This window comes from Aotus nancymaae, unplaced genomic scaffold (genome assembly GCF_030222135.1).
Source record: "Aotus nancymaae isolate 86718 unplaced genomic scaffold, 86718_ANA_hifiasm-v0.15.2.pri h1tg000036l, whole genome shotgun sequence".
NCBI classification, from domain to species: domain Eukaryota; kingdom Metazoa; phylum Chordata; class Mammalia; order Primates; family Aotidae; genus Aotus; species Aotus nancymaae.
The window spans coordinates 46563338-46707516 of NW_026988450.1; the positions used below are offsets into that span (position 1 = coordinate 46563338).

Below are 144179 nucleotides of genomic sequence, written 5' to 3' on the forward strand. Positions count from 1 at the left end.
CTGGGCCTGACTTTTCCTTTTCTTCATACTGATTTTATTAGTTCATCTATATTTTTCTATATGATATGAATTATGGTAAGCCACCACAAATTCAGCTTACAGAGAAACAAAGCATTCGTAAACTTTTTTTTTTTTGAGTCTTTCATTCTATGACACAGGATGGAGTGTAGTGGCGTGATCTCGGCTCACTGCAACCTCTGCCTCTCGGGTTCAAGTGATTCTCGTGCCTCAGCCTCCCAGCTACTTAGCTGAGATCACAGGCGCACTACACCATGCCTGGCTAATTTTTTATTTTATTTTATTTTTTTTAGTAGAGGCAGGGGTTTCACCATGTAGGACAGGCTAGTCTTGAACTCCTGACCTCAAGTGATCCACCTGCCTCAGCCTCCCAAATTGTTGGTATTGCAGGCGTTAGCCACTGCGACTGGCCCATAAATCATTTTTTAAAAATAGTTTTTTAATTTAAAACATAGTTTTGCACATTAAAAAAAAATGTTTTGCACAGGTTGAACACAAAGTGCCTGGAGGTGGTGGTGGGAAGATCAGGTCATAGGAGGGTGGCTCAGGAGCCCCAACCATTGGCCAGGGGTGATTGGATTGTGTCAGAAATATCAAGTGATAACGACAAAAAAGGGAAAAAGGATGGCAACTGGTTGCCATCCTAGAGGGAGGGGCTGAGGGTTCACCAAGCCACCCACAGTGGGATCCTTGCTACGTGCTTCTGGCTAGGGCTCCCCTAAGTCCCTCCCTCTCAGTCCCGCCCGTCACCCCGGGCTCCGCCCTCACCCCAGGCCCCGCCCTTCATACGTGCCGCGACGCACAGCCTGTCTCCCAGCCAGTCCGGCCTCCTCCGCGGTTGTGCGCTCAGCCCCTTCTCTCCTGCTGTGCGCGTATTCCCTGCTCTGCCAGCCTCATTTCGGGGCGGTTGGGCCGCGCGCCTGTGGGGACGGGGCGCAGAGCAAGCGACCGTGGCAATGGGGCGAGGCGGCTGGGTCGGGCCGAGGGCAGCGGCTGAGGTGGAGGCGGAAGGAGGCGGTGGCGTCGGAGGGGTAAGATGGCGGCGCCCGTCCTCCTGAGAGTGTCGGTGCTGCGGTGGGAGCGGGTGGCCGGGTATGCCATGTGTGATGGGGAAATCCTGCTCTCCATCTATGCCTACCAGGTGGAGAGGGAGCAGGAGCGGGACCCCGAGCACTGGGCCCTCTGCGACCTGGGGCCCTGGGTGAGGTGCTTCGCCACCTTTGCCTCCAAGTAGCCATAACGCGCGGGGCCCGGGTGCAGGCTGGGGGTGGGGAGCTCGCGGCAGAAGCTCGGGCCTGGGCTGGCTGGGACCTGGCCGCGTGGGAAAGGACGGGGTCCGTCCGGGGCTTGGGGGTGGGCGGCAGCTGGGCGCTCCTGTCCCAGGGGCGGCTGGAGCCCAGGCCGCGCAGCAAAGGTAGCGGGGCTGCGAGGCCGCCAGGGAGGGTTGAGGTGACAGAGTGCATCTGGGAGGCGGGGGCGGTAGGGATGCGGTCGGGCGGGCGGGGGCCGCGCTGGGCTGGAGCGCGAGGGTCTGAGGAGGGTGGGGCCCGGCCAGCCTGATGGGTTTCCTGGTTCTCAGGAGGTGGTCCTGGGTGTGGGACCCTGTCCGCCGCACCCGCGAGGCCAGCAGCCACCTCTTGTTCCCCGTCATCGCTGCAGCCGACGCTTTGGGGCCGGCTTGGACTCAGGGGGGTTGCGTTTCCCAGTGTCTTCCTGGGATTAGGACAGGTGTTTCCGTGGTCAGGCCTCTTTGTACTCCAGCGCTAGTGAGAATTTGCAGACTTACTGGGATGGTGACAGGGCAAACACCAGTTTGACCCCACTCTGGAAGAAGATACCGCCTCTTAACATATCTGATTTCTTGGATTTCCCCTTGTATATTTCAGTGTGGCAGGAGGGGGAAATGATCTGAGTTTGGGTCTGAGTTTAAGCTTCGTTGGAGTAAATGACAAGTATGTTATGTGTATGGTGATGTTTTAGGTATTGGGATGACTTTTAAACTTTGTTGCTTATTAGTATAATAGGATACCCACAACAGATTAAAAACACACGCTTTGCTAAACTTAAGCGATTGGTTTGTGTTACTGATCATTTTCGTGTTTTTTTTTTTTAATGTTGTAATTGGTTTGTCTGTTACGTTTTATTTTAACGCATTAAATTTTCCTAGGCAAGTTACTTTGAAAAAGGGAGGAATTTACATTTTAAAGGTGGCTGCTGTTTTTTTTTTTTTTGGTGGGGGGGTATTAAAAACATAAGTTGAAGAAACGATTTCAGAATTGATAGGTTACTATTTTAATAGAGACTATGTTTAATATTTAGATGTTTGTTAACAGTCACATTTGAGCCATTTCTTCCCCTCCTGTTGATTGGTAAATTGGTATGCAGACAGAAATGCATAGCTCACTAGTTTATTTCGACTCACATATTGTTGATTACATGAACAAGGTAGCATTGGAGTTTGTCTTGTTATTGGTTACAAACTTTAGGGTGCGGATCATTTCACTTAGCCTTCTTATGGACCAGATACTCTGTCTCATTTGCTCTTAAACCAAAATCCTGTAGCTTTTTACAGGGGAAATAATTCTCACATGGCCAAATGAAACATTCTGAAAATGCATTTAAAATGTAGGTATTAGTTTACAGGGGAAATACATAGATGTGACAAAAAGCTCACATTTGTTGGTGGTTATTCCAAACCGTAATAGGCTGATTAGACCCTCAGATACCCTTTGAGAAACATTGAGTGTCTTTTATGCAAAACGTTTATGTTATTTCCACTTTGGGAAAGGACTATTAAACTCGTAAGTACCTTCCACCTGAAGTTAGTTGATTGAATAAATATGTAAGGAAAACATGCAGCAGCACATTTCAAGTATTTAAGAAAAAAAAACTAAAAATAACTTTTGATCCTAGATTAATACGGAATTTAAGCAGAATTATTACCAATTTTAGATTTTTTTTTTAAAATAAGTCTAAAATAAATGGACCTTTTAACATGGGGCATGGAAGGAGTACTTTACTGTATACTTAAGTTCTTAAAATTTTTTTTTTTTTAATTTAGAAAGAAAGAAAAAAATGAAGAAGAGGAAGAAAAAGGAAGAGAAAGAGAGAGAGAGAATGGGAGTATTGCTTTCTTGCCCAGGCTAGAATGCAGTTTAGTAATGGGTATTGAAAACCTCTTTTATACCAATAATTATACTTGATGTAGACAGGAAGGAATAAGGGAAGAAAATAACAAACAAGCAGCCAACCAATATTTCATTTAAACCTATGAAATGCTATGCGATTACTGAGGAGTTACTTACTTCCAATTATGTAGTCGCTTTTGGAATAGGTGTGAGGTGGTAATGTTATGTTTTGTGTATTTGAAGTGGAGAGTTCTATAAATGTTTATTACGTTTACTTGTTCCAGGTCTGAGTTCAAGTCCTGGATGTCCTTGTTAATTTTCTGTCTCGTTAATCTATAAAATCGTTAGCTCTTCTTGTTGCATTGATCCTTTTGCCATTATGTAATGTCCTTCTTTGCCTCTTTTGCTCTTTGTTGCTTTAAAGTCTACTTTATGAGAGGCGAGAATTGCATCTCCTGCTTTTTGTTTATTTGTTTATTTTTACTCTCTGGTTGATAAATCTTCCTCCTTCTCTTTGTTTTGAGTCTTTGTGTATCTTTGCATGTGAGATGGGTCTGGATGGGTTTTGGCTTTTTATCCAATTAGAATATATATAAGTTTAATACTGGCATTTGATGCTAGCTGGCTGTTTTGCCCATTAGTTAGTGTAAAATTTTCATTGTGTTAATGCTCTTTGCTTTTTGATATATTTTTGGAAACGCTGCCTTTATATGTATAGTGCTTCTTTCAGAAGCTCTTGTAAAGCAGGCCTGGTGGTGGTGAAGCCTCTAAGTACTTGTTTGTTCGCAAAAGATTTAATTTTTCCTTCGATTATAAAGCTTAGTTTGGCTGGATAGGAAATTCTGGGTTGAATGTTCTTTTCTTTAAGGATGTTAAATATTGGTCCCCACTCTTTTCTGGCTTGTAGGGTTTCTGCTGAGAGATCTGCTGTAAGTCTGCTAGGTTTCCCTTTATGGGTAACCTGACCTTTCTCTCTGGCTGCCCTTAGTATTTTCTCCTTCATTTCAACCCTAATAAATCTGGCAATTATGTGCCTTGGGGTTGGTCTTCTTGAAGAATATCTTTGTGGTGTTCTCTGTATTGCCTGGAATTGAATATTACCCTGCCTTGCCAGGTTGGGAAAGTTTTCCTGAATGATATCCTCAAGAGTATTTTCCAACTTGGATTCATTCTCTTCGTCACATTCAGGTACACCTATCAAACGTAAATTAGGTCTTTTCACATAGTCCCATATTTCCTAGAGACTTTGCTCATTCCTTTTTATCCTTTTTTCTCCAATTTTCTCGTTTCATTTCACTGAGCTGGTCCTCGACTTCTGATATCCTTTCTTCTGCTTGATCAATTCGACTGTTTAAACTTGTGCATACTTCGCAAAGTTCTCGTGTTGTGTTTTTCAGCTCCGTCAATTCACTTATATTCCTCTCTAAATTGTCCATTCTCGTGAACATTTCATCAAACCTTTTTTCAAGGTTCTTAGTTTCTTTGCATTGGGTTAGAACAAGTTCTTTTAATTCACAGAAGTTTCTTATCACCCACCTTTTGAAACCTGCTTCTGTTATTGGAACACACTCATTCTCCATTAAGCCTTGTTCCGTTACTGATGAGGAATTGCGATCCCCTGTAGAGGGAGAGGCATTCTGATTTTGAGTATTCTCTGCCTTTTTAGGCTAGTTTCTTCCCTTCATTATATATTTATCCCTCTGTTGTCTTTGTAATTACCGACTTTCTAACTAGGTCTCTGAGCAGACGTCCAACTTGTTGATTCCCAGCGCCGAAATCTGAGCAATCCACTGAGCCGGCCAAAACAGCGGTGTTAAGATTGATGGTGCTTTTCTGCCCGGGACTCTCCGGACTCTGCACCAAGAACTGCCGCTTTAAGGCACCAGCAAAACCGCCGCGCAGGCCACAAGAGTCGCCCTGGCGACCCGTGGGGTTCCTCCGCTGGGAATCTCCTGGTCCGTGAGCAACAAATATTCGTCTGAAAGTGTGGCATCCTCTTGTTCTCTGCACTTTCAGTGGGTACTATGAGCCCGAGCTGCTAGTAATCAGCCATCTTGGATCTCTCTCCCAAGTTCTTAAAATTAACTTTTTTAAAAAAGAGTTTTCATTTAATAAACAGACACTCTAAATATTCTCATAGTTATATGTCCTGCAAGAGCTGTGTGTGCATCATAAAACATCAAGAAGTATCTTAAAAGTATATATAAGTACATGTAAGACTAAAGGTAACTGGATCTCTTTATAGTTTAAATTTGAATTTAATATGTTGTGACTGAAAGTGCTGTTTCAGTGTGTAGCTGTGGACATAAAACAATTTAACTCAGATGCTTGTTAAGGATAGGTAAAAAAAAGATATGCTAATAAGAAGAGTAAATAACTTACTTGCTATCTATACAGTGAAATTATTTTAAGAAATTTGTTCAGTTTTAACAGCCTGTTTATAAACTACTTGCAAAAATCAAGTAGTTTATAAACTACTCATTTAATAAATGAATTTACAGGTCAACTTATTTTGGGAATTGTTTATAAACAGGCTGATCAAAATCACATATGTATATATACATATATAGTCACATATGTATATATACATATATAGACTAATTTTCTTTTGGAAGTAGGTAGACAAAACTTTGAAAGTTTTTATTTTGTCAAGCTGAAAGAGACTTTAAATGAAAGCTGATTATTGGACACCTCAAGTTAGTTTCTTTTGAGTAGTGATTGCCATGTAGCAGTACTACTCAAAGATGTGACACTTAGGAAAACAAAGTTTGAGCCCAGGCTGGGTGTGGTGGCACACAACTGTAATACCAGCGCTTTGGGAGGCCGAGGCAAGCGGATCACCTGAGGTCGGGAGTTCGAGACGAGCTTGACCAACATGGAGAAACCCCGTCTCTACTAAAAATACAAAATTAGGTGGGTGGGCGTGGTGGTGCACACCTGTAATCCCAGCTGCTCGGGAGGCTGAGGCAGGAGAATTGCTTGACCCCAGGAGATGGAGGTACACCATTGTACTCTAGCCTGGACAACAAGAGCGAAATTCCGTCTCAAACAAATAAGAAAGTTTGAAGCCACCTGGCTCACGCCTGTAATCCCAGCACTTTGGGAGGCCGAGGTGAGTGGATCATCTGAGATCAGGAGTTCAAGACCAGCCTGACCAACATGGAGAAACCCTGTCTCTACTAAAAATACAAAATTAACTGGATGTGGTGGTACATACCTGTAATTTCAGCTACTCAGGAAGCTGAGGCAGGAGAATCACTTGAACCTGGCAGGCAGAGGTTGTGGTGAGCTGAGATCGCACCACTGCACCCAGCCTGGGCAACAAGAGTGAAACTCTGTCTCAAAAAAAAAAAAGAAAAAATGTCTGAGCCCAAGAAAGGTTAACAGATGAAAAAGATTCTGAAGAAAGTCCTCTTTCAGGATCCAGTGTCAGTACATGGTTTTGGATTGCTTATACTCAACTTTATTCCCATTTCACAATCCCCAAATGTGCTAATCCAAACAGAATAAGGTAGAGATTAAAGAGAGAATCTTGAGGGGCATGTGTTATCTGTGTGTAAAGTCCCATATTATTTTGGGGCCATAATGATGTAAAGGGTCAGACTTTTAGATTTCTACAGAAATATTTCCCCAAAATTAGGAGGCTACAATAGAAATGCTGATTTTTTTTTTTTTTTTTTTTTTTTTTTAAGACAGAGTCTCACTCAGTCACCAGGCTGGAGTGCAGTGGTGTGATCTCAGCTCACTGCAGGCTCTGCCTCCTGGGTTCAAGTGAGTTTCCTGCATCAGCTTCCTGAGTAGCTGGGATTACAGGTGCATGCCACCATGCCCAGCTAATTTATGTATTTTTAGTAGAGACGGGGTTTCACCATGTTGGCCAGGATGGTCTCGATCTCTTGACCTTGTGATCCACCATGCCTGGCCTGATTTTTTATTTCTACCAGGTACAGCCAGTAAAAGCAAATATCACACCACTATCTCTTGTCACCATCATTTCATTTAACAAAAGGATATTTTCACTCAAATAATTTGAAAGAACAATCTCTCACAATAAATTTTATTTTTTATGTTTTTGAGACAGAGTCTTGCTTTGTTGCCAGGCTGGAGTGTAGTATATTTTTTAAAAACCCAAACAGAACATCTAGAGTTGGAAATAAATTTTAAAGTACAATGATGGCATTAATAGTAGTTGAGGCACTGCACATCAGTGAACTTCAAGACAACAATAGAAACAGTCTAAAGTGAGAACAGAAAGAAAAATGGAAAAATTGATAGAGCATCAATGACTATAACAAGGACAATTGTTAGAGATACAAACAGTCTGACATATATGTAATTGGAGCCCCTGAAAAGAGGGAAAGGAGAGAACAGAAAAAAGATTGTAAAAAATAATGACCAGAAAATTTCCAAATTTGATGAAAACTATAAGCCCACACATATTTAAGAATCCCAAGGGAGAGAGATCCAAGATGGCTGATCACTAGCAGCTCGGGATTGTAGCTCTCAGTGAAAGTGCAGAGAACGAGAGGATGCCACACACAGACAAATTTTTGTTGCTCACAGACCAGGAGATTCCCAGCAGAGCAGCCCCCTGGGTTGCCAGCGTGACTCTTGTGGCTGGCACGGTGGTTTTGCCGGCGCCTCAGCATGGCAGTTCTTGGTGCAGAGTGAGTGGGAATGGGTCCCCCTTTGGCCGATGTTGTTTGGAGCTCTGGGAAGACAGAGTTGCCTATTCAGCTGATTGAAGGATGGACTCAAGAAGGGAGCTACACTGGAGATTCCTGGGCGGAAAAGCACTATCAATCTTAACACTGCTGTTTTGGCCGGCGCAGTGGATTGCTCAGATTTCGGCGCTGGGAATCAACAAGTTGGATGTCCACTCAGAGACCTAATTTGAAAGTCGATAATCACAAAGACGACAGGTGGATAAATTTATAATGATGGGAAGAAACTAGCGTGAAATGCTGATAATACCCAAAATCAGAATGCCTCTCCCTCTACAGGGGATCACAGTTCCTCATCAGCAACGGAACAAGGCCTGATGGAGAACGAGTGCATTCCATTAACAGAAGTAGGCTTCAGAAGGTGGATGATAAGAAACTTCTGTGAATTAAAAGAACTTGTTCTAACCCAATGCAAAGAAACTAAGAACTTTGAAAAAAGGTTTGACGAAATCCTAATGAGAATAGACAATTTAGAGAGGAATAGAAGTGAATTAATGGAGCTGAAGAACACAACACGAGAACTTTGTGAAGTATGCACAAGTTTTAACAGTCAAATTGATCAAGCAGAAGAAAGGATATCAGAGGTCGAAGAGCAACTTAATGAAATAAAACGAGATGTCAAGATTAGAGAAAAAAGGATAAAAAGGAATGAGCAAAGTCTCCAAGAAATATGGAACTATGTGAAAATACCTAATCTACGTTTGATAGGTGTACCTGAATGTGATGAAGAGAATGAATCCAAGTTGGAAAATACTCTTCAGGATATTATTCAGGAAAACTTTCCCAACCTAGTAAGGCAGGACAATATTCAACTCCAGGGAATACAGAGAACATCACAAAGATATTCTTCAAGAAGACCAACCCCAAGGCACATAATCGTCAGATTCATTAGGGTTGAAATGAAGGAGAAAATACTAAGGGCAGCCAGAGAGAAAGGTCAGGTTACGCACAAAGGGAAACCTGTCAGACTTACAGCAGATCTCTCAGCAGAAATCCTACAAGCCAGAAAAGAGTGGGGGCCAATATTCAACATCCTTAAAGAAAAGAACTTTCAACCCAGAATTTCATATCCAGCCAAATCAAGCGAAGGAAAAATTAAATCTTTTGCGAACAAGCAAGTACTTAGAGATTTCACCATCACCAGACCTGCTTTACAAGAGCTTCTGAAAGAAGCACTACACATATAAAGGGACAACCAGTATCAGCCTTTCCAAAAATATTCCAAAAATATATCAAAAAGTAAATAGCATTAACATAATGAAGAACTTACATCAACTAATGGGCAAAACAGCCAGCTAGCATCAAATGGCAGTATTAAACGCATATATATTACTAACTGGATAAAAAGCCAAAACCCAATGGTATGCTATATCCAGACCCATCTCACATGCAACGACACACAAAGACTCAAAACAGAGGGATGGAGGAAGATTTACCAACCAAACGGAGAGCAAAAATAAATAAATAAATAAAAAGCAGGAGTTGCAGTTCTCACCGCTGATAAAATAGACTTTAAAGCAGCAAAGATTAAAAGAGGCAAAGAGGCCGGACGCGGTGGCTCACGCCTATAATCCCAGCACTTTGGGAGGCCGAGGCGGGTGGATCACGAGGTCAAGAGATCGGGACCATCCTGGTCAACATGGTGAAACCCTGTCTCTACTAAAAAAATACAAAAATTAGCTGGGCATGGTGGCGCATGCCTGGAGTCCCAGCTACTCGGGAGGCTGAGGCAGGAGAAACGCTTGAACCCAGAAGACGGAGGTTGCGGTGAGCTGAGATCGCACCATTGCACTTCAGCCTGGGTAACAGGAGTGAAACTCCGTCTCAAAAAAAAAAAAAAAGAGGCAAAGAAGGACATTACATAATGGTAAAAGGATCAATGCAACAAGAAGAGCTAACGATCCTAAATATACACGCACCCCATACAGGAGCACCCAGATACATAAGACAAGTTTTTAATGACTTATAAAGAGACTTAGCGTCTCACACAATAATAGTGGGAGACCGTAACATCACATTGTCAATATTAGACTGATCAGTGAGATAGAAAATTAACAAGGACATCCAGGACTTAAACTCAGACCCAGAACAAGTAAACTTAATAAACAATTCTCTCCACTTCAAATACAGAAAACACACATTCGTATCAGTACCGTATCACACCTATTCCAAAAGTGACTACATAATTGGAAGTAAATCACTCCTCAGTAATTGTATAGCATTTCGTAGGTTTAAATGAAATATTGGTTGGCTGCTTGTTTGTTATTTTCTTCCCTTATTCCTTCCTGTCTCCATTGTTAAGCACAATTATTGACATAAAAGAGGTTTTCAATTCCCATTTTTAGACTGCATTCTAGCCTGGGCAATAAAGCAGTATTCCTGTTCTCTCTCCCTCTTTCTCTTCTTTTTCCTTCCTCTTCTTCTTTCTTTTTCTTTCTTTCTCTCTTCCTTTTTTTTCATCTTAAATAAAAAAAAAAAAGAAGCACAGACTCAGTTTATCCTATTACTCCTGATGACAACTTTGATCACTTAGTTATGGTGATGTCTGCAAGATCTTTCTATTGTAGGGAACAATTACTTTTTCCTTTTGTAATTAATATGTAATCTGTAGTTGATACTTAACCATGCGACCGTATATTTTTCCCCAACAATATTTTACCCAGAGGTTTCACCATCCATTGATGACCTGAATCAACCCTGCATGGGTGGTTGCAAATGGTGATTTTTTTCTAGTTCTATTATTCCTTCTACATTTATTTAAAAAAAAAAAAAAAAAAAGAATCCCGAGGAGAATAACTATAAAGGTAACCACACCAAGGCACATCATTGTCACATTGTTGTCGACCAATAATAAAGAGAAAATCTTGAAAGCAGGCAGAGAAAAAATACACATCATATACAGAGTAACAGAGATAAGAATGACAGCAGACTTCTCATCAGAAACTGAGCAAATCAAAATACAGTGGAGAGGCCTCTTTAATTTTTTTATTTTTTTTTGTTTGAGACAGAGTCATTCTTGCCCAGGCTGGAGTGCAGTGGTGTGATCTTGGCTTACGGCAACCTCTGCCTCCTAGGTTCAAGTGATTCTCCTGCTTCAGCCTCCTGAGTAGGTGAGATTACAGGTGCATGCCACCACACCTGGCTAATATTTTTGTATTTTTAGTAGAGATGGCGTTTCACTATATTGGCCAGTCTGGTCTCAAACTCCTGACTTTGTGATCTGCCTGCTTTGGGCTCCCAAAGTGCTGGGATTCCAGGTGTGGGCCATTGCGCCTGGCCTGGGGAGACATCTTTAAAGTACTCTTTTAAAAAAAGCCTACTGGGGCTGGGTGCAGTGGCCAACACCTTCAATCTCAGCAGTTTGGGAAGCTGAGGCAGGAGGATTGCTTGAGTCCAGGAGTTCGAGACCAGCCTGGGTGACGTGGCAAAACCCCATCTCTACAAATAATACAAAAATCAGCCAGGCATGGTGGTGCACCTGTGGTCCCAGCTCCTTGGGAGACTGAGGTGAGAGGATCACTTTAGCCCAGGAAGCAGAGGCTGCAGTGAGCTATAATTGAGCCACACTGCACTTTAGCCTGGGTGACAGAGCGAGATCCTGTCTAAAAGAAAAAAAAAAAAAAACAGAGGCCTACTGGAACTTGTTGCTGGCAGATCTCCACAAGAAATGTTGAAGTTGTTCAGACAGAAGGCAAATGACAAAGGATTGAGAAGTGCTAGAAATGGTAACTATGGGAGTAAAAATAAGACTTTTTTTTTCTTTTTTAATCTCTTTAAAAGATTGTTGTATTGAAGGTGATTGCTGACAGGTACAGGATTTCCCTTTTTGTGTGATGGAAATGTTCTGTAGTTAGTGGTGATGGTTGTGCAACACTGAATTAAAGAAATAGTAGCTTTAAAAAGATAGTTGTTTAAAGCAAAAATAACACATTGTAAGTTTTGTAACATGGGAGTAAAGGGTATGACAACAGCACAAAGAATGGAAGGGGATGGGAAGGGTATAAGAAACCTTACGAAGGCTTTATTTTATTTATTTATTTGACATAGTATCACTTTGTTGCCCAGGTTCTATTTATTTATTTATTTGACAGAGTATCGCTTTGTTGCCCAGGCTGGAGTGTGGTGGCACAATCCCTGCTCACTGCAACCTCTGCTTCCTGGTTTCAACAATTCTGTCTTAGCCTTCCAAGTAGTGAGGATTTCAGGTATGCGCCACCACACCCAGCCAATTTTTGTATTTTTAGTAGAGGTGAAGTTTCAGCATGTTAGCCAGGCTGTTTTTGAACTTGTGACCTCAGGTGATCCACCGACCTCAAGTGATCCACCTTCCTCAGCTTCCCAAAGTGCTGGGATTGCAGGTGTGAGCTACCATGCCTGGCAAAACCCCTAGTAAGGTTCTTAAGCTGTACATGAAGTGGAATTGTCAAATTTACATCTAGAAAATTAAAACAATTTATGTTTCCATTTCAAATGTATGGGAGTGCCAATTTAACCGTACCCTTGTCCATGTGTGGTATTCATTTAAAAACATTGCCACCCAGATGTTTTTAAAAACTTGATTACCCTAGACATCCAGTCCTCACAGTGCTTGAAGGATACTTTATTTCTGAAATCTTTGAAATTCTATCAGAATCTCTTTGCTTTAAATTTGGCTAAAACATAAAATGTATACATTTATTTTTTTCCTTTCCTTCTCTTCCTACCCCCTTTCTTCATAAGGATAGTTTACTTCAGTAATTTCATTGGTTACTGCTTCAGCTTTATTTGTTCTAGAAAGTGGACATTTTGAAGACACAGTCCATGTCTCTCTTATTCTGTATTGTATCATGGCTATAGTATACTAGATGCTCGATGCTCGATAAACTTGTCAAAAAAAAAAAATACTGTTTTCTTTCTATACACAGTATTGCTAAGATTGATCTGCATATTTCTAACATTTTTTTCTTTCATCTTGTTCATCTATTTTGTCTTTTTGATTTGAGTTGTAGGATAATTCATTTACTGATTTTTTTTTTGTTAGATTTCATCTGCTACTTATTGCTTCTATTGCTGTTTTAAATTTGGCAAATCATGCTTTTCATCTATGAAAATCTTTTCATCTCTGAAATCTTTCCTCAGATTATTCTGATTTCATTTTTACAGATACAAAATTCACTCAAATTCTTTTAAAATATTAAGTACTTTGCATTTTATTATTTTTATACCAGATACTTTGAGACTGTCAAGTTTTTAAATCTCTTTCAGCTCTAGGGCATTTAAACTTTAATATTATTGTGTTTAAAACTCCTTAAGACTGGGAAATAAAAGAAAATGGAGTACCCATTTCTTCCTTCAATCCAGCCACCTCAACACATAATTAAAATGTGGTATTGGTGCTGGACACAGTGGCTCATGCCTGTTATCCTAGCACTTTGGGAGGCTGAGACAGGCAGATCCTGTGAGCCCAGAAGTTTGAGACCAGCCTGGGTAACATGGTGAAACCCCATCTCTACAAAAAATTAGCCACACATGGTAGCCTGTGTCTGTGGCCCCGACACTTGGGAGGCTGAGGTGGGAGGATTGCTTGAGCTCAGTAGGATGAGGTTGCAGTGAGCTGTAATTGTACTCCAGCCTGGGTGACAGAGCGAGACCCTGCCCCGCCGCAAAAAAAAAGTATCATGAAATTTTTATTAGTATAAAGTTAGGTCTAAGAGTTTTATTTGCAAAGATTACCATGTGGGAGTAATCTCTGGGACAGTTTTGCCTTCCTGGCCTATTTTGTAAGACCTCTCGAAAGGTGGAGAACTGAATCAGGAAAATAAGCAGAGCTTGAATACACACTGCAATATTTGAGAGGACCATAAATTCAGAACTTGAAAGAATTGGAGTTCTTTCTTTCCTTAATTAGACTTTGGAGTTTTGCCCTCGGGACTGAGAACTGAATGTGAGTTCCTCTTCCCTAGGAGTCCAGTCTAATCCTAGATGTACATGGTAGTAAGCACAGTCAGTGTAACAGAAATTGGTGGTGTGAAGGTAAAGTGAAGAGACCCATAATTCATGGTTGATGTTTTCCACTTAGGGGCCAGCATGGGTTTTATGCAGAATGGAGGACATTTGAGATTTCCTTTTGGGGTAATAGGAGACTGTAACCTGGGATGGGTAAAAAAAATTACAAAGCAATGCTTACACTCAGGTTGGAAACCCTGAATTTGTACTGGTGCTAATTAAGGATTTTTTCCTAGTAGTATTTACCGCCCCTATACAGGGGTGGAAAATGAAACTAGTGTATTTACTCAAAATAGGTGATTTGAAGGAAAATAGGACTGAGCAAAGTAGTGCTTTATAATCAGCCCGAGTTTTTGGGATAAGACTGCTAGAGACTCATTACTTTTCACAATATAATGTGAAATTAATCATTAAAACTTTAAGTAAAAATAGAGGTTTTTGGCCAGGCGCGGTGGCTCATTTCTGTAATTCAAGCACTTTGGGAGGCAGAGGTGGGTGGATCACTTGAGGTCAGGAGTTTAAGACCAGCCTGTTTACCAACAGGGTGAAACCCCATCTCTACTAAAAATACAAAAATTAGCCCAGTGTCTTGGCTCATGCTTGTAATCCCAGCTACTTGGGAGGCCAAGGTGGGAGGATCACTTGAACCCAGGAGACAGAGGTTGCAGTAAGCCAAAATCGCACCACTGCGCTCCAGCCTGGGAGACAGAGCAAGACTTCGTCTCAAAAAAAGCAAGCAAGCAACCAACCAAACATACATGGTATGTTTCAGCCCATTGCACTTTCTCTCTTGGCCAAGCTCAAATTGTCCCTTTTATAGCCTGCAGTGCCACTTCTGCTTGACTTTTGGGCCTTTTGTAACAATCCCGTTTATGCTTAGTTTCCTTGTTGTCCAGTGTGACACAATGTTTTTGGCTTATCTTGCATATTTGCTGTCCAGCTACTTTTCCAAGAAGAATGTGAACATTTAAAACAAAAACAAAGTTTCAGGGCACCAGTCACACCCCAAACCAGCTTAATCAGAATCCCTGGTGAGGATAGGGCCCGGATACAAACAGGGTCCCCAGAGTGGAGTGCAGTGGTGGAATCTCAGCTCACTGCAACCTCTGCCTCCTGGGTTCAAGTGATTCTCCTGCCTCAGCCTCCTGAGTAGCTGGGACTACAGTTGTGAGCAACCACTCTCAGCTAATTTTTGTATTTTTAGTAGAAACAGGGTTTTGCCGTGTTGGCCAGGCTGGTCTCCAACTCCTGACCTCAAGTGATCCACCCACCTTGGCCTCCCGAAGTGCTGGAATTACAGGCATGAACCACCACACCCTGCCAGGATACAGTATTTTTTAAAAAGCACACCCAGCCTTGGATGGAAAGCCACTTGAGGAGAGCATGCTGCCTTATTGGGCTCTGTAAACACCTTATCTCTGCACAAGGCTGGGACTTTGAGTTGAATCCTTGGCTAAAGCTCTCATTGCTACATGGTGACCTTTCTTCCTTTCCTGCTTAAAGCTTGTGTTTCAGAATTTTGACCTGAATGCATCTGTGTTGAAAGCCAGGCTTGGGCTGTCATCTCAGGACTCTGTGTTGGTCCCTTTCCTTGCCTGTATGTTGAGTTGGGGCTAATGTTCGTGCCTCTGGGAAATAAATTATTTGATAGCTTGCTTAGTGTCTCTCAGTACTTTCCTTTGCTCTTAGAATGAATACCAAAATATGTGGCCTGCAGTGTAGACTGTGCACAGCCTTCAGTGTAGACTGCTCAAGCCCCCTCTTGGTTCCTGGAGTCTGCCATGCTTCCTTCTACCACCAGGCCTTTGCACACACTGCTGTCTGCTGGGAATGCCTTGCCTTTCCTCATTCCTTAGTTCTCCTCTACTGATCTTTCAGGCACCAGCTTGACTGTCTTCCTTGGGGGAGCATCTCTGAACTTGGTACACCAGATCAGCCCCCATGTGCTGACTTTGTCTCATTGGTAATATTTCTCTACCTTCAGGGCACATACCAAGGCCCAGAAGTTGCAGTTTTGCATTTGTTTGTGTTATCATTTGATGCATGTCTCTCTGGAGCCCGACTCTTTGGGGCTCAAGTCCTGTCTCCACCACTTTTACCTGTGGGACCTTGAACAAATCATTTCATCTCTGGTCCCCAGTTTCTTTTTTTTTTTGCAAAAATTCCACACCACTTTATTTCAACCTTTATCCAAAAATGTAAAAAGTGTTAAAAATGTGTGGTTCTGAGCTTCAGGCACCAACCTCCAATCCTCACAGGCAGGTGGGAAGAGAGGCCGCAGCCATGGTGCAAGACCAGAAAACCAAGGTCCTTTGGAGCACGGGCCCTCTCCTAGCAACAATGCCCAAGTCCCTCCCATCCAAACCCCACCCAAGCTCTCCTCTTCAAGAAAGAAGAAACATTTACAATTCTTGACATTTGTTGGGGAACAGAGTGCATGGTGGTGCATGGCGCATGAAACTGACCAAGGAGGGCTAGGGCCTGCCCCTCTGCTTTTTGGCAGGAAGGATGGGGCACAGCTCAGCTTCCCCTCCTCACTGTCCTCTTCCTCGATCTCCTCCTCAGAAACATCATTGCTCATTGTAACAATCTGGTGCCGCCCAGTGATCCGCACAGGGCCAGAGCCCGACTTCAGGTGGAAAGTTACGGGTGGTTGGAGCTGGAAATCATCCAGGCTGAGCATGGGTTGGCAGGACAGCTTGAGGTTGGCCACAGGGACTGCAGTCTCCTGATGATCATGGTTCTGGGCCACAACTTCTACCACATTACACTCGTCTTTGGCTCCCTCGGTGAGGCAGAGCATGGTCAGTGCCAGCACGTGCTCTGCATCATCCTCTTCCTCTACTTTAAAGGTGAAGGAGCGGGTGTGGCCGGAGAGCTCACAGCCGAAGAAAAAACTGTCCATAGTGACCAGTGCCGGGACTCGCGGGCCCCCAACACCCCCGGCCCGCGTTCGGCTCTCCTGACTCAAAAACGCTAAGGCAGCTGCAGTGCCGGCGGCCATGCTGCGAGGCCCCAGTTTCTTTTAACTGCAAAACAGGGATAATATAATATCACCTGCCTTGTGAGGTGGGGATGAAGATTAAATAGGGTAATTTGTGTAAAGCACTTAGAACAGAGCTAGCTATTAGTAGAGAATCGGCCGGGTTCGGTATGGTTGCTCACACCTGTAATCCAAGCACTTTGGAGGCCAAGGTGAGCGGATCACCTGAGATCGGAAGTTCAAGACCAGTCTGACCAACATGGTGAAACCCTGTCTAAAAAAAAAAAAAAAATAGTAGAGAATCTTGACAGGTATTACTGATGATTACTGCAGTGGACCACAAGCTCCATACAGGCAGGGGTCATTTCTGTTTGTTTAGATTTATATGCAGGGTTCTTGGCACATGGATGGTGCTCAGGAAATATTTGTTGGATGAATGAATGAAGTGGAGATAATAGTAATACCATGTTTATAGAATTCCATGAGGATATAAAATAATGCACGTATATAAGTTCTTGGTAGCATGTCTAACTCATAGTAAGTGGTCAATAAATATTCAATGCCTGAATGAGGAAAATTGGGACAATAGTAATACCAGCTTAGGAGGTTGTCGTGGGGATCTAAGGTAACCCTATAGTATCTTGTAGAGTGCCTAGGACATAGTAGGTGCTCAGAAAATATTTGTTGAATGAATGAGTGAAGTGGGGACGATGGTAACACCAGTTCCTAGGATTGCTGTGGGGATAGAGGATAAGGCAGGTCAATAGCTTGTATTGTGGTTGCACCTGGTAGACACTCTGTTGAGTGAAATGAGAGGAGCTGCTATGAGTTTCTTTCTCCTGGGGCTTAGGAGAGAATCCTTTTGGGGTGCAGAATGGTATGAAGCAGACATTGGTCCTCTTGAAGGAAGAATGGGCAGCTGACGACTACTTGCCAAGCTCTGACCTGGATGAAAAGTTGAATCGCTCCTTTCCCTCTTCCTCCCTAACCTGTTCTTTCTTTCCACTAGAATCCTTGCCCAGAGTCCAGCACCTCCTTCCTGTCCAGGATCACCTTCTGGTGGATCACAGGGTAAGGCTGGGCCCCTGAGACCTCAGGGAGGTGGTGGGGAATGAATGAATGAACGAACATGCTGAGCTCCCCACTTGACCTCTCTCTGCTTCGCTCTTCTGCAGAGTTGTCTTGAGTCTGCCTGTACTGGCCATGTCTCAGAGACACCAACTCTGTCCCCCAAGTCCATCACCTTGAATGTGATAAACACATGAGCCATGAGCAGCTTAAATATCTGCAGAAGGCTTGGCCTGCTACAGCCATACACTGGACTGCTTTTGCTTTAGCTTCAGATTTGGGTTTTTATTTATTTATTAATTAATTTCTTGCCTAGACATCATGTTCAACCTTCCAGATTTGGGTTTTTTAAATACTAAGTACGGTTACTATTGACATTGTTCCTCTCTCATCCCCCATTCCATAGAAAAATAATACTGTCTCACCATAGGAAATGTTGGTTAAAAAAACACATGTGCAGATCAGTAGTAAGGAAACACCCAGAGGCAACCACTGTCACCATTTTAGTATGCCTCCTTCTGGTCTTTTCTTTTTGAGATGGAGTCTCACTCTGTTTCCCAGGCTGGAGTGCAATGGTGCGATTTCAGCTCACTACAACCTCTGCCTCCTGGGTTCAAGTGATTCTCCTGCTTCAGTCTCCCAGGTAGCTAGGACTACAGGCGTGTGTCATCGTGTCTGGCTAATTTTTGTATTTTTAGTAGAGACAGAGTTTTGCCATGTTGGCCAGGTTGATTTGAACTGACCTCAGGTGATCGACCCACATCGGCCTCACAAAGTGCTGGGATTACAGGTGTGAGCCACCATGCCCAGCCACTTTGTGATTTTCTTTTTGTACATCTTTTTCTGCCCATTGTCAACATCTTATTGGGGATTATTTGAAGAATCTTTCTTCCACCCTAATATGCATCATCTTTTTGGTTTTTTTGGAGACAGGCTTTCACTCTGTCACTGAGGCTGGAGTGCAGTGGCACAATCATAACTCACTGCAGTCTTGATCTGCCGGGTTCAGGTGATGCTCCTACCTCAGCCTCCCGAGTAGCTGGGACTATAGGCACGCTCCACCATCCCCAACAGATTTTTGTATGTTTTGCAGAGACGGGGTTTCACTGTGTTGCCCAGGCTGGTCTCCAACTCCTGAGCTCAAGTGATTATTCCGCCTCGGCCTCCCAGAGTGCTGGTATTATAGGAATGAGCCACCATACCTGGTCTCATTCTTCTCTTTATGAACTTTCTACAAACATCTTTTTAAAAGATTAGCTGTTTTAAATAATTTCTTCAAATTACTATTAAAGAGCGTCACTGGAACAGTTGGTGTAATTTGTATATGACTGCAGGACACCAGATGCATACTAATAACATTCATTCTTGTTTTGGAAAATTGTGCTCCAGTTATATAAGAGCATGTCCTGGATTGTAAGGGGATACCCCCAGTTTTTTGGGCGTAAAGATATGTAGAGCCTACATCTTACCTTTTTTTTTTTTTGAGACAGAGTCTTGCTCTGTTGTCCAGGCTGGAGTACAGTGGCATGATCTGCAGATTCTGCCTCCTGGGTTTAAGTGATTCTCCTGTCTCAGTCTCCTGAGTAGCTGGGATTATAGGTATGCACCACCATGCCTGGCTAATTTTTGTATTTTTAGTAGAGATGGGTTTTCACCATGTTGACCAGGCTGGTCTCAAACTTCTGAACTCAGGTGATCCACCCACCTCAACCTCTCAAGGTGCTGAGATTACAGTTGTGAGCCACTGTGCTAGGCCTTTAACTGTCTGAATGGTTTAGAAAAAGATGATGTGTTTGTGTGCATGTGTTTGTGAATGGAGACAGAATGTTACTGTAAACTTGGCAACATGTTAATAATGGTGAGTTGAGTGAATTCTTAGTATGATTTGAGTAATTTTTCTATAAGTTTGAAATTATTTTAAAAAATAATTAAAGTGTTTAACTTTTTATTATAAAAGTGTTCAGTTGGCTTAGTAATGTTAGCACTTTGGGAGGCTGAGGTGGATGGATTACCTGAGGTCAGGAGTTTGAGACCAGCCTGGCCCATGTGGTGAAACCCTGTGTCCACGAAAAATACAAAAATTAGCCAGGCGTGGTGGTAGGTGCCTGTAATCCCAGCTACTTGAGAGGTTGAGGCGGGAGAATCACTTGAACCCAAGAGGCAGTGGATACAGTGAGCCGAGATTACACCACTGTACTCCAGCCTGGGTAGAGTCACATAGAAAGACTAATAGTAAAACTCGATAAGCTTATCACCCAGATTTCATGATTGCTAATGCTTTGTCATGTCAACCTTTATTCTCCCTCTCTCAACCTGTTTTTTTTGGGTCTGGCTCTGGTGCCCAGGCTGGAGTGCAATAACACGATCACAGCTCCCTGCAGCCTCCACCTCCTGGTCTCGAGCACTCCTCCCATCTCAGCCTCCTGAGCAGCTGGGACTACAGGTGTGAGCCATTATGACTGGGTAATAGTTTTTATTTTTACTTTTTGTAGAGATAGTTACCCAGTGTTGCCCAGGCTGGTCTTGAACTCCTGAGCTCACAGAGTCCTCCCACCTTGGCCTCCTGAAGTCCTAGGATTATAGGCATGAGCTACTGGTTCTGGCCCATATTAGCCTTTTTTAATGTAAAATTTTTTAAAGTTGGCGGGGCATGGTGGCTCATGCCTGTAACCCCAACACTTCATGAGGCCAAGGTGGGAGGATTGCTTGAGCCCGGGAGCTCAAGATCAGCTTGGGCAACATAGGTAGACTCTGTCTCTACAAAAATAAAAAATAATTAGCCAGTAATAATGGCTCACACCTGAAATCCCAGCTACTCGGGAGGCTGAGGTGGGGGGATCACTCTAGGCCAGGAGCTGGAGGCTACAGAGAGCCGTGATCAAGCCACTGTACTCCATCCTGGGTGACACAGCGAGACCCTGTCACCAAATAAATAATAAAGGAATCAGGCCTGAGCATGGTGGCTAATGCCTTTAATCCCAGTATTTTGGTAGGCCGACGGGGGCAGAGTGCCTGAACTCAGGAGTTTGAGACCAGCCTGGGCAACATGGTGAAACCCTGTCTCTACTAAAATACAAAAAATTAGTCAGGTGTGGTGGCATGTGCCTGAAGTCCCAGACTTGGGAGGCTGAGGCAGGAGAATTGCTCGAACCCAGGAGGCAGAGATTGCAGTGAACCAAGAACCGGCTACTGCACTCCAACCTGGGTAACATAGCGAGACTCTATCTCAAACAAACAAACAAACAAAAAATAAATGAATGAATGATAAAAAATAAAGAGTGAGTTAGAGCCATCTTGATATTTTCCTCCTAAATCATCTTTTTTTCCCCAAATCTTTTCTATGCACCCCCACAAAAGAAAGCTATTTTTCCTTTATGACCCAACAGAATGAGCTGTAATAACCTTGTAACATGTGCAAATGTCTATCCACATTCAGACATCCCCAGCTGTCTGGCTGCCTTCATTCACAATGGGCAGTTGTGCTGGGGAAGGGCGCAGCATCGGCATGCATATGGAGTGAGTGAGCCCCGTCCTCCTCCTCCTCTCATTGACTCTCATTGCCTAACTCCCTTGTGTCTCGGCCTCAGGTTGATCGTCCGGGGCTACCATCAACCCCTGGAGAGCAGTGGCTTCTGGTCCTTAAGCAAGGAGGACACATGAGAACAAGTCATGTCTGTTTTGGTAAAGAACTGGAAGAAGAAATGCACCAAGTCTAGGAAGTAAGTGTGTTTCCTTGTCCTCTGGAATGCCCCGGTTCCCTCATTCCTGCCCCTGTGGCCTGAATCCAGGCTGCAGCCCTGGCAATGCTGCTTGTTACTAGCGTTGTGATTCTTCTTTCTCCTCCGGGTCTCAGTTTGTTTTTCTGCCAAATGGGGTAAAATCTCACAAGTCATTAAGGCAACTGAGTAGAAAAGAAGACAGAAGCTGGGCATGGTGCCTCACGTTTGTTATCCCAGCACTTTGGGAGGCCAAGGCAGGTGGATCACGAGGTCAGGAGTTTGAGTCCAGCCTGGCCAACATGGTGAAACCCCATCTCTACTAAAAATACAAAAATTAGCTGGGTGTGGTGTTGAGGGCCTGTAATCCCAGCTACTTAGGAGGCTGAGGCAGAAGTTGCAGTTAGCCAAGATTGCACCACTGCACTTCAGCCTGGGAGACAAGTGAGACTCCATCTCAAGAAAAGAAAAGGAGAGAAAAACGCTGCCCAAGCAGGCAGTTGATGCTGTTTGCCATGGCACATGACTGTCCCTCCTTGAGTCAGTCTCACTTTTTCTGTCCCTTTCTGAGCATCTGGCATCCCGCGTGTTCCTGCTGTTTGAAGTGTTTCTGTCCAACACACCCAGCTGACCATGTACATTTGTTTAGCCAAAGAAGCCCCATTTGCAGGTGATTTTGGCTGTACTGGATTTTAGACTCTACCCTCTATGTAAGGCATGCCCCACTGCGCCACCTGTCATTCTTTTGGGAATCAGGTCAGGGCCTCCACTGCATATACATTAACTCTTCAAATCTGAGACACCATCAGTTGCACGATATGTTATTATTGTGTGTAACAGTAAGAAAGAAAAGCAACTGCCAATTAAACAAGGACGTAAGACACATCCCGAGCCTGGACGAGCTGGAATGTGAAATTGCAAGTGACGTGAGGGCTGTGGATTGTGGCCATGGGGGCAGTAGGGTGGCTGTTTTTTTTTCTGTGGCCTGTTCCGGGTAAGCTTACTATGGTAAGCTGTGACAGAGCCAGTCTGGTGCACTGGATTCTCCACAGACTCATTGGCCTTACAGAAAAAATCCCCAGACCAAGGTTCAGTTCCTTATTCTATTCCAGGGATGCCCAGGATACAGGCCTTGAGTCAGACCCAGATCATGGTTGGAAATCTGGGACATCCATGGTGCCAGCCACTAGGACATCAGCAGAGGACCTCGTGACTCTGGTGGGAGGCTGTTTGGGTGGTCCAGGTGATGTCTCGTGGGAGACAGATGAGTTGGGTCTCCATGGCTGAGCATTGTATGGAAATGGCCCATGTCCATGACCCAGTTGAAGGTGGTTGGTAGGCAGAGGTGGGGTCCCTGTTTATTACATGGAGACAGAACCAATGGGATGGATGGATGGATGGATGGATGGATGGATAAATGATAGATTGGTAGATGATAGGTAGATGATAGATGGATAGATAGTGGATGGATACAGGATAGGTGGATGGATAGATGATAGATGGATGATTGATAGATGATAGATGAGTGGATGGATTGAGGGTGAGAGGGGATCTACTAGGGAAAATGGATCATGTGATTATGGAGAAGTCCTGTGCTAGGCCATCTGCAAGCTGGAGAACCTGAGAAACTGGTAGCATGGCTCAGATCAAGTATGAAGATCTCAGACCCAGGGAATCTGATGGTGGTACTTTCAGTCCAGAACCAAAGGCCTGAGAACCTGGAGTGACTGGGGTAAGTCCCAGAGGCCAGAGGCCAGACAGCCTGGAGTTCTGATTTCCAGGGGTAGGAGAGGATGACATCCTGGCTGCAGAAGAGAGATCACATGAATTTACCATTTCTCTGACTTTTTCTTGTGTCTGGATCCTCTGCTAATTGGGTGGTGCCCAGTCACATGGGGTGAGGATGGATCCTCCTTACTGAGTCCACTGATTCAAGTGCCAGTCTCGTCCAGAAACACCCTCACAGGCACACACTCAGAAATAACACTTTACCAGCGACCTGGGTATCCCTTAACCCTGTCAAGTTGACCCCTAACATAATCACCTGGATTCCTTCAGCCTCCCCTGCAGTGTTCTCCCTGCTATGAAGGCCACATTTGTGTCATGGACTTCAGCATTCCTCATCACCAACGCCTCTGCTGATCACCTGGCTTATCTTCCTTTCATGGAAGAAGGATGCCCAACTTTGTGTTCCCTGGAGCTTGCCAGATGAGCAGGTTGTTGGAGACACCATGGGTGAGGCACAGCCTCAGGAGGAGGATGGAGTTTGAATCAAGAAGTTCCTCCACTGACCTGGCTCTTAATTCATCGAGCAGGTGGAACTGACTGCTGTTTTTGTGCTTAGTGATGTTTAGTCCCTGAGGGTTCAGGGAGTGGAACAATACACATACACTTTTTTTGGAGGGGGGATGAAGTGTTGCTCTGTCACCAGGTTGGAGTGCAGTGGCATCATCTTAGCTCATTGCAACCTCCATCGCCTGGGTTCAAGTGATTCTTGTGCCTCAGCCTTCCAAGTAGCTGGGATTACAGGCATGCACCACCATGCCTGACTTATTTTATTTTATATATGTATTTTTTTTGAGACAGTTTTCGCTCTTGTCACCCAGGCTGGAGTGCAGTGGCGCAATCTCAGCTCACCACAACCTCTGCCTCCTGGGTTCAAGCAATTCTCCTGCCTCAGCCTCCTGAGTAGCTGGGATGTGCCACCACACCCGGCTATTTTTGTGTTTTGAGTAGAGACAGGGTTTATCCATGTTGGTCAGGCTGGTCTCAAACTTCCAACCTCAGGTGATCTGCCTGCCTTGGCTTCCCAAAGTGCTGGGATTATAGGTGTAAGCCCTGTGCCTGGCCTTTTAATTTTTTTTTTTTTTAATAGAGACAGGTCTCATGATGATGCCCAGGCTGGTCTCCAACTCTTGGCTTCCAGAGATCCTCCTGTCTAAGCCTCCCAAGTAGCTGGGATTACAGTTGCGATCCACCATACATATCTAAGTTCTGGTTTATAAAAACCCAGGCTGCCCTGGGGAAGGTGGATATTAGGGATGAGAGTGAAGGCAGGGAGACCTGGGTGGGGACCTCAAGGCGTGTCCATGAAGTTCCTTCGTGCCTTACTGGGAGTCTCCATTTTATTTATTTATTTTGACACAGGGTCTCTTTTGTCCAGGCTGGTGTGCAGTGGTGCCATCACAGCTCACTGCAGCCCCCATCGCCTAGGCGGAGTGATCCTCCTACTTCAGCCTCCCGAGTAGCTGGGTCTATGGACATGCGCCACCACACCTGGCTAATTTTTTTTTGTAGAGATGGTATCTTGCCATGTTGTCCAGGTTGTGCTTGATCTCCTGAGCTCAAACAATCCACCTACCTTGGCCTCCCAAAGTGCTGAGATTACAGGCATGAGCCGCCATTTATTACCCAGAGTATTTTCTGAAAATTCAGTGAGATAAATGCCATAATAAGCTGTGCCCTGGTCCTGAGTAAGTGCTGGGCAGGTTTTAGTTGTACAAGTTGATTTATTCATCTCTTCACTTCCATCTTGCTAGGGAGGGTGTGGTGAGAACTGGCTCATTAGGCTTGAAAGCGGGCCACCTGAAAGGGGGCCGGCTCTGTGAGTACCTTGGTGTTTAGGGATGCTCAGCTTGGGGCAAGGGCATCATTTCCTAGGGACATTGACAGATGGATTGCTTGCTTTATTCCCAGAGGCATAAGCCAGATCTGGCACTTGTAACCCCTGTGGAACTGGAGAGTGACAAGAACAACCCTGTCCTAGGCTGGAGTTTTCCTGGTGTGGCCCTTTACACCCAGATCCCTTTAGTTAACCAGAGAAGGGAATACAGCCTGTGCAGCTCTGGGCTGCTGGGTTTCCTAGGCTCAGGGACCACGTGAGGGAGGCCTGGGCTTGGAGGTCTGCATGGCTTCTTGGACCCCTTGACAACCTTTGACTTCCTCTCAAAAGTCAGGTGTGCTGGGGCACGGTGTGGAAGGTGGAGGTGGGAGGATCACCTGAGGTCATGAGTTTGAGACCAGCCTGGCCAACATGGTGAAACCCCATCTCTACTAAAAATACAAAAATTAGCTGGGTGTGGTCGTACTTGCCAGTAATCCCAGCTACCTGGGAGGCTGAGGCACAAGAATTGCTTGAACCTGGGAAGCAGAGGTTGCGGTGAGCCAAGATCACACCACTGCACTCCAGCCTGGGGGAAGGAGTGAGACCATCTCAAAAAAAAAAAAAAAAGGTTGGTGTGAGCAATCTCCCTGCTTCTGCCTTTGGGTATGAAAAGCCAGTGCTTCATTGGTTTGTGTGTAATAGTTTTATGTTCTTTTTTGTGTATGGCCTCTTAGAGCTTAGGTCCATTTTGGATTGTGGTTTTTGCTGGCTTGACTATAAAATGCTTCTGTGACTCTGGAAGAGTTTGTTTTGTTTTTGTTTTTTTTTTTAAGTTAGACATAGTTACTATACAGCCAGCCACTCCTTTCCCAGACATCCACCCAAGAGCGCTGAGAACAATATGTTTATAAAAGACTGATACAGGAATGTTCTTAGCTACTTTGTTTGTGATAACTCAAACTGGAGGTAAGCCAGACATCTATTAGCAAGTGAACAGATTTACCCATTATGTGCATCTGCACAACTGAATACTAAGTTATGTACAAGAACGAACCATTGGCTGGGCTCATGCCTGTAATCTCAGCACTTTGGGAGGCTGAGGTGGGTGGATCACCTGAGGTCAGATTAAGATCAGCCTGGCTAACATGGTGAAACCCCATCTCTACTAAAAATACAAAAATTAGCCAGGTATGGTGGTGTGCACTTGTAATCCCAGCTACTTGGGAGGCTGAGGCATGAGAATCACTTGAACCTGGGAGGCGAAGATTGCAGTGAGCCAAGATTGCGCCACTGCACTCCAGCCTGGGTGACAGAGCCAGACTCTGTCTAAAAATAAAATAAAATAAAATAAAAAAGGATGGTCGGGATGGCCCACACCTGTAATCCTAGCACTTTGGGAGGCCAAGACAGGTGGATCACCTGAGCTAAGGAGTTCAAGACCAGCCTGGGCAACACAGTGAAACCCCATCTCTACTAAAAATACAAAAAATTAACTGGGCAAGGCAGCTTGCACCTGTAGTCCCAGCTACTCAGGAGGCTGAGGCAGGAGAATCTGTTGAGCCCGGGAGGCAGAGGCTGCAGTGAACGGAGATCGTGCTACTGTACTCCAGCCTGGGCGACAATGAGAATTCATCTCTAAAAAAATATAAAAGAGGCTGGGGATGGCTCACGCCTGTAATCCCAACACTTTGACACTTTGGGAAGCTGAGACGGGTGGATCACCTGAGGTTGGGAGTTCAAGACCAGCCTGACCAACATGGAGAAACCCCATCCCTACTAAAAATACAAAAAAAAATTGGAAGAGAAATAAAAGAGACAGATTTTGTCAGTGCACCCTGGTAAAGTTAAGGGACTAGGATGTAAGGAGAATGTGATGTACAGGCACGATGCAGGGGCACTAGAGCTAGAAGTGATCTTAGGGAACACAGAGTCACAGAAGAGCAACGAGATGCCATTTCTTGCTCAACTCCAGTCCTCTGGCAGCAGTCATCTGGAGGGCTGCTTGAACGTAACTCAGTGGGAAAGAATGCATGAGTGACTGTGGGTGTCGCTGTGTGTGTGAGAAGGAAGGGAAGGGCCCAGTATTTGACTTGCTTGAGATCTGACCCCTTCCTTTTCCATAAGACAAGATCTAAAGGCAGAGAGGTGAGATAACCAGCTTCGGGGTCACACTGTGAGCTGGCAGTAGAATGTGGCAGGTGACCTGACTCTCAGAAGATCATTCCTCTAAGCCATGGGCTGGCCAAAAATGGACTGAGGTCCACATACGGTTCATGAGCTCAGCATGGATTTCGTTTTTAAATTTTTTTGAGACTGAGTCTTTGTTGCCCAGGTTGGAGTGCAGTGGTATGACCTTGGCTCAACATGACCTCCACCTCCCATGCCTCAGCCTCCCAAGAAGCTGGAATGACTGTCATGCTCCACCGCGACCAGCTAATTTTTTTGTGGGGCACAGTGTCTCACTCTTTTGCCCAGTTGGGAGTGCAGTGGCATGATGTTGGCTCACTGCAACTTCCACCTTTTGGGTTCAAGTGATCCTCCTGCCTCAGCCTTCTGAGTTAGCTGTGACCACAGGTATGCACCACCACGCCCAGCTAATTTTTTTATTTTTAGTATAGACCAGGTTTCACCATGTTGGCCAGGCTGGTCTCAAACTCCTAGCCTGAAGCAACCCGCCCGAGTCAGCCTCTCAAAGTGCTGAGATTACAGGCATGAGCCACAGTGCCTAGCCAGATTTCATATTTTTAACGGTGAAAAAAAATCAAAACAATATTACATGACAGATGCTAATTCTGTAACATTTAAATTTTAGTGTTTCTAAATACATTTTTACGGGAACACAGTCATGCCCATTGATTTCTGGATTATCTAAGTCTGCTTTTCCACTACGCGGGAAGAGACGGATTTGTGACAAAGACCATATGGCCTGGAATGCTGAAAGTTTCCAGAAAAAGTTTCTTACTCCTACTTTCTTCCAGTGTGTCTTGAACTTTAATGTCCATACACACCACCTAGAGAACTAGTTACAGTTCAAATTCTTTTTCAGTTGATCTGGGCTGAGGCCTAAAATTCTGCACTGTTAATAAGCACCAGGTGATGCCATGGCTGCTGGTCCACGGACCACACTTTGAGCAGTGAGGATCAACTCCAGTGTGTCTCTACATGTCAACCTGAAAATCACCAGCAGCAGTACCTGGGGATGTGTTAGGAATGCAGATACTCAGGCACACCTAGACCTACTAAACTGAAAATCTGAGTGGGGCCCAGAAAGCTGCATTTTGTAGTAACAAGCTATTGGCCAATACAGTGGCTCATGCCTGTAGTCCCAGCACTTTGGGAGGCTGAGGCAAGTGGATCACTTAAGGTCAGGAGTTTGAGACCAGCCTGGCCAATATGGTGAAACACTATCTCTACTGGAAATATTTTTTAAATTAGCTGGGTGTGGTGTTGCATGCCTGTAATCCCAGCTACTCAAAGGCTAAGGTGGAAAAATCGCTTGAACCCCGGAGGCAGAGGATGCAGTGAGCCAAGATCACACAACAGCACTCCAGCCTGGGAAACAGAGTGAGACTCCATTTCAATCAACCAACCAACTAACTAACCAAATATATTAAGCTATCCAGGTGATTGTGATGCAGGCTTGAATTTGAACACCATGTCTCCTGCAGGTCCAGACTCAGAGAGATTTAAGGTAAGACTAAGAAAATTCAGTGTCAGCGTGAGCACGCTTTCACAAATGCTGAAAAGGCTAGAACTTCCTTAAACATTCCACCTGCAATTCAACTAACATGGAGTAGGTGGTAGTTTAACAGATAAGTTTCATATTTATAAAAATATTTAACACTGCTTCACAGAAAAATTTGTCAACCTGACCAAGAAGGAATAGTTGTAATGAGCACAACATTACAAAAAGAATGACACAGTTAATAAAAAGACAGAAAAGACATGGTACATCATATGAAGTCATCCTTCACTATTAACTGTTTTTAACTGTGCTTAAAAGGGAATTTCCATAGTCCATCTCTATATGGTCTCCTGAGATGGGGCCAGCTTTGCAAAATGGTAAGTTGCACTGTTTTTCTTTTCTTTTTTTTTTTTTTTCACTCTTGTTGCCCAGGCTGTAGTGCAATGGCGTGATCTCAGCTCACTGCAACCTCTGCCTCCTGGGTTCTAGTGATTCTCCTGCATCATCCTCCCAAGTAGCTGCGATTACAGACATGAGCCACCACACCCAGCTAATTTTGTGTTTTTGAAGAGACGAGGTTTCATCATTTTGGTCAGGCTCGTCTCGAACTCCTGACCTCAGGTGATCCACCCGTCTCTGCCTCCCAAAGTGCTAGGATTACAGGTGTGAGCCACTGTGCCCGGCCTGCACTGTTGTCTTTAAATTTTTCAAAGCTAGCTAGGCAGGGATAGACCTGTCACCATACCCCAGGACAGGCACCAGAACACTCAGTGTAGCATGGATCATGATAGTAAAATACAGGGAACAACCTGTTTTTGCAATGAATGGGAGAAAGGTAATTCCAGCAGGGCACATCCACATGCCAGACAAGCATGTATCATGAACACAAATGAAGGAAGCCAGTCATGGCAGCAGTGCATCTGCAGTCCCAGTTACTTGGTAAGCTAAAGCAGGAGGATTGCTTGAGCCCAGGAGCTCAAGGCTGTAGTGAGCTATGATCACACTACTGTACTCCAGCCTGGGGGACAGAGCATGGCCCCATTTCAAAACCAAACTAACAAGAACAACAACAAAAAATCAGAATGAACCCAGATGATATACTATTAACTACACAAAGAGAACTCTCTGTACAGTATGATCCCATTTAAATCTGTCAAAATATTTTTTAAAAACCTATATGCTTAATACATTTTCTTCTAAAAGCATTTTCTTCTAAATACATTTAGAATTTAGAATTTCTAAATACATTTTCTTCTAAAAGGCTTGGAGGAGAGGAACTGCTGGAAGAGAAGACAATATACTTTTTATTTTATATCTTTCTGTATGATTTGATATACATTTTTTTTCCTACAGTGGATAACAAGTATTTGTTCAGCACCTGCTGTGCATTGTTTTATGTACTGAGGATATAGCAGCCCACCTGGAGCTGACATTCTAGTGGGGAAATAAAATAAGTGTACTTTAAAAAATTCTTACTTTTTTTTTTTTTTGAGACTGGGTTTCACTCTGTTGCCCAGACTATAGAGTGCAGTGGCTCAATTTTGGCTCATTGCAACCTCTGCCTCCCAGGTTCAAAGGATTCGCATGTCTCGGTCTCCTGAGTAGCTGGGATTATAGGCATGCATCACCATGCCCATGTAATTTTTTTTTTTTTTTTTTTAAAGCAAAAACGGGGTTTTGCCAGGTTGGCCAAACTGGTCTGGAGCTCCTGGCCTCAAGTGATCCACCTACCTCGGACTTCCAAAGTGCTGGGATTACCGGTGTGAGCCACCACACCCAGCCCAAAATAAATAAATTTTAGAGTGTGTTTAGACCATGCCATATCTGCGGTCTAACCACACTTAACATGTGGTCTATGGGACACTGACAGTCCACACTGTGTGACCAGTTGGTGATAATATGAAGAGGCAGCACCATAATGGAGATCAGCTATGGCACCAAGCATGCCATTCAGCTCAGCTCACATTTCTTTTTTTTCTTACAAGGCTTTCTTAATGCAGGAAGCAGAAGGCACTGGTTTCCATCCTGGCACAAACGCTTTAGCCTGCCATGTTGTCCAGGCTGGTCTTGAACGCTTGGCCTCAAGTGATCTGCCCGCTTTGGCCTCAGAAGTGCTGGGATTACAGGCATGAGCCACCGTGCCCGACTGCCACCTGCTCATTTATAAAGCCCCCTGTGATTCACTTGCAACCAAGATTGAGAATCCCTGGTGCAGAGTGCCTTCCCACGTCCAAGAATGATCTGCAGCGCCCACTTCCCTTCCAGTCATGTGTGTCTCCCTGTGGCTATTTCTGTGAGACCCTGCATTTTCGAGTTCTGCTTTTATTTGTATCACCTGAGTATGTTCCAACAGTCACCCTGACCATGCTGCCTGCTGCATATTTATCCCTTTTGTGTATTCTATCCTGGGTCCTCTCCCACCTCTTCTGGGGTCAGTCCTTTCTTGCCTTACATAGTGCTGCTTTCTCTTCTGGCAGCAAAGAATGAGGCAGAACAGTTCAGAGTGGGGGCTGTAGTTATCATCACTGAGGTATTGTGAACTAGGAAAGAGATATGATCTGTTTCAACACAGCACAGTGCCCGAGCACTCTTGATAAATGTTGGCTGTCATTGTCATTGTTGATGTTCTGGTGATTATTTTTGATGCTGGGTGGATTCTTCCTGGGATTGGGGCAGATGCCCAGCTGTCCTGTCCCTTGGTGTTCTTAATCAGGGTCTTTCCCTAAGTCTGCAGCTAAGGCATCTGCCAGGGCTGGGGTCTTATCTGAAGACTCAACTGGGGAAGGGCCCACTTGGAAGCTCACCTGGTTGTTGGCAGAACTAGGTTCCCCAGTTCAAATGTTGAAATACTTCCTTATTACTGTGGAAGCAGCCAGTGCCCCAGGTACCTTTTACAATGAACTATCGGGAGCTCTCTGTGATCTGGGCACTAAAGGGTTAATTCCTGGCACTACAGGGGTCCCTGGGCCTCTGCCTGTTGGATGATGCCCTTGTCAAACTGGTTATCTATTTTGACAATAGATAAGATAACCTTCTTGCAGTGCTTGGGAACCAGGGGCCTATGCCCTTTCCCTCTGCAGTTCCTTGCATCCTGGTCTTGGGAAAGTGCACTTAACACAGCAGAGATACTGTTATCTGGGCTGGGTTTTACCCATCACTGCTGGTACAGGATGCTGGCTTGGGCGCAGTGCCCTCAGTGGATGGAGCTCTCTGCACAGCTGCAAAGCACTGTTCCTGCCCCAAGGGACTGAACTCCAGTACCACCTGCCCCTCAACCAGACAGCCTGTTTATGGCCTCTGCAGAGCAGGTCTACTTTCTGAGCATCCTGGCTGTCTGGTGCTCTGCCATCTCCTCCCTGAAGTGGCCAATTTTTCTTGCCCTTGGTTTTAGCATCTGGCTCATAACACCCCTCCCCTCCTTTGTCTCTTTTTTGCCAGGGGTCACGGGCACCAGCGATCCAGGGAAGGAAGCAAAGCAAATGGAGAATGGCATGCTGGTGACAGACAGTGCAGGGAAGCAACTACAGAAGTAAGTAGGGGGAGGTGGCGTGACTCACACAGGCCTCATGGTTTCACCATCTGCCCATGCTTCTGACACTCGAGTTCCCTACATGGTGTGGGTCTTTGTTCAGGTCACTCGGAGGGGCCTGGAAGGTTTAATCTTTGTGAAGCAGCATTCGATATAAAACTATCTCAAGGCCAGGAATGGAGGCTCATGCTTGTAATCTCAGCTCTTTGGGAGGTTGTGGCAGGAGGATCACTTGAGGCCAGGAGTTTGAGACCACCATGGGCAACATAGCAAGACCCCATCTCTACAAAAAAGGAAGTATCCTCGTGTTTGATTATAGAGAGCTTCCTTAGATCCCTGGGGATTTATAGCATATGCAGTGTGTTAACCATGATAGCTTTTAAAAACTGGCAAAGTTGGCTGGGCATGGTGGCTCACACCTGTAATCCCAGCATTTTTGGAGGCTGAGGTGGGTGGATCACCTGAGAACAGGAGTTCAAGACCAGTCTGGCCAACATGGTGAAATCCTGTCTCTACTAAAGATAGAAAAATTAGCCAGGCTTGGTGGCAGGTGCCTGTAAATTCTGGCTATTCAGAAGGCTGAGGCATAAGAATCATTTGAACCCAGAAAGCAGAGGTTGCAATGAGCTCAGATTGCACCATGGCACTCCAGCCTGGAAAACAGAGTGAGACTCCATCTCAATAAACAAAAACAAAACAGGAAAAGAACAACAAACATTGACAAAGTCAGAGCCTAAACATACCAGACCTTGGGGATTTGAGAAAGGATGGTGGACCTGCAGTTGCTATAGGGGTCAGAAGAGGGCAAAGACAGTGTGGCCTAGCACTGTGCCTTGGTACATGTCACTTTTGCCATTGTTATCATCTTACACAGCTTGCATTCTAGTGGGCGATTCCAGACAGTGCATGAGCACAGAAGGATGTAAGATTTTCATCGAAGGTGCTAGCTTGGATTTGTGAAGCCCTAGGTCATGAAGCAGGAAGCCCCAGCTCCCCACCTGAATTCTAGATTTCATCCAGAGTTGGTTCTGATTCTTCCTTATGCTGCTCCCTGAAAACCCACTCTTGCTTTTGGATTTGAGGGCCACTTTCACCTCACTTGGCCTTAACCAAAGACCTTTGCACAGATCTCATGGGCAAGGAAAGGTTACTCACCCCTAGGCACTAGATCAAAGAGGGGAGGTGCTGGAGGTTTATTTGGCCTTCAGGAAGTGTTTTCAGGAGACACATTTTTGGGGGTGCAGTGATGAATCACATGGGGCTCTTGACCTCAGGTAGTTTGTAATCTTGTTTAGGAGACAAGTAGGTAGAGGAAGGCATAGAAAGTTCCATGGCAAAGAGCCACATCTGTGTTTTGCATGGCCTCCAAAATTTCTTTCTTTCTTTCTTTTTTTTTTTGAGATGGAGTCTCCCTCCGTTGCTCAGGCTGCAGTTCAGTGTTCAGTGGCACCAACTCAGCCACTGAACACAAAACTGTGGGCACTGCAGTCTGTGATGTTCTCTGGGGTCTGCATGAAGATAATGACCACCGATGTACAGAAAGTCCTTTCTTTTTTTTCTTTTGAGACAGGGTCTCACTCTGTTGCTGAGGCTAGAGTACAGTGACACAATCATGGCTCACTGCAACTTCTGCCTCCTGGATTCAAGTGATTTTTCTGCCTCAGCCTCCCTAGTAGTTGGGACTACAGGTACCTGCCACCATGCCTGCCTAATTTTTGTATTTTTAGTAGAGACGGGGTTTCACCATGTTTGCCGGGCTGTTCTTGAACTCCTGGCCACCAGTGATCTGCCCTTCTTGGCCTCCCAAAGTGCTAGGTTTACAGGTGTGAGCCACTGCACCAGCCAAAAAGTGCTTTCTGAGGAACATGCTTGCATGAAGGAGTAGCCAGGGCAAGATCCCACCCCTACCCCCACCATCTTTGTAAAACAAGAAAACTGAACGAACTAAGTACTTTGCCCTATTTCTTCATCACGTTTTGAAACTTTTTCATGTTTGAAAGATGATCTAAGACGTGCCCTTTCTGTTTAATCTTTTATTTGAGATCAATTAGAATTGATCTTAAAAAAAAAAAAGCATGCACTTTTTGCATATCAGTGGTCATGGGGTTTTTGCAGACCCCCAGAGATCATCCCAGATTGTGTTTTCCACAGGTCTCATTCCTGCCTGAGACATTCCCTTTCTCTGGGGACCTATAACCCTGGGGAATGAGATGGGGGGGCGAGGGGGTGGGTGTTTGCACATGTGCACATGTTCATATATATTTTTACATATGTGCCTGTGTGGTTGACATCCCTGTGCTTTACTTCTCCAGACAGCTCAGCAGCTCCTTCTCCTATAGGAGGGACATCAGCAGGCACCACGGCAGCACCGCAGAGCTGCAGAAAACCGAAGCCAAGAAGGAGGAGACTTGGAAGCTGATAGAGGCTGAGAAGGCACAGACAGGGCAGGTGAGATTTGCTCCTTCAGTGATGATGGTGGCTGCAGCTTACAGAGCGCCCACTGTGCAAAGTGCCTTGTCTACAATACACTTGTAAAGGTACTATTTACTGCACCAGAAACTGAGGCCAGAGAGGTTTAGTGACTTACCCAGGGTCACTGCTGGTAAGCGGCAGAACTGAGATTTGAACCCTAGCAGACTCCAGGGTTGGTGCTTGTAGTCTCTGCTCTAGACTGCCACATCGATTTGAGTAGCTTAGGGGCTCTCATTAGTTATAGGTGACCTGAATGCTTTAAATCAGGGTTTTTTGCAATGTGGGGTTCAGTTGTGCCTGAAATGGTTTCAGGTTGTGTGCAGACATATTCAATGACAGATGAATGTTTTATTTTTTATTTCTTTTTTGAGACAAAATCTCACTCTGTCAACCAAGTCTGGAGTGCAGTGGTGTGATCTTGGCTCACTACAACCTCTGCCTCCCAGGTTCAAACAATTTTCCTGCCTCAGCCTCCCATGTAGCTTGGATTACAGACACTGGCTACCACGCCCAGCTAATTTTTGTCTTTTTAGTAGAGACAGGATTTCACCCTGTTGGCCAGTCTGGTCTTGAACTCCTGGGCTCATCTTCCCTCCTTGGCCTCCCAAAATGCTGGGATTACAGGTGTGAGCCATTGCACCTGTCTTGTTTTTCATTTCTCATTGATTATGAGAAAGTCTCAGTTGAGTCCTCGCCTGCTTTCAGTACCTAACAGCTGGTAGCCTCTTTCTGTAACAAGGAGAGTGGGTTTCGAGCTTCTGTTTTATTTATTTGTTTAAAAGAAAGATCATCTATCTTGGGCAAGTGTTAATAATTCTCCATTTATGGTAGTGATCCAAAGTTTATTTTTAAAAATAAATGTGATTATGTTTTTTTAAAAAAATAGGGAATGGAATTTTTAAACTAGTTAAAAAATAAGCATACAGATGATAAAGAAAAGCAAAAAAAAAAAAAAAAACCCCATGAAAAGTCGTAGCGGGGGGAGTGAGGCTGGGACAGTTTCTTTTTATTGTTACAATTAAAAGAACTAGAGGAGCAAGATCAAACAACTTCAAAAGCTAGCGGAAGACAAGAAATAACTAAGTTCAGAGCAGAACTGAAGGAGATAGAGACACAAAAATCCCTTCAAATCAATGAATCCAGGAGATGGTTTTTTGAAAAGATCAACAAAATAGACCACTAGGCAGACTAATAGAAAAGAGAGAATAGATGCAATAAAAAGTGATAAAGGGGACATCACCACTGATCCCACAGAAATACATACTACCATCAGAGATTACTACAAACACTTCTTGCAAATAAACCAGTAAATCTAGACGATATGGATAAATTCCTGGACATGTACACCCCCCAAGACTAAACCAGGAAGAAGTTAAATCCCTGAATAGACCAATAACGAGGTTTGAAATTGAGGCAGCAATTAATAGCCTACCAAACAAAAGTCCAGGACCAGACAGGTTCACAGCCAAATTTTTACCATAGGTAAAAAGAGGAGCTGGTACCATTTTCTGAAACTATTCAAAATAATACAAAAAGAGGGAATCCTACCTAACTCATTTTATGAGACCAACGTCATTCTGATACCAAAACCTGGCAGAGACACAACTGAAAAAGAAAATTTCAGGCCTACATCCATGATGAACATTAATGGGAAAATCCTCAATAAAATACTGGCAAACTGAATCCAACAGCACATCAAGAAGCTCCATCATAATCAAGTCAGCTTCATCCCCAAAATGCAAGGCTGGCTCAACATAATGCAAATCTATAGACATAATCCATCACATAAACAGAACCGAGACAAAAACCACATGATTACCTCAATAGATGCAGAGAACACCTTTGACAAAATTCAATAGACGTTTATGATAAAAACTCTCTCAAGAAACTAGGTATTGATGCAACATATCTCAAAATAAGAACTATTTTTGACAAACCCACAGACAAAAACATAGTGTATGGGCAAAAACTGGAAGCATTCCCTTTGAAAACTGGCACAAGACAAGGATGCCCTCTCTCACCACTTCTACCCAACATAGTATTGGAAGTTCTGGTCTGGGAAATCAGGCAAGAAAAAGAAATAAATAAAGGGTATTCAACTAGGAAAAGAGAAAGTCAAGTTGTTTCTATTTGCAGATGACATGATTGTATATTTAGAAGACCCCATAATCTCAGCCCAAAATCTCCTTAAGTTGATAAGCAAATTCAGCAAAGTCTAAGAATACAGAATCAGTGTGCAAAAGTCACAAGCATTCCTGTACACCAATAACAGACAGACAGAGCCAAATCATGAGTGAACTCCCATTCATAATTGTTATAAAGAGTAAAATAGGAATACATCTAACAACAGATGAAAGGACCTCTTGAAGGAGATTTACAAACCATTGCTCAAGGAAATAGAGGAAACAAACAGATGGAAAAACATTCCATGCTCGTGGTTAGGAAGAATCAATATTATGAAAATAGCCATACTGCCCAAAAATATGCATTCAATGCTACCCCATCAAACTACCATCGACTTTCTTAACAAAAAATTGGAAAAAACTACCTTAAACTTCATATATAACCAAAAGGGAGCCCGCATAGCCAAGACAATCCTAAGCAAAACAACAACAACAAAAAGCTAGAGGCATCATGCTACCTGACTTCAAACTATACTACAAGGCTACAGTAATCAAAACCGCATGATTCTGATACCAAAACAGAGATATAGACCAATGGAATAGAAGAGAGGCCTCAGAAGTAATGCCGCACATCTACAACGATCTGATCTTTGACAAACCTAACAAAAGCAAGCAATCAGGAAAGGATTCCCTATTTAATAAGTGGTGTTGGGAAAACTGACTAGCCATCTGCAGAAAGCGGAAACTGCATCCCTTCCTTACACCTTATACACAAATTAACTCCAGATGTATTAAAGATAAGACCTAGCAACAAAAGCCAAAATAGACAAGTGGGATCTAATTAAACTTAAGAGCTTCTGCACAGCAAAAGAAACAATCATTAGAGTGAACTGGCAGCCAATGGAATAGGAAAACAATTTTGCAATCTACCCATCTGACAAATGGCTTAATATCCAGAATCTATAAAGAAATTAAACATTTACAAGAAAAAACAACCCCATCAAAAAGTGGGCAAAGGATATGAACAGATGCTTCTCAAAAGAAGACGTTTATGCAGCCAACAAACATGAAAAAAAGCACATCATCACTGGTCATTAGAGAAATGCAAATCAAAATCACAATGAGATACCATCTCATGCCAGTTAGAATGGCAGTTATTAAAAAATCAGAAGACAACAGATGCTGGAGAGGATGTGGAGAAATAGGAATGTATTTACATTGTTGGCAGGAATGTAAATTAATTCAGCCACTGTGGAAGATAGTGTGGCAATTCCTCAAGGATATAGAACTAGAAATACCATTTGACCCAGGTATCCCATTACTGGATATATACCCTAAGGATTATAAATTATTCTGTTATAAAGACATATGCACACATGTTTATTGTGGCACTGTTTACAATAGCAAAGACTTAAAACCAACCCAAATGCCCATCAATGATAGACTGGATAAAGAAAATGTGGCACATACATACCATGGAATACTGTGCAGCCATAAAAAGGGATGAGTTCATGTCCTTTGCAGGGACATGGATTTAACTGGAAACCATCATTCTCAGAAAACTGCTGCAAGAACAGAAAACAAAATACTGTATGTTCTCACTTATAAGTGGGTGTTGAACAATAAGAACACAGGGACACGGAGGGGAACATCACACACTGGGACCTGTCAGGAGGGGAGGGGGATAAGGGAGGGAAAGCAGGGGGTGGAGGGATTGGGGAGGGATAACATAAGGAGAAATAACTAATGTAGATGACAGGGATGGATGCAGCAAACCACCATAGCACGTGTATACCTATGTAACCTGCACCTTCTGCATATGTACCCCAGAACTTAGTGTAATTATTAAAAATAAATAAATATCAGATGCAGCCTTGTTACGCTGCCCAGGTGGTTCTCAAACTCCTGGGCTCAGGCAACCTCAAACTCCCAAGTAGCTGGGACTATAGGTGTATATCACCACACCCAGCTATTCTTTCTACAATTTTTAATATTTTAATCTCACTACAGAACCAATAACATAAGTAGAGGAACAATCTCTCCTACCAAATATATAATGCCCAAATAATAAGTGTCCAAGAAGAACAGCTATATGCTATTTGTTGTACAGTTTCTCAACTAAAAGGTCCCCGGGGGATTCCATGATTACAAGTAATTTGATCCACTGAAGATTTATACTGGCAAAAATATAGATGTCACACTTAGTATGATTTAAAAGTCAAAGTATTAATACTTATCTAATTAAACCTTAACCAAATTTCATATTTTCTCTATTGGGGAAAGCATTTCCTAATGTGATTTTTCTGTTGCTATGTATCTTTCAGTTCATTTTTGTTCAGCCCACACCCTATCTCAGTACTCATCAATCTTTTGTTACCAACATTAAATACAAATTTTAAATCAACCAGCCATATGTCTATGGTTTTCTCTGACCAACTTTTCATAACCATCATAAAACAGTAATAGGTAAACCACTGCTAAATTTTAAAAGTAAATACTAACAAAAGTTGACTGGTGAGAAAATTTTACAAGAGACCACTTTACCTTGGTAGTAAGTCAAGTCTTCATCATCTGGTTTAGGGCATGGATCCACACACAGTTAGTGAAAAATGCTTTAGAGCAAAAATATACAATAAAAATGAGGTTGATTTTTTTGTTGTTGATTTTTTACAAATTTTTTAACTGCCAGTTCATGTTCAGCTTCCCCCTCCAAAAAACAAAAACACCATCTGGGAAAAGATCAGCCATCGGTATATCAAATAACATTTCTTGACACAATTAAAATATGACCTCTGTTCTAAAAATAGATTTTGTATACCAATTTCTGCCTCCAGCTGTCTAAATCTATAAAATATTCAATGAAAACTGACTTTGAGCTCCATAACAAATAGTGACAGCCAATATATTTGCAGAACTGGACAATAATTTACCCTCACAAGTTATCTGTCTTGAAGCAGAACATGAAATTCAGTTAATGGATGATATAACTTTTGTCACCTAAACTGGTAGGAACCTTATGACCTAAAACAAGGTAGAAAGTTCCACTGTCTCTTGTCCATTATCTATCTCTGGTTAAAAGACTAGTCTGTGTCACTTCAAAATGGCAGTCTTGATTCCTCAGCATGAAAACCACTTATGAAGGTCCTAATGCTTTCCTTTGTCCTAAAAGAGTACAGAGAATCCCCTGCTGTATTTGAAATGCATGAGAGATAAATGTACAAAAGTCTAATAATGAAGGTATATTTTCTTATTGAGGATACTCTTCCCAGAAAGATAAGACATTAACAACTATAAAAATCCAATTATTTTCACTCTAAAGGTCCTCCCTTATTGAGGTCCACATAAACTAATAAGCCCTTAAAAACCTTCATAGGCACTCCGCTATCCAACGAGAGAAGACTGCTGGAAAAACAGTCCTGGCAGTTGTACCTCTATTTTGCTAAGTACTGTCTACATGAATCTTTCTTCCTATGGGTTCCCACTTCCAGATTCCATTTATGCAGGGCTCCATGGCAGTTTCCAGTAATCTTCAAATCTTCAGTCTATGAAAGCACAGATTCCTGAAAGGATGGTCTCAAATGACCAGGAGTGGGAGCGCTCTATATCCCTGCTCCTGAAAATCAACCTAACTGGAGTCTTTACTAACTACCAACACAGACACACCTCCAACTACCCAGCTGAACTTCATGACTGATTTTACAGCCAAGGATGCCCCTGACCTAACCTACATGGATATGGGAAGGACATCAGTGACTTGAGAAAAGAGGCAGAGATGAGGAGACACCTGCCATTGGCCACAGATCTATGTAGTTCAGCAGTCTCCAGCCCATCAGTACTGAAGGGGCTCTGAGCGGGATTATATGATACCACATTTCTGTCTGCTGTAGAGACTCCTCCCAGTGTCTCCAAATGTTTTAGCATCTTACAGCAAAAATCTTTTGTCAGTTCTTGATTTAAAAAGAGCACAGCAATCTGTTTAGAACTTACTTGAACCCTCTATTTTAATGTGCCTTTGTAGTTAATTCCCAATATCTTGTGTCCTTCAACTTTATAATTTATCACACTTGTCATAAACCCCAATATTCTAATCTCTTACTGAATAATCCATATCCAGTGTCATTTCTTTTCAAACTTGGCCTTGCCCTGGTCATCCATTCTTAGCCATTTCCATTGGGTTCAACAGCTAATTCCCTTCTCATTCTAACCACTGCATCAGACCCACTCCCTGTTTGTATTATTAAAACATGCCAGGCCAGGCGTGGTGGCTCACACCTGTAATCCCAGCACTTTGGGAGGCCAAGGCGGGCAGATCACCTGAGGTCAGGAGTTCGAGACCAGCCTGACAAACATGGAGAAACCCCCATCTTTACTAAAAATACAAAATTATCCGGGCATGGTGGCGCATGCTTGTAATCCCAGATACTGAGGAGGCTGAGGCAGGAGAATCGCTTGAACCCGGGAGGCAAAGGTTGTGGTGAGCCAAGATTGTGCTGTTGCACTCAAGTCTGGCAACAGCAGTGAAACTCTGTCTCAAAAACCAACAACAACAAATGCCAATAGAATAAAAAAAGAAGGAAGAGTATTGGGCTTTAAAACAAGTTCAAATCTCATTTCTACCATGTCTTATGTCCAAAAAAAAAGCATCCTAATCTCTTTGAATCTGAAGTTCTCTATCTAGAAAATCATTTGACCTGAACATTCGACACAGATAGAAGTACTAGAAGATACTTTAATTAGTCCTAAGATTCCTTAAATATCTGTAATTCTATGTGCTTTTGGTTCTGTCTATAGGAAAACTGGGAATACATACCCAGCAGAATTTGAAAACATAACAAAAGCAATACCAAGGAAGAAAAGTCATAGAAATAGAAAAAAATAATAAAAAAGCATTATGGAAGTAGGCAGAAATACTAGCCTAAAGGGAAAACAAAACTGGAAGTTAAATAATTTCTCTCCAAGACTTGCCAAATCTTGGTTTTGTAAAACTTCCAGTTCTATGGCCAAACCTTAACTCTGCCTTAAAGACTTTGATGGTTAATTAAAAAAAAAAAAAAAAAAAAAAAGCTAGTTACCACAAAAATTGTCAAATTTATTAGGACAAACTCAGTGACTAACCTCATTTCTAACAGTAACCTAAAATGAGAGTTTAACTTACTTAAACTCATTAATTTAGACATCAATTAATCTGACTAATCTTACTCAGACCTACACATTAATCAAAGTGCTGCACAGATATCTATCAGTCTGTACTGAGGAGCAAGAGAAAAGATTTGAAAGCCAGATAGGCTGACGGTCAAACTGTTGGTCAGCTACTTTGTGAACTATGGGATCATGATACAATTAATCAACCTCTCTAAACCACAGTTGCTTATTTAATAAACAGTAGGTTATAAGAAAACAGACATTGTGATGGCTTTATGAGATAAATGCATAGCACCTAATAGGGTGGTTAGCCCAGAATACAACACTCAATAGATACTAATTTCTTCCATCTATATTTTCTTAGTTAACATAATTTTTTAAATCTGTAAAATCCTACCTGACTGCAGATTCATCAGAACTCCCAGAATCTATTAAAGGAAAAGGTAAAATGCATTTTAAATCAATAATGTATAGAATATTAAAACCATAAGAAAGTACAGTGATGCATGCCTGTAATTTCAACTATTTGGGAGGCTGAGGAAGGAGGATCACTTGAGAAACCCATAAGTTTGAGGCTTTAGGAAACATGGCAAGACTCTACCTTCATAAAAAAAATGCACAGTTGTGTACACGATGTAGATCATTTTTCTTTAAAGCATAGGACTGATGCTTTGTTACAAATCATTGATTTGAGAGCATACCTGGGACCTTATTAGAATTAATATAAGTTATACCTATTGGTATGTAATTAATGCAGTAAGAACTCCTACTTCCCTTACTTTGGGAATGCAAAGTAATAAATTTATCAAAATTTGATATCTACAAGTGAACTGCAGTATATAAGTCATCCTAGCCAAACCCTATGAAATTGGCTAAAAATGGTATTGTTAGCAGAACAAATGGAATGAGTGACCAGTGTCAAATAGCGTGATTTCTGGACCAAAATATGAGGGGTGCCGTTAAAACAGTAAACTAGTACCCCTTATCCACTATGTGTGTGGAAAAGACACAGTTGCCATGTTTTTCTCTGTTCTCACACCACAGCAACAATCATCAACAAAGAAGGCTTCTGTGACCAAACGTGTGGAGAGGTTTTCCCCACCAACAAGCAAGCAATCATTTCTGCAGATGACACAAACTGGGTGTCATCTAATTCAGTTCTCACACTGTCTGCAGATAGCATCAGATTCCACAGGTAAAGGGCTCAGTCCCATGAGACTACCTCCCTACATCAGTCCTAAGTCTGAAACTCCAGAACTTCTAACCAATCGGCTTCAAATGGGGGTTCCCAGGACTCCCTCTTTAGGTTACATTGAATTGCTGGAATGGCTCAAAGTACCCAGGGAAACACACTTTCCAGCGTACTGTGAATGACATTACAAAAGGTACAGATGAGCAGATGCATATTGCAAAGTATGGGGCTAGTGGCAGAGAATCCATGCCCTCTCAGGACACACCACCCTCCAGGAACCTCCATGTATTCAGCAATCTGGAAGCTCTCCAAACCTAGTCCCTTTGGGTCTTTATGAAAGCTTCAATACATAGGCATCACTGACTAATCACTGGCTGTTGGTGACTGACAACCTTCATCCCTTCTCTCCTCCCCAGAGTTTGCAGCGTGAGACAGAAGAACTCAACCGTCTAATCAGCCATGTCTTCAGGATGCTGACCAGTTTCCATCCTGAATCTACCTAGGAGCTTCCAGCCATTGATCATTAGCATACCAAAGGACATCACTTTGGAAATTCGAAGGAGTTTAAGAATTGTACCCCAAGAAATGAGTCAAAGTCCAAACACGGATTTTACCTCTGCAGTTTTGAATTATGTAGTTACAAACAGTTAACTGTATTCCAAACATATTACATTGAAAACTCCAGAAATAAACAAGTCATAAGTGTTAGTGTGCCAGTCTGAGCAGCACAATAAAATCTTGAGCTATTGCCCTCTATCCATCCCAGGATGTGAATCATTCCTTTGTCCAGTGCATTCACACTGCATGTGCTGTCCAGCCATTAGTCATCAATATGGTCTCTGCCTGCACTCAGCCATCAACATCATTAAGGCCTGAAGGTCCAGGAAGACTCAAAGCTGATAATCTTTTTTCTGACCTAGAGTTGGTGTGAATAGTGGCCTAACACTATGTGACAATGCCTACATCATACCTCACTTCATCTCATTACATAGGCATTGTATCAATTCACATCATTACAGGAAAAAAGGCTGTGAACCATACCATATATTTTAAGAGACCACATTCAAATAATTTTTTTTACAGCATATTACTATAATTTTCCATTTTACTTTTAGTTGTTAATTTCTTACTGCGCTTAATTTATAAATTAAACTTTAACATAGATATGTATGGGGAAAAAAAAACAGTGAGTGATTCAGTACTATTTGTGCTTTCAGGCATTCACTGGGGGCCTTTGAATGCATCTCCCACAGTTAAGGGGGAACTACTGCACTTAATTTGTTGTAACACAACACATTCTCTTTTAGCTCTTCAGTTAAAACTTCAGTTTAGGATAAAACACCATATCACCAGAAGTAGCAAAACCTAGGAATCAGACCAGAAACAGGGACTCTTGCAAAAACTTTCCAGCTGCCAGTGGAGAAGAGCTCAAGAGATTTTTTTTTCTTTTCATTTTTTGTTTTACTTTATTGTTTTTAATTTTTTTTTTTTTAATTTTTAACTTTAGCAAGCAGCCCACCGAACATGGCACTAAACCTCTCTCCTTCCCAGGCAGGATTACTCTAAAAGGCAGGTGTGATTTTCATTCATTCTCTCTTAGTAAGTGGTGCTTGTTCTGTGCTGAAGTTAAGTTTGAGCCCCTCTTTCCACACCCTGTTCCTGGATACACCAGCAAGACCTGGCCTGAATAGAGCTGAGAAACTCAGGTAGAAGTGGGCTGGGGCAAGGGGGACTCTGCAGGAGGAGGAAGGGAGAAGCACAGAGGGCCCAGGAAGGCATAGGGGGTGAGGGAGCAGCTGGTGTTTCTGTCCCTCTAAATATCTGGGCTTCCTGCTACCCCAGCCCTGGAGGGTGGGGTGGGGGGTGAAACTAGATGCAAGGAACTCTGGGGCCCTCTGGCTGTTCAGTCCAACCCTTTCACTCACCCACCCACCAAAGAGAAAAAAAGAAAAGACCCACAGGGGCACAAGCACACCCCTAAAACTCAGAAAACTCGTTGGCACACTTCTCGTTGATGGAGATCCGGATCTCTTCCTCCTCGTAGTTGTCAAAGTTACTGGCATCCCCAGGGCCTGCGAACTTCGGGATGAAGGGAGCTTCCACCTTCTTCTCATAGATGGCGATCCAGTTGGTTGTGGCGAACCACTTGAGGTTCTTGATGTCGCCAACCCCATTCCGGAGGTTCCCGAAGCACTTGATGAGGTCCACCTGCAGCAGGCTCCGCAGCAGGTCCTTGAGGTCAGAGCTGACGTGGGAGGGGAACCGCACCTTCCCAGAGACGATCTTCTCGTATATCTGGATCGGCTGGTCGGCGTAGAAGGGCGGGAAACCCAGGGCCATCTCGTAGGTGAGCACCCCCAGGGCCCACCAGTCCACGGCCTTGTAGCCTTTGCTCAGGATGATCTCGGGGGCCAGGTACTCGGGGGTCCGGCACAGGGTCCAAGTGCGGCCCCTCACACTTGGCAAAACCGAAGTCCGTCACCTGCAGGTAGCCCTGCTGGTCGATGAGGAGGTTCTCGGGCTTCAGGTCGCAGTGGATGAGGTCGAGCGAGTGCAGGTACTGGAAGGCCAGGACGATCTGGGCGGCATAGAAACAGGCATGGGGCTCTCCGAACCTTCCGACGCACCGTAGGCGGGAGAACATCTCCCCACTCGGCACATACTCCATCACCAGGTACAGATTGGAGTTGTCCCTGAAGGAGAACTGGGGCTTGACGAGGAACGGAAAGTCGATCGCCTGCAGGATGCGCTTCTTGTTCAGGACGTGCTCAACCTGCTTCAGCTTCACCGCCTTCTCCTTGTTGAGGATCTTCATGGCGTAGTGGCCACCGCTCTCCCAGTGCCTCACCAGCACCACCCGCCCGAAGGAGCCGGTGTCCAGCGTCTTGAGCAGTTCAAACTGATCCAAGCTGGTGGTGTTCTGAACGGGGCGTTCCCATCTGTAGAGGAAATCTTCTTTGGCTCTGGCTAGAAACTCTTTCACATCTTCCTGCTTGGTGTCCTTCTTGGCGGGGGCTTTGTCCATGGCGGTTGTCAAGAGATATTAATATATTACTCTGGCCAGTACTCTTGGGGAAGGTGCTGGCTCTTTTACTTACTTGTAGTTATGTGCTCTGCCCTACATATAACAAGGCCCAAATTCACCTGCCATTTTACCGCCCACAGAAAGAACCACTGGAAAGGCGACTGCTTTAAGAGCTTATCCACTCTGAACCACATCACAGAACAAGACTGTCTCAACAACAACAACAAAGAAACGTAATTGTTCCCATGTAAAAATAAGTCTAGGTCCACACTAGATCTGAAGAGTTCTCAATGCCATTAGACAGGACAGAAATAGTATTAAAAAATTATATTCCTGCTTTCTGTAGAAATAAAACTATTGAATTTAAGCTTTTGTAAGACAAGTCAAGAAAAAGCAAAAAATGCAAAAGTAAAATTTGAAAGGCCATTTCATCATCATGGGCTTATGATCACAAGATATTCAAACTATATATATTGTTCAAAACTTTGGTTCTGAATTTTGATATGAGTAAGTTGCAGTTTCATTTGAGGATGTCCAAGAGGTCAAATAAGACAATGTCATTTGCTATTTTCTGTCTTTTTTTTTTTTTTTAAGAGAACAGTAAACTTGCTTAGAGAAATGAATTGTCAAAACTTCATAGGCTAAAGGCTCATGAGTCATAATTCTAAGGGCCTTTGTAAAATATGGTGGTGCATGCTTGTCTTCTGAACTTCTCAGCCTTAAACTCTCATATAGTAAATATTGACAGATAGAAACTGGTTAAACAGCCCCTTTTAATCTGGCATTATTTTTCTTTCTTTTTTTTTTTGGAGACAGTCTTGCTCTGCTGCCAGACTAGAGTGCAGTGGTGCAATTTTGGCTCACTGCAACCTCCGCCTCTCAGGTTCAAGTGATTTCTGTGTCTCAACCTCCTGTATAGCTGGGACTACAGGCACGTGCCACCACGCCCAGCTAATTTTTTATATTTTAATAGAGATGGGGTTTCACCATGTTGGCCAGGATGGTCTTGCTCTCCTAACCTCATGATCCACCTGCCTCAGCCTCCCAAAGTGCTGGGATCACAGGTGTGAGCCACCACGCCCAGCCTATTTTTCTTTTCCTTTTTTTTCTTTCTTCATTTATCAGCAATAGGAGAGTCTAATTAAATGTGGTAGAGTGGTATAAGGGAATACAATGAAACGTGTAAAATGAATTAAACCAGAGCTAATCATATCAATGTGGATACATCTGGAAAATGTAATACAAAGTACACAAAAGAAAGTGGCAGAAAGATACGTAAAGTTTATAGGACACAAATAAAAATTCTGCATATTATTTCTGAGCATCACAATATAGTTAAGGATTTCAAAAGGGTATTGAAATGGAAAACGGCCAATGATGTTAGTAGTCTCAGTGATGTTCGTGATATTGGTTGCCTCTATGCAATTATTTTAAAAAAATACAAAACTTTTATACCAGAAAGTCTCGAAATCACCATTTTAAAAGACTGTCTTTCAGTTATGAATGATTACTTTCCTAGTTTTTCATAATTCAAGGTGCCACAAACACACCCATACACACACATGCGTACACAGTCTGCTCATTAGAACATTTCATTGGCTTTAGATCATCGGTGTAATAGCATTAACAGGAAGTCTCTAAAGTTAATACAGAAACTGAAATCTAAGTGAAACATTCCTTAGGTAAATACCAGAACTCCAACTAGCACATAAGATACTGGAAATATCTCAGAGTCTCAAAATTCACTGCTTTGAATCCCTGACAAGTATAAAAATTCCATTCCATATTGGAAATGTTATGCTATTCAAAATGTTAAAATGGAAACATCTGAGTTAAAACTCCTTTTAAAAATCTTATTTTCTTATACTTCTAAGTTTATTTTTATTGAAATATGGATACTAACAATAACATTTATGTCAATGCCTTCCATTCAATTTAGAATAAAAAGAATTAGGGGTAAGAAGAATATGAGTACTTCCAATCATTTAATCTACTTATTTCCAGCATTCCATTTGTATTAAACTGTACCTGCTCTCGATGTCTGTACATTCTTTCTTTGTACTGCTTCTCACAACAAGATCTTCCATTTCAGTGGTAGGCTGAATGGCTTTTAAAAGAAAATAATCAGATATATTTTATACAATATAAAGTTAGTAATTAAAAATAAATATATATAATTACCTTCAAGGAAGGATGTTATTCAGGAGGCCCTACAAAGCAAAGGGGACATGTCATCAATTATATGTAGGTATGACAGGGCCAACCAAACATTCATGCAGTGTTAGTATCAAGCTGAGTCCTCATGCCTGGCTATGAAAATAATTACTTAAGGTTTTGAGGGTTCTTTTTGGCATCTTCATTGCTTAGGACAGCAACATGATGGAAATATACTGAGTAAAATAGGAATATAGGATCCCTAATTCACAAAGTTTATATTTTAAAAGTGAGATTGTTTCAAATGCCTATAACTAAAATAGAAAAGTATGGACATTAATGTGAACACGTTGGGCTGATAAGGATAAAAGGGACCTTAAACAGTGGAGCAAATCATAACCTGAGAGAATCAACATCAGGGCTGATGGTGAATGCTACAGAGTATTTAAACTCAAAACATCACAGGCATTGATGCCAGAACACCACAAATATTTATCATGTGCTTCCCCTTATCCTGTCACTTAGGAAATACAGATGGGATGCCAGTTCAGGTGAATGTGTGATTCACCTCTCATCAAAGGAAGTGTTCTAAATTGATCAGCTATGATACACACTTATGAAATAACAGTTTCTCAAAATTCTCATTTTCCCATGCCCACGTGGCTACTGAAACACCTACATTTCTCATATCCTCTCGTTTGACCTTTTCTTAAGAGTTCCTTGATCCACTCATGCAAGACTTAAAACACATAAAATAAACCATATAGAATAAGCTTTTGATATCAAAATATTTATCAAAAGAAAAAACATTGAATTGCCACAGTCTTGATAGAAAGAATAAACTTTTATATTTCAAGATCAGTGCAGTGTTCTTAGAAAATGACAATTTTGGTAGTCACAGAATAAATTTTATAACATGACTGCTTCTAAAATTAGCTAAGTTTGGCATGTCATCTTACTCTGTAAATGACTTTTATAAAACAGCTATCATATCAAAGAACAGGCTGACCCCCCAAAAATTAGCCAAAATACAATTTAATCACATCTTATTCACTCATGTCAATGAAACTTCTTGCTCCGAGGCCTGACAGTTATGAAGAGAAATTAGCTGCTGTGGTTTACCCCAATTCTAGCACTCCCTCCTGCATCCAGTACTCTCCACAGCAATAACTGCTTTTGCTAGACTGAGCATATGCCCAAGGAACTGGAAGTGAGGTGTCTCAAGCTTCCTTGATTTTAACTCCAAAGTCCCCCAACAAACTTTTTTGTGACCACTTTTTTCATCTGTATTCAGCAGTAGTATACACCAATAATTTGTTTTCATCTCATTCTGCTTCCTGTGTGGCTAGAATCCTGCTTCAGAAACAAAAGGAGATTAATGCCTTCCCTTGATTCTGTCATTTTTTTAAATTGCTGTCCAATGGTTCTTTTTCCAGATTTCTCTAAAGGAGGGCTATTTCCTTGTTATTCAGAGCTGTGTCCAAGGAATAGCACCAACACCACCTGAGTACTCCTGAGAAGGGCAGAATCCCACACATGCTGAATGAGAATGTCCATTTTCCAGAAGCTCCTCAACTAATTCATGAAAATTTGGATGCCCTGTTCTACACCTATGTGCTTCCATGTTTGTTTACCTTAATTGCCCATCTGGAACTTAGCCTCAGTTTCTTCCCCATTAAATCCCTGAATTTAATTCTGCATTATAAGCCATAATGTTTCTAATAAACTTTTAATCAGGCTATACCTTCTCTAACTTCCTCTCCATAAATCACATCACACTATTCAATTATGTTAATTTTGCCTATATGATACTATCTGATGAAGTTATAACATTTTCTATAAAACTAAATTATGGCCATACATGGCTGACCATTTATGGTGATACTCATCTATGGTAGATAAAACACAGGTCTCTGTGAGGTACCTCAATCCTTAATGCCTCTCCAATAGTGAGAATGACAGCAAGAGCAGGAAGATGTTACTCTAATTCTCTGATGCATTTTGGTGCTGGAAGCTGACGTTACCTTCTTTCCTATCACCCTGCTCTTCTACAAATCAGTTTGACTTTACTACCCTCCTTTACATACACCCGCATGCTGTTTCTTCATTTATTCCATGTACACTCTGCCCTCCTCATTCTTTCTCTCTTTTATTCATTTTCTCTTCCCTCTTTCCTGACTTTCCTCAGATCTTAGAGTATCTTAAAATGGGAACTAATAATTCAGCTCATTTAGTGATACTTTCAGTAGACTCAACTCCTGACCCCTGTTTAGATATACAACTTATCACCTTTTTACTCCTTCTTTACTTATTATACATTTAATAGAACATTTTCTTTAGCTATTTGAATATATTAGTGCTCATTTTATTTTGAAAAAATTCCATCAAATGACTTTTTAAATAAAATAGTATTCTTACCTTCTTTTACATTAACTATACTGTGTTGTTGTTGTTGTTTGTTGTTGTTCTTCCATTGGCAGGTCCAGGTAAAGGCTCTGACACTTCCTCGGGGACACGCTGCTGAGGTAATATCAAGCATGAGTTTCCATTTAAAAAATTATAATGAGTTGCATAAAGACTTTCTTATCAATTTTTTTTCCTTTTTGAAACTGTCTCACTCTGTTACTGAGGGCTGGAATGTATATGGCATGATTATGGTACTGCAATCTCAACCTCCTGACCTCAAGCAATCTTCCCACCTCAACTTCCTGAGTAGCTGAATCTACAGCTGCGTACCATCATGCTAGGCTACTTTTTTATTGTTATTTTTGTAGAGACAAGATCTCACATTGCCCAGGCTGGTCTCAAACTCCTGGTGTTGTGGGGTTTTTTTTTGTTTTTTTTTTTTTGGAGACAGAGTCTTGCTCTGTCACCAGGAGCCAGTCTGGAATGCAGTGGCACGATCTCAGCTCACTGCAACCTCTGCCTCCTGGGTTCAAGCAATTCTTCAGCCTCAGCCTCCTGAGTAGCTGGGACTATAGGCGTATGCCACCACACCCAGCTAATTTTTTTTTTTTTGTATTTTAGTAGACATGAGGTTTCACCATGTTGGCCAGGATGGTCTCGATCTCTTGACCTCATCATCCACCCACCTCTGCCTCCTAAAGTGCTGGGATTACAGGCGTGAGCCACTGGGCCTGGCCCAAATTCCTGGTCTTAAGTAATCCTTTCACTTCTGCCTCCCAAAGTGTTGACATAACCAATGTGCACCATCACACCAAGCACTAATCAATTTACTTAAATAAATCTCAGTTTACCCAAGCTTGGTGGCTCACTCTTATAATCCCAGCCCTTTGCAAAACCAGGGTAGGTGGATTGCTTGAGTTTGGAGTTCAAGACGAGCTTGGGCAACATAATGAGAACCTATCTCCACAAAAAACAAAATGAGTTAGGCATTGTGGTGTGTACCTGTAGTCCCAGCTACTTGGGAGGCTGTTGTGGGAGGATTACTTGAGCCTGGGAGGTGGAGACTGTAGCGAGCCAAGATCATGCCACTTCATTCCAGCCTAGGCAACAGAGCAAGACTCTGTCTCGCCCGAAATTTCAATTTAGTATTTTAAAACTAATTTGACTTAAAAAATAACAGAAGCATGTACTGAAAACCAAAGCATTCCAGTAGAGAATGTTATCACATTCTGTACTTTCTAGATCAGGCTCATCTGTTATCTTCATAGGTCAATTGACCTGCTTATCCAAGCATGGTAACCCGAAGGAAACATATTCACAGACAGAATATTAGCATGTGCATATTTCAGTCAGGAACTAGCTTCAAAGTACCTAATTCTACTTTGCGACCTCCACCAAAAATAGGAAAACATTTAAAAAATACATATTGGCAGTCAATCACAGTGGCTCATGCCTGTATTCCCAGCACTTTGGGAGGCTGAGGTGGTCATATCATGAGGTCAAGAGATTGAGACCATCCTAGCTAATATGGTGAAACCCTGTCTCTATTAAAAAATACAAAAATTAGCTGGGTGTGGTGGCGCACGCCTGTAAACTCAGCTATTCAGGAGGCTGAGGTAGGAGAGTTACTTGAACCCGGGAGGCAGAGGTTGCAGTGAGCCTAGATTGTGCCACTGCACTCCAGCCTGGGTGAAAGAGCAAGACACCATCTCAAAAGCTTATGTATACATACACACATACACGTATATAAAATATATATGATATACATATTACTTGTATAATACAATATTTTAAAAATTTAAATATCCTCATAAATATTTCAATGTCAACATATTTATGATAGAAAACTTAGAAACATGTCATATTGAGCATCAATAGAACACCATAGAAGATGCTTCGTTTAGGTAAACAAAGACTTGAAAAAAATCTACATTTTTTTGATAAAATCTTTACTGATAGAAAAAATGGCTGAATAGAATGATAATATAGTAATAAAATTTGTTATATTTAAATAAAAGCAAGCAAATATGTGATCAACTGTGTAACTTTATTTTTTTTATTCTTTAAGTTCTGGGGTATATGTGCAGAACATGTGGGTTTGTTACATAGGTATACACGTGCCATGGTGATTGGCTGCATTCATCAGGCCAGGAGCAATGGATCACACCTTTAATCTTAAGACTTTGGAAGGCCAAGGTGGGTGGATCGCTTGAGCCCAGGAGTTTGAAAGCAGCCTGGTAAAAATGGTCAAACCCCATCTGTGCAAAAGACACATAAATTAGCTGGGCATGGTGGTGCATGCCTGTAATCCCAGATACCCAGAAGACTGAGATGGAAGGATCACATTACCCTGGAAGGTCAAGGCTGCAGTGAGCTGAAATTGCACTACTGCACTTTAGCACAGGCAACAGAGTGAGACCCTGTCAATAAAGAAAAGGAAAGGAAAAGAAAGAAAAGAAAATGAGAGAGAGAAAGCGAATGAACTTCAAAAGTGTAGCAAGCTTTCTTTAAAAGGAAAAAAAAAAGAATATTTATTTAGGAAGCATCTAAAATGTGCCAAGATTCAATTTCACATTTGTTGTACATACTGTAATCATAAAAAATATTTATGATGATGGCTTTCTGCCCTTTCCAGGGTGTTAAGAGCAAAATGATGAATAGATGTGATTCTTTGTTCTCTCCATTCAGAATTTCCTCCTCTTAGACTTTCACATTGGCTGGATGTGTGTCATCCTTTAGTTGGCAGCTTAAATACCATACTCAGAGAGGTCTTCTCTGACCACAGATTTCGATTCCTCTCCCATTCCCCTCCCATTCCGATCCTAACTACAAACTTCCTTGATAACTTCTAACATTTTCTATTTTCTTCATAGAAAGCATTTATAGTGAGAAGTATTTGCTCTTTCTTTCTTTTTCTGTTCCTACTACTATAGCATAAGATCTCATCTTGTATATTCAGTGTCTCACTGACTAGCACAGTTTGTGATCTATAACCAAAATAAATTCTACGTCCAAGCAGTTAAAATTTCATCAGAAGGTCTCATGTGCCAAACCACTGTGTTCCTATAGGACATCTTCAGTCGTAGTAGCCTGCTGAAACTGAACACACCCCTACCCCAAATTTAAAATCCTCATGCCTTTTCCTTCTTTCCCATTGTTTTCTTGATGCTATTGCCATTTTATCTCCTTCAGGTTTACAAAAATTTTCCTTGAGTTTTACTAAGTCACTGAATACTGCTGTGATCATTTTGTCTCACATGTGTAAACATATTTTCCAGTTTACAAATGTTTTTACATTTCCCACTACTTTTGTTCATCACACATACCTGAGAGGTACCATTAGTACCATTTTTATGAACGAGGTCAATGACAAAGAATTTTTCCCAAGGTCCCATACCTAGTAAGTGGCAGAACCAGGATGCTAACATGTCTTTTGACTTCTGTTGGTGCTGATAAAACTATGCACCAGCTGCTTCTAGTGAAAAGTCACATCCCTCCCATTTCTCTCCACAGTCATAACATTAGAATACACCATTATTATTTTATACTTCTGCTGCTATGAGTGGCTGCCACAAAAGTACTCAGTGTGTTCTGTTTTTGAGAATGACTTCCACTTACTACAACACTAAATTGTTGTTATTACAGTCCCACATAGTTACTACTCTCCATGTTTTTTTCTTAACCAAAAATGTTCACTGTAGATCTATATTGGACAATCAAAATACATAAATATGCTAAAATCGCAGTATTATCTTTTCAAGTTCCAATTTCAATAAAAATTTATGATTGAAACTGTTTCTCTCTAACCCTCCTTATGATTTTGCACATCCAGATATACCACAGAATGATACATTGGCCACAGCTTAACCTGAAATAATTCTGTAGATTTTAGATAAACTTATTTTCAGAACACAAAGTGATTTTTCGCACATTCTAAACTTTATTTTTCTGGCACTACACTACACTTGCTTCTTAAATGAATCATGCAAATTAGCAGAATTATACTATGAAGCAGTAATTTACTTAGCACATAATTATTAATTATGAGCTAAACCAAGTAATTCATTATGGGCATATGCAGGAGATAATTATTTGCATAAATCACTTCTTGTGGGGGCAAATGAGAATTTAGTTTATAGTGGTACCTTATTTAAGTGGGTTGGCATTGCAAATAGTATTAGTTGCTTTTATTCTGTTTGTCAAAAAGATAAAAATAAGTATATAAATTCAGCTTTTCCAAAGAAAAGGAAAAAAAAGAGTAAATCTTATGGGCAATAATTGTTGAAAGCCACACATAGATAACTAAAGAGAAAGGTGTAACTAAATTTGCTGACAATAAAGACACAGATGGACTGAAAGACCAGTCAATAAAGAAATAAGATCTGTGAGAAAAAAATTAGGTGGGGATAAATCATTTTTAAAATGTGAGGATGAAGGAAGAAACAACAAAGAAGCCTAATTAGTCTATTTAGTATGAGCTTCAGCCAAGAGAGAAAAGAAACAACATGATGATGTACAATAAAGTACATGGAGAAACAGATATGTAACAGAGCCTTTTGTTCCTTTCTAGCCCTAACGATACAGGTTAATACTTATGCTACAATAAGTTTTTTAAAAATATTTCTGTGATACAGAGTTGAATTTTATTACTATAAAACATTCAGTTAGCTAGCCATGGTCATCTACCAGTACCTGAAAGACGGTTATTATTACAGAGAGGGAAAACTAGAACTTTCCATCAACTTTCCACCTAGAGAAAGAATTGGTCACTAGAATTCTAAAGAGTAATGCATGACTTACAAAGGCCTATTTATTAGAGCATGAGTTGGGGCTAATAAAATGTTTAAGAAATTTTAGTCTAAAATCATAATCTAAGATTCCAGTTGAATTATAGAAAATATATTGTAACTCTGCTATTAATGACCTATTTCTAATTTATTTCCTTTTTATTTATGGCATAGTTCCTCAAATAACACATCAAAACTTAGACATCCTGAAACATTAAAAAAAATACAAATATAAGCAATATTTTTTAACTGCAGTATTTAATCAATAGATACATTATGTACATTACTTATAACATTCCATTATATAAAAATTTATTCATCTATTTATTCAGATTAAACAACTAACTATTAAGGCTCAATGTGGCAACTCATGCCTGTAACCCCAGCACTTTGAGAGGCTGAGGTGGGCATATCACGTAAGTCCAACAGTTAAAGGCCAGCCTGGGCAACAAGGTAAAATCCCATCTCTACAAAAAATACAAAACTCAGCCATGCATGATGACAAAGGCCTACAGTCGCAGCTACTTGGATGGCTGAGGTGGGAGGATCACCAGAGGCCAGGAAGTGGAGACTGCAGTGAGCCAAGATCCCACCACTGCACTCCAGCCTGGGTGACAGAGTGAAACTCCATCTCGAAAAAGCAACAATTACAATGCTTCTTACATGGAACACTGTATGCCAGGTACTCCAGGATACACACGAATATGTCTGTGACCTCCAGTAGCTCGTAGTATGCTACTACCAACTTCAAATGATTATTTAAACAATTAAGTATAAAAATTTCTGAAATTTTCAATTTCCAAATGTAATATAAAGACTTTGAGTGGATATTTTAAATAAACTACAATGACAAAATTATGGTGTTAAAGTCTTACCATATTGGTATTAAGAGTCTGCTTATATAACTGGTTATTTGCAGTAAAATACATGTTATTCATTAGATGAAATGTTTTACATATACCCTTTATGGACAACTTATAAAACACACAAAAATCCATTTGTAATACAAATTTTGATAACATAAATTGAAATTTCTACAATTTATATTTTTAAAGCAGATACAATCTGGTTATGTTGCCCAGGCTGTTCTCAAACTCCTGGGCTCAAGCAATCCTCCTGCCTCAAACCCCCAAGTAGCTGGGACTACAGGTGTACACCACCACACCCAGCTAGTTTTCTACAAATTTTAATATTATTTTAGTCTCACTACAGAACTAATAAGTAGAAAAAAAAATCTCTCCTAAAAACTGTATGATACCAAAATAGTAAGTGTCCAAAAAAAGCTATATGCTATGTGCTGTACAGTTTTGCCAATAAAAGGTACCAGGGAGATTCCATGATAACTATAAGTAATTTGATTCACTGAAGATTTATACAGGCATAAATATTATGAAAGTAACATCTAGTATGATTTAAAAGCCAACATTAATATTTATCCATATAAACCTTAACCAAATTTTATATTTCCTTTATTGGGGAAAGCATTTTCTAATGTGATTCTCCTGTCACTATGTTTTTTTTTTTTTTTTTGAGACAGAGTTTCACTCTTGTTACCCAGGCTGGAGTGCAATGGTGCGATCTCGGCTCACCGCAACCTCTGCCTCCTGGATTCAAGCAATTCTCCTGCCTCAGCCTCCTGAGTAGCTGGGACTACAGGCGCGCGCCACCATGCCCAGCTAATTTTTGTATTTTTAGTAGAGACGGGGTTTCACCATGTTGACCAGGATGGTCTCGATCTCTTGACCTCGTGATCCACCCGCCTCGGCCTCCCAAAGTGCTGGGATTACAGGCGTGAGCCACCGTGCCCGGCCACATATTAAATTCTTAAACCATTTCAGGCAATATCAGCACTAATACCAGAACTAATTTCTGTCCCATACACTTCAAAATTTTAAGCTTTACAAGTTTATTAACCTTTTAATTAAAGAAAAAAAAAGTGAAGTACTCATAAATGGAGGGAGCACAGCTCAGTACATTAACTATAGGTAGCTGGACATCGTGTAAAGTGTCCTGCACTCAGAACAAGTCCTTGCTCTGTAACCAGTAGGTATTTGTGTTCAGACAAGTTGCTTCTCTTAGGTTCCATGGTTTCTTCTAAAAAATAAGGATTTTGCTACCTTACTTCACTACGTTGTTAGGAAGATGTAATGAGATTGCATGCTTAAATGTTCAGAGAAATAGTAAAGCAATGGAATAACTTATTCTTGAACTTTATGGCTGAAACAATTTTGGAGTCCCAAATAAAGCCTCGTGTGTTTTTCCATAGGTTCTAATATTCAAATGTTGCAGTTTTCATAAAATGTTATTAAGTGCTAATTTTGTTTACTGGTTGTATTGTGGCTTGTAATCCAGGGCATTTTAGCTAATTCATAACTTATAACTAAATTTATGTATATTATCTCATTAAAATAGATAACGTAATTGTCCCCTATTACTCAGCTCATCAATCATACCAAAAGCAGAAAATTAACAGGTGTCAAAACCTGGCTTGGACAACCACCACTCCTTCTCTACCTCTTCAAACTGAGCCAGCACATCTGTGCTAAGATGCTGGATCTTCATGGTCCTCTCCAACTAACATACAAGAAAAACACCCTGCTTTTACTGTTTTTCAGGTTTATGAAGGAATGCAAGTTGACAATTTCCCATTTCCAAGACATGTACTAACAACATATTTGCATGTAACATCCCATATGTTACTCAGCTCTGTTCTCATTACATACATCACCGTACATCAGTTGTTTTATAGTAATAATCACAATTTTAATCTCAGGTATCTCCTGTTTTGGTTTGACTCACACTGCTTTCCTTTGAGCTGGTCAACAAATAGTCAAATGACCTACTGGGGCAATGCAAAATATGGAATGCTATATGAATTTGTGTGCCATCCCTAGGCAGCAGCCATGCTTATGCTTATCTGCTCTCTATTGATCCAATTTTAAAGCATATGCTGCTGAAAGAAGTACAAAGCCCTGTTTTATACATGGATACTCATGAGTCATAGAAGACGCTTAGCTCTGTTAAATCCAACTCAATTTTATTGACTGGCTTGCTGTGAGGTAGAACTTTAAAATATATTTAAAACTTGAGGTAGAGATGAAAGTACCTGGGAGATTTTTATTATTGTAGAAATTGATTACTTGAGAGGCCAGTTGGTTCCCAATCCTCTGTGGAAAGATAACATGGAACCTTCTGCTATCTAAACAAAGCTGCTGCACAGGATATAAAAAAGCCTCAAGATACAAATCTGATAGCAAAAGGGAAAGGGAACTCTAACCTCTTCCTGCAACACTATTTTAACACCTCTGACTGGTGGGAACAATCTCAACTAATACTTGTCAGAGAAAAGACCAACAGGGGTCTCAAAGGATAACTTACCATGAAGGCCTAGCCTAAGTCTAGCTGAGATGTGGGCTCCAAATCATGTTTTTAGTGTAGGGGAAGCATCAATCTGCTCACTACTTGTGTGGGTAAAGCTAGGATGCCTGGCTCCCAGAGCAGGGTGCTGGGAACAATGGCTGAGCATAAGTACATAAACTAAAAAACACCATAGCTTTGAACTCTATGTATGAATCACCATGAAAACTGAAGGGTCTGAATCAGTGAATGCATCCTGGTGGCAAAGGTCAATCATTATCAGATTGCAGGATCAGTTACAAATGACAACAACACAGCAAGTGAATCCATGGAAACAACAGAATAATTAGAATGGCCTATTTTCCCCCTTCTGACTTGTAAAGAAAGATTGCCTTCCTTAGACTTAGAAAACACCTTAGCTTCTTGGAAAATTCAAAGAAGGAAGACACAGGAGATAGCCCCAGAGGACAATACAAGATTTTCTGCTAAATTGAACATTTCAAGACCCAATAACTCATTAGAAAAGTCAGGGCAGGTATGGTAGCTAGCACTTTGAGAGGCTGAGGCAGGAGGATTACTTATGTTCAGGAGTTCAAAACCAGCCTAGGCAACATAGTGAGACCATGCCTCTCCAAAAAAAAAGAAGATGAAGAAGTAGAAGAAGAAAGAAATGAGGCCGGGCGCGGTGGCTCAAGCCTGTAATCCCAGCACTTTGGGAGGCCGAGGCGGGTGGATCACGAGGTCAAGAGATCGAGACCATCCTGGTCAACATTGTGAAACCCCGTCTCTACTAATACAAAAAAATTAGCTGGACATGGTGGCGCGTGCCTGTAATCCCAGCTACTCAGGAAGCTGAGGCAGGAGAATTGCCTGAACCCAGGAGGCGGAGGTTGCGGTGAGCCGAGATCGCGCCATTGCACTCCAGCCTGGGTAACGAGAGCGAAACTCCGTCTCAAAAAAAAAAAAAAAAAAAAAAAAAAAAAAGAAATGAAGAAAAAAGAAGTCAAAGATTTGTCTCTATTTTTATCTGATGCATGGGATTATACTTAGAATAAAATGAACCACCACATTGAGATCCCTAGGGATAAAGGTCTTAAAAGTCCTGAAAGAATCTTACATTCTACTTCTAACTAATCTAGCCTTCTGCTTGATTTCCATCTAAAAAGTGGACTAACTCTTGCTATTTCAAACTACCTGAACCAAACTATGAACTCTCACCTGATGTATAAGATTCAATGGTTGCAATTATTTTAAACATCAGTTTAGTATTAACTGGCCTTTTAATACAAACACTTACCTTGTCAAACCACGATAAATAGCATAATCTTCTGCATCTCATACACACATAACTTGAGTAAAGACATTAATATTTTGCTGAAGAAAAATATTGACAATACCTGATGAGCCATAATGTACAGGAAGCATGAAGGCTGTTCTAAAATAACAAAGAAATAACCCATTCAAGAACTTTAATAAAGTCATTACTAAACAGCTAGTTTGATACACTCTATCAATTTAATATCCTGCCTGTCAATGTAGACATAATAACCATTTACATGTACTAGCTTGTGTCCATAAGCATCCTGGGTGCTCAAGTGTTCATCTTTGTAAATTATCACCAAGGCTAAAAGAAAGGAATGACAAGGAAGTCTCTTGTTCCACTGGGGTATGACATAGTACAAGTTGCTAACTTATAGTCCCTTGATGGCCAAGAAAATGTGCTGAGGTCATTTATCTAAAGTAGGCAAAGATTTAAATGAAGATTTCCCCATTGCTTTCCTAGTCTGATATATTGTAATTCATATCAGCTAGGAGTCAGATAAGAGCTATCTACAGCCTGAAAACAATAACTAATAATAACAACAATAATGGCAATACTAGCAGTCATAAACTAAAAAGTCCACACTTCAAAAATTAATAAAATACAAAAACCTTTAGCTAATGTTAGATTACAAGACCAAAAACATCAGGTTACAAATAACAAACACTCTATATTATAAGAGAAATTGAATCCTACTATATGTTCTTTATGTTGCTTAGTCCAAATATTTTCTTTTCTACCTGAGATTGATTTTTTTTACTATATGTCAATAATTATGTTAATCTTATTAATATTTCTGACTTAAGTGACTCCACTCTAGAACACTCAGGTTTTCATTTTAAACAAAAATGACTGTACTGTCTCAGCCTATCAACAGTATGTACATTTGCTTGTTTTTTCACTAAAAATTCCACCATTTGCTGTCTCTTGCAAATTACAGCAAATAAACTGGTGTGTTTCCATCCTATAAAACAGGACAAAAAATTTCAAAAAATTACAAATTTCTCAAATGAAATAAACATCTTCTCTAAGATGTTTGAACTTCAACATACAATATAGAAAGGAAGTAAATGAAAACCAGTCCCTTCCTTCTCACTCCTCTGTGCTCTGCCTCCCCACATTAACTGTGGTGATCACCAAAACTCCCTTCAAACATACCAGTCCCAAGAATCCTTGCTTTGATCCCAGCACTTAGTATGGTATATTTTAATCACTTTATTGTTTCCCACTGAAACCAAGAGCTTCTTGAGGGTAAGGCCTGTATCTTTTATCTCTATAGCCCCCAAAACCTAAAACATATTAGCAAATACTTTAAGTTTTTTACATAAATTAATGATCTAAATTGTTATCTCTAGAGCACTGTTTCTTAAACTATATTCCAAAGAATATTTGCTTATTGTAACCCGAGAGGCTCTATGACAATCTGCATATGAGAAGTATTACAAAACTGTATTTTCTATCCAGTAATCAAGAAATCTCTTTAACTTTACCTAATACTCATTTGACAATACTTTTCATGGCAAATATTAACATTTAAGAAATTAAGAGTTTCAGAGATACAGTTTCCAGAGCTTCCCAATACAGTTGGAAGTTTCCTCTGGGTGGTACAAACTTGCTTGATTCATTTCTATCAATGATGTTAGGATCCCAGATGCCAATATCAGGCACTCCTGCTCCAAATGGGTCACTAAGGAAATGAACTCTGAATTAAAAGTGACTGGCTTCAAATGTACATATTTTCCATATTATTAAATAGTCCATGGGTTTCTTTTAATACAAGAGAACAGATTTTTATCTTAACTGTTACAAAGCTAACTATGTTCTGTGTAAGAGAGAGAGGTTTAAAAAACTTAAAAAAAAAAATATATATATATATATAAACAAAGCCCAGTAAGAAATTATATTCTCAATTATAATGGTAATGCTGGAACCCTAAAGCAACTCTACTTTTTAAATCCATTTTTATTGGTTTCCATTTAAATGGCTATTTAAAATTATTTTTTATTTTAGGCTAAATATAAAGCAAATACAAATATAATGGCTTATCAATAAAAGTTCTTATACTGATCCATATGGGTTATTTCTAGCATAATAAAAGTCAATAAGTCACTTGCATTTTTAAGGAAGACTGCTGAGGAGAAAGATATAATGTCTGCAATATTCATAAACTATCCAACTACAACCAGGAATAACCTATAAAAACTTGTAGGCATTCATATGGGAAGATGATCATTTGTGGTATAGATAAAGAAAAAGAGTTTTAAACTAAATTCTAAAATTCAACCCCATAACTGAGGGATTTATATGAGCTATAGACTATATATTATAAACAAATACACATTGACTTAAAAGCCTTGAAATCTTTATCAAAATATACTACAACATAGGAGTTGTAAACTCAAATACTTACAAGGACAAAGGAAGGTTATCTGAGTAAGGAAAGTACTGATGTGGGCACAGGAGCAAACTGGAGAATATGCGCCTTTTATAAAGAAGCATCCTCTGCACAGCAGGCCAACAGTGATAGAAACTCAGGGGACACCATACTTTATTTTTTAAGACAAGTCTGAAGTCCAGATTTCTGCATAAGTGTTCTAAATTTTATGTTGACTCAATTTATAGATGCAAACAAATCTGTGCACATTGAGAATACAGCCCTTTTGTTTTTATATTTGTTATCAATGTGTAACTAAATGGTTTTGTATAATCCAAGTATTTGTAAGAAAAATATTTTCTTTCTCTAGTATCATGTTTTACCAAAAACATCAGGCCCTCATATATAATAAAAATTGCTGTTAAGACTCATAATACCCACTTCAAGAATTTTTCCAACATATATTCATTTACAATCTATTTGTATATAATTTTCCCAGATTGTTAGCCAAATAGATAATTTATATGACTGCCAAAACTAAATTATTAAAATAATTTTCCTATGGAAATACTTTTAATCAAAAGAATTTTGATTTATATCAAATTTATATCAACTTCATGGATTTCAGTGTGTAAAGCTGACATCCTGGTTATGCTAAAGATCTATAAACTTAACAGACATACTGAGATAGTTCATAATACAACTTCAACTAAAAAAAAAAATTTAGAGTTGGCTATTATTTTAATTGAGAAAACCCAACTTGTAATGAACATTTGTTGACACATAATCACCTGAATGGTGACAAAGGGACATGAAATCATTAAAGAGTCAGCTTCTACTTATTGAAAGATTAACCATAAGCAAATTTTTAAAAATTCTCTAAATGGCAGTGAATGATTAATGGTGGGAAAAAAGGGTGTTATTCTGTAAGCTGAGAGATACTGCCAATAATATTCCGTAAGCTGAGAGATACTGCCAATAATATTCCGTTTCACTTCCCAGTCACAGATAGAGAAAAACAGGTAAGTCAGGCTAATCTTATTGAAAAGTAGAACTTTGAAGAAAGCAGCACTTAGCAAACGTCAACTCTTCTAGAGATTTTTTATATTTTTTGAGATACAGAAATGTATATATTGCACTTATCTATTCTGGGGTTCTTAAACAGGAGTGTATCCAAACCTGGAGGTTTTGTTTGTTTGTTTGTTTGCTGTTATTGTGGTTAGAGATAAGAGTCTCACTATGTTGCTCAAGCTGGACTCAAACTCCTAGGCTCAAGCTGGGACTAACGGAACATGCCACTGTGGCCAGCTTCAAGAAAACATTTTTAAACATACACATTCAGGCCTTATTAGATCTATTACATCAAAAGCTTCAGGGGAAAGCCTAAAATTTTAGATTTTTAACAAAATTTGTTCAGGTCACTATAATGTACAATTCTGAGAATTAGTGCAGCAGGCAATCACTTCAGTCTCCTCTCTCACCCACATGGCTAATTCCTTTTATCAGTTGTAGATGTGGCCAAAAAAGGAAAAGAGTAAGAGATAGAGTCATTTATTAAACCTACATTTAATTTTCATGGGTATGAGTAGAACAGGGACAAATAAAATCCAACTTTATTTTGCTATTAATAAGCTCCTTATCTCCCACCTTTCCATCAAGACATTCTAGATTTGAGAAGAAAGTTTAGACTCTTAGATCTAAGTGGCTGTTTCGCCTGGATGGGTAATAAGTCAGTTAATAATTTGTTTCATCTTCTGTTGAAGTGTTTCTCATTTTGTCACCACATACTCACTGTCCATATGGTTTCCTCAGAGTCCTCCTAAAATTAATCTCTAGGCAAGTTTCAACTCACTCTCTTTTTCAAACCAAAATTTATTAGCCTCACAGCTAAAGAGCACCTTGTCTCAACATATAAACTGGAAGAACAACAAACGAAAAAAAAACCTTTTCTTGGCATTTTTCCTTGTTACCTAATTTCCAGGTGACCTGCGTATTCCTGATGGCTCTCCTTTTCCCTTCACATTTGTCCCCCTTAAGCCTCGCCACTGAGAGATGATATATCAGGTTTTTAGAAAATTGTCAGCAGCAGCAAGATGTCTATTTATTCTAAGTTGCTTTTGTTTTGTTTGAGTTTTAAGATAAAGCCTATTTTCAAGGCATATTTTCTTTCCTGTGTTGTTTTACATTAATTAGGAAAAAAAAAACCCTGCATTTAAAAAAAACTTGGAAAGGTTTTACCTTTAAGAAATATACAAATATTTTCCAAAGTGTATTTTAAAAAGTTGTGCCCTTTAATGCTTCTTTCAAAGTATCATTATTTGAAATACAATTTTAGACAATTAAGTTATTTCAAAATAACTTGATTTGTTTGCATTTAGTGAATGCTTGAGCTTCCAAATATAAAAAATTGACCCTTACCTATGTCAAGGTTAAAACAAATATTTTGAAAAGAAAGTTGATGGATCTACATCTTGTCCATTGCTTCAACATTTGCATCATGAGAAAGCAGTTTTTCTGCCAGTAACATACTCTCATTATACCCAGCATAATGGAGAGCAGTGATGTCATAGATATCCTTAAGATGTGGGTTGGTGCCATGTTTCAGCAGAATGATGGCACAAGTCTCTTCCTGGCAATGTACAGCCTGTCCATATTAGATCAAGAAATAGATTGTAAATTCTAAGAATTCAAAATACACATTCCACAGGTTTCACCAACTAGTCATATTTAAATAAGATACATTTATTTTAATTATATATATATAAATCAAACTCATGTCATGCTGAAAGAGTTGGCGACTATATACCTATATTAAAGGTCTTCTGTTTTGCTTGTCACAAATGTCAACTTGGCATTTTCTGTTCACCAGGAGAGTGATCACTTCCACACAGCCACTGGCACAGGCCAAATGTAGAGCAGTAGTACAAGAGTAAGAGGACCTTTTAGGAAACTGTAGTGCAATATCTTAAAACATACAGTCGTTCATGTAATTGTAAACATCGAATAGCATGTTTTTCCTCTTCCTTATTTTTCTTGAAGAAAGTACAATCTCATTAGCTTTTATTGCTCACCAACTTAATGAAAACAGCAGCCTATTTGAATAGAAAGAGCTCAGCCTTTGGATTCAGTTCAACTAGGGTTTCAGTCCTACTTTAAACTCTGTCATTTACCAGCTATTACTTAGCCTTTCTGTGCCTCAACTTCCTCATTAATAAAAACAACAGTAATAGCTATCTCATAGGACATCATGATGCTTAAATGAGAAACTATGTAAAGTATTTAAAATAGTTCCTAAAGCAACAACTCAAAATTGTTAGATTTTTGTTTTTTGAGACAAAGTCTCACTCTTTTGCCCAGGCTGGAGTGCAATGGTGTAATCATACTTCACTGTAGCATGGAACTCCTGGGCTCAAGCAATCCTCCATACTCAGCTTCCTGAGTAGCTGGGACTACAGATGTGCACCAGCATGTCCAGCTACTAATTTAAATTTTTATGTAGAGCGAGAATCTCATTTTATTGTTCAGGCTGGTCTCAAACTCCTGGCATCAAGCGATCCTCCCATCTCAGCCTCCCAGAGTTCTGGGATTATTTCTATTACTACTACCTAAAACAAATTTAATTAAGTAAAATAATACAATTATACCTACTTTGCAGGATGACTTAAAGAATAGGTCACATTTTAACACCTTGATATTTGAATGCCACTTATAATTCATGATTTATTACAATTATAATTGGTAGCATTTTAAAAATTATTTTATATTGATATATATAATAGTGGGGCATCACACAACCCATGAGTCCTTACATTAAGTAACATACGGTATACACAGCAGGTCTAGGGCAGTTCTAGGGATATAACCAACACTTAAATACATTTCAGTTCTTAAAGTCACTATGGGGAAAAAACACTGAAATAACAGTAACTTTTTTTTAAACAAATTAATTCTTGGATTTTTCAAACAACTTGAAGCCAAAGGAAACTCATAATTCAAATAAATACGTATGGATCATTTAATTCAGTACTTATATTTAGAGAATATATGCAACTCAGACTTTCCTATGATTAATATTAGTGTTTAAGACTGATAAACTTTTGAAAGGGCAGTTAAAGGTTATCTTCTACTATTTTCTAACTTCAGAAATTCTTTTGTTTGAAAGATGGGAGATAAAGTTTAAACGAGATTAAGTCCTAATATCCCTCCCCATTTCAAATCTCTCTGCTTGTGCAGACAGCGCAGGTCAACATTAAGTTTTTAAGGATGGAAGTGTCCTGAGAGATAGTAGAATATGTCTGCTACATAATAGGTACTCAGGTTATGTTTGATGAATAAATTGAATGAAAGAATGGAGAAATACAGATGGGGAGTTAATTTTTAAATAAACTCCTATAAAGCAGTATTTTTGCAATAGTAATCATTTGTATGTTATTTTTACTTTCAAAGAATAAAAGTAAAATGAAATGATTAATCTATCATTGTTTGCATATATGAGATACATCTACATGTAAGAAAAATATATGTACATAATAAAATATATACATAAAATCTGGAGACAGATAAAAACATTCCCTTTTTATTTCTGAAGAGGCTAAAAGTTCAAAGATAATAACACAATAATAATAATGATGATGATAAAAAATAGAAAGTGAGAGATTATGTTTATCTGGGCAATATTCATATTCCTCTTCCCAAGAATTACTCCATTAATAATAAACTTGTACTAAAAGTGTTGTACATGCTCACTGCAGCAATCACAGATAAGAAAAACTTTACTTAAGGAGAGAGATCCAAGATGGCTGATGATTAGCAGCTCGGGCACGTACCTCCCAGTGAAAGCGCAAAGAACGAGAGGACGCCACACTTTCAGACGAATATTAGTTGCTCACGGATTACGAGATTCCCAGTGGAGGAGCTCCACGGGTCGCCAGGGCGACTCTTGTGGCCGGCGTGGCGGTTTTGCTGGTGCCTTAGCACGCCAGTTCTTGGTGCAGAGTCCGGATATTCCCGGGCAGAAAAGCACCATCAATCTTAACACCGCTGTTTTGGCCGGCTCAGTGGATTGCTCAGATTTTGGCGCAGGGAATCAACAAGTTGGACGTCAGAGACCCAGTTAGAAAGTCGGTAATTATAAAGACGACAGACGGACAAATATATAATGAAGGGAAGAAACCAGCGTAAAAAGGTAGAGAATACTCAAAATCAGAATGCCTCTCCCTCTACAGGGGATTGCAATTCCTCATCAGTAACGGAACAAGGCTTAATAGATTACACGGGTGTTCCAATAACAGAAGCAGGTTTCAAAACGTGGGTGATAAGAAACTTCTGTGAATTAAAAGAACTTATTCTAACCCAATGCAAAGAAACTAAGAACCTTGAAAAAAGGTTTGACGAAATGTTAATGAGAATGGACAATTTAGAGAAGAATATAAGTGAACTGATGGAGCTGAAAAACACAACACGAGAACTTCGCGAAGCATGCACAAGTTTAAACAGTCGAATTGATCAAGCAGAAGGAAGGATATCAGAAGTCGAGGACCAGCTCAGTGAAATGAAACGAGAAGACAAGAATGCAGAAAAAAGGATGAAAAGGAATGAGCAAAGTCTCCAGGAAATATGGGACTATGTGAAAAGACCTAATTTACGTTTGATAGGTGTACCTGAATGTGATGAAGAGAATGAATCCAAGTTGGAAAATACTCTTCAGGATATCATTCAGGAAAATTTTCCCAACCAGGCAAGGCAGGGTAATATTCAACTCCAGGTAATACAGAGAACACCACAAAGATATTCTTCAAGAAGACCAACCCCAAGGCACATAATTGCCAGATTTATTAGGGTTGAAATGAAGGAGAAAATACTAAGGGCAGTTAGAGAGAAAGTTCAGGTTACCCATAAAGGGAAACCTATCAGACTTACAGCAGATCTCTCAGCAGAAACCCTACAAGCCAGAAAAGAGTGGGGACCAATATTTAACATCCTTAAAGAAAAGAACTTTCAACCCAGAATTTCCTATCCAGCCAAACTAAGCTTTATGTGCGAAGGAAAAATTAAATTTTTTGCGAACAAACAAGTACTTAGAGAGTTCACCACCACCAGGCCTGCTTTACAAGAGCTTCTGAAAGAAGCACTATACATATAAAGGAACAACCAATATCAGCCTTTCCAAAAATATATCAAAAAGCAAAGAATTTTAACACAATAAAAAATTCACATCAACTAATGGGCAAAACAGCCAGCTAGCATCAAATGCTGGTATTAAACTTATATATATTTTAATTGGATAAAAAGCCAAAACCCATCGGTGTGCTGCATCCGGGCCCATCTTACATGAAACAATACACAAAGACTCAGCGAGAAGGAGGAAGATTTACCAATTGAACAGAGAGTAAAAATAAACTAATAAACAAAAAGCAGGAGATGCAATTCTCACCTCTGATAAAGTAGACTTTAAAGCAACAAAGATCAAAAGAGGCGAGGAATGACATTACATAATGGCAAAAGGATCAATGCAACAAGAAGAGCTAACGATTCTATAGATCAACGAGATAGAAAATTAACAAGGATATTCAGAACTTGAACTCAGACCCGGAACAAGTAAACTTAATAAATATTTATAGTACTCTCCACTTCAAATACACAAAACATACATTACCACCTCACACCTATTCCAAAGGTGACTATATAATTGGAAGTAAATCACTCCTCAGTAATCGCATAGCATTTCATAGGTTTAAATTAAATATTGGTTGGCTGTTTGTTTGTTATCTTCTTCCCTTATTCCTTCCTGACTACATCATTAAGTATAATTACCAGTATAAAAGAGGTTTTCAATACCCATTACTAAATTGCATTCTAGCCTGGGCAAGAAAGCAATACTCCCATTCTCTCTCCCTCTTTCTTTTCCTTCTCCCTCCTCCCCATTCTCTCTCTCTCTTTCTCTTCCTTTTTTCTCCTTCCTATTCTCTCTCTCTCTAAAAAAAAAAAAAAAAAAAAAAAAAGAAAAACTTTACTTAAAATGCAAATGCCCAGAAATTAGCAATGTTATCATATTTTGTGCACATTTTTTGTTAACACAAGACCATAGAATGTTTGTGTGTATGTATAATCAAACTGATCCTTTTTTCCTTGCTGGCTATAACAAAATACATCTTCATACATCAACGTACTTCTATATCTATTGTCACATTCAATGGTCACATATTATGCCATCCTATGGCTGCAACAGAAATTTATTTATAGAATTCATTCTATCTGTTCTTTTTAAAATAAGTGTTGGTGAAACGCCGTCTCTACTCAAAATACAGAAAATTAGCTGGGCATGGTGACGCGTGCCTGTAATCCCAGCTACTCAGGAGGCTGAGGCAGGAGAATTGCCTGAACCCAGGAGGCGGAGGTTGCGGTGAGCCGAGATCGCGCCATTGCACTCCAGCCTGGGTAACGAGCGAAACTCCGTCTCAAAAATAAAATAAAATAAGTGCTGCAAAAAACCAAGTGCATGTATCTCTACTTCCTAAGGGTATTTAAGTATAATGGAATTGATGGGCAAAGAGTATACACATTTTTAAAATGTAGTACTTACCACCAAATTGTCTATTTAAAAATTTATCAGCAACTTAAAGTTTAAGCAGCAGTACAAAACATCCTCACATATATTGTGGACAGAAAACAGTTTCATTCCTCTTTTAATTTAAATTCTTATACCAGGCCAGGCGCGGTAGCTCACGCCTGTAATCTCAGCACTTTGGGAGGCCGGGGCGGGTGGATCACGAGGTCAAGAGATCGAGACCATCCTGGTCAACATGGTGAAACCCCGTCTCTACTAAAAATACAAAAAATTAGCTGGGCATGGTGGCGCGTGCCTGTAATCCCAGCTACTCAGGAGGCTGAGGCAGGAGAATTGCCTGAACCCAGGAGGCTGAGGTTGCGGTGAGCCGAGATTGCGCCATTGCACTCCAGCCTGGGTAACAAGAGCGAAACTCCGTCTCAAAAAATAAATAAATAAATAAAATAAATTCTTATACCAGAAACGCAAAGGATTCTTTCCTATCTACATAAACTTGTAAATCTGCAAAAAAGTTCTTTGCCCACTTTTATTAGAGTTATTTGATTTGAAAGAATTTCCTATAAAATGAAGATGCACTTTTCATCTAATGTGTATATATAACTGATATACATATGACATTATATATATAATATGTATGCTATACATACCAGTACTATACATATCACATGATGTGTAATATAATGAATTCCCTGTAAAATGAAAACACTCTTCTCATCTGAATATATATAACATAGTAAATACTTTTCAAGTATGTTTTCTTTAATTTCTCATTTTTTTCTGATACACAGGCAGTTTTAATTTTCAGTTTGCTAAATCAACTTTCAAAATGCCAATCTCTGAGGTCATTCTTAGGAAAGCCTTTGTCAACATAAAATATACCTGTAAAATAAGCATTTGTGTTTTCTTCTGATACTTTTCTCAGTTGCATATGTAAAAGTTTCAATCTGTGTTCCAGCAGGCACTCATGTTTGTGATATAAAATTTCAGTTGTTTTCTTCAAAGAGTAGGCATTTTTTCATTAATAATTCATCCTTTCCTATTCATATCTGTTAACATTATCAATCCTTACATATATCTTATATCAGTGTTTCTGGATTTCCTATTCTGTTCCACGTATTTATCTGTATTTTCAGCTGTTATTAAACAATTACAGAAATTAATAGCACATTTTAAAATCTAGAGAAGCCAGTATTTTTTCAGTCCTTTATAAAATTACTTAAAATGTCATCACAATAGTAAAAGACAGCAGGTGTCATGCAAAAATGTTAAAACCTTGATATTTGCATTCGGTTTATGTAAAATTGATAAACACAGAAAGAGCTCACATTTTGAGAAAAATGTGTCTTCTCATTCAAGAACACAAAACCCACCTCCCACTTCCAAGTTTCCCTCTAAAACCCTTCAGTAAAGAACCGTCTATGTAAAACGGGCAGTTTTATCTGAGAAATTTTCGCCGACTGAAAATGACTCCCGGTATTTTTGATAGGGGAATGAGTTCTCTCAGTAGGGACCTCCTGTAATGTATAAAACACCATGTTTTAAACGTGAACGTCAAAAATAACAATGCTGTATATGCCTAACTTTGTGAGTTAAATCGCTCACATTCTCCACCAGGTGCTCCAGCTGGGGAATTAGGAGGGATAAAGCAGCTGAGGCTCATTTGGCTCCGCTGCTCCGAGGGTGCCCCGGCGCCTTCCCCCCTTTCCAGGGGGGAAGCCGGGCCTAGGGAACCCTCCCACCCCAGGCTGCCCACCCCAGGCTGGGCCCCGCTACCTGTGCGGCTTGTCCCGGACGTCCAGGTCTCCGCTCCTACGCGCCAGGCAGCTCCACCTCCGCGGCGTCGCCCCTGACAGCCGCCCTGTGGATCTTCCGTGGTTCTGCCTCCCGGATTCGGAGACCGGAAGCGGTGTAGACGCGGTCTAGGGAGCCCAGGACCTGAGGTTCTGCTCTGCCTTGGCCCCTGGCTCCCGAAGCCGAGGAACTTCTTCAAGGTGGTGACTTCTTCTCAAATCCCCAACAACCAGCTCCTGAGCTGCGGCTCCTCCCACCCCCACCCAGCGCCAACCTCCCATCTGCGAGCTCAGATCTGCTTTCTAGCCCAGAACCTGCGATTCAGCTGGGTCCATCACAGCCTTCAGCAGCAACACTCACAGCCTCCAACCTCTCAGACCGAGCGAGCCCCGCAAAGCCTTTAGCCGCGCGCCTGCGCCACGGTGGCCGCCCGGCTCCCGGAAGCCACTCCTACTCACGCGCAGGCAGGTGGGGCTGCAGCTCCGGGCCGGCGTCGCTGGGCTCTGGGTTCTCCTGGGCTCGCCCGGGCTGCTGGAAGACCACAGATGCAGGATCGCAGGCGCACATTTCATATCACAAACATGAGTTCCTAATGGAATATTACCAATCCTTACATATATCTCATATAATGGAGGAGGAGGGCCGGGCGCGGTGGCTCACGCCTGTAATCCCAGCACTTTGGGAGGCCGAGGCGGGTGGATCATGAGGTCAAGAGATCGAGACCATCCTGGTCAACATGGTGAAACCCCGTCTCTACTAAAAATACAAAAAATTAGCTGGGCATGGTGGTGCGTGCCTGTAATCCCAGCTACTCAGGAGGCTGAGGCAGGAGAATTGCCTGAACCCAGGAGGCAGAGGTTGCGGTGAGCCGAGATCACGCCATTGCACTCCAGCCTGGGTAACAAGAGTGAAACTCCGTCTCAAAAAAAAAAAACAAAATGGAGGAGGAGGAGGCCGGTCTGACCCTGTGGCCGCTCCACTCCTCCTCAAAGGGAGATCAGGTCTGGCATGGGCACTCCGTGGCACTGGAGCGGCTTCGCTGATGGCATGGCTTCAGCGCTGAGACTCTGGCCCTGGGGTCTACCTGGCGGGGTGTCAGGGAGCGGGAGATGCGTGGAAAGTCAGGGGTTGCTCCTTCCCCCACCGGCCCCAACTGCTGCCCATGCCGGATGCGCAGTTTGCAGGTGCAGCTCTGGTTCTGGTGTGGGATGGTGGCACTTCCCTTGGGTGGCGTCACGGTCGCCGAGTGCACAGCCCATCTGGCCTGAGGGTCCGCTCCTATTGGACACCTCTCCGGATCCTGGGCTCCTGCGCTGGGCACTCTGCATCCACACCGATGAGACTGAGCAGCTGCTGGCAGGGCTGACTGCCTGACTTTGCCGCCTGGGTGCCCAGACTCGGGATTCCTGCGGCTGGGGTCATGGGCCTGGTCTGGGGTGTCCAGCCACTCGCTGCTCCCATGCCACGTCTAGGCTTGTAGGGGTGACTTGGGTGCCGGCGGTGGTTGGGGGGCCCGGTACCTGATGTCCTCAGGGTGAAGTGCATTGCCCGCCCACCTGAGGGTCTGCTCTGCCTTGGCCTCCTCCAAGAGCGCAGGGGCCACGAGGCGCAATTTAGGAATGCTTAAATTGAAGGAAGTGTTCTTTGTCTCTCTTTGAGAAATAAGTGGTGATTTTGTTTTGTTTTATTTTGTTTTTGACACTCAGCTACAGCACGAAACAAAGGTGATGCAGAGGTGAAGGTCCACAGCCAGTTTATCGATTACTTCCAGACATAAATGTTCAACATAACTGCTTTGGTTGACATTTTCACCTCAACACTTAAATATGCCTACAGATCTGTTCAATCATAACTGTGGGATTTAGAATTATTTAATACACAATGATTTCATAATATTTTAATACCCAAACTACTTTTAATAGTTTACCATCTCTACAACACTGAATTATTCATTATTTCTTTGTTTATAAAACCATTGCTATAGTAAGATCAAAATCACAAAACTCACATTTTGTTGGGTTAAAAAAAATTAAAACATATTATACATAAAAGATGATAAATGTATTTGTTTCATCATAAAAATTATGGATTTGCAAATTTTTATGTTTAGCTACATTCCTATGATTCTTTAACTTTGACCCCTCAAATCTATATCCTCGCATTTCAAAACCAATCATGCCTTCCCAATAGTTCCACAAGTCTTATTTCAACATTAACTCAAAAGTCCACAGTCCATAGTCTCATCTGTGAAAAGGCAAGTCCCTCCCACCTATCAAGCTGTAAAATCAAAAGCAAGCTAGTTACTTTCTAGATACAATGGGGATACAAGCATTGGGAAAACACAGGTGTTCCAAATGAGAGAAATAAAGGGGTTACAGGTCCCATTCAAGACAGAAATCCAATAGGGTTGTGAAATTATAAAGTTCCAAAATACTCTACTTTGACCCCAGGTCTCATAACCCTAACACTAACCCTAATTCTAGCCATAACCCATAACTCCTAACTTTAAGACTAACCATGAACCCTAAGCCTAACCCTGCCCTAAACTCTAACCCTAACACTGATCCTAACCCTGACCCTCTAACCCTAACCCCTAAACCTTAACCTTAAATATAGCCCTAGCCCTAACCCTAACCCTAATGCTAAGCTTTGCTGTAGGCCTAACTCTAACCCTAAATCTAGCCCTAATCCTAACCCTAACCCTTAACCCTAACCCTAACCCTCACACTAACCCTAACCCTAAATCCTAAGCCCAACCCTAACACCTAACCCTAAACCAACCAACCCTACCCCCAACCCAAATCCTAACTTTAACCCCTAACTTTAACCCCCAACCCTATTTCTAAACCTAACCACCCTAACCCTAAAACCCTAATCCTTACCCTAACCACTGCCCTAAACCCTAACCCTAATTCCTACTCTAAACTGTAAACCTTAATGCTAACTCTTAATCCTAATCCCTAACCCTAACCTTACTCCAATTACCCTTAACTCTAAATCTAACCTAAGCTTAACCCTCAATCATGATCCCTAATGTTACTTTTACCCACTCTAATCCTTACCTTAAGCTAAACTTACTCTAACCTGTATATAACCCCAATCCAAAATCTCACTAAAACTTTCACCCTAACCCTTCACTGTAATTCTGACCTGTCAACCTAACCCTATTAGTCAGCCTAATCTCTCCCTCTAATCTCTACTATGGAGCTCTCAACCGCCAACCTGAACCTCCTATCTTGGAGGCTTTATACCATAATCTTTAACTGGTAAACTTAGACTGTAAAGCCCTATGTCCTGATTGTATAATACCCTTACACACTAACTCTGTAAATACTAACCACAATCAATACCCAATCCCATCCTGATCTATCCTACACAGTGTCACGCCATTTCAAGGACTGAAATCTACAGATCTATAACCTCAGAAATGCAGACTTAGTGATCCTCAACAAAATAATAGTAAATTTAAACCAACAGCATTTGGAAAGGATCGAACACCACGAACATGATTTCTTTATCCCAGAAAATCAATGCTGGTTCCACACACTAACGCCATCCGTGTAGCACACCGTATTATTAGAATGAAACGAAAACTGAAAACTCTAGAAGAAAACACACAGTTAAATCTTCATGACCTTGGATGTAGCAATGGTTTCTCAGATCTGACACCAACAGCACAAACCACAAAAGGAAAAATAAAGAAGATGATTTCCCCAAAATTCAAAACTTTTATGCCTCAGAAGACACAATGAAAAAAGTTGAAAGACAAAATTGTTAGAAAAGGAAAAATGATCTTCTCCTAGTACACTCTCAACACTCAACACAGAACACTTCTGTTACCAGATGCATGGGTTTTTTTCCCCACACAGACCAAATCCTGGGTACCAGCTGGGTGTCCTACAGTGCAATACAATTCCGACACTACCGGAGAAAGCCTCAGACCCCACAGGCTAAGGGCACAGTCCTAGGGAAACAGGTCATGCAGCTTGTTGCTTGCAACACACAAGAGGATGGTAAACATGAGGATGATAATTTAAAAAGTAACTTTATGCCAGAGCTTAGCTGAAGGGAATGTATAGGCTCCTGACTTAAGGGAACAGCATCTACTTTCAGGGCATAAAGCAGGAGCTTTGAAAGGTGGACTTGGCAGAATGGCATGAAGGGGATGGGGTACGGAGGGGCAGGGTCTATGGCACTTGCTCTGATGTTTTATCCATTAGGTGGTCTTGCTAGTACCACCATGTGCAGAGCTAGGTTGTAAATGGACTGTTGTATCCTGGCAATCTCCTGGTAAGGGAGAGTTCCAGAGGTGCCCAGTTTGTTTCAAGTTTTGGTCTCTGGAACTTATAAGTAAACACACAGTTTAAAAAGCTTGCAGTGTAGGAAGTGTCTGGTGGAAAGAAGCCTATAATTACATTCCTGAAAAGCTAAGTAGGAAGTATGGGAAAAGGAAAAACATAAAAGTAATACATTTCTTTAAGAAAGTAAGGGTACTCAGTTACAAGACTGTAACCACTTCGGATGCCAATCACAAACATAGGTTCCCAGGTTAATTTCTGTCAACTTGGCTGCAGATTGGAGGCTCCCACAACACCCTTATTTGGTTCAGCAATTTGCTACAGCACATTACAGAACCCATGACAACAGTGTACTTACTATTGCTGACTTATTACCAAGGATATTTTAAAGGCTACAAATGAACAGCCAGATGAAGAAATGCACAACGTGAGGTGTGTGGAAGGGGTGCAGGCCTCCCATGTCCTCTCCAGATATGATGCTCCCAGCATCTCCCCACATTCAGCAACACAGATATTCTCCCAACCCCATCCTTTATTACACAAGCAGATTGGTTACAACAGCACCTTTAGGTATTCAACTCAACCATCAGCACCTCTCCCTTTCACAGAGATGGGAAGGAGGCTGAAATTTCAAATCCTGTAATAACAAGCTTGGTTTCTTTGGCAACCAGCCCCACTGAGGCTGTCCAGGTGCCCCCAGCCATCAGTCATCTCATTAGCATACAAAAGACACATTACTTCATACATTCCAAAGGCTTAGCACTCTGCCTCAGGACACTGGGGCAGAGACCACACAAAAACTCTTATAACATTCTAGTAACCCACAGAATGGAGGAAAAAATCTGCACAGCAGATATTTCATAAGTGTCTGTTATCCAGAATGTATAAATAACTTTTACAACTCAACAACAAAGACAATCCAATCTAAAAACTAATGAAGAACTTTAATACACACTTCACCAGCAAGCACTTGAAAGATGCTTAACATCATTAGTCATAATTAAAACCATAAAGAGATACTCCTTAACTCACACTAGAATAGTTATACTAAAAAAAAAAAAAAGTTGACAAAGATGTGCAGAAACTTGAACTACTAAACACTGCTTGTGACAATATGAAATGGTGCAGCATATGTGTAAAATAATTTGGTGTTTCTTCAAACAGTTACAAATAGATTTACCATATGACTCAGTGATTCCATTCCTAGGTATATACCCCAAAGACCTGAAAGCAGGTGTTCAAACAAATACTTGTATGCTCTTTAAATGTGTCCAGATCATAAATATGCAGGAAAGTCTTGGGAACAGTGCCAGGAAAACTGGATCAGAATGAAAAAACACATTATACACCCAGGTGGGGCAGGAGGTAAAAGTGAAACAAGTTTGTGAACTGAATGATCACGTAGGAACCACGCTGACTTCCTGATCTAGGGGTTACATAGCGGCAACCTGGGAGAGTGTCCATGCTTTGGGTAAAACATACCAGAGTATTTTGTAGGGCATTGCAAATCTGGTACAGCAATAACTGCTGGGTAATCTAAGAAAAGAAACAGGTTATATTCTGTACTGCTACTGGAAGTGTCCTAGAAGTATGACATTATTAAAAAGTAAATTACTTTTTAAAACGACCATATTAATACTATTCCAGAAAAGCAGAGACCTCATCAAAATCCACTATAGAGGCTATGCTTCATTTAAAGCCGTGAACCCTTATAGAAGCCTCAATGTCAACAGACCCACTTAGTAGATATTATTATATTTATTAGTATTAGAGGCTACTTACTGTGTGGATACATTAGTGTTACAGCATGGTGTGGATATTTGTGTTAGGGCATGGTGCACATATTATATTGGTGTTGGAGAACAGTGCAGATATTACATTAGCATTAGGACACAGTGTGGATAGTATTACATTAGTATTAGAATCAATGGTGTGGATATTATATTGGTGTTAGGGCACGGTATGGATATCATAGTAATGTTAGGGCATGGTGCGATTATTATATTAGAGGCCACTGTGAGAATGCATCTTAGCAGCCACTGTGTCTGGGATGTTCATAATGATATCAGGGTGTAGTCGTAACAATGAGATTTGGGGATTTCATTTTTCTAGATGAATTCCTTCCTTTGCTGAGTACTCTAAAGACTCTCTTGTCTGCACTCAGGGCCATGGAAAGGAAGCTTTTTACTCACCAATGAACAACACTTAGTTGACATGACCCTCATGCCCTGAGGAAGTCGAAGCTCCTCGCTGCTTCTGGCACCTCAGAGGGAAGTTGGTCAGGGGTGGGTTCACGCACCCTCTGGTGGCACCAGAGCTCAGCACAGACACTCTTAGTTTCTTGGCAGATGCGCACCCCTGCCAGGCTGCCCTGAAATACCTATAAAATTCAATATTCAGTTTATTCAATGTAATAATTTTGGAAATTCAAACCAAAATGAAACCCACCACAGCCATATCCTTCCCAAAAATGGTGATGGAAGACTTTGGAAGCCATGTAGAATTAAATGGATATATACACAAATTAAGAAAAATGAAAATAGTCCAGAGACTGTAATTTGAAATGCAAAACTATAAAAAATTTAAAGGAAAACTCTGTATGACATTGGGTTTGGTGTTGAATTTTAACACACAACATCAAATGCCAATTCATGAAAATATTGATAACACAGACTTTATAAAACTAAGTATTCCTCTGTGAAAAAATGTATTCAGCATCACACAACATACCTATGTAACAAAACTGCACACGCATGTCTTCAATCAAAATAAAAATTTTTAAAAACTGTATTCAAAGAACCAAAAGACAAGACCAACATGAGAAGATATTTACAAAATACATACATGATTTAAAAACTGGGTAAATATCTGAACAGATACCCAACCAAAGCAAATATACCAATAGTAGGCTGGGCATGGTGGTTCATGCCTGTCATCCCAGTATTTTGGAAGGCTGAGATGGGTAAATCATCTGAGCTCAGGAGTTCCAGACCAGCCTGGCCAACGTGGCAAAAACCCATCTCTACTAAAAATAAGAAAAATTAGTCAAGTGTGCTGGTGGGTGCCTATAATCCCAGCTACTTGGGAGGCTGAAGCAGAAGAATCACTTAAACATGGGAGGTGGAGGTTGCATTGAGCCGAGATCATGCCATTGCACTCCAACCTGGGTGACAGAGCAAGACTCCATTTCAAAAAAAAAAAAGATGTTAATAACATATCTGATACATGTTGATATGTTAATACAAGGGGTGATATGTTAACACAAGGGGAGACTAGGTTGGGTCTACATAGGAAACCTGCATTTTCTTCCCAATTTCAGTGTGAATCTAAAACTAATTTAAAATAAAATATTTAAAAACTGTAATTTTTTCAAATATCTGCTTAATTATTTATACCAATAATAAGTAGCACTTGACACTAACTACTCTTAAGAGCATTCATGATGCTGCAAAGTAAATTATGCAAACTAATATATAATTTCAATGAAATGCCTCTTTTACATGTTTTATATTAAAACAACACATACATGTAAACATATTTATCAGATCCTTTTTCTTGTGGTGTGGTTCACTCTCTAGGAAAGCTGGTCACCTTAGAACCAGGGAAAAAATTCGTATTTTGGAGACTATTTCAATTTACAGCTGGACACTTTCACAAGTATAATGTTTTAAAAAAACAAAATAGCAAATTGATTGTGACTGAATCACTTATTCTAATGAATGCTTGTCCTTGTTTTGTTTTCCAGCATTCCTTTTAGATACAATACAACAAAAGCAAATATTTGCCATTGAAAAAAATATTCAAAGACAGGAAGGCTGTAAATGGAATTTGTGACTACAATTATTCAATGTTTTATCAGGATGCTTTCTAATACAGAAGAGTTTAAAGGGATAGTCAAAGTTATTCCCCCAAAGATGCTTTGCAGAAATTGATGAAACTAGAGAAACAAAAGTGGCAGAACATTAAATGTGACTTTAGGTGTCACTATGTCTTGTAAGAAAAAATAATTTACCTTTTAGAGGATCACAAAGAATTACTGGAAGCCAAGACTCCAGAATGTTTCTAAACATAGATGTCAATATCACTAGCAATGAATATGATAAAAAGGGACCTGTGTTTCATTTGTGTAATAAAATACCAAAGCATTATTTAATGCTCCAAGGAAAACAAGTTATGCCTAAAATACAGTTGACAATATCAGAATCAAAATAAGCTTCCTGGCCAGGCATGGTGGCTCACGCCTGTAATCCCAGCACTTTGGGAGGCCAAGGCAGGTGGATCACCTGAGGTCAGGAGTTTGAGACCAGCCTGACAAACATGGAGAAAGCCCATCTCTACTAAAAGTATGAAAGTTACTGAGGTGTGGTGGTGCATGCCCGTAATCCCAGCTAGTCGGGAGGCTGAGGCAAGACAATCACTTGAATCTGGGAGGCAGAGGTTGTGGTGGGCCAAGATCACGTCATTCCTCTGCTCTACTGTATATGTAAAAATGCAGATTCACTGAACCAGACTGAATTGTATTCAGTGGAAGGCTGATCAAGGATTCCAAAGAATGCAATCTTTTGTTTTATCTACTTCTGATCTAGAAGCACCCTCACTTCCTACTTCTAGTTGTTCCAACTTACTGGACCAAATGACTGTACATATTACACATATTGATTGGTGTCTCCTGTCTCTCTAAAATGTATAAAAGCAAGCTCTACCCTGACCACCTTGGGCCCATGTCATCAGGACCTCCTGAGGTTGTGTCATGGGCATGTCCTTAACCTTGGCAAAATAAGCTTTCTAAATTGACAGACCTGACTCAGATATTTTGGGATCATAATCCACAATCACCATGGTGTGACAGTTGACTACAGGATTCAGTACAGAGATGTGCTATACAGGTTTGTAGCCTGGGAGCAATAGGCTATACCATATGACATATGTGTGGAGTGGGCTACACCATCTAGGTTTTATGAGGACACTCTATGATGTTTGCGCAAAGATGAAATCACTAAGGACAAATTTCTCAGAAAGTATCCACATCTTTAGGAGATACTTGAGTGCATTTTAAATAGCTAAAGCCTAGGAGATTAAAAAAAAAAAAAAAGAAAGAAACTCAATTCCTGTTATGGTTTAATAATAAAGCTTAATAGAGTTAACATATTTCATCTAATCTAAGATGCTAATGATTAACAGACATTATTTTATGTACCATCACAAATAGGTTGCCAATTAAACTGACTTTCTGAATAACTCCCCTGTAGGAGGAGAGGTGTTCTGGTTTCGGGTGTTTTCATCCTTTTTGCGCTGGTTTCTTTCCATCTTTGCGGATTTATCCACCTGTCATCTTTGCAGTTGTTGACTTTCAGATTGGGTCTCTGAGTGGACGTCCAGTTTGTTGATGATAAAGTTATTTCTTTCTGTTTCTTAGTTTTCTTTCTAACATTCAGGCCCCTCCGCTGTAAGACTGCTGAGGTCCACTCCAGGCCCTCCTTGCATGGGGATCACGTGCAGTGCCTGCAGAACAGTAAGGGTTGCTGCCAGTTTCTTCTTCTGCTATCTTTGTCCCAGAAGGGTACCCACTAGATGTCAGTCTGAGCTCTCCTTTATGAGGTGACTCTTTGGATATATGGGAGTCAGGGAGCTGCTTGAGGAGACAGTCTGTCCTTTATAGGAGCTCAAGTGCTGAGGTGTGAGCTCTGTTGTTCATTCAGAACTGCTGGGCAGGTACATTTAAGTCTGCTGCAGCAGAACTCATAAATGCCTTTTTTCCCCCACCCAGGTGCACTGTCCCGGGGAGTTAGGGCTTTATTTATAAGTTTCTGTCATGTTGCTGCCTTTTTACAGGGCTGCCCTGTCCAGTGAGGAGGCAGCCTAGTCAATGTCTGCCTGCAGAGGCTTTGCTGAGCTGCTGTGGGCTCTGCCCAGCTGCTGTGTGAACTTCCCTGCAGTCCGAACTTCCCTGCAGTCCTGTTTATATGGGTATAGTTAGAAAAGCCTCGGCAATGGCAGCCCACCTCTATAATGGTAGACTCTCTCTGTAATGGTGGACTGCCTCGGCAATGGCGGGCTGCCTCAGTGATGGTGGACTACCTCTGTAATGGTGGACTTCCTCAGTAATGGTGGACACCCCTCCCCCACAGAGCTGGACCGTCCTGGGTTCAGCTGTGCTTGCTGTCAAACTCTCAATCCAGAGCATTTCAGATTGCTGTTTTTTATGGAGGTGGGACCAGCCGAGCCTGATCACCTGGCTCCCTGCCTCAGACCCCTCTTTTTTTTTTTTTCCAGTTGAATGGGTGACTCTGTCTGCCAGGTGTTCCAGTTGCCTGTTGAAAAGGCGCCCAGATCTGTGTGATTTCCTGTGCAACAACCCACTGCACCAGCTGAAACAGCTGCATTGAGATTTGTGGCACTTTTTTGCCTGGGACTCTCCTGGCCTGACTCCCTGTTTCAGTCCCCTTTTTATCAGTTGAATGGGTGACTCTCTCTCCCAGAAGCTCCAATCACCAGCTAAAATGGCACCCGGACTCATGTATTTTGGGTGGAGACCCGCTGTGCCAGCCAAAACAGCTGGGCTGGTGACCCATGGGGCTCCTCTGCCTGGAAATCTCAACATCCTTAAAGAAAAGAACTTTCAACCCAGAATTTCATATCCAGCCAAACTAAGCTTCATAAGTGAAGGAGAAATAAAATCCTTTAGGAACAAGCAAGTACTCTGAGATTTCGTCACCATCAGGCCTGCTTTACAAGAGCTCCTGAAAGAGGCACTAAACATAGAAAGGAACAACCAGTACCAGCCACTCCAAAAACATACCAAATGGTAAAGACCATCGACACAATGAAGAAACTGCATCAACTAATGGGAAAAGCTGCCAGCTAGCATCAAGATGGCAGGATCAAATTCACACATAACAATATTAACCCTAAATGTAAATGGGCTAAACATCCCAATCAAAAGACACAGACTGGCAAATTGGATAAAAAGCCAAAACCCATCGGTGTGCTGTATCCAGAAAACCCATCTCACATACAAGGATACACAAAGGCCCAAATAAAGGGATGGAGGAAGATTTACCAAACAAATGGAGAGCAAAAAAAAAAAGCAGGAGTTGGAATTCTCATCTCTGATAAAATAGACTTTAAACCAACAAAGATCAAAAGAGACAAAGAAGGAAATTACATAATGGTAAAAGGATCAATGCAACAAGAAAAGCTAATGATCCTAAATATATATGCACCCATACAGAAGAATGCACCCAGATATATAAAGCAAGTTCTTAATGACTTACAAAGAGATTTAGACTCCCACACAATAATAGTGGGAGACTTTAACACCCCATTGTCAATATTAGACAGATCAACAAGACAGAAAATTAACAAGGATATCCAGGACTTGAACTCAGACCTGGACCAAGAAAACCTAATAGACATTTACAGAACTCTACACCCCAAATCCACAGAATATACATTCTTCTCAGCACCACATCACACCTACTCTAAAGTTGACCACATAATTAAAAGTAAATCACTCCTCAGCAAATGCAAAAGAACAGAAATCATAACAAACAGTCTCTTAGACCACAGTGCAATCAAATTAGAACTCAGAATTCAGAAACTAACTCAGAACTGCACAGGTTCATGGAAACTGAACAACTGGCTCTTGAATGTTGACTGGATAAACAATGAAATGAAGGCAGAAATAAAGATGTTCTTCGAAACTAATGAGAATGAAGACACAACATACCAGAATCTCTGAGACACATTGAAAACAGTCTCTAGAGGAAAATACATAGCAATAAATTCCCACATGAGAACCAATGAAAGATCTAAAATCCACACCCTATCATCAAAATTGAAAGAGCTAGAAGAGTAAGATCAAAAAAATTGAAAACCTAGCAGAAGACAAGAAATAACTAAGATCAGAGCAGAACTGAAGGAGATAGAGACATAAAAACCCTTCAAAAAAATCAATAAATCCAGGAGCTGGTTTTTTGAAAAGATCAACAAAATAGACCACTAGCCAGATTAATAAAAAATAAAAGAGAGAAGAATCAAATAGATGCAATAAAAAACAATAAAGGGGATATCACCACAGATTACACAGAAATACAAACCATCATCAGAGATTATTACCAACAACTCTATGCATATAAACTAGTAAACCTGGAAGAAATGGATAAATTCCTAGACACTTACTTGCATCCTCTCAAGCCTGAACCAGGAAGAAGTCAAAACCCTGAATAGACCAATAACAAGGTCTGAAGTTGAGGCAGCAATTAAGAGCCTACCACCCAAAAAAAAGCCCAGGTCCAGATGAGTTCACAGCCAAATTCTACCAGACATACAAAGAGGAGCTGGTACCATTCCTTCTGAAACTATTCCAAACAATACAAAAAGAGGGAATCCTTCCCAAATCATTTTATGAGACCAACATCATCCTGATACCAAAACCTGGCAGAGACTCAGCAAGAAAAGAAAACTTCAGACCAATATCCACGATGAACATAGATGCAAAAATCTTCAATAAAATACTGGCAAACTGATTGTAACAGCATATCAAAAAGCTTATCCACCATGATAGAGTAGGCTTCATCTTGGGGATGCAAGGCTTGTTCAACATATGCAAGTCTATAAACATAATTCACCACATAAACAGAACCAAAGACAAAAACCACACGATTATCTCAATAGATACAGAGAAGGCCTTTGACAAAATTCAACAGTCCTTTATGCTAAAAACCCTCAATAAACTAGGTGTTGATGTAATGTATCTCAAAATAATAAAAGCTATTTATGACAAACCAATAGCCAATATCATACTGAATGGGCAAACACTGGAAGCATTCCCTTTGAAATCTGGCAGTAGACAAGGATGCCTTCTCTCACCATTCCTATTCAATATAGTATTGGAAGTTCTAGCCAGAGCCATCAGGCAAGAAAAAGAAATAAAGGGTATTCAAATAGGAAAGGAGGAAATCAAATTGTCTCTATTTGCAGATTACATGATTGTATATTTACAAGATCCCATCATCTCAGCCCAAAATCTCCTGAAACTCATAAGCAACTTCAGCAAAGTCTCAGGATACAAAATCAATGTGCAAAATCACAAGGATTCCTATACACCAATAACAGACTTATAGAGCCAAATCAAGAATGAACTGCCATTCACAATTGCTACAAAGAGAATAAAATACCTAGGTATATAACTAACAAGGAATGTAAAGGACCTCTTCAAGGAGAACTACAAACACTGCTCAACAAAATAACAGAGGACACAAACAGATAGAGAAACAGTCCATGCTCAAGGTTAGGAAGAATCAATATAGTGAAAATGGACATACTGCCCAAAGTAATTTACAGATTCAACACTATCCCCATCAAGCTACCAATGACCTTCTTCACAGAACTGGAAAAAACCACCTTAAACTTCATTTGGAACCAAAAGAGAGCCTGCATAGCCAAGTCAATTCTAAGCAAAATGAACAAAGCTGGAGGCATCACACTACTGGACTTCAAGCTATACTACAAGGCTACAGTAATCAAAACAGCATGGTACTGGTACCAAAACAGAGATATAGACAAATGGAACAGAACAGAAGCCTTGGAGGCAATGCCATACATCTACAACCATCTGATCTTTGACAAACCTGACAAAAACAAGCAATGGGGAAAGGATTCCCTGTTTAGTAAATGGTGCTGGGAAAACTGGCTAGCCATATGCAGAAAGCAGAAACTGGACCCCTTCCTGACACCTTACACTAAAATTAACTCCAGATGGATTAAAGACTTAAACATAAGACCTAACACCATAAAAACCCTAGAAGAAAACCTAGGCAAAACCATTCAGGACATAGGCATAGGTAAGGACTTCATGACTAAAACACCAAAAGCATTGGCAACAAAAGCCAAAATAGATAAATGGGACCTAATCAAACTCCACAGCTTCTGCACGGCAAAAGAAACAGTCATTAGAGTGAATCAGCAACCAACAGAATGGGAAAAAATTTTTGCAATCTACCCATCTGACAAAGGGCTGATATCCAGAATCTACAAAGAACTAAAACAGATTTACAAGAAAAAAACAAATAAGCCCATTCAAAAGTGGGCAAAGAATATGAACAGACACTTTACAAAAGAAGACATACCCGAGGCCAACAAACATGAAGAAATGCTCATCATCACTGTCATTAGAGAAATGCAAATCAAAACTACATTGAGATACCATCTCATGCCAGTTAGAATGGCGATCATGAAAAAATCTGGAGACAACAGATGCTGGAGAGGATGGTGGAGAAATAGGAACACTTTTACACTGTTGGTGGGAGTGTAAATTAGTTCAACCATTGTGGAAGACAGTGTGGCGATTCCTCAAGGACCTAGAAATAGAAATTCCATTTGACCCAGCAATCTCATTACTGGGTATATATCCAAAGGATTATAAATCGTTCTACTATAAGGACACATGCACACGAATGTTTATTGCAGCACTGTTCACAATAGCAAAGACCTGGAACCAACCCAAATGCCCATCGATGATAGACTGGACAGGGAAAATGTGGCACATATACACCATAGAATACTATGCAGCCATCAAAAATGATGAGTTTGTGTCCTTTGCAGGGGCATGGATGAACCTGGAAACCATCATTGTCAGCAAACTGACACAAGAACAGAAAATCAAACACCACATGTTCTCACTCATAGGTGGGTGTTGAACAATGAGAATACATGGACACAGGGAGGGGAGCATCACACACTGCGGTCTGTCGGGGGGGAATAGGGGAGGGACAGTGGGGGGTGGGGAGTTGGGGAGAGGTAGCATGGGGAAAAATGCCAGATATAGTTGATGGGCAATAAAAATCCATCTGGAAATGCGGAATCCACTCACCTTCTGCACTTTCACTGGGAGCTGCAATCCTGAGCTGCTCCTGATCAGCCATCTTGGATCCCTTAATTCCATAATTCTTTTTAATCTATAGTCTCTATTTTCACCCACAGCTGCTTCAAAATACCTACATTTCTTTATTTATTGCAACACTATTCCCAGTAGCCAAGATTTGGAAGAAATCCTAGTGTCCATTAACAGGTGAATGGATAAAGAAAATGTGGTACATATACAAAATAGAATATTATTCAGCCATGAAAAAGAATAGAATCCTGTTATTTATAACAACATGGGTAGAACTGGAGATCATTATGTTTACTAATATAAGCCAGACACAGAAAAATAAATTTTACATGCTCCCAGTCATTTGTGGGTACTAAAAATTAAAATAATTGAATTCATGGAAATAGCGAGTAGAATGATGGTTACCAGAGGCTGGGGAGGGTAGTGGGCTGGAGGGGGTGCAAAGGAGTAATTAATGGGTACAAAAATACAGTTAGAATGAATAAGATGTCGTACTTGGTAGTACAACAGAGTGACAATGGTAAATAATAATTTATTGTATAGTTTAAAATAGCTAAAAGAGGCCAGGTGTGGTGGCTTATGCCTGTAATCCCAGCACTTTGGGAGACCAAGGCAGGAGGATCACCAGAGGTCAGGAGTTCAAGACCAGCCTGACATGGCGAAACATTGTCTCTACTAAAAATACAAAAATTAGTCAGTCTCCGTGGCATGAACCTGTAGTCTTAGCTAATCAGGAGGCTGAGGCTGGAGAATCACTTGAACCTGCAGGGGTGGGGTGGATGTTGCAGTGAACCGTGATTGCACCACTCCACTACAGCCCAGGAGACAGAGCTACACTCAATCTTAAAGAAAGAAAGAAGAAAAGAAGAAAGGAAGAAAGAAAGAAAGGAAGAAAGAAAGAAAGAAAGAAAGAAAGAAAGAAAGAAAGAAAGAAAGAAAAAGAAGGAAGGAAAGAAAGAAGATCAAGAAAGAAAGAAAAAGAAAGAAAGAAAGAGAAAGGAAGGGAGAAAGAGAGAGAGAAAGAAAGAAGGAAGGAAGGAAAGAAAAAGAAAAGAGCATAATTGAATTGTTTTTAAAACAAAGACAGGATAAATGCTTAAGGTGAGGGGTATTCCATTTACCCTGAGGTGATTATTACACATTGCATAACTGTATCAGAACATCTCATGTACCCCATAAATATATACACCTACTATGTACCCATAAAAATTAAAAGTAAAGCATTTTTAAACACCCAATTTTGGCCAGATGTAGTGTGCAAACTTGTAATTCCAGTGCTTTTTGAGGTCAGGATGGGCGGATCACTTGAGTCTGGGAATTTGAGACCCACCTAGGCAACACAGCAAGACTCCCGTCTCTAATAACAATGAAAAAAAATCAGCCAGGCCTGGTGGGATTTATGCCTATAGTCCCAGCTACTTGAGAGGCTGAGATGACATAATCTCTTGAACCCAGAAGAGGTTGAGGCTGCAGTGAGCTATGATTGCCCGACTGCACTCCAGCCTGGGCGACAGAGTGAGATCATGTCTCTTTAAAAAACAAACCAATCCTAGCATGATCTGATCCTGCCTGCCACCTCTATGCTTTTCCTCTCGCTCATTGTGCATCGGGCATCTGGGCTTCTTTTCTGCTCCTGTAAATGCCAAGCAGCTTCCCTCTTCAGGACCATTTCACATGCTCTTGCCTGTCTGAAATGGACTTCCCATGCCACCTGCCACAGCTGGATTTTTCTCATGTATCAGACCTCAGCTCACATGTCACCTCTGCAGAGAAATTCTCCCTCACCCTGTGAAGGGGGAATCATCCTCTGCATTGCCTCATCCTGCCTGGTTCTCTCAAAGCAGGTATCACACTCAAAAATCAGCTTGTTATTTATTGAATTGCTTGTCTGCATGTTCTCCTCCCAAACTCACGCCGAATCAGAACAGAAGCTCCCTATGGCAGGAGTCTCATCTTCCTCATTCTCAGAACCTAATCTAGTAACTGCACATAGTAGGCACAAAATAAATGTTACTAGAATGAATAAGTATTACAGGGCCGGTCAAGGTGGCTCATACCGAAATCTCAGCACTTTGGGAGGCCAAGGCGGGTACGGGAGTTTGAGACCAGCCTGGCCAACATGGTGAAACCCCATCTCTGCTAAAAATACAAAAATTAGCTGGGTGTTGTGGTGCGAACCTGTAATCCCAGCTACTCGGGAGGCTGAGTCAGGAGAACTGCTTCAACCTGGAAGGTGGAGGTTTCAGTGTGCCAGAGGTTACAGTGAGCCACAATTGTGCCACTACACTCCAACCTGGGCAACAGAGTGAGGCTCCACCTCAAAAAAAAAAAAAAAGGTAAAAGGTATGAATAAGTATCAAGGAAGGGAGATTTTGTGATTTGCCACCTTTTCATGGAAATCCTACTTAACATGGATATTTTCTATTTGATGGTATTTCTATAATAGGAAATTGAAACTGAGTTAGTTTTTTAAAAAATGAGGCTGGGCATGGTGATTCATGCCTGTAATCCCAGCACTTTGGGAGGTTGAAGTGAGGAATCACATGAGGCTAGGAGTTTAAGACCAGTCTGGGCAACATACAGAGACCCCTGCCTCTGCAAAAATAACTTAATTAACCAGGTATGCCAGGCACAGTGGCTCATGCCTGTAATTCCACCACTTTGGGAGGCTGAGTTGGGTGGATCACCTGAGGTCAGGATGACAAAACCCCATCTCTACTAAAAATACAAACAATAGCCAGATGTGATGGTGAATACCTGTAATCCCAGCTACTCGGGAAGCTGAGGCAGGAGAATCGCTTGAATCCGGGAGACAGAATTTGCAGTGAGCCAAGATCAGGCCATTGAGCTCCAGCCTGGACAAGAGTAAAACTCCATCTTGAAAAAATTAACCACATGTGGTGTCACGTGTCTGTAGTCCCAGCTCCTCAGGAGGCTAAAGTGGGAGGAGCACTTGAGCCCAGAAGATAGAGGCTGCAGTGAGCCATGATTTCACCGCTGCACTCCAGCCTGAGTGACGGAGCTACACCTTAGCTCTAAAAACAGAAAAACAAAAAAAAAAGGCTGAGTACAGTGGCTTACACCTGTAATCCCAGCACTTTGGGAGGCCGAGGAGGGTGGATCACCAGAGGTCAGGAGTTTGAGACCAGCCTGGCCAACATGGTGAAGCCCTGTCTCCACTAAAAAAAATACAAAAATTAGCCCAGCATGGTGGCAGGTGCCTGTAATTTCAGCTACTTGGGAGACTGAGGCAAGATAATTGTTTGAACCCGGGAGGCGGAAGTTCCAGGACATCTGATGAGGAGCTGCCACATCAACATCTTTTGATCACTCCAGTCCACATTTTGAGATGGGCCTCTGCAAGAATGTGGCCCAGCCTCAGATGCCTTAATTCTGACACTCAGTGCTGGTGGAGGCCCTGTGACATCACACTGTGGAGGCTTCTTGGGAAAGTGTTGGCTCTTCAAAATCAACATCTTAGTTTGTTCCTTTGATGCTGGAGACAATGACCTGTTTTTCCTCATGTGTCTGCTCAAGATACTTACAAATTTAGTAAAGCTGGGGTTTCACCATGTTGGCCAGGCAGGTCTCGAACTCCTGACTTCATATGATGTCCCCCTCTCAGCCTTCCAAAGTGCTGGGATTACAGGCGTGAGACACTGTGCCTGCCCTTCTTCCATTCTTGCTCAATTTTTCCTTTTCTTCTCTCTCTTTCTGCCTCCTTTTTTTTCCCCTTGATATTCTGGAAACCATAGGTAATATATATATGAATCTTAATTCCAAGGGCAATTTAAAAAATTGTTTTTAGACACAGGGTCTTGCTCTATCACTCAGGCTGGAATGCAGTGGTGAGATCTTGGCTGACTGCAACCTCCACCTCCTGGGCTCGAGCAGTCCTCATTGAGCCCCCAAAGTTTCTGGGACTACAGGTGTGCAGCACTGCACCTAGCTAATCTGAAAAAAATCATTTTTGGAGAAATAGAGTTTTGCTGTGCTGCTGGAGCTGGTCTTGAACTCCTGGCCTCAAGCAATCCTCCTGCCTTTGCTTCCCAAAGTGTTAGGATTACAAGAAGAAGTCACTATACCTGGCCAGGTTTTTAATGGAGAAGAGTCCAAGAAATACTATCTTTGATAAAAACACCAGCTAAACTCTTGAAGTGTCACTTTTTTTCACTCTCCATTTTTTCCCTTTCCTTGACTCTTAACATCAAATTTCATTGAATGCCCCTAGATACAACTTTCCAATTCGCCTCCTCTTTTTTTTTTCTTTTTCTGAAGACAGAGTGTTGCTCTATCCCCCAAGCTGGAGTGCAGTGGAGTTATATCAGCTCACTGCAACCTCTGCCTCCTGGGTTCAAGCAATTCTCATGCCTCAGACTCCCCTGAGTTCCTGGGATTACAGGCACCAGCCACCATGCCTGGTTAATTTTTGTATTTTTAGTAGAGACAGGGTTTCACCATGTGGGCCAGGCTGGTCTCAATCCTCAAGTGCATGCCTGTAATCCCAGCTACTTGGGAGACTGACACAGGAGAATAGCTAGTACCCAGGAGGTGGAGGTTGCAGTGAGCAGAGATGGTACCATGTCACTCCAGCCTAAGTGACAGAGTGAGACTCTGTCACAAAATTAATTAATTAATTAATTAATTAATGCTTCTTTTCCCCTGCCACTCCAGACCTCTGGAAAAGGAGTTTGGAGCTGTGCCTAAGGATCCCAGCCTTTGCCCTCAATTGCAAACAGAGTGGAATGTCTATTAGCTCAGGAGTTTCTGCTGCTCAAGAGTTTGCACAAACACAAAGTTGAGAAACACTGCCTGCTGAAAGGGGTGTAAAAGGCAAAGGACAAATGGGTTATCCTCTGAAGTGGACACATTTCTATTCCATGTTGGGCTAAGATCTCGGAGAATGCAGGTAAGGAACAAGTTTTGCCAGTTTTCCAATGAGACACCCCCTGTGTCTCATTGTGGTAAGAGAGGCTCTTCTCTCTCTACCTGGTGAGTTACTTCCTCTCTTTGGTACCCAATTTTCTCATGTTTAAAATTAGGGAGCCAGGCACCTTTGCTCACACCTGTAATCCTAGCACTTTGTGAGGGCAATGTGAGCAGATCACGAGGTCAAGAGATCGAGACCATCCTGGCCAACATGGTGAAACCCTGTCTCTACTAAAAATACAAAAGTTAGCCAGGCATGGTGGCAGGTGCCTATAATCCCAGCTACTCGGGAGGCTGAGGCAGGAGAATCACTTGAACCTGGGAGGTGGAGGTTGCGGTGAGCTGAGATTGTGCCACTGCAGTCCAGCCTGGGGGACAGAGAGAGCCTCCATCTAAATGAATGAATGAATGAATAAAATAGGTAAGTAAAACCACATGTCTCCTAGGATCCTTTCATCTTAGTCATTCTATGAGTTAATGAAAGAGATTTGTTTTTCTCATAAGCAAACATCCAAAAAGTTCCCCAAGGTAGGTTTTCCATGTTTTCTAGAATCTTGTAATTGCCCCAAAGGATGTGGGAGTATTTGGAGGAGAAGCTCTTCCTTGCTTCCTTTATTTATTTATTTTTTTTAGAGAGATGAAACCTCTCCTTGTCACCCAGGCTGGAGTGCAGTGGTACAATCCGGATCACTGCAACCTCAAACTCCTGGCCTCAAGCCTTCCTCCAATTCCAACCTCTGGAGTAGCGGAGACAACAGGAACACACCACTATGCCCAGCTAAGTTTAAAAATTACTTTGTAGTGACAGGGTCCCACTGTCTTGCCCAGGCTGGTCTCAAACTCCTGGCCTCAAGTGATCTTTGTGCCTCAGCCTCTCAAAGGGCTGGAATTACAAGTGTGAGACATGGTGCCTGGTCCTTCACTACTGAAAATACAAATATTAGCAGGTCAAGGTGTGGGCACCTGTGGGCTCAGCTACTCAGGAGGCCGAGGCATGAGAATTGCTTGAACCCAGGAGGCAGAGGTTGCAGTGACCCAAGATCATGCCACTGCCCTCCAGTCCGAGTGAGAGAGTCCATCTCAAAACATAAAAGAAAACCATGAAGATAATGAAGTGTTACAAGCTTTGTATTGTGTTTAAACTGTGCAAGTGCGTCTGCTCACATGCATGCACATGCCCACAAATTAAACCTTAGAGGTCAAGGTGCAGAGGCAAACATGTATAATCCCAGCACTTTGGGAAGGTGAGGCTGGTTGGATTGCCTCTGGAGCTCGACCAGCCTCGGGAATATGTTGAAACACTGTCTCTACAAGAAAATACAAAAAGTAGCCCAGTGTGGTTGTGCGTACCTGTAGATACGACCATCAGTCCTCCAGGCTCCTTATGCAGTTCAGAGACATGTATTTGGGACATAAGAAGTCCTGGTTTCAGGTGACTGCAAAAGGGAATGATTCCAAGAGTCTCCATCTCACAGGAGCCTCTTTCTGTGTGGCCAGGGCCCTCTAGGCTGTCCTCCAGCCACTCCTTGCCATTTTTCAAGGCATTCTCCAGCCTCAGGGCCTTGGCACTACTGTCTTTCCCCACCAATAGCCCTGGTGCTCACTCCCTCCTATCCCCTGGTCTCTGCTCAGCTGCTGCCCCATCAGAGACTCTGCTGACACAATGGGTCTCCCCCTCCCTTTTCTTTTAGGGCATGGACCCCTCCTGGCATCTTGCATATTTTAGCATTTGTTCCTCCCTCTCCCCACTAGAATGCAAGCTGCGGGTGCCCTAGAGCCTGGTAAGTGCTCAGTGACCACTTTTTCAAGGACCACACTTGCATAGTATTAAAATATATTATGAAAGGGAACAGCAGTGAATTTTCCTGTTATCTGCACTGGCCACATGTTGCATGAGCATGTCCCCCTCCATGTGTGATTTTATTTCCATGACTTTGTGGGGGTGATGTTATTGTAATTCCCAATTAACAGATGAGGAAAATGAGGAACAGAGAGACTTAACCACAGGTGGGGATTGTGACTGACTAAAGTTAGCTAACAGACATTAACCGTTATTTTGTTATGGAGATGGGTGGGGACCAGGTAAAAATGCAAGGCTTCAAAAGTAGACAACAACCCTCTCACTGGGGGGGGTGGGGTCACACCTAACGTGTCACAAGAAAGCTTTGGATCTTCCAGATCAGAGCCACCTTTGGGAGAGTCACCTGAGGGGAAGCTAGGCACTCCTGCTCAGCATGATTGACAAGGTCCTTATGCCATTTCTAGTGCCCAGAAGGTGCAGGTACTTTCAGGTACTGCCACACATGGTGTCTAGACTGCTGACCTAACAGGGCAGTGTCTGAGGTACCAGGGATTGCAAGAGAACCAGCTTCTAAAAACAGCACTGAAGGCCAGGCATGGTGGCTCACACCTGTAATCCCAGCACTTTCAGAGGCTGAAGTGGGGAAGATTATCTGAGGTTGGGAGTTTGAGACCAACCTGGCCAACATGGCAAAACCCTGTCTCTACAACAATCAGCCGGCCATGGTAGCACATGCCTGTGATACCAGCTAGTCAGGAAGCTGAGGCAGGAGAATTGCTTGGGTCCAGGAGGTGGAGGTTGCAGTGAGCCAAGATTGTGCAACTGCGCTACAGCCTGGGAAACAAGACTGAAACTCCATCTCAAAAAACAACAATGACAACAAAACAGCATTAAAGATAAAATAGCAAGTTAAGACTAAAGTCTTCGAACCCTTGTCTCAGAAGATTCTAGGCTAGATTCGAAGGTTCTGAAATACCGACTCAAGATTTGCCTTGCTTTAACTCATGCTGTTTCCACTTTCTTTACCCACTATACATGATTTACCATGTAAGTCCTCCTTCACTGCTGCCTAAACTGATACTAGCAACTAATGTATCCTGAAACAGTAAGTCACATGTGCATTACTTTAAACTGAAAGCAAAGATTACCCTGTTATTTTTGTAATTAATAAAATTTGTATGTGTTTGGCCAAATGCCCCTTGAGAATTGCTCTCAGAATTCCTGTCCTATCCTAAATGAGAACATAGGACAGGAGATGCACACACTGATTTAAAAAAAAAAAAACGATGAAATGATCATTTACAAATAACACATTTTTGGTAAAACAGATCCAAATTCTCCAACTTTCCTTATATCATCAATTTTCCTTGAGTCCACAACCAGCCTATTTGGCATCAAGAGAGTCTGCTTCTTTAGAAATGTGTGAGAAATTTATTGGGCAAATCACAAGTCTGGCTTTAACACCAATTTTTTTTTTTTAAATAGTCTTCCTCTGTTGCCCAGGCTGGTGTGCAGTGGTGTGATCTTGGCTCACTGCAACCTCCGCCTCCTGGGTTCAAGTAATTCTCCTACCTCAGCCTCCCTAAGGAGCTGGGACTACAGGTGCCTACCAACACACCCAGCTAATTTTTTTTTTTTTTTTTTTGTATTTTTAATAGAGATGAGGTTTCACCATGTAAGCCAGGCTGGTATCAGACTCTTGACTTCAGGTGATTAGACAATCTCAGCCTCCTAAGGTGCTGGCTGGGATTACAGGCATCAGCCACCATGCCCAGCCTGTAATACTAGTTTCATTTGGTGCCACCCAAGTCCTATCCAGCCTTGACTTGGCCCTGCTCCAACAATCTTACCCCTGTGCCTGCACATCTAGAAGGTTCACATGCACAAGTCAGTGATACAACAGTGCAGAAAGCTTCAGCAGGAATGCCATTTCTCTATCACCATGCTCGCTCTTTTCTGTTACCCAGGCCCCAATCACCCCAGGCCCCACTGCCCACTTCCAGCCTTCTTTCCATCTTGAGAGCTCAGGGAGGGCATCTAACCTACTCCCCAATCAGTGAGTGGGACCTCGACTTCCAGAAGCATCAGTGATTTCTCCTAGTCAACCTCACTGACAGGACCCAGGTATACTGCTGCCCAGCACAAGCTAATGGCCTAACTCCCATGCCTCCCTTTTTTGCTAACATGACCTCACTCACAAATCAGGCTGAGGATTACGTGAGGAAATATAAGAAAGATATTAACACTATTTTCAAATCTTTCCCTCCCTCTACAGAACTACAGACAACCAGAACCAAGGAACAGCAGCAGACACATAGAAGAACAAAAAGATTTGCGAGTAATGCTGAGAACAAGAATACTTGCAGCAAATAGTGGCTTTTAAAAAACAGAAGGGAGGGCAGGGCACAGTGACTCATAACTGTAATCCTGGCACTTTGGGAGGCTGAGGCAGGCAGATCACTTGAGGTCAGGAATTCGAGACCAGCCTGGCTAACATGACAAAATCCCTTCTCTACTAAAATACAAAAATTAGCTAGGAGCAGTGGTGCATGCCTGTAATTCCAGCTACTTGGGAGACTGAGGCAGAGAATCCCTTGAATCTAGAAGGTGGAGGCTGCAGTGGGTCAAGTTCACACTGCTGCACTCCAGCCTGGGAGACAGAATGAAACTCTATCTCAAAAGGAGAGAGAGGTGGGGGATAGGGTCACATTATGTTGCCCATGCTGGACTCGAACAGCTGGGCTGAAGCAATCCTCCCTCCTCAGCATCCCAAGTAACTGGGAATATTGGCAGAAACCACTCCATGAGGATATAGCAGATTTCTTGATTACCCACTATGTGCTAGGCTCTGATTTACACATATTTACTGGTTTCCACAGAAGTAATTTCACATGTATTTGTATGTGTGTATATAGATGTACGTATATATATAGATACACACACCTGACATTATCTCAGTAATGTCTGTGTGGCTCACATAACCAGGTGAAGATTTTTAGAACAAAGACTGAGGTTTCTGGAACAAGGAATTCTGTTTTAAGACATCAGCATCAAGATTTGAGCCATGCCAGCCTCACTCAATCACACAGACTAATTCTTTGAAATGGATCTTTTATACATCTCACATCTCTCTCAATGGCTCTGTTTCTTTGGAGAACCCTAATAGGCACAAGAGAAATCTGGAAACGGACCACTCACGGGAGCAGCAGAAGAAGGAAGAGAAACACAACAGTCCTTAAGCTGAACATGCTTCTGGGAGGCTGTGATGTGCAAAAACATTAGGAAAACCAGGTCTAGGACCCAGAAAGGGCAAACTATCTATTTGACAACAGATTAATAACCAGAATATATAAGAAGCTCAAACAACTTTAGAGGAAAAATTTTAATAATCTGATTTTGAAAATGGACAAAATATCTGAATCTCCAAAGAGGACATATAAATGGCAAATGGATTTATGAAAAGCTGCTTTACATCCAGCCCAAGTTCCCAGCAGGAGCAGAAGAGGACCCAGTTTCCCAGGAACCCTAGAGAAGGGATGAAGTAGGCAGTTCTGGCGTCTTCTCAGCATGGTGATGTCATGCTGGCTTTTCGAGGACTGAACTCTTCCTGGAATTCTGAAGGCATCAGTCCTGACAGCCGGAAAGCAACACCGAAGGGACCTTGTGGAGGAGACAAAAAGGCAGAAAGCAGCACACTGTGAGTCCCGCTCCAAGCAGCCCCGTCCCTGGGCTCCAGTCTTAACACTGGCCTATGCTTTCCCCACCCTTTTGACCTGGACAGCTTCTGTTTCATCTTTCAGATCTGACTCAACAGCTGGGCATGGTGCCTCACTCCTGTAATCCCAGCACTTTGGGAGGCTGGGGAGGGCAGATCATGAGATCTGAAGTTCAAAACCAGTCTAACCAACATGGTGAAACCCCGTCTCTACTAAAAATACAAAACAAAAAAAAACTTACCTGGCCGTGGTGGCATGTACACCTGTAGTCCCAGCTACTCAGGAGGCTGAGGCAGGAGAATCGCTTGAACCTGGAAGCAGAGGTTGCAGTGAGCCAAGACTGTAGCACTGCACTCCCACCTAGGCGACAGAGCAAGGTTCCATCTCAAAAAAGGTGTGACTCAAGGTGCCTCTCCAGCTTTTTGAACTTTACTTACCAATCCAAGGCACCCAGGGCAGATGGTGATGACCTGTGAGCATAAGACAGACCCATCAAAGGACACTCCAGTGTGGACTACCAGCAGGAGCCCACTGGACCCTTCATCTAAGGAAATACTAATAAATAACCAAAGCGAGCAGCTCACAGGAGCTAGAACACACCCTACAGTCATGCTCAAAACTGCTGGACTACAGATAAAATGAATCTGCTGGTGAAGTCAGCACAGGAGGGTGAAAACAGCCCAGGTGCAGCCCCAGCTCTTGTGCCTGAGGACAAGGGGACAGAAGAGCACAAAGAGTGGCGGGCACTCAGGGCCAGAACACAAGGAGAAGCAGTAATTTTTGATTAGGAAGCGCCATGGCTCCTGAGGCTTGGGCAGGCAGTGGATGTGCTGACAATAGCACCTTGGCTCCCACCTTGAGGCATCCTCAGGTCCATGCACAGAGTGCACTTGGGGGTGAGACGCTCCCTCTGGCACCTGTGTCCCCACTGCCCAGAACAGCATCTGCTGGGGAAGTGAGGACCGCACACTCAACCAACATACACACATTCAATTGTTAAAAATAATCCTCTGGAATGAACACACCAAAGTAACAGTGCTCACCTGCTTGGGTAGGAGAGAATGGGGAATGGAGCAGAGCGGGGATGTCACTGCACCTTTACAAACTTCAAAATGTTCAAGCAACATGAGCATGTCACTTACTGTTTTAAAGTAACTTTAACATAGCAGCTTCAGAGCTGGAAGTCAGATGAGATGGAGTGCTAGGGCAGGGATCCTGGCGCCTGGCAGGAAGCAAGAGGAAACTACAAGGTGAGCTGCAGGGGCTGAGGCGGTCACTGCCCACTGACCTCGGGAGCACAGCTGACCTGTCCCGATGCTCAGGCGGAAGCAGAACAGCCATGACTAACAGCTGAGGCTGCAGAAACACTCTGGATAACCAAAAAGGGAGGTGAGATGTGGGGACAGAAGGTTTTCCACGATGCAAGGAATTCACGCCAGAGTATTTTATTTCCTAATCCCTTCATTTCAACTCTGGTTCACAACTGAATTCACTATACGTTTAAGCACAGATTTGTTATAGGAATTTCGAAGGAGATAACCACCAAGTGATCAGAAGAAAGCTTACTTGGGTAGATCTAGGTGATGGAGGAGTTCAAAATCAATGCCAGATGAGACTGTCATTTCCAAGGAAACGTAGTGGTGATCTTTTTCATTATTATTTCACCTTGGTGACTTGAATAAAAGATGTTGTTTGAAATTTCTGAAAATATTAAATGTTCAATTAGTTACACTGAAACAGAATTTCTCTCAAGCAATCTGTGAATGCTACAGATCAAGAGAAGCTCAAAAATACTGTACCTTCATCCCAAGAGGACTCTTTAAATGTAATCTCTATCCTTGGAAAACAAGCAGTAAAGGATCAAGGATAAGCCTCAGCAGGAAAGCAGGATCCACCACACCACCCCCACCTCCCTCATGAAGGGAGCATTCAGGGAGGGCTGCCCACTGCCTGGAGCTTCAAGTCCAGGGGGACTAAGTGGCCAGAGAGATCTGTGCAGCACAGATCTCTCTAGCCACTTTGCAGGCCCAGCGGAGTGTAGTGTGGACTGCACTCCACTGGGCCTGCAGCTCCTGACCTCTGCAAGGTACTGGAAGCTCCTCGAAGGCTGAGACCTTGCTCAGGTCATGAAGTCCTCAAAGCCTCTCTTCTCTGCCTGAGGGAAGAGATCCAACCAGGACACAGGAAAGGGCCCAAGGAAGCATGTGCACCTGATTTCATGTGGACAGTGGTGGCTGGAGGTACATACCAAGCTTTCGTTTCCATGAGTGCCAGGCAGAAAAGAATGGATGAGCAGGGGCACAGACGTGGCAGAAGACGACATGGAGTTACCTGGTCATAACTTTCCAACCTCCCCAAAGTCAAGAAACCACTTAGGAGCAGCTACTGTTCATAGTAAAAAGATATTATGTACCCAAATAACTAGAAAAATCAGAAATCATAATGCTTAAACAGAACTTAAAACCATTAACACTTCAAGGCCATTGGGCTCCTAGTCTGCCTGACACATGTGAGTTGGATGAGATGGCTCAGAGAACTCACAATGACTTGGCCTTCTGCAAGCCAATTCTTCTTAGGAAAGGTAGGCTTCTCCACAGGCTGATCTTTTACCCCCCAATATTATAACAGAATGCACTATAGTTTTCTTATGCAAATCATCACAGCTTGATACCAACGCAGTCTTATGATGGGTGAGACACTGTGTGTCAGTGCTTCCAACATGTCTGTTCTTTCCATCCAGCAATTCTCTCTACGAGTTTACCTGTAGAAGCAAGCAAACGCACAGACACACACAAAGATACTCGGGGCAGTGGCACTTTCAGGTCTAAAATGAAATTTCTGCAAATTACAGAATCATTGACGAGCTGTGACTTTAACCTCTCCAGCTCAATTCCTCCTCAGATTCCTCAAGGAAAAGAAAAATATCAACTCCTTAAGATCCACTACAGAGAAGATTCATTGGCAAAGAAGATACCCACTTTGAATAAGCTGTGCACCGAGGCCCCTGGTGGATCCTTCCTTCATTTTAAATGGTATTGCTGTTGCTGGCCACACAGGATCCTCCTGGAAGAGTCCACAGCATTGGTGAGCTATTTATTATCATTCAGGGGAAGGAAAATAAACGATCTTTTCTTCTGTACCTTTCTCCTCATTTTTGGAACTTTTGCAATAGTATATATAACTTAGAAAGGAGAATAAACACAGCTACTGGTGTGCATCTGCAGGTGTCTCCTAAATGTTATGAGGCCCAAACATCACCTGTGAGGGTTCCCAGAGCAAGAAAACTCCCCAGTGCTAGTTTCCATAGTGAACAAGAGGCTACACCATCATCCAATACATAAATACATCAAACTTAAAACATGTATCAGTAGACATAGTTCCAAAACAGGCTCACTTACTCTTTCCTGGACTAAGGTTTGGTCTATAAAGACTTACTTCTCGGTGGAGCACAGTGACACGCTTGTAGTCCTATCACTTTGGAGGTAGGTGGATGGTCTGATCTTGAGACCAGCCTGGGGAACATGGTGAAACTCTGTCTCTACCCAAAATGTAAAATTTAGCCAGGCAAGGTGGTGCATGCCAATGTTCCCAGCTACTCAGGAGGCTGAGATGGGAGGATTGCTTGAGCCCAGGTCAGCAAGACTGCAGGGAGCCAAGATTGTGCCACTATACTCCACTGGGTGACAGAGCAAGACCTTATCTCAAAACAAGTCTTGTCTATTGCATTCAATTAGACGAGCCTGCAGAAAAAAACATTAATTAACAATATCTACAGGAATTATAAAGCAAATGTTTTTTTTTTTTACCAAAATTGTCTTTCTTAGAGGATTCTACAAAATAACATCATAAAAAGACAAAAAGGTCACTGTCAGGCAGAGGACTCCAGCAACAACCAGGAGGACACCTAGGTCTTTGGAGCAATGCCGAAGCTGGGTTACTTCCAGCGACCAAAATGCCGCAGCCTTCTAAGAAGCAGTTATGACTTAGAGAATCAAGAGATGTAGTCACGGGCAGGGGCATAAGGCCTAACACCTGAAATTAAGAGGTTATGGGCAGATGGCTAAGCCCATTTTTTTAAGGTCAGGAAATTAAGACCAATGTGGATAAGGCCGTAAAATTAATAAGGGCAATTGGCTAACTCAGGAGGTAAAGTCCAAGTTGGTAAATCCAGGTGGACATATCCAGGCAGGTAAGACAAAAAAGGTAAATCCATGAAGCTGAAGCCCTGGGGTTTAGTGTAGTATAAAGTCACAGGGGAAGACCAAGAAATTAAGGATAGATGGAGAAATCCATGTTAGGCCACACATTACTAGTGTGAGGCCAGGAGGTCAATGAAGCCAATATTGAAGGCCAGATGGTAGAAACCATGAAGATAGTATCTGATGAGTAAGGCCTGGGGATTGACAAGGCAAAAACATTAAGACCCAGTGCTAAAGTCAGAGTTCAATACTGTGTACCCAAGGCAAGCATGTTAACATCAGAAGGTTAATGCAGGAAACAAGCCCTGGTACCTAACGCTAGTTATGTGAAGCTAGGTAGTTGACACTAGGTGTGTACGTCTTCGTGGGGAAGGCTAGGAGGTCACATCCAGGACATTAAATGGAAAGATGGTAAGGCCAGTTTTATAAATCCAGGTAAGTAGGGAAAGGTGCACAAGGACAGGAGTATAAAAATAGATGAGTAAGGCCAAAGAATCAAGGCCAGGGCACTAAGGACTAGTAGCTAAGGCCATGTAGATAAGGCCGTGCATTAAGAACAGTAAGTAAAAAGCCAGTAAACTAAGACCCGGGGTAAGGCCAGAGGATAATGATACCAGCTTAAGGCCAGTAGCAGTAGAATAGAAAAGACCAGAAAATGAGATAAATTGTGAATAGCAACTGGAAGGTTATGAAGGTAAGATCAGTTGGGTACTACTGGTTGGTTAAGACATGACCTTTACACCAGTGGGGTATGGACAGGTGGGTAAGGCAGGTGCATAATGCCAGGGGATTCATACTGAATGCAACAGGCCAGGAGGTTTATAAGGCAGGTAGTTAAATCTAAGTTGGCAAAACCACAAGGTTAAGACTGGGTCAGGAAGCCAAGAGATTGAAAACGTGGGGTGGCTGAGGCCAGTAAGTTAAGGCCTCCCTAAATATATCTAGGTAGGTAACTCCACCTGGGTAATAGTAAGAGGTTAAAGCTAGGTCAGGTGGTTGAGGCCATGGGAGTTGGAACAAAATTAAGGACAGGTGGGAATGCCATGTTGGTAGGCTACATTGATCATCTGGGTGAATGAGGCCATGAGGTTAAGGCCAGGTGGGTAAGTCCAGGTGGCTAACTGGAGGTGTCTAAGTCTGGAGGTGGGATGGAGGTAAGTCTGGGGAATAAGGACAAAGGGATAAGTCCAGGGAAGTAAACCTAGAGAGGTAAATCCAGTGGTTTAGACCTGGTAGATAAAACCAGCAGTTTACGGACACGTGTAAACCAAGTGTGGAGGCCATGTGGGTCATGTAAAGTTGGTAAGCCTAGGTGGGAAAACTAGGTGGCTAATCCAGGTTTTTAGGGCCATGGTGTTAAGGTCCATAGGGTTAGGCCAGGTGGGTAAGGCTAACGGGGTGTGGCTGGGACCTTAAAATAAGATGGGGAGTAATGGCAGTGGAGTAAGGCCTCATGGGCAATATCACATGGGTCCTGAACAGAGATCAAGGGCAGCAAATTGAAGCCAGGTGAGTAAGAACAGGTGGATAATGGCGAGTGAGGGAAGTTTTGCCCAGGTGAGTAAGGGCAGAATGATTAGGCCATGAAATTAAAACTCAGTGAGTATGACACCAGGGGGTTGATAAAGCAAGATAGATAATACCAGGTTCGTAATACCATGAGGATAAGATGACTTGATGAAGCCAATGAGCTTAGGAAGTTCTGCTGAGTGTGATCAGGTTGTTAAAACCAGGTGTTCAGGCAGGGCATGGTGGCTCCCACCGGAAATCACAGCACTAGGTGCATAAGGCCAGGAGGTTCATAAGGCACGTAGGTAAATATAAGTTAACAGATCCATGAGTTTAAGACTAGTCAGGAAGCCAAGCAATTGAAAAGGCTGGGTGGCTAAAGTCAGTAAGTTAAGGCCGCCTGGAATAGAGCTAGGTGGCTAACTCCATCTGGTCAATACTCAGAGGTTAAAGCTAGGCAGATTAGGCCATGAGATTAAGGCCATATGAGTAAAACCACAAGCTGAAGGCAAGGTGGGGATGCTAGATTGTAAGCTATGTTGGTCAGGCCAGGAGGTTAAGGCCACATGGGTAATGCAAGGTGTCTGGGATGAGGACATGCAGTTGGGGGTAAAGCTAGGGAATAAAAGCAGGGGGGTGATAAGACTTGGGGTGAAAAACTAGGGAAGTAAATCCAGTGGTTAAGGCCTGGGAGGTAAAACCAAAAGGCTAAGGACAGTTGTGTTAACCAAGTGTAGAGCCCATGTGGGTCACAGATGGTTGGTAAGACTAGGTGGGAAAACAAGGTGGCTAATCCAAATTGTTAGAGCCATGAGGTTAAGTCCCACAGGGTTAGGCTAGGTGGGACTACAAGGTGGCTAATCCCAAGTTGTTAGAGCCATGAGGTTAAGTCCCACAGGGTTAGACTAGATGGGGAAGGCTGATGGGGTCTGGCCAGGGATGTAAAATGTGCTGCACAAAGCCAGGGAGTCAGTTAGGCAGCTGAATAAGGCCTCATGGACAAGATCAGCTAAGGTAGGTCTTGACCAGAGATTGAGGCCAGCAAGTTAAAGCCAGGTGAGTAAGAACAGGTGGACTATGGTGAGGGGAAAGTAATGGTCAGGTGGGTAAGGGAAGGACTTTTAGGCCAGGAAATTAAGACTTGGTGAGTATAGCCAGGACGTTAATAAAGACAGATAATGCCAGGTTCATAATTCCATGAGGATAAGATAAGATAAAATAATAAAGCCAATGAGCTTAGTAAGTTCTGCACAGTGCAGTCAGGTTGTTAAAACCAGGTGTTTAAATCCAGCAGAATAGAAGACTATTTCCAGGCCAAGAAATCAATGAGGGAAACACCCAGTCAGATTAAAGGCAATTCTCCAAGCCAGCCAAATGATGAGCCAAGATATCATTGGGTAATGGGGCTGGGGCTGGGGCTGGGGCTGGGCCCGGGCCATGGAGTTGGGGGTAAAGATGGGGATGCGGATGGGGCTGGGGCTGGGGCTGGGACATGGAGTTGGGGATAAAACTGGGGATGCTGCTGTGCCTAGGCCTGGGACAGGGAGTTAGGGGTAAAGCTGAGGATGGGCCTGGGGCTAGGCCTGGGCCTGGAACTGGGAAATGGGGTTGGGGGTAAATCTAGGGCTAGAGATGGGACTTGGCCTGGGCCTAGTCCTTGGCCATGGAGTTGGGAGTAAACCTAGGGCTGGGACTGGGGCTGGGGCTGGGACAGGGATATGTAAAGCTATGGCTGGGGCTGGGCCTGGGCCTGAGACATGGAGTTGGGGGTAAAGCTAGGGCTAGGGCTGGGGCTGGGCCTGAGCCTGGGTCTTGACCTGGGCCTGGGCCATGGATTTGGGGGTAAAGCTGGGGCTGGGCCTGGACTATGGATTTGGGGGTAAAGCTGGGGCTGGGAGGGCCTGGGCCTTGCCCTTGGCCTGGTCCTGGGCCTGGGACTGGGACATGGGGTTGGGGGTAAAGATAAGACTGGTGCTGGGCCTGCACCTGGGCCAGGGTCTGGGCCTGTGACATGGAGTTGGGAGTAAAACTGGAGCTGGGCCTAGGTCTGGGCCTGTGACATGGAGGTGGGGGTAGACTAGGGCTGGGGCAGAGCTAGGCATGCAACACGGAGTTGGGGGTAAAGCTGGGGCTGGGCCTGGGCCTGGGCCTGGGCCTGAGACTGGGATTGGGACATGGAGTTGGGGGTGAAATTAGGACTGGGGCTGGGACATGGAGTTGGGGTTAAAGCTGGGGATGGGGGTGGGGCTGGGCCTGGACGTGGAGATTGAGGCCAGTGAGTTACGACCAGGTAAGAACTCATGGACAATGGCAGGAAGTTATGGCCAGTCCGGAAAGGCCAGGATTTTTAGGCAAAGTCACAAAGATTGGGTGAGTAGAGTAAGGAGGTTAATAAGGCCAGATGGATAATGTCAAGTTCATCATACCATGAGGATAAAATAAGGTGATGAATGCAGCAGGTTAATAAGGTTGGCTGACCTCGGCCAGGTTGTTAAAACCAGGTATCTAAATCCAGCTCAGTAAAAGACAATCTCAGTAACCCCAGGGTGTGAAATCAATAGAGAAACCACCCAGTAGGATTAAGGGCCTGGGCGTGGGACAGGGAATTGGGGGCAAAGCTAGGGTTAGGCCTAGGCCTGGGCCTGGGCCAGGGGCAGAGGATGGAACTCAGACATAGAGTTGGGGGTAAAGCTGGGGCGGGGGTGGGCCATGGAGTTGGGGGTAAAGCTAGGGCAGGGGCTGGGGCAGGGAAATGCAGTTAGGGGTAAAGCTCGGGCTGGGCCTGGGCCAGGGCTGTGGCCATGGAGTTGGGAGTAAAGTTTGGGATGGATGTGGGGCCGGGCTTGGGCCTGAGCCTGGGCCTGGGCCTGGGACATGGAGTTGGGGATAAAGCTAGGGCTGGAGATGGGCATGGGCCTGGGCCTGGGCCAGGGCTGTGGCCATGGAGTTGGGAGTAAAGTTTGGGATGGATGTGGGGCCGGGCTTGGGCCTGAGCCTGGGCCTGGGCCTGGGACATGGAGTTGGGGATAAAGCTAGGGCTGGAGATGGGCATGGGCCTGGGCCTGGGCCTGGGCCTGGGGCTGGGGCTGGGGCTGGGACATAGAGTTGTGGGTAAAGCTAGGCCTGGAGCTGGGCCTGAGCCTGGGGCTGCGGCTGGCCCTGGCCCATGGAGTTCTGAGTAAAGCTAGGGCTGAGGCTGGGACAAGGAGTTTGGGGTAAATTTAAGGTTGGGACTGGGGCTGGGCCTGGGCCTGGAGGTGGAGGACAGTGCATTACTTCCAGGTGAGTAAGAACACGTGAACAATGACAAGAAGTTATGGCCAGTCTGGTAAGGCCAGGATTCTAGGCAAAGTCATGAAGACTTGGTGAGTAGGGCAAATTGGTTAATAAGGCCAGAGGGATAATGTCAAGTTCATCATACCATGAGGATAAAATAAGGAGATGAATGCAGCAGGTTAATAAGGTTGGCTGACTTTGGCCAGGTTGTTAAAACCAGGTATCTAAATCCAGCTCAATAAAGGACTATTTCAGTAACCCCAGGCTGAGAAATCAATAGGAAAACCACTCAGTAGGATTAAGGTCCTGGGTATGGGACATGGAGTTGGGGGTAAACCTAGGGCTGGGGCTGGGGCTGGGGCTAGGACATGGAGATTGGGGTAAAGCTACAGCTGGAGCTGGGACTTGGCCATGGAGTTGGGGATAAAGTGACGGCTGGAGCTGGGCCAGGCCCTGGTGCTGGTGCTGGTGCTGGGGCTGGGGCTGGGGCTGGGGCTGGGACATGGGGTTGGGAGTAAACTGAGGGCTGGGGCTGGGGCTGGGACATGGAATTTGGGGTAAATTTGGGGTTGGGACTGGGGCTGGGCCTGGGCCCAGAGATTGAGGCCAGCGCATTACATCCAGGTGATTAAGAACACGTTGACAATGGCAGGAAATTATGGCCAGTCCAGTAAGGCCAGGAATTGTAGTCAAAGTCATGAAGACTGGGTGAGTAGGGCAAATTGGTTCATAAGGCCAGATGGGTAATGTCAAGTTCGTCATACCATGAGGATAAAATAAGGAGATGAATGCAGCAGGTTAGTAAGTTTGGCTGAGTTTGGCCAGGTTGTTAAAACCAGATATCTAAATCCAGCTCAATAAAGGACTATTTCAGTAAACCCAGACTATGAAATCAACAAGAAAACCATCCAGCTGGATTAAGGGCCTGAACCTCGGACATGGAGTTGTGGGTAAAGCTGTGGCTGTGGCTGAGGCTGGGACATGGAACTAGGACTGGGACAGGGAGCTGGGCATAAAGCCGGGGCTACGCCTTGGCCAGGACTTGGGCAATGGATTTTGTGGTAAAGCTGTGGATGGGGGTAAACCTGGGGATCGGCCTATGCCTAGGATATGGAGGTGGGGGTAAATCTGGGGCTGGGGCTTGGTCTGAGCCTGGGACTTGGCCTTGGACATGGATTTGGGGGTAAAGCTCAAGATGAGGATGGGGATGGGGATGGGGATGGGGATGGGGATGGCACTGGGACTGGAGCTGGGAATGGGGCTGGGACTAGGGCTGGGGCTAGAGCTGGGACTGGGGCTGCGGCTGGGGCTGGGGCTGGGGCTGGGCCTGGGCCTGGAGATTTAGGCCAGCCAATTACATCCAGGTAAGAGTAAGAACATGTGGACAATGGCAGGAAGTTATGGCCAGTCTGGTGAGGCCAGGATTTTTAGTCAAAGTCATGAAGACTGGGCAAGTAGGGCAAGGAGGTTAATAAGGCCAGATGCATAATGTCAAGTTCGTCATACCATGAGGATAAAACAAGGTTGTGAATGCAAACAGATTAATAAGGTTGGCTGACTTTGGCCAGGTTGTTAAAACCAGGTATCTAAACCCAGCTCAGTAAAGGACTATTTCAGTAACCCCAGGCTGGGAAATCAAGAGGAAAACCACCCAGTAGGATTAAGGGCCTGGGCCTGGGAGTTGGGGGTAAAGCTAAGGCTGGGCCTGGGGCTGGGGCTGGGGCTAGGACATGGAGTTTGGGGTAAAGCTAGAGCTGGAGCTGGAGCTGGGACTTGGCCTGGGCCATGGAGTTGGGGATAAAGCTAGGGCTGGAGCTGGGCCAGGCCCTGGTGCTGGGATTGGGGCTGGGGCTGGGGCTGGGGCTGGGGCTGGGACATGGGGTTGGGAGTAAACCGAGGGCTGGGGCTGGGGCTAGGACATGGAGTTTAGGGTAAATATGGGAATTGGGCTGAGGCTGGGACATGGAGCTTGGGGTAAAGATGGGGCTGGGCCTGGGCCTCGGCCTGGAGATTGAGGCCAGTGCATTACTTCCAGGTGAGTAAGAATACATGGACAATGGCAGGAAGTTATGGCCAGTCCGGTAAGGTCAGGATTCTAGGCAAAGTCACGAAGACTGGGTGAGTAGGGCAAATTGGTTCATAAGGCCAGATGGGTAATGTCAAGTTCATGATACCATGAGGATAAAATAAGGTGATGAATGCCAACAGGTTAAAAAGGTTGGCTGAGTTTGGCCAGGTAGTTGAAACCAGGTATCTAAATCCAGCTCAATAAGGGACTATTTCACTAACCCCAGGCTGTGAAATCAACAGAGAAACCACCCAGTAGGATTAACGGCCTGGGCCTGGGACATGGAGATGAGGTTAAAGCTAGGGCTGGGCCTGGGCCTGGGGCTGGGGCTGAGGCTGGGCCTGGGCCTGGGGCTGGGGCTGGGGCTGGGGCTGGGGCTGGGGCTGGGCAATGGAGTTGGGGCAAAGTTAGAGCTGGGGCAGGGCCTGGACCTTGGGCTCAGCCTGGGACATGGAGTTAGGAATAAAGCTGAGACTGGGGCTGGGGCTGGGGCTGGGGCTGGGGCTAGGCCTGGGGCTGGGGCAGAGGCTGGGGCTGGGCAATGAAGTTGCAGGTAAAGCTAGGGCTGGGGCAGGGCCTGGACCTTGGCCTTGGCCTGGGACGTGGAGTTGGGGGTAAAGCTGAGGCTTGGGCTAGGGCTGGGCCTGGGCCTGGGCCTGGCCCTGGTACATAGAGTTGGGGAAATAGGTGGGGCTGGGGCTGGGGCTGGGGATGGGCCTGGACCTGGACCTGGGCCTGGGCCTGGGCCTGGGCCTGGGCCATGGAGTTGCGGGTAGAGCTAGAGCTGAGGCAGGGCCTTAGCCTTTCCCTGGGCCTGGGCTTGGATCTGGGACATGGAGCTGGGGGTAAAGTTGGGGCCGGGGCTGGGCCTGGGCCTGGGACATGGATTTTGGGGTAAAGCTGGGCCTAGGACTAGGACATAAAGTTGGGGTAAAGTTAGGGCTGGGGCTGTGCCTGGGCCTTGGCCTGGGCCTGGGCCTGGGATATGGAGTTGGGGGTAAATCTGGGGCTAGGCCTAGGTTTGGGCATGGGTCTGGGCCATGGAGTTGGGGGTAGGGCTAGGACTGAGGCAGGGCCTTAGCCTTGTCCTCGGCCTCAGCCTCGGCCTGGGCCTGGGCCTCGACCAGGAGGTGGGATTAGACTAGGTCTGGGGCTCAGCCAGGGCCTTGGCCTGAGCCTGGGCCTGCAACATGGAGTTGGGGTTAAAGCTAGGGATGGGTCTGGGGCTGGGTTTTGGGGTGGACATGGGACTGGGACATAGAGTTGGGGGTAAAGCTGGGGCTGGGGCTGGGGCTGGGCCCGGGCCTAGGCCTGAGACATGGAGTTGGGGGTAAATCTGGAGCTGGGGCTGGGGCTCAGCCTGGGCCTTGGATATGGATTTGGGGGTAAAGCTGGTGATAGGGCAGGGGCTGGGGCTGAGTCTGGGGCTGGGCCTTAGCCTGGTCCTGGGACGTGGAGTTGTGGATAAAGCTGGGGCTTCAGCTAGACCTTGGCCTTGGCCGGGACCTGGGACTGGGATATGGAGTTGGGAATAAAGCTACGGCAGGGGCTGGGGCTCGGCCTGGGACTGGGACATGGATTTAGGGGTCAAGCTAGGGCTAGGGCTGGGTCTGGGGCTGGGTCTGGGGCTGGGTCTGGGGCTGGGTGGGCCTGGGCCTGGGCCTGGGCCTGGGCCTGTGGCTGCACCATGGAGTTCCTGGTAAAGCTAGGACCGAGGCTGGGGCTGGGACATGAAGTTTGGGGTAAAGATGGGGCTGGGGCTGAGGCTGGGGCTGGGCCTGGAGATTGAGGACAGCCAATTACATCCAGGTAAGAGTAAGAACATGTGGACAATGGCAGGAAGTTATGGCCAGTCTGGTGAGGCCAGGATTTTTAGTCAAAGTCATGAAGACTGGGCAAGTAGGACAAGGAGGTTAATAAGGCCAGATGCATAATGTCAAGTTCGTCATACCATGAGGATAAAACAAGGTTGTGAATGCAAACAGATTAATAAGGTTGGCTGACTTTGGCCAGGTTGTTAAAACCAGGTATCTAAACCCAGCTCAGTAAAGGACTATTTCAGTAACCCCAGGCTGGGAAATCAAGAGGAAAACCACCCAGTAGGATTAAGGGCCTGGGCCTGGGAGTTGGGGGTAAAGCTAGGGCTGGGCCTGGGGCTGGGGCTGGGGCTAGGACATGGAGTTTGGGGTAAAGCTAGAGCTGGAGCTGGAGCTGGGACTTGGCCTGGGCCATGGAGTTGGGGATAAAGCTAGGGCTGGAGCTGGGCCAGGCCCTGGTGCTGGGATTGGGGCTGGGGCTGGGGCTGGGGCTGGGACATGGGGTTGGGAGTAAACCGAGGGCTGGGGCTGGGGCTAGGACATGGAGTTTAGGGTAAAGATGGGGCTGGGCCTGGGCCTCGGCCTGGAGATTGAGGCCAGTGCATTACTTCCAGGTGAGTAAGAATACATGGAATGGCAGGAAGTTATGGCCAGTCCGGTAAGGTCAGGATTCTAGGCAAAGTCACGAAGACTGGGTGAGTAGGGCAAATTGGTTCATAAGGCCAGATGGGTAATGTCAAGTTCATGATACCATGAGGATAAAATAAGGTGATGAATGCCAACAGGTTAAAAAGGTTGGCTGAGTTTGGCCAGGTAGTTGAAACCAGGTATCTAAATCCAGCTCAATAAGGGACTATTTCACTAACCCCAGGCTGTGAAATCAACAGAGAAACCACCCAGTAGGATTAACGGCCTGGGCCTGGGACATGGAGATGAGGTTAAAGCTAGGGCTGGGCCTGGGCCTGGGGCTGGGGCTGAGGCTGGGCCTGGGCCTGGGGCTGGGGCTGGGGCTGGGGCTGGGGCTGGGGCTGGGCAATGGAGTTGGGGCAAAGTTAGAGCTGGGGCAGGGCCTGGACCTTGGGCTCAGCCTGGGACATGGAGTTAGGAATAAAGCTGAGACTGGGGCTGGGGCTGGGGCTGGGGCTGGGGCTAGGCCTGGGGCTGGGGCAGAGGCTGGGGCTGGGCAATGAAGTTGCAGGTAAAGCTAGGGCTGGGGCAGGGCCTGGACCTTGGCCTTGGCCTGGGACGTGGAGTTGGGGGTAAAGCTGAGGCTTGGGCTAGGGCTGGGCCTGGGCCTGGGCCTGGCCCTGGTACATAGAGTTGGGGAAATAGGTGGGGCTGGGGCTGGGGCTGGGGATGGGCCTGGACCTGGACCTGGGCCTGGGCCTGGGCCTGGGCCTGGGCCATGGAGTTGCGGGTAGAGCTAGAGCTGAGGCAGGGCCTTAGCCTTTCCCTGGGCCTGGGCTTGGATCTGGGACATGGAGCTGGGGGTAAAGTTGGGGCCGGGGCTGGGCCTGGGCCTGGGACATGGATTTTGGGGTAAAGCTGGGCCTAGGACTAGGACATAAAGTTGGGGTAAAGTTAGGGCTGGGGCTGTGCCTGGGCCTTGGCCTGGGCCTGGGCCTGGGATATGGAGTTGGGGGTAAATCTGGGGCTAGGCCTAGGTTTGGGCATGGGTCTGGGCCATGGAGTTGGGGGTAGGGCTAGGACTGAGGCAGGGCCTTAGCCTTGTCCTCGGCCTCAGCCTCGGCCTGGGCCTGGGCCTCGACCAGGAGGTGGGATTAGACTAGGTCTGGGGCTCAGCCAGGGCCTTGGCCTGAGCCTGGGCCTGCAACATGGAGTTGGGGTTAAAGCTAGGGATGGGTCTGGGGCTGGGTTTTGGGGTGGACATGGGACTGGGACATAGAGTTGGGGGTAAAGCTGGGGCTGGGGCTGGGCCCGGGCCTAGGCCTGAGACATGGAGTTGGGGGTAAATCTGGAGCTGGGGCTGGGGCTCAGCCTGGGCCTTGGATATGGATTTGGGGGTAAAGCTGGTGATAGGGCAGGGGCTGGGGCTGAGTCTGGGGCTGGGCCTTAGCCTGGTCCTGGGACGTGGAGTTGTGGATAAAGCTGGGGCTTCAGCTAGACCTTGGCCTTGGCCGGGACCTGGGACTGGGATATGGAGTTGGGAATAAAGCTACGGCAGGGGCTGGGGCTCGGCCTGGGCCTGGGACATGGATTTAGGGGTCAAGCTAGGGCTAGGGCTGGGTCTGGGGCTGGGTCTGGGGCTGGGTCTGGGGCTGGGTGGGCCTGGGCCTGGGCCTGGGCCTGGGCCTGTGGCTGCACCATGGAGTTCCTGGTAAAGCTAGGACCGAGGCTGGGGCTGGGACATGAAGTTTGGGGTAAAGATGGGGCTGGGGCTGAGGCTGGGGCTGGGCCTGGAGATTGAGGACAGCCAATTACATCCAGGTAAGAGTAAGAACATGTGGACAATGGCAGGAAGTTATGGCCAGTCTGGTGAGGCCAGGATTTTTAGTCAAAGTCATGAAGACTGGGCAAGTAGGACAAGGAGGTTAATAAGGCCAGATGCATAATGTCAAGTTCGTCATACCATGAGGATAAAACAAGGTTGTGAATGCAAACAGATTAATAAGGTTGGCTGACTTTGGCCAGGTTGTTAAAACCAGGTATCTAAACCCAGCTCAGTAAAGGACTATTTCAGTAACCCCAGGCTGGGAAATCAAGAGGAAAACCACCCAGTAGGATTAAGGGCCTGGGCCTGGGAGTTGGGGGTAAAGCTAGGGCTGGGCCTGGGGCTGGGGCTGGGGCTAGGACATGGAGTTTGGGGTAAAGCTAGAGCTGGAGCTGGAGCTGGGACTTGGCCTGGGCCATGGAGTTGGGGATAAAGCTAGGGCTGGAGCTGGGCCAGGCCCTGGTGCTGGGATTGGGGCTGGGGCTGGGGCTGGGGCTGGGACATGGGGTTGGGAGTAAACCGAGGGCTGGGGCTGGGGCTAGGACATGGAGTTTAGGGTAAATATGGGGCTGGGCCTGGGCCTCGGCCTGGAGATTGAGGCCAGTGCATTACTTCCAGGTGAGTAAGAATACATGGACAATGGCAGGAAGTTATGGCCAGTCCGGTAAGGTCAGGATTCTAGGCAAAGTCACGAAGACTGGGTGAGTAGGGCAAATTGGTTCATAAGGCCAGATGGGTAATGTCAAGTTCATGATACCATGAGGATAAAATAAGGTGATGAATGCCAACAGGTTAAAAAGGTTGGCTGAGTTTGGCCAGGTAGTTGAAACCAGGTATCTAAATCCAGCTCAATAAGGGACTATTTCACTAACCCCAGGCTGTGAAATCAACAGAGAAACCACCCAGTAGGATTAACGGCCTGGGCCTGGGACATGGAGATGAGGTTAAAGCTAGGGCTGGGCCTGGGCCTGGGGCTGGGGCTGAGGCTGGGCCTGGGCCTGGGGCTGGGGCTGGGGCTGGGGCTGGGGCTGGGGCTGGGCAATGGAGTTGGGGCAAAGTTAGAGCTGGGGCAGGGCCTGGACCTTGGGCTCAGCCTGGGACATGGAGTTAGGAATAAAGCTGAGACTGGGGCTGGGGCTGGGGCTGGGGCTGGGGCTAGGCCTGGGGCTGGGGCAGAGGCTGGGGCTGGGCAATGAAGTTGCAGGTAAAGCTAGGGCTGGGGCAGGGCCTGGACCTTGGCCTTGGCCTGGGACGTGGAGTTGGGGGTAAAGCTGAGGCTTGGGCTAGGGCTGGGCCTGGGCCTGGGCCTGGCCCTGGTACATAGAGTTGGGGAAATAGGTGGGGCTGGGGCTGGGGCTGGGGATGGGCCTGGACCTGGACCTGGGCCTGGGCCTGGGCCTGGGCCTGGGCCATGGAGTTGCGGGTAGAGCTAGAGCTGAGGCAGGGCCTTAGCCTTTCCCTGGGCCTGGGCTTGGATCTGGGACATGGAGCTGGGGGTAAAGTTGGGGCCGGGGCTGGGCCTGGGCCTGGGACATGGATTTTGGGGTAAAGCTGGGCCTAGGACTAGGACATAAAGTTGGGGTAAAGTTAGGGCTGGGGCTGTGCCTGGGCCTTGGCCTGGGCCTGGGCCTGGGATATGGAGTTGGGGGTAAATCTGGGGCTAGGCCTAGGTTTGGGCATGGGTCTGGGCCATGGAGTTGGGGGTAGGGCTAGGACTGAGGCAGGGCCTTAGCCTTGTCCTCGGCCTCAGCCTCGGCCTGGGCCTGGGCCTCGACCAGGAGGTGGGATTAGACTAGGTCTGGGGCTCAGCCAGGGCCTTGGCCTGAGCCTGGGCCTGCAACATGGAGTTGGGGTTAAAGCTAGGGATGGGTCTGGGGCTGGGTTTTGGGGTGGACATGGGACTGGGACATAGAGTTGGGGGTAAAGCTGGGGCTGGGGCTGGGGCTGGGCCCGGGCCTAGGCCTGAGACATGGAGTTGGGGGTAAATCTGGAGCTGGGGCTGGGGCTCAGCCTGGGCCTTGGATATGGATTTGGGGGTAAAGCTGGTGATAGGGCAGGGGCTGGGGCTGAGTCTGGGGCTGGGCCTTAGCCTGGTCCTGGGACGTGGAGTTGTGGATAAAGCTGGGGCTTCAGCTAGACCTTGGCCTTGGCCGGGACCTGGGACTGGGATATGGAGTTGGGAATAAAGCTACGGCAGGGGCTGGGGCTCGGCCTGGGCCTGGGACATGGATTTAGGGGTCAAGCTAGGGCTAGGGCTGGGTCTGGGGCTGGGTCTGGGGCTGGGTCTGGGGCTGGGTTGGCCTGGGCCTGGGCCTGGGCCTGGGCCTGTGGCTGCACCATGGACTTCCTGGTAAAGCTAGGACCGAGGCTGGGGCTGGGACATGAAGTTTGGGGTAAAGATGGGGCTGGGGCTGAGGCTGGGGCTGGGCCTGGAGATTGAGGACAGCCAATTACATCCAGGTAAGAGTAAGAACATGTGGACAATGGCAGGAAGTTATGGCCAGTCTGGTGAGGCCAGGATTTTTAGTCAAAGTCATGAAGACTGGGCAAGTAGGACAAGGAGGTTAATAAGGCCAGATGCATAATGTCAAGTTCGTCATACCATGAGGATAAAACAAGGTTGTGAATGCAAACAGATTAATAAGGTTGGCTGACTTTGGCCAGGTTGTTAAAACCAGGTATCTAAACCCAGCTCAGTAAAGGACTATTTCAGTAACCCCAGGCTGGGAAATCAAGAGGAAAACCACCCAGTAGGATTAAGGGCCTGGGCCTGGGAGTTGGGGGTAAAGCTAGGGCTGGGCCTGGGGCTGGGGCTGGGGCTAGGACATGGAGTTTGGGGTAAAGCTAGAGCTGGAGCTGGAGCTGGGACTTGGCCTGGGCCATGGAGTTGGGGATAAAGCTAGGGCTGGAGCTGGGCCAGGCCCTGGTGCTGGGATTGGGGCTGGGGCTGGGGCTGGGGCTGGGACATGGGGTTGGGAGTAAACCGAGGGCTGGGGCTGGGGCTGGGACATGGAGTTTAGGGTAAAGATGGGGCTGGGCCTGGGCCTCGGCCTGGAGATTGAGGCCAGTGCATTACTTCCAGGTGAGTAAGAATACATGGACAATGGCAGGAAGTTATGGCCAGTCCGGTAAGGTCAGGATTCTAGGCAAAGTCACGAAGACTGGGTGAGTAGGGCAAATTGGTTCATAAGGCCAGATGGGTAATGTCAAGTTCATGATACCATGAGGATAAAATAAGGTGATGAATGCCAACAGGTTAAAAAGGTTGGCTGAGTTTGGCCAGGTAGTTGAAACCAGGTATCTAAATCCAGCTCAATAAGGGACTATTTCACTAACCCCAGGCTGTGAAATCAACAGAGAAACCACCCAGTAGGATTAACGGCCTGGGCCTGGGACATGGAGATGAGGTTAAAGCTAGGGCTGGGCCTGGGCCTGGGGCTGGGGCTGGGGCTGGGGCTGGGGCTGGGGCTGGGACTGGGGCTGGGCCTGGGGCTGGGGCTGGGGCTGGGGCTGGGGCTGGGCCTGGGCCTGGGGCTGGGGCTGGGGCTGGGGCTGGGGCTGGGGCTGGGCAATGGAGTTGGGGCAAAGTTAGAGCTGGGGCAGGGCCTGGACCTTGGGCTCAGCCTGGGACATGGAGTTAGGAATAAAGCTGAGACTGGGGCTGGGGCTGGGGCTGGGGCTGGGGCTAGGCCTGGGGCTGGGGCAGAGGCTGGGGCTGGGCAATGAAGTTGCAGGTAAAGCTAGGGCTGGGGCAGGGCCTGGACCTTGGCCTTGGCCTGGGACGTGGAGTTGGGGGTAAAGCTGAGGCTTGGGCTAGGGCTGGGCCTGGGCCTGGGCCTGGCCCTGGTACATAGAGTTGGGGAAATAGGTGGGGCTGGGGCTGGGGCTGGGGATGGGCCTGGACCTGGACCTGGGCCTGGGCCTGGGCCTGGGCCTGGGCCATGGAGTTGCGGGTAGAGCTAGAGCTGAGGCAGGGCCTTAGCCTTTCCCTGGGCCTGGGCTTGGATCTGGGACATGGAGCTGGGGGTAAAGTTGGGGCCGGGGCTGGGCCTGGGCCTGGGACATGGATTTTGGGGTAAAGCTGGGCCTAGGACTAGGACATAAAGTTGGGGTAAAGTTAGGGCTGGGGCTGTGCCTGGGCCTTGGCCTGGGCCTGGGCCTGGGATATGGAGTTGGGGGTAAATCTGGGGCTAGGCCTAGGTTTGGGCATGGGTCTGGGCCATGGAGTTGGGGGTAGGGCTAGGACTGAGGCAGGGCCTTAGCCTTGTCCTCGGCCTCAGCCTCGGCCTGGGCCTGGGCCTCGACCAGGAGGTGGGATTAGACTAGGTCTGGGGCTCAGCCAGGGCCTTGGCCTGAGCCTGGGCCTGCAACATGGAGTTGGGGTTAAAGCTAGGGATGGGTCTGGGGCTGGGTTTTGGGGTGGACATGGGACTGGGACATAGAGTTGGGGGTAAAGCTGGGGCTGGGGCTGGGCCCGGGCCTAGGCCTGAGACATGGAGTTGGGGGTAAATCTGGAGCTGGGGCTGGGGCTCAGCCTGGGCCTTGGATATGGATTTGGGGGTAAAGCTGGTGATAGGGCAGGGGCTGGGGCTGAGTCTGGGGCTGGGCCTTAGCCTGGTCCTGGGACGTGGAGTTGTGGATAAAGCTGGGGCTTCAGCTAGACCTTGGCCTTGGCCGGGACCTGGGACTGGGATATGGAGTTGGGAATAAAGCTACGGCAGGGGCTGGGGCTCGGCCTGGGCCTGGGACATGGATTTAGGGGTCAAGCTAGGGCTAGGGCTGGGTCTGGGGCTGGGTCTGGGGCTGGGTCTGGGGCTGGGTGGGCCTGGGCCTGGGCCTGGGCCTGGGCCTGTGGCTGCACCATGGAGTTCCTGGTAAAGCTAGGACCGAGGCTGGGGCTGGGACATGAAGTTTGGGGTAAAGATGGGGCTGGGGCTGAGGCTGGGGCTGGGCCTGGAGATTGAGGACAGCCAATTACATCCAGGTAAGAGTAAGAACATGTGGACAATGGCAGGAAGTTATGGCCAGTCTGGTGAGGCCAGGATTTTTAGTCAAAGTCATGAAGACTGGGCAAGTAGGACAAGGAGGTTAATAAGGCCAGATGCATAATGTCAAGTTCGTCATACCATGAGGATAAAACAAGGTTGTGAATGCAAACAGATTAATAAGGTTGGCTGACTTTGGCCAGGTTGTTAAAACCAGGTATCTAAACCCAGCTCAGTAAAGGACTATTTCAGTAACCCCAGGCTGGGAAATCAAGAGGAAAACCACCCAGTAGGATTAAGGGCCTGGGCCTGGGAGTTGGGGGTAAAGCTAGGGCTGGGCCTGGGGCTGGGGCTGGGGCTAGGACATGGAGTTTGGGGTAAAGCTAGAGCTGGAGCTGGAGCTGGGACTTGGCCTGGGCCATGGAGTTGGGGATAAAGCTAGGGCTGGAGCTGGGCCAGGCCCTGGTGCTGGGATTGGGGCTGGGGCTGGGGCTGGGGCTGGGACATGGGGTTGGGAGTAAACCGAGGGCTGGGGCTGGGGCTGGGACATGGAGTTTAGGGTAAAGATGGGGCTGGGCCTGGGCCTCGGCCTGGAGATTGAGGCCAGTGCATTACTTCCAGGTGAGTAAGAATACATGGACAATGGCAGGAAGTTATGGCCAGTCCGGTAAGGTCAGGATTCTAGGCAAAGTCACGAAGACTGGGTGAGTAGGGCAAATTGGTTCATAAGGCCAGATGGGTAATGTCAAGTTCATGATACCATGAGGATAAAATAAGGTGATGAATGCCAACAGGTTAAAAAGGTTGGCTGAGTTTGGCCAGGTAGTTGAAACCAGGTATCTAAATCCAGCTCAATAAGGGACTATTTCACTAACCCCAGGCTGTGAAATCAACAGAGAAACCACCCAGTAGGATTAACGGCCTGGGCCTGGGACATGGAGATGAGGTTAAAGCTAGGGCTGGGCCTGGGCCTGGGGCTGGGGCTGAGGCTGGGCCTGGGCCTGGGGCTGGGGCTGGGGCTGGGGCTGGGGCTGGGGCTGGGCAATGGAGTTGGGGCAAAGTTAGAGCTGGGGCAGGGCCTGGACCTTGGGCTCAGCCTGGGACATGGAGTTAGGAATAAAGCTGAGACTGGGGCTGGGGCTGGGGCTGGGGCTGGGGCTAGGCCTGGGGCTGGGGCAGAGGCTGGGGCTGGGCAATGAAGTTGCAGGTAAAGCTAGGGCTGGGGCAGGGCCTGGACCTTGGCCTTGGCCTGGGACGTGGAGTTGGGGGTAAAGCTGAGGCTTGGGCTAGGGCTGGGCCTGGGCCTGGGCCTGGCCCTGGTACATAGAGTTGGGGAAATAGGTGGGGCTGGGGCTGGGGCTGGGGATGGGCCTGGACCTGGACCTGGGCCTGGGCCTGGGCCTGGGCCTGGGCCATGGAGTTGCGGGTAGAGCTAGAGCTGAGGCAGGGCCTTAGCCTTTCCCTGGGCCTGGGCTTGGATCTGGGACATGGAGCTGGGGGTAAAGTTGGGGCCGGGGCTGGGCCTGGGCCTGGGACATGGATTTTGGGGTAAAGCTGGGCCTAGGACTAGGACATAAAGTTGGGGTAAAGTTAGGGCTGGGGCTGTGCCTGGGCCTTGGCCTGGGCCTGGGCCTGGGATATGGAGTTGGGGGTAAATCTGGGGCTAGGCCTAGGTTTGGGCATGGGTCTGGGCCATGGAGTTGGGGGTAGGGCTAGGACTGAGGCAGGGCCTTAGCCTTGTCCTCGGCCTCAGCCTCGGCCTGGGCCTGGGCCTCGACCAGGAGGTGGGATTAGACTAGGTCTGGGGCTCAGCCAGGGCCTTGGCCTGAGCCTGGGCCTGCAACATGGAGTTGGGGTTAAAGCTAGGGATGGGTCTGGGGCTGGGTTTTGGGGTGGACATGGGACTGGGACATAGAGTTGGGGGTAAAGCTGGGGCTGGGGCTGGGGCTGGGCCCGGGCCTAGGCCTGAGACATGGAGTTGGGGGTAAATCTGGAGCTGGGGCTGGGGCTCAGCCTGGGCCTTGGATATGGATTTGGGGGTAAAGCTGGTGATAGGGCAGGGGCTGGGGCTGAGTCTGGGGCTGGGCCTTAGCCTGGTCCTGGGACGTGGAGTTGTGGATAAAGCTGGGGCTTCAGCTAGACCTTGGCCTTGGCCGGGACCTGGGACTGGGATATGGAGTTGGGAATAAAGCTACGGCAGGGGCTGGGGCTCGGCCTGGGCCTGGGACATGGATTTAGGGGTCAAGCTAGGGCTAGGGCTGGGTCTGGGGCTGGGTCTGGGGCTGGGTCTGGGGCTGGGTTGGCCTGGGCCTGGGCCTGGGCCTGGGCCTGTGGCTGCACCATGGACTTCCTGGTAAAGCTAGGACCGAGGCTGGGGCTGGGACATGAAGTTTGGGGTAAAGATGGGGCTGGGGCTGAGGCTGGGGCTGGGCCTGGAGATTGAGGACAGCCAATTACATCCAGGTAAGAGTAAGAACATGTGGACAATGGCAGGAAGTTATGGCCAGTCTGGTGAGGCCAGGATTTTTAGTCAAAGTCATGAAGACTGGGCAAGTAGGACAAGGAGGTTAATAAGGCCAGATGCATAATGTCAAGTTCGTCATACCATGAGGATAAAACAAGGTTGTGAATGCAAACAGATTAATAAGGTTGGCTGACTTTGGCCAGGTTGTTAAAACCAGGTATCTAAACCCAGCTCAGTAAAGGACTATTTCAGTAACCCCAGGCTGGGAAATCAAGAGGAAAACCACCCAGTAGGATTAAGGGCCTGGGCCTGGGAGTTGGGGGTAAAGCTAGGGCTGGGCCTGGGGCTGGGGCTGGGGCTAGGACATGGAGTTTGGGGTAAAGCTAGAGCTGGAGCTGGAGCTGGGACTTGGCCTGGGCCATGGAGTTGGGGATAAAGCTAGGGCTGGAGCTGGGCCAGGCCCTGGTGCTGGGATTGGGGCTGGGGCTGGGGCTGGGGCTGGGACATGGGGTTGGGAGTAAACCGAGGGCTGGGGCTGGGGCTGGGACATGGAGTTTAGGGTAAAGATGGGGCTGGGCCTGGGCCTCGGCCTGGAGATTGAGGCCAGTGCATTACTTCCAGGTGAGTAAGAATACATGGAATGGCAGGAAGTTATGGCCAGTCCGGTAAGGTCAGGATTCTAGGCAAAGTCACGAAGACTGGGTGAGTAGGGCAAATTGGTTCATAAGGCCAGATGGGTAATGTCAAGTTCATGATACCATGAGGATAAAATAAGGTGATGAATGCCAACAGGTTAAAAAGGTTGGCTGAGTTTGGCCAGGTAGTTGAAACCAGGTATCTAAATCCAGCTCAATAAGGGACTATTTCACTAACCCCAGGCTGTGAAATCAACAGAGAAACCACCCAGTAGGATTAACGGCCTGGGCCTGGGACATGGAGATGAGGTTAAAGCTAGGGCTGGGCCTGGGCCTGGGGCTGGGGCTGGGGCTGGGGCTGGGGCTGGGGCTGGGACTGGGGCTGGGCCTGGGGCTGGGGCTGGGGCTGGGGCTGGGGCTGGGCCTGGGCCTGGGGCTGGGGCTGGGGCTGGGGCTGGGGCTGGGGCTGGGCAATGGAGTTGGGGCAAAGTTAGAGCTGGGGCAGGGCCTGGACCTTGGGCTCAGCCTGGGACATGGAGTTAGGAATAAAGCTGAGACTGGGGCTGGGGCTGGGGCTGGGGCTGGGGCTAGGCCTGGGGCTGGGGCAGAGGCTGGGGCTGGGCAATGAAGTTGCAGGTAAAGCTAGGGCTGGGGCAGGGCCTGGACCTTGGCCTTGGCCTGGGACGTGGAGTTGGGGGTAAAGCTGAGGCTTGGGCTAGGGCTGGGCCTGGGCCTGGGCCTGGCCCTGGTACATAGAGTTGGGGAAATAGGTGGGGCTGGGGCTGGGGCTGGGGATGGGCCTGGACCTGGACCTGGGCCTGGGCCTGGGCCTGGGCCTGGGCCATGGAGTTGCGGGTAGAGCTAGAGCTGAGGCAGGGCCTTAGCCTTTCCCTGGGCCTGGGCTTGGATCTGGGACATGGAGCTGGGGGTAAAGTTGGGGCCGGGGCTGGGCCTGGGCCTGGGACATGGATTTTGGGGTAAAGCTGGGCCTAGGACTAGGACATAAAGTTGGGGTAAAGTTAGGGCTGGGGCTGTGCCTGGGCCTTGGCCTGGGCCTGGGCCTGGGATATGGAGTTGGGGGTAAATCTGGGGCTAGGCCTAGGTTTGGGCATGGGTCTGGGCCATGGAGTTGGGGGTAGGGCTAGGACTGAGGCAGGGCCTTAGCCTTGTCCTCGGCCTCAGCCTCGGCCTGGGCCTGGGCCTCGACCAGGAGGTGGGATTAGACTAGGTCTGGGGCTCAGCCAGGGCCTTGGCCTGAGCCTGGGCCTGCAACATGGAGTTGGGGTTAAAGCTAGGGATGGGTCTGGGGCTGGGTTTTGGGGTGGACATGGGACTGGGACATAGAGTTGGGGGTAAAGCTGGGGCTGGGGCTGGGCCCGGGCCTAGGCCTGAGACATGGAGTTGGGGGTAAATCTGGAGCTGGGGCTGGGGCTCAGCCTGGGCCTTGGATATGGATTTGGGGGTAAAGCTGGTGATAGGGCAGGGGCTGGGGCTGAGTCTGGGGCTGGGCCTTAGCCTGGTCCTGGGACGTGGAGTTGTGGATAAAGCTGGGGCTTCAGCTAGACCTTGGCCTTGGCCGGGACCTGGGACTGGGATATGGAGTTGGGAATAAAGCTACGGCAGGGGCTGGGGCTCGGCCTGGGCCTGGGACATGGATTTAGGGGTCAAGCTAGGGCTAGGGCTGGGTCTGGGGCTGGGTCTGGGGCTGGGTCTGGGGCTGGGTGGGCCTGGGCCTGGGCCTGGGCCTGGGCCTGTGGCTGCACCATGGAGTTCCTGGTAAAGCTAGGACCGAGGCTGGGGCTGGGACATGAAGTTTGGGGTAAAGATGGGGCTGGGGCTGAGGCTGGGGCTGGGCCTGGAGATTGAGGACAGCCAATTACATCCAGGTAAGAGTAAGAACATGTGGACAATGGCAGGAAGTTATGGCCAGTCTGGTGAGGCCAGGATTTTTAGTCAAAGTCATGAAGACTGGGCAAGTAGGACAAGGAGGTTAATAAGGCCAGATGCATAATGTCAAGTTCGTCATACCATGAGGATAAAACAAGGTTGTGAATGCAAACAGATTAATAAGGTTGGCTGACTTTGGCCAGGTTGTTAAAACCAGGTATCTAAACCCAGCTCAGTAAAGGACTATTTCAGTAACCCCAGGCTGGGAAATCAAGAGGAAAACCACCCAGTAGGATTAAGGGCCTGGGCCTGGGAGTTGGGGGTAAAGCTAGGGCTGGGCCTGGGGCTGGGGCTGGGGCTAGGACATGGAGTTTGGGGTAAAGCTAGAGCTGGAGCTGGAGCTGGGACTTGGCCTGGGCCATGGAGTTGGGGATAAAGCTAGGGCTGGAGCTGGGCCAGGCCCTGGTGCTGGGATTGGGGCTGGGGCTGGGGCTGGGGCTGGGACATGGGGTTGGGAGTAATCCGAGGGCTGGGGCTGGGGCTAGGACATGGAGTTTAGGGTAAAGATGGGGCTGGGCCTGGGCCTCGGCCTGGAGATTGAGGCCAGTGCATTACTTCCAGGTGAGTAAGAATACATGGACAATGGCAGGAAGTTATGGCCAGTCCGGTAAGGTCAGGATTCTAGGCAAAGTCACGAAGACTGGGTGAGTAGGGCAAATTGGTTCATAAGGCCAGATGGGTAATGTCAAGTTCATGATACCATGAGGATAAAATAAGGTGATGAATGCCAACAGGTTAAAAAGGTTGGCTGAGTTTGGCCAGGTAGTTGAAACCAGGTATCTAAATCCAGCTCAATAAGGGACTATTTCACTAACCCCAGGCTGTGAAATCAACAGAGAAACCACCCAGTAGGATTAACGGCCTGGGCCTGGGACATGGAGATGAGGTTAAAGCTAGGGCTGGGCCTGGGCCTGGGGCTGGGGCTGAGGCTGGGCCTGGGCCTGGGGCTGGGGCTGGGGCTGGGGCTGGGGCTGGGGCTGGGCAATGGAGTTGGGGCAAAGTTAGAGCTGGGGCAGGGCCTGGACCTTGGGCTCAGCCTGGGACATGGAGTTAGGAATAAAGCTGAGACTGGGGCTGGGGCTGGGGCTGGGGCTGGGGCTAGGCCTGGGGCTGGGGCAGAGGCTGGGGCTGGGCAATGAAGTTGCAGGTAAAGCTAGGGCTGGGGCAGGGCCTGGACCTTGGCCTTGGCCTGGGACGTGGAGTTGGGGGTAAAGCTGAGGCTTGGGCTAGGGCTGGGCCTGGGCCTGGGCCTGGCCCTGGTACATAGAGTTGGGGAAATAGGTGGGGCTGGGGCTGGGGCTGGGGATGGGCCTGGACCTGGACCTGGGCCTGGGCCTGGGCCTGGGCCTGGGCCATGGAGTTGCGGGTAGAGCTAGAGCTGAGGCAGGGCCTTAGCCTTTCCCTGGGCCTGGGCTTGGATCTGGGACATGGAGCTGGGGGTAAAGTTGGGGCCGGGGCTGGGCCTGGGCCTGGGACATGGATTTTGGGGTAAAGCTGGGCCTAGGACTAGGACATAAAGTTGGGGTAAAGTTAGGGCTGGGGCTGTGCCTGGGCCTTGGCCTGGGCCTGGGCCTGGGATATGGAGTTGGGGGTAAATCTGGGGCTAGGCCTAGGTTTGGGCATGGGTCTGGGCCATGGAGTTGGGGGTAGGGCTAGGACTGAGGCAGGGCCTTAGCCTTGTCCTCGGCCTCAGCCTCGGCCTGGGCCTGGGCCTCGACCAGGAGGTGGGATTAGACTAGGTCTGGGGCTCAGCCAGGGCCTTGGCCTGAGCCTGGGCCTGCAACATGGAGTTGGGGTTAAAGCTAGGGATGGGTCTGGGGCTGGGTTTTGGGGTGGACATGGGACTGGGACATAGAGTTGGGGGTAAAGCTGGGGCTGGGGCTGGGGCTGGGCCCGGGCCTAGGCCTGAGACATGGAGTTGGGGGTAAATCTGGAGCTGGGGCTGGGGCTCAGCCTGGGCCTTGGATATGGATTTGGGGGTAAAGCTGGTGATAGGGCAGGGGCTGGGGCTGAGTCTGGGGCTGGGCCTTAGCCTGGTCCTGGGACGTGGAGTTGTGGATAAAGCTGGGGCTTCAGCTAGACCTTGGCCTTGGCCGGGACCTGGGACTGGGATATGGAGTTGGGAATAAAGCTACGGCAGGGGCTGGGGCTCGGCCTGGGCCTGGGACATGGATTTAGGGGTCAAGCTAGGGCTAGGGCTGGGTCTGGGGCTGGGTCTGGGGCTGGGTCTGGGGCTGGGTGGGCCTGGGCCTGGGCCTGGGCCTGGGCCTGTGGCTGCACCATGGAGTTCCTGGTAAAGCTAGGACCGAGGCTGGGGCTGGGACATGAAGTTTGGGGTAAAGATGGGGCTGGGGCTGAGGCTGGGGCTGGGCCTGGAGATTGAGGACAGCCAATTACATCCAGGTAAGAGTAAGAACATGTGGACAATGGCAGGAAGTTATGGCCAGTCTGGTGAGGCCAGGATTTTTAGTCAAAGTCATGAAGACTGGGCAAGTAGGACAAGGAGGTTAATAAGGCCAGATGCATAATGTCAAGTTCGTCATACCATGAGGATAAAACAAGGTTGTGAATGCAAACAGATTAATAAGGTTGGCTGACTTTGGCCAGGTTGTTAAAACCAGGTATCTAAACCCAGCTCAGTAAAGGACTATTTCAGTAACCCCAGGCTGGGAAATCAAGAGGAAAACCACCCAGTAGGATTAAGGGCCTGGGCCTGGGAGTTGGGGGTAAAGCTAGGGCTGGGCCTGGGGCTGGGGCTGGGGCTAGGACATGGAGTTTGGGGTAAAGCTAGAGCTGGAGCTGGAGCTGGGACTTGGCCTGGGCCATGGAGTTGGGGATAAAGCTAGGGCTGGAGCTGGGCCAGGCCCTGGTGCTGGGATTGGGGCTGGGGCTGGGGCTGGGGCTGGGACATGGGGTTGGGAGTAAACCGAGGGCTGGGGCTGGGGCTAGGACATGGAGTTTAGGGTAAAGATGGGGCTGGGCCTGGGCCTCGGCCTGGAGATTGAGGCCAGTGCATTACTTCCAGGTGAGTAAGAATACATGGACAATGGCAGGAAGTTATGGCCAGTCCGGTAAGGTCAGGATTCTAGGCAAAGTCACGAAGACTGGGTGAGTAGGGCAAATTGGTTCATAAGGCCAGATGGGTAATGTCAAGTTCATGATACCATGAGGATAAAATAAGGTGATGAATGCCAACAGGTTAAAAAGGTTGGCTGAGTTTGGCCAGGTAGTTGAAACCAGGTATCTAAATCCAGCTCAATAAGGGACTATTTCACTAACCCCAGGCTGTGAAATCAACAGAGAAACCACCCAGTAGGATTAACGGCCTGGGCCTGGGACATGGAGATGAGGTTAAAGCTAGGGCTGGGCCTGGGCCTGGGGCTGGGGCTGAGGCTGGGCCTGGGCCTGGGGCTGGGGCTGGGGCTGGGGCTGGGGCTGGGGCTGGGCAATGGAGTTGGGGCAAAGTTAGAGCTGGGGCAGGGCCTGGACCTTGGGCTCAGCCTGGGACATGGAGTTAGGAATAAAGCTGAGACTGGGGCTGGGGCTGGGGCTGGGGCTGGGGCTAGGCCTGGGGCTGGGGCAGAGGCTGGGGCTGGGCAATGAAGTTGCAGGTAAAGCTAGGGCTGGGGCAGGGCCTGGACCTTGGCCTTGGCCTGGGACGTGGAGTTGGGGGTAAAGCTGAGGCTTGGGCTAGGGCTGGGCCTGGGCCTGGGCCTGGCCCTGGTACATAGAGTTGGGGAAATAGGTGGGGCTGGGGCTGGGGCTGGGGATGGGCCTGGACCTGGACCTGGGCCTGGGCCTGGGCCTGGGCCTGGGCCATGGAGTTGCGGGTAGAGCTAGAGCTGAGGCAGGGCCTTAGCCTTTCCCTGGGCCTGGGCTTGGATCTGGGACATGGAGCTGGGGGTAAAGTTGGGGCCGGGGCTGGGCCTGGGCCTGGGACATGGATTTTGGGGTAAAGCTGGGCCTAGGACTAGGACATAAAGTTGGGGTAAAGTTAGGGCTGGGGCTGTGCCTGGGCCTTGGCCTGGGCCTGGGCCTGGGATATGGAGTTGGGGGTAAATCTGGGGCTAGGCCTAGGTTTGGGCATGGGTCTGGGCCATGGAGTTGGGGGTAGGGCTAGGACTGAGGCAGGGCCTTAGCCTTGTCCTCGGCCTCAGCCTCGGCCTGGGCCTGGGCCTCGACCAGGAGGTGGGATTAGACTAGGTCTGGGGCTCAGCCAGGGCCTTGGCCTGAGCCTGGGCCTGCAACATGGAGTTGGGGTTAAAGCTAGGGATGGGTCTGGGGCTGGGTTTTGGGGTGGACATGGGACTGGGACATAGAGTTGGGGGTAAAGCTGGGGCTGGGGCTGGGCCCGGGCCTAGGCCTGAGACATGGAGTTGGGGGTAAATCTGGAGCTGGGGCTGGGGCTCAGCCTGGGCCTTGGATATGGATTTGGGGGTAAAGCTGGTGATAGGGCAGGGGCTGGGGCTGAGTCTGGGGCTGGGCCTTAGCCTGGTCCTGGGACGTGGAGTTGTGGATAAAGCTGGGGCTTCAGCTAGACCTTGGCCTTGGCCGGGACCTGGGACTGGGATATGGAGTTGGGAATAAAGCTACGGCAGGGGCTGGGGCTCGGCCTGGGCCTGGGACATGGATTTAGGGGTCAAGCTAGGGCTAGGGCTGGGTCTGGGGCTGGGTCTGGGGCTGGGTCTGGGGCTGGGTGGGCCTGGGCCTGGGCCTGGGCCTGGGCCTGTGGCTGCACCATGGAGTTCCTGGTAAAGCTAGGACCGAGGCTGGGGCTGGGACATGAAGTTTGGGGTAAAGATGGGGCTGGGGCTGAGGCTGGGGCTGGGCCTGGAGATTGAGGACAGCCAATTACATCCAGGTAAGAGTAAGAACATGTGGACAATGGCAGGAAGTTATGGCCAGTCTGGTGAGGCCAGGATTTTTAGTCAAAGTCATGAAGACTGGGCAAGTAGGACAAGGAGGTTAATAAGGCCAGATGCATAATGTCAAGTTCGTCATACCATGAGGATAAAACAAGGTTGTGAATGCAAACAGATTAATAAGGTTGGCTGACTTTGGCCAGGTTGTTAAAACCAGGTATCTAAACCCAGCTCAGTAAAGGACTATTTCAGTAACCCCAGGCTGGGAAATCAAGAGGAAAACCACCCAGTAGGATTAAGGGCCTGGGCCTGGGAGTTGGGGGTAAAGCTAGGGCTGGGCCTGGGGCTGGGGCTGGGGCTAGGACATGGAGTTTGGGGTAAAGCTAGAGCTGGAGCTGGAGCTGGGACTTGGCCTGGGCCATGGAGTTGGGGATAAAGCTAGGGCTGGAGCTGGGCCAGGCCCTGGTGCTGGGATTGGGGCTGGGGCTGGGGCTGGGGCTGGGACATGGGGTTGGGAGTAAACCGAGGGCTGGGGCTGGGGCTAGGACATGGAGTTTAGGGTAAATATGGGGCTGGGCCTGGGCCTCGGCCTGGAGATTGAGGCCAGTGCATTACTTCCAGGTGAGTAAGAATACATGGACAATGGCAGGAAGTTATGGCCAGTCCGGTAAGGTCAGGATTCTAGGCAAAGTCACGAAGACTGGGTGAGTAGGGCAAATTGGTTCATAAGGCCAGATGGGTAATGTCAAGTTCATGATACCATGAGGATAAAATAAGGTGATGAATGCCAACAGGTTAAAAAGGTTGGCTGAGTTTGGCCAGGTAGTTGAAACCAGGTATCTAAATCCAGCTCAATAAGGGACTATTTCACTAACCCCAGGCTGTGAAATCAACAGAGAAACCACCCAGTAGGATTAACGGCCTGGGCCTGGGACATGGAGATGAGGTTAAAGCTAGGGCTGGGCCTGGGCCTGGGGCTGGGGCTGGGGCTGGGGCTGGGGCTGGGGCTGGGCAATGGAGTTGGGGCAAAGTTAGAGCTGGGGCAGGGCCTGGACCTTGGGCTCAGCCTGGGACATGGAGTTAGGAATAAAGCTGAGACTGGGGCTGGGGCTGGGGCTGGGGCTGGGGCTAGGCCTGGGGCTGGGGCAGAGGCTGGGGCTGGGCAATGAAGTTGCAGGTAAAGCTAGGGCTGGGGCAGGGCCTGGACCTTGGCCTTGGCCTGGGACGTGGAGTTGGGGGTAAAGCTGAGGCTTGGGCTAGGGCTGGGCCTGGGCCTGGGCCTGGCCCTGGTACATAGAGTTGGGGAAATAGGTGGGGCTGGGGCTGGGGCTGGGGATGGGCCTGGACCTGGACCTGGGCCTGGGCCTGGGCCTGGGCCTGGGCCATGGAGTTGCGGGTAGAGCTAGAGCTGAGGCAGGGCCTTAGCCTTTCCCTGGGCCTGGGCTTGGATCTGGGATATGGAGCTGGGGGTAAAGTTGGGGCCGGGGCTGGGCCTGGGCCTGGGACATGGATTTTGGGGTAAAGCTGGGCCTAGGACTAGGACATAAAGTTGGGGTAAAGTTAGGGCTGGGGCTGTGCCTGGGCCTTGGCCTGGGCCTGGGCCTGGGATATGGAGTTGGGGGTAAATCTGGGGCTAGGCCTAGGTTTGGGCATGGGTCTGGGCCATGGAGTTGGGGGTAGGGCTAGGACTGAGGCAGGGCCTTAGCCTTGTCCTCGGCCTCAGCCTCGGCCTGGGCCTGGGCCTCGACCAGGAGGTGGGATTAGACTAGGTCTGGGGCTCAGCCAGGGCCTTGGCCTGAGCCTGGGCCTGCAACATGGAGTTGGGGTTAAAGCTAGGGATGGGTCTGGGGCTGGGTTTTGGGGTGGACATGGGACTGGGACATAGAGTTGGGGGTAAAGCTGGGGCTGGGGCTGGGGCTGGGCCCGGGCCTAGGCCTGAGACATGGAGTTGGGGGTAAATCTGGAGCTGGGGCTGGGGCTCAGCCTGGGCCTTGGATATGGATTTGGGGGTAAAGCTGGTGATAGGGCAGGGGCTGGGGCTGAGTCTGGGGCTGGGCCTTAGCCTGGTCCTGGGACGTGGAGTTGTGGATAAAGCTGGGGCTTCAGCTAGACCTTGGCCTTGGCCGGGACCTGGGACTGGGATATGGAGTTGGGAATAAAGCTACGGCAGGGGCTGGGGCTCGGCCTGGGCCTGGGACATGGATTTAGGGGTCAAGCTAGGGCTAGGGCTGGGTCTGGGGCTGGGTCTGGGGCTGGGTCTGGGGCTGGGTGGGCCTGGGCCTGGGCCTGTGGCTGCACCATGGAGTTCCTGGTAAAGCTAGGACCGAGGCTGGGGCTGGGACATGAAGTTTGGGGTAAAGATGGGGCTGGGGCTGAGGCTGGGGCTGGGCCTGGAGATTGAGGACAGCCAATTACATCCAGGTAAGAGTAAGAACATGTGGACAATGGCAGGAAGTTATGGCCAGTCTGGTGAGGCCAGGATTTTTAGTCAAAGTCATGAAGACTGGGCAAGTAGGACAAGGAGGTTAATAAGGCCAGATGCATAATGTCAAGTTCGTCATACCATGAGGATAAAACAAGGTTGTGAATGCAAACAGATTAATAAGGTTGGCTGACTTTGGCCAGGTTGTTAAAACCAGGTATCTAAACCCAGCTCAGTAAAGGACTATTTCAGTAACCCCAGGCTGGGAAATCAAGAGGAAAACCACCCAGTAGGATTAAGGGCCTGGGCCTGGGAGTTGGGGGTAAAGCTAGGGCTGGGCCTGGGGCTGGGGCTGGGGCTAGGACATGGAGTTTGGGGTAAAGCTAGAGCTGGAGCTGGAGCTGGGACTTGGCCTGGGCCATGGAGTTGGGGATAAAGCTAGGGCTGGAGCTGGGCCAGGCCCTGGTGCTGGGATTGGGGCTGGGGCTGGGGCTGGGGCTGGGACATGGGGTTGGGAGTAAACCGAGGGCTGGGGCTGGGGCTAGGACATGGAGTTTAGGGTAAAGATGGGGCTGGGCCTGGGCCTCGGCCTGGAGATTGAGGCCAGTGCATTACTTCCAGGTGAGTAAGAATACATGGACAATGGCAGGAAGTTATGGCCAGTCCGGTAAGGTCAGGATTCTAGGCAAAGTCACGAAGACTGGGTGAGTAGGGCAAATTGGTTCATAAGGCCAGATGGGTAATGTCAAGTTCATGATACCATGAGGATAAAATAAGGTGATGAATGCCAACAGGTTAAAAAGGTTGGCTGAGTTTGGCCAGGTAGTTGAAACCAGGTATCTAAATCCAGCTCAATAAGGGACTATTTCACTAACCCCAGGCTGTGAAATCAACAGAGAAACCACCCAGTAGGATTAACGGCCTGGGCCTGGGACATGGAGATGAGGTTAAAGCTAGGGCTGGGCCTGGGCCTGGGGCTGGGGCTGAGGCTGGGCCTGGGCCTGGGGCTGGGGCTGGGGCTGGGGCTGGGGCTGGGGCTGGGCAATGGAGTTGGGGCAAAGTTAGAGCTGGGGCAGGGCCTGGACCTTGGGCTCAGCCTGGGACATGGAGTTAGGAATAAAGCTGAGACTGGGGCTGGGGCTGGGGCTGGGGCTGGGGCTAGGCCTGGGGCTGGGGCAGAGGCTGGGGCTGGGCAATGAAGTTGCAGGTAAAGCTAGGGCTGGGGCAGGGCCTGGACCTTGGCCTTGGCCTGGGACGTGGAGTTGGGGGTAAAGCTGAGGCTTGGGCTAGGGCTGGGCCTGGGCCTGGGCCTGGCCCTGGTACATAGAGTTGGGGAAATAGGTGGGGCTGGGGCTGGGGCTGGGGATGGGCCTGGACCTGGACCTGGGCCTGGGCCTGGGCCTGGGCCTGGGCCATGGAGTTGCGGGTAGAGCTAGAGCTGAGGCAGGGCCTTAGCCTTTCCCTGGGCCTGGGCTTGGATCTGGGACATGGAGCTGGGGGTAAAGTTGGGGCCGGGGCTGGGCCTGGGCCTGGGACATGGATTTTGGGGTAAAGCTGGGCCTAGGACTAGGACATAAAGTTGGGGTAAAGTTAGGGCTGGGGCTGTGCCTGGGCCTTGGCCTGGGCCTGGGCCTGGGATATGGAGTTGGGGGTAAATCTGGGGCTAGGCCTAGGTTTGGGCATGGGTCTGGGCCATGGAGTTGGGGGTAGGGCTAGGACTGAGGCAGGGCCTTAGCCTTGTCCTCGGCCTCAGCCTCGGCCTGGGCCTGGGCCTCGACCAGGAGGTGGGATTAGACTAGGTCTGGGGCTCAGCCAGGGCCTTGGCCTGAGCCTGGGCCTGCAACATGGAGTTGGGGTTAAAGCTAGGGATGGGTCTGGGGCTGGGTTTTGGGGTGGACATGGGACTGGGACATAGAGTTGGGGGTAAAGCTGGGGCTGGGGCTGGGCCCGGGCCTAGGCCTGAGACATGGAGTTGGGGGTAAATCTGGAGCTGGGGCTGGGGCTCAGCCTGGGCCTTGGATATGGATTTGGGGGTAAAGCTGGTGATAGGGCAGGGGCTGGGGCTGAGTCTGGGGCTGGGCCTTAGCCTGGTCCTGGGACGTGGAGTTGTGGATAAAGCTGGGGCTTCAGCTAGACCTTGGCCTTGGCCGGGACCTGGGACTGGGATATGGAGTTGGGAATAAAGCTACGGCAGGGGCTGGGGCTCGGCCTGGGCCTGGGACATGGATTTAGGGGTCAAGCTAGGGCTAGGGCTGGGTCTGGGGCTGGGTCTGGGGCTGGGTCTGGGGCTGGGTGGGCCTGGGCCTGGGCCTGGGCCTGGGCCTGTGGCTGCACCATGGAGTTCCTGGTAAAGCTAGGACCGAGGCTGGGGCTGGGACATGAAGTTTGGGGTAAAGATGGGGCTGGGGCTGAGGCTGGGGCTGGGCCTGGAGATTGAGGACAGCCAATTACATCCAGGTAAGAGTAAGAACATGTGGACAATGGCAGGAAGTTATGGCCAGTCTGGTGAGGCCAGGATTTTTAGTCAAAGTCATGAAGACTGGGCAAGTAGGACAAGGAGGTTAATAAGGCCAGATGCATAATGTCAAGTTCGTCATACCATGAGGATAAAACAAGGTTGTGAATGCAAACAGATTAATAAGGTTGGCTGACTTTGGCCAGGTTGTTAAAACCAGGTATCTAAACCCAGCTCAGTAAAGGACTATTTCAGTAACCCCAGGCTGGGAAATCAAGAGGAAAACCACCCAGTAGGATTAAGGGCCTGGGCCTGGGAGTTGGGGGTAAAGCTAGGGCTGGGCCTGGGGCTGGGGCTGGGGCTAGGACATGGAGTTTGGGGTAAAGCTAGAGCTGGAGCTGGAGCTGGGACTTGGCCTGGGCCATGGAGTTGGGGATAAAGCTAGGGCTGGAGCTGGGCCAGGCCCTGGTGCTGGGATTGGGGCTGGGGCTGGGGCTGGGGCTGGGACATGGGGTTGGGAGTAAACCGAGGGCTGGGGCTGGGGCTAGGACATGGAGTTTAGGGTAAAGATGGGGCTGGGCCTGGGCCTCGGCCTGGAGATTGAGGCCAGTGCATTACTTCCAGGTGAGTAAGAATACATGGACAATGGCAGGAAGTTATGGCCAGTCCGGTAAGGTCAGGATTCTAGGCAAAGTCACGAAGACTGGGTGAGTAGGGCAAATTGGTTCATAAGGCCAGATGGGTAATGTCAAGTTCATGATACCATGAGGATAAAATAAGGTGATGAATGCCAACAGGTTAAAAAGGTTGGCTGAGTTTGGCCAGGTAGTTGAAACCAGGTATCTAAATCCAGCTCAATAAGGGACTATTTCACTAACCCCAGGCTGTGAAATCAACAGAGAAACCACCCAGTAGGATTAACGGCCTGGGCCTGGGACATGGAGATGAGGTTAAAGCTAGGGCTGGGCCTGGGCCTGGGGCTGGGGCTGAGGCTGGGCCTGGGCCTGGGGCTGGGGCTGGGGCTGGGGCTGGGGCTGGGGCTGGGCAATGGAGTTGGGGCAAAGTTAGAGCTGGGGCAGGGCCTGGACCTTGGGCTCAGCCTGGGACATGGAGTTAGGAATAAAGCTGAGACTGGGGCTGGGGCTGGGGCTGGGGCTGGGGCTAGGCCTGGGGCTGGGGCAGAGGCTGGGGCTGGGCAATGAAGTTGCAGGTAAAGCTAGGGCTGGGGCAGGGCCTGGACCTTGGCCTTGGCCTGGGACGTGGAGTTGGGGGTAAAGCTGAGGCTTGGGCTAGGGCTGGGCCTGGGCCTGGGCCTGGCCCTGGTACATAGAGTTGGGGAAATAGGTGGGGCTGGGGCTGGGGCTGGGGATGGGCCTGGACCTGGACCTGGGCCTGGGCCTGGGCCTGGGCCTGGGCCATGGAGTTGCGGGTAGAGCTAGAGCTGAGGCAGGGCCTTAGCCTTTCCCTGGGCCTGGGCTTGGATCTGGGACATGGAGCTGGGGGTAAAGTTGGGGCCGGGGCTGGGCCTGGGCCTGGGACATGGATTTTGGGGTAAAGCTGGGCCTAGGACTAGGACATAAAGTTGGGGTAAAGTTAGGGCTGGGGCTGTGCCTGGGCCTTGGCCTGGGCCTGGGCCTGGGATATGGAGTTGGGGGTAAATCTGGGGCTAGGCCTAGGTTTGGGCATGGGTCTGGGCCATGGAGTTGGGGGTAGGGCTAGGACTGAGGCAGGGCCTTAGCCTTGTCCTCGGCCTCAGCCTCGGCCTGGGCCTGGGCCTCGACCAGGAGGTGGGATTAGACTAGGTCTGGGGCTCAGCCAGGGCCTTGGCCTGAGCCTGGGCCTGCAACATGGAGTTGGGGTTAAAGCTAGGGATGGGTCTGGGGCTGGGTTTTGGGGTGGACATGGGACTGGGACATAGAGTTGGGGGTAAAGCTGGGGCTGGGGCTGGGCCCGGGCCTAGGCCTGAGACATGGAGTTGGGGGTAAATCTGGAGCTGGGGCTGGGGCTCAGCCTGGGCCTTGGATATGGATTTGGGGGTAAAGCTGGTGATAGGGCAGGGGCTGGGGCTGAGTCTGGGGCTGGGCCTTAGCCTGGTCCTGGGACGTGGAGTTGTGGATAAAGCTGGGGCTTCAGCTAGACCTTGGCCTTGGCCGGGACCTGGGACTGGGATATGGAGTTGGGAATAAAGCTACGGCAGGGGCTGGGGCTCGGCCTGGGCCTGGGACATGGATTTAGGGGTCAAGCTAGGGCTAGGGCTGGGTCTGGGGCTGGGTCTGGGGCTGGGTCTGGGGCTGGGTGGGCCTGGGCCTGGGCCTGGGCCTGGGCCTGTGGCTGCACCATGGAGTTCCTGGTAAAGCTAGGACCGAGGCTGGGGCTGGGACATGAAGTTTGGGGTAAAGATGGGGCTGGGGCTGAGGCTGGGGCTGGGCCTGGAGATTGAGGACAGCCAATTACATCCAGGTAAGAGTAAGAACATGTGGACAATGGCAGGAAGTTATGGCCAGTCTGGTGAGGCCAGGATTTTTAGTCAAAGTCATGAAGACTGGGCAAGTAGGACAAGGAGGTTAATAAGGCCAGATGCATAATGTCAAGTTCGTCATACCATGAGGATAAAACAAGGTTGTGAATGCAAACAGATTAATAAGGTTGGCTGACTTTGGCCAGGTTGTTAAAACCAGGTATCTAAACCCAGCTCAGTAAAGGACTATTTCAGTAACCCCAGGCTGGGAAATCAAGAGGAAAACCACCCAGTAGGATTAAGGGCCTGGGCCTGGGAGTTGGGGGTAAAGCTAGGGCTGGGCCTGGGGCTGGGGCTGGGGCTAGGACATGGAGTTTGGGGTAAAGCTAGAGCTGGAGCTGGAGCTGGGACTTGGCCTGGGCCATGGAGTTGGGGATAAAGCTAGGGCTGGAGCTGGGCCAGGCCCTGGTGCTGGGATTGGGGCTGGGGCTGGGGCTGGGGCTGGGACATGGGGTTGGGAGTAAACCGAGGGCTGGGGCTGGGGCTAGGACATGGAGTTTAGGGTAAAGATGGGGCTGGGCCTGGGCCTCGGCCTGGAGATTGAGGCCAGTGCATTACTTCCAGGTGAGTAAGAATACATGGACAATGGCAGGAAGTTATGGCCAGTCCGGTAAGGTCAGGATTCTAGGCAAAGTCACGAAGACTGGGTGAGTAGGGCAAATTGGTTCATAAGGCCAGATGGGTAATGTCAAGTTCATGATACCATGAGGATAAAATAAGGTGATGAATGCCAACAGGTTAAAAAGGTTGGCTGAGTTTGGCCAGGTAGTTGAAACCAGGTATCTAAATCCAGCTCAATAAGGGACTATTTCACTAACCCCAGGCTGTGAAATCAACAGAGAAACCACCCAGTAGGATTAACGGCCTGGGCCTGGGACATGGAGATGAGGTTAAAGCTAGGGCTGGGCCTGGGCCTGGGGCTGGGGCTGAGGCTGGGCCTGGGCCTGGGGCTGGGGCTGGGGCTGGGGCTGGGGCTGGGGCTGGGCAATGGAGTTGGGGCAAAGTTAGAGCTGGGGCAGGGCCTGGACCTTGGGCTCAGCCTGGGACATGGAGTTAGGAATAAAGCTGAGACTGGGGCTGGGGCTGGGGCTGGGGCTGGGGCTAGGCCTGGGGCTGGGGCAGAGGCTGGGGCTGGGCAATGAAGTTGCAGGTAAAGCTAGGGCTGGGGCAGGGCCTGGACCTTGGCCTTGGCCTGGGACGTGGAGTTGGGGGTAAAGCTGAGGCTTGGGCTAGGGCTGGGCCTGGGCCTGGGCCTGGCCCTGGTACATAGAGTTGGGGAAATAGGTGGGGCTGGGGCTGGGGCTGGGGATGGGCCTGGACCTGGACCTGGGCCTGGGCCTGGGCCTGGGCCTGGGCCATGGAGTTGCGGGTAGAGCTAGAGCTGAGGCAGGGCCTTAGCCTTTCCCTGGGCCTGGGCTTGGATCTGGGATATGGAGCTGGGGGTAAAGTTGGGGCCGGGGCTGGGCCTGGGCCTGGGACATGGATTTTGGGGTAAAGCTGGGCCTAGGACTAGGACATAAAGTTGGGGTAAAGTTAGGGCTGGGGCTGTGCCTGGGCCTTGGCCTGGGCCTGGGCCTGGGATATGGAGTTGGGGGTAAATCTGGGGCTAGGCCTAGGTTTGGGCATGGGTCTGGGCCATGGAGTTGGGGGTAGGGCTAGGACTGAGGCAGGGCCTTAGCCTTGTCCTCGGCCTCAGCCTCGGCCTGGGCCTGGGCCTCGACCAGGAGGTGGGATTAGACTAGGTCTGGGGCTCAGCCAGGGCCTTGGCCTGAGCCTGGGCCTGCAACATGGAGTTGGGGTTAAAGCTAGGGATGGGTCTGGGGCTGGGTTTTGGGGTGGACATGGGACTGGGACATAGAGTTGGGGGTAAAGCTGGGGCTGGGGCTGGGGCTGGGCCCGGGCCTAGGCCTGAGACATGGAGTTGGGGGTAAATCTGGAGCTGGGGCTGGGGCTCAGCCTGGGCCTTGGATATGGATTTGGGGGTAAAGCTGGTGATAGGGCAGGGGCTGGGGCTGAGTCTGGGGCTGGGCCTTAGCCTGGTCCTGGGACGTGGAGTTGTGGATAAAGCTGGGGCTTCAGCTAGACCTTGGCCTTGGCCGGGACCTGGGACTGGGATATGGAGTTGGGAATAAAGCTACGGCAGGGGCTGGGGCTCGGCCTGGGCCTGGGACATGGATTTAGGGGTCAAGCTAGGGCTAGGGCTGGGTCTGGGGCTGGGTCTGGGGCTGGGTCTGGGGCTGGGTGGGCCTGGGCCTGGGCCTGTGGCTGCACCATGGAGTTCCTGGTAAAGCTAGGACCGAGGCTGGGGCTGGGACATGAAGTTTGGGGTAAAGATGGGGCTGGGGCTGAGGCTGGGGCTGGGCCTGGAGATTGAGGACAGCCAATTACATCCAGGTAAGAGTAAGAACATGTGGACAATGGCAGGAAGTTATGGCCAGTCTGGTGAGGCCAGGATTTTTAGTCAAAGTCATGAAGACTGGGCAAGTAGGACAAGGAGGTTAATAAGGCCAGATGCATAATGTCAAGTTCGTCATACCATGAGGATAAAACAAGGTTGTGAATGCAAACAGATTAATAAGGTTGGCTGACTTTGGCCAGGTTGTTAAAACCAGGTATCTAAACCCAGCTCAGTAAAGGACTATTTCAGTAACCCCAGGCTGGGAAATCAAGAGGAAAACCACCCAGTAGGATTAAGGGCCTGGGCCTGGGAGTTGGGGGTAAAGCTAGGGCTGGGCCTGGGGCTGGGGCTGGGGCTAGGACATGGAGTTTGGGGTAAAGCTAGAGCTGGAGCTGGAGCTGGGACTTGGCCTGGGCCATGGAGTTGGGGATAAAGCTAGGGCTGGAGCTGGGCCAGGCCCTGGTGCTGGGATTGGGGCTGGGGCTGGGGCTGGGGCTGGGACATGGGGTTGGGAGTAAACCGAGGGCTGGGGCTGGGGCTAGGACATGGAGTTTAGGGTAAAGATGGGGCTGGGCCTGGGCCTCGGCCTGGAGATTGAGGCCAGTGCATTACTTCCAGGTGAGTAAGAATACATGGACAATGGCAGGAAGTTATGGCCAGTCCGGTAAGGTCAGGATTCTAGGCAAAGTCACGAAGACTGGGTGAGTAGGGCAAATTGGTTCATAAGGCCAGATGGGTAATGTCAAGTTCATGATACCATGAGGATAAAATAAGGTGATGAATGCCAACAGGTTAAAAAGGTTGGCTGAGTTTGGCCAGGTAGTTGAAACCAGGTATCTAAATCCAGCTCAATAAGGGACTATTTCACTAACCCCAGGCTGTGAAATCAACAGAGAAACCACCCAGTAGGATTAACGGCCTGGGCCTGGGACATGGAGATGAGGTTAAAGCTAGGGCTGGGCCTGGGCCTGGGGCTGGGGCTGAGGCTGGGCCTGGGCCTGGGGCTGGGGCTGGGGCTGGGGCTGGCGCTGGGGCTGGGCAATGGAGTTGGGGCAAAGTTAGAGCTGGGGCAGGGCCTGGACCTTGGGCTCAGCCTGGGACATGGAGTTAGGAATAAAGCTGAGACTGGGGCTGGGGCTGGGGCTGGGGCTGGGGCTAGGCCTGGGGCTGGGGCAGAGGCTGGGGCTGGGCAATGAAGTTGCAGGTAAAGCTAGGGCTGGGGCAGGGCCTGGACCTTGGCCTTGGCCTGGGACGTGGAGTTGGGGGTAAAGCTGAGGCTTGGGCTAGGGCTGGGCCTGGGCCTGGGCCTGGCCCTGGTACATAGAGTTGGGGAAATAGGTGGGGCTGGGGCTGGGGCTGGGGATGGGCCTGGACCTGGACCTGGGCCTGGGCCTGGGCCTGGGCCTGGGCCATGGAGTTGCGGGTAGAGCTAGAGCTGAGGCAGGGCCTTAGCCTTTCCCTGGGCCTGGGCTTGGATCTGGGACATGGAGCTGGGGGTAAAGTTGGGGCCGGGGCTGGGCCTGGGCCTGGGACATGGATTTTGGGGTAAAGCTGGGCCTAGGACTAGGACATAAAGTTGGGGTAAAGTTAGGGCTGGGGCTGTGCCTGGGCCTTGGCCTGGGCCTGGGCCTGGGATATGGAGTTGGGGGTAAATCTGGGGCTAGGCCTAGGTTTGGGCATGGGTCTGGGCCATGGAGTTGGGGGTAGGGCTAGGACTGAGGCAGGGCCTTAGCCTTGTCCTCGGCCTCAGCCTCGGCCTGGGCCTGGGCCTCGACCAGGAGGTGGGATTAGACTAGGTCTGGGGCTCAGCCAGGGCCTTGGCCTGAGCCTGGGCCTGCAACATGGAGTTGGGGTTAAAGCTAGGGATGGGTCTGGGGCTGGGTTTTGGGGTGGACATGGGACTGGGACATAGAGTTGGGGGTAAAGCTGGGGCTGGGGCTGGGCCCGGGCCTAGGCCTGAGACATGGAGTTGGGGGTAAATCTGGAGCTGGGGCTGGGGCTCAGCCTGGGCCTTGGATATGGATTTGGGGGTAAAGCTGGTGATAGGGCAGGGGCTGGGGCTGAGTCTGGGGCTGGGCCTTAGCCTGGTCCTGGGACGTGGAGTTGTGGATAAAGCTGGGGCTTCAGCTAGACCTTGGCCTTGGCCGGGACCTGGGACTGGGATATGGAGTTGGGAATAAAGCTACGGCAGGGGCTGGGGCTCGGCCTGGGCCTGGGACATGGATTTAGGGGTCAAGCTAGGGCTAGGGCTGGGTCTGGGGCTGGGTCTGGGGCTGGGTCTGGGGCTGGGTGGGCCTGGGCCTGGGCCTGGGCCTGGGCCTGTGGCTGCACCATGGAGTTCCTGGTAAAGCTAGGACCGAGGCTGGGGCTGGGACATGAAGTTTGGGGTAAAGATGGGGCTGGGGCTGAGGCTGGGGCTGGGCCTGGAGATTGAGGACAGCCAATTACATCCAGGTAAGAGTAAGAACATGTGGACAATGGCAGGAAGTTATGGCCAGTCTGGTGAGGCCAGGATTTTTAGTCAAAGTCATGAAGACTGGGCAAGTAGGACAAGGAGGTTAATAAGGCCAGATGCATAATGTCAAGTTCGTCATACCATGAGGATAAAACAAGGTTGTGAATGCAAACAGATTAATAAGGTTGGCTGACTTTGGCCAGGTTGTTAAAACCAGGTATCTAAACCCAGCTCAGTAAAGGACTATTTCAGTAACCCCAGGCTGGGAAATCAAGAGGAAAACCACCCAGTAGGATTAAGGGCCTGGGCCTGGGAGTTGGGGGTAAAGCTAGGGCTGGGCCTGGGGCTGGGGCTGGGGCTAGGACATGGAGTTTGGGGTAAAGCTAGAGCTGGAGCTGGAGCTGGGACTTGGCCTGGGCCATGGAGTTGGGGATAAAGCTAGGGCTGGAGCTGGGCCAGGCCCTGGTGCTGGGATTGGGGCTGGGGCTGGGGCTGGGGCTGGGACATGGGGTTGGGAGTAAACCGAGGGCTGGGGCTGGGGCTAGGACATGGAGTTTAGGGTAAATATGGGGCTGGGCCTGGGCCTCGGCCTGGAGATTGAGGCCAGTGCATTACTTCCAGGTGAGTAAGAATACATGGACAATGGCAGGAAGTTATGGCCAGTCCGGTAAGGTCAGGATTCTAGGCAAAGTCACGAAGACTGGGTGAGTAGGGCAAATTGGTTCATAAGGCCAGATGGGTAATGTCAAGTTCATGATACCATGAGGATAAAATAAGGTGATGAATGCCAACAGGTTAAAAAGGTTGGCTGAGTTTGGCCAGGTAGTTGAAACCAGGTATCTAAATCCAGCTCAATAAGGGACTATTTCACTAACCCCAGGCTGTGAAATCAACAGAGAAACCACCCAGTAGGATTAACGGCCTGGGCCTGGGACATGGAGATGAGGTTAAAGCTAGGGCTGGGCCTGGGCCTGGGGCTGGGGCTGAGGCTGGGCCTGGGCCTGGGGCTGGGGCTGGGGCTGGGGCTGGGGCTGGGGCTGGGCAATGGAGTTGGGGCAAAGTTAGAGCTGGGGCAGGGCCTGGACCTTGGGCTCAGCCTGGGACATGGAGTTAGGAATAAAGCTGAGACTGGGGCTGGGGCTGGGGCTGGGGCTGGGGCTAGGCCTGGGGCTGGGGCAGAGGCTGGGGCTGGGCAATGAAGTTGCAGGTAAAGCTAGGGCTGGGGCAGGGCCTGGACCTTGGCCTTGGCCTGGGACGTGGAGTTGGGGGTAAAGCTGAGGCTTGGGCTAGGGCTGGGCCTGGGCCTGGGCCTGGCCCTGGTACATAGAGTTGGGGAAATAGGTGGGGCTGGGGCTGGGGCTGGGGATGGGCCTGGACCTGGACCTGGGCCTGGGCCTGGGCCTGGGCCTGGGCCATGGAGTTGCGGGTAGAGCTAGAGCTGAGGCAGGGCCTTAGCCTTTCCCTGGGCCTGGGCTTGGATCTGGGACATGGAGCTGGGGGTAAAGTTGGGGCCGGGGCTGGGCCTGGGCCTGGGACATGGATTTTGGGGTAAAGCTGGGCCTAGGACTAGGACATAAAGTTGGGGTAAAGTTAGGGCTGGGGCTGTGCCTGGGCCTTGGCCTGGGCCTGGGCCTGGGATATGGAGTTGGGGGTAAATCTGGGGCTAGGCCTAGGTTTGGGCATGGGTCTGGGCCATGGAGTTGGGGGTAGGGCTAGGACTGAGGCAGGGCCTTAGCCTTGTCCTCGGCCTCAGCCTCGGCCTGGGCCTGGGCCTCGACCAGGAGGTGGGATTAGACTAGGTCTGGGGCTCAGCCAGGGCCTTGGCCTGAGCCTGGGCCTGCAACATGGAGTTGGGGTTAAAGCTAGGGATGGGTCTGGGGCTGGGTTTTGGGGTGGACATGGGACTGGGACATAGAGTTGGGGGTAAAGCTGGGGCTGGGGCTGGGCCCGGGCCTAGGCCTGAGACATGGAGTTGGGGGTAAATCTGGAGCTGGGGCTGGGGCTCAGCCTGGGCCTTGGATATGGATTTGGGGGTAAAGCTGGTGATAGGGCAGGGGCTGGGGCTGAGTCTGGGGCTGGGCCTTAGCCTGGTCCTGGGACGTGGAGTTGTGGATAAAGCTGGGGCTTCAGCTAGACCTTGGCCTTGGCCGGGACCTGGGACTGGGATATGGAGTTGGGAATAAAGCTACGGCAGGGGCTGGGGCTCGGCCTGGGCCTGGGACATGGATTTAGGGGTCAAGCTAGGGCTAGGGCTGGGTCTGGGGCTGGGTCTGGGGCTGGGTCTGGGGCTGGGTGGGCCTGGGCCTGGGCCTGGGCCTGGGCCTGTGGCTGCACCATGGAGTTCCTGGTAAAGCTAGGACCGAGGCTGGGGCTGGGACATGAAGTTTGGGGTAAAGATGGGGCTGGGGCTGAGGCTGGGGCTGGGCCTGGAGATTGAGGACAGCCAATTACATCCAGGTAAGAGTAAGAACATGTGGACAATGGCAGGAAGTTATGGCCAGTCTGGTGAGGCCAGGATTTTTAGTCAAAGTCATGAAGACTGGGCAAGTAGGACAAGGAGGTTAATAAGGCCAGATGCATAATGTCAAGTTCGTCATACCATGAGGATAAAACAAGGTTGTGAATGCAAACAGATTAATAAGGTTGGCTGACTTTGGCCAGGTTGTTAAAACCAGGTATCTAAACCCAGCTCAGTAAAGGACTATTTCAGTAACCCCAGGCTGGGAAATCAAGAGGAAAACCACCCAGTAGGATTAAGGGCCTGGGCCTGGGAGTTGGGGGTAAAGCTAGGGCTGGGCCTGGGGCTGGGGCTGGGGCTAGGACATGGAGTTTGGGGTAAAGCTAGAGCTGGAGCTGGAGCTGGGACTTGGCCTGGGCCATGGAGTTGGGGATAAAGCTAGGGCTGGAGCTGGGCCAGGCCCTGGTGCTGGGATTGGGGCTGGGGCTGGGGCTGGGGCTGGGACATGGGGTTGGGAGTAAACCGAGGGCTGGGGCTGGGGCTAGGACATGGAGTTTAGGGTAAAGATGGGGCTGGGCCTGGGCCTCGGCCTGGAGATTGAGGCCAGTGCATTACTTCCAGGTGAGTAAGAATACATGGACAATGGCAGGAAGTTATGGCCAGTCCGGTAAGGTCAGGATTCTAGGCAAAGTCACGAAGACTGGGTGAGTAGGGCAAATTGGTTCATAAGGCCAGATGGGTAATGTCAAGTTCATGATACCATGAGGATAAAATAAGGTGATGAATGCCAACAGGTTAAAAAGGTTGGCTGAGTTTGGCCAGGTAGTTGAAACCAGGTATCTAAATCCAGCTCAATAAGGGACTATTTCACTAACCCCAGGCTGTGAAATCAACAGAGAAACCACCCAGTAGGATTAACGGCCTGGGCCTGGGACATGGAGATGAGGTTAAAGCTAGGGCTGGGCCTGGGCCTGGGGCTGGGGCTGAGGCTGGGCCTGGGCCTGGGGCTGGGGCTGGGGCTGGGGCTGGGGCTGGGGCTGGGCAATGGAGTTGGGGCAAAGTTAGAGCTGGGGCAGGGCCTGGACCTTGGGCTCAGCCTGGGACATGGAGTTAGGAATAAAGCTGAGACTGGGGCTGGGGCTGGGGCTGGGGCTGGGGCTAGGCCTGGGGCTGGGGCAGAGGCTGGGGCTGGGCAATGAAGTTGCAGGTAAAGCTAGGGCTGGGGCAGGGCCTGGACCTTGGCCTTGGCCTGGGACGTGGAGTTGGGGGTAAAGCTGAGGCTTGGGCTAGGGCTGGGCCTGGGCCTGGGCCTGGCCCTGGTACATAGAGTTGGGGAAATAGGTGGGGCTGGGGCTGGGGCTGGGGATGGGCCTGGACCTGGACCTGGGCCTGGGCCATGGAGTTGCGGGTAGAGCTAGAGCTGAGGCAGGGCCTTAGCCTTTCCCTGGGCCTGGGCTTGGATCTGGGACA

The 144179-nt window shown here is 46.6% G+C and overlaps 1 protein-coding gene and 3 pseudogenes across 5 annotated transcripts; 1 reads left to right on the forward strand and 3 right to left on the reverse strand.

Annotated features, from left to right (window-relative positions):
- The first annotated feature begins 959 nt into the window (after positions 1-959).
- LOC105727841 (multidrug resistance-associated protein 1-like) lies at positions 960-51389 on the forward strand. Of its 5 annotated transcripts, XM_064384438.1 has the most exons (7): positions 960-1049; positions 17848-17909; positions 21494-21625; positions 32350-32440; positions 34753-34888; positions 43222-43372; positions 43786-44125. In XM_064384438.1, exons 4-7 carry the CDS (start codon positions 32391-32393, stop codon positions 43797-43799), a joined length of 351 nt encoding a protein of 116 aa, XP_064240508.1. In that variant the 5' UTR covers positions 960-1049; positions 17848-17909; positions 21494-21625; positions 32350-32390; the 3' UTR covers positions 43800-44125. The 5 variants fall into 5 exon arrangements, with proteins under 5 accessions (XP_064240508.1, XP_064240507.1, XP_064240504.1 ...); XM_064384437.1 differs by lacking the exons at positions 43222-43372; positions 43786-44125 and adding an exon at positions 51029-51389; XM_064384434.1 differs by having other exon boundaries at positions 43222-45323.
- Positions 16251-17406, reverse strand: LOC105720693 (nucleoplasmin-3-like; annotated as a pseudogene).
- LOC135278037 (cAMP-dependent protein kinase catalytic subunit gamma-like) lies at positions 43972-72529 on the reverse strand (annotated as a pseudogene).
- Positions 58595-58707, reverse strand: LOC135278150 (U6 spliceosomal RNA; annotated as a pseudogene).
- Positions 72530-144179: the final 71650 nt, after the last annotated feature.

What these genes read in the sequence shown, in the direction of transcription:
- LOC105727841 (XM_064384434.1), top strand. Translation starts at nt 32,391, where the DNA reads ATGGAGAATGGCATGCTGGTGACAGACAGTGCAGGGAAGCAACTACAG. An exon ending in GCAGGGAAGCAACTACAGAA is followed by an intron (nt 32,441 to 34,752) that starts GTAAGTAGGGGG and finishes TTACTTCTCCAG; the next exon opens with ACAGCTCAGCAGCTCCTTCT. An exon ending in AGAAGGCACAGACAGGGCAG is followed by an intron (nt 34,889 to 43,221) that starts GTGAGATTTGCT and finishes CTCACACCACAG; the next exon opens with CAACAATCATCAACAAAGAA.